The sequence below is a fragment of the Rhinoderma darwinii genome, chromosome 9, assembly GCF_050947455.1.
Source record: "Rhinoderma darwinii isolate aRhiDar2 chromosome 9, aRhiDar2.hap1, whole genome shotgun sequence".
NCBI lineage: Eukaryota > Metazoa > Chordata > Amphibia > Anura > Rhinodermatidae > Rhinoderma > Rhinoderma darwinii.
In genome coordinates, this window is record NC_134695.1 from 38,250,113 (window position 1) to 38,394,291 (window position 144,179).

The 144,179-nt window shown below is 41.8% G+C and overlaps 1 protein-coding gene across 1 annotated transcript; it reads right to left on the bottom strand.

Moving 5' to 3' along the window:
- Window positions 1-1,048: 1,048 nt before the first annotated feature.
- On the bottom strand, window positions 1,049-95,402 carry NKD1 (NKD inhibitor of Wnt signaling pathway 1). Its single transcript, XM_075836922.1, has 10 exons — window positions 95,162-95,402; window positions 95,010-95,042; window positions 92,859-92,965; window positions 34,790-34,847; window positions 17,474-17,577; window positions 11,887-11,982; window positions 10,210-10,357; window positions 8,722-8,794; window positions 5,865-5,995; window positions 1,049-2,814 (listed from the first exon to the last, which is right to left on the bottom strand). Exons 1-10 carry the CDS (start codon window positions 95,184-95,186, stop codon window positions 2,243-2,245), a joined length of 1,347 nt encoding a protein of 448 aa, XP_075693037.1. The 5' UTR covers window positions 95,187-95,402; the 3' UTR covers window positions 1,049-2,242.
- Window positions 95,403-144,179: the final 48,777 nt, after the last annotated feature.

Sequence of the window (144,179 nt, forward strand, 5' to 3'; positions counted from 1 at the left end):
TCATATGGCATATTAGGATAACACCACGCCATATGTTGCACACTTTATTTTTTAAGGAAATAAGGACCTCAGATTACTTTTAAGTTTCACAAATCTATAAATAATACATAAACTTGTATGCTTTTATGCTAAAATTTAGTTACCAAGTGCTGATCTCAGGGAGCCGCTATAAACTATCCCGTATTAAAGACCATGTTTGTCCGTCAGTAAATGACATACTATTTATGTAATCTCAAAGAGCCCTTTTAATTCCATCCTGAGCCTTTTTAATATGACACCATATAGACACCAGACAATGCTACAAGCTAGAACCTAATTATCATGTGCTGTGGACAACTCGATTTTAATGGAGCTCATTGGGGTCCCAATGTTTTTGACAGCATGAACAGCACTGTAGATGGCTCTATTATTTCCATCGAAAATACCGTAAACTCCATTAACGCAAGTCATAACAGAGCCTAACCTGGAAGGTAATAAGCCCTTCAAAGTTTTCAACACCAGTTCTATAAAGCCCTACATGTGTCATCGGCAGGGGGGAGTGTAAAACAAAAAATAATTAAGAATTATACCAAAGTATGACTGTTGCCTACAAACACTAGGCACAGAAGAATGAAAAAAATATGTATGTGCATACCTCCATAAAGTTACTAGTTCTTAGTGAACTGACAGCTTTCAGTCCCATTACTGGCTCAGTCCAAAATATGGCTTCCTCTATTGAGCACAGATATCTCATCCACTTTATAATATAGAATTTCCATAACCAGTTACTCCTGTGTGAGAGACTGTAACCTGCATAACAGGGGCAATCCTGCTTTATTTTCATTATGTTAAAAAGAAATAAAAATTAAATATACTCCTTCACAATTCAGCTTCTTTCCTTAAAAATTGGAATTTTGCCCTGAAAAACAGCAAAGTTTTTAACACAAGATTCTGTTATATTACATAGAAACTCTTTGAAATAAAATAATAATTATAATAATTAAAAAAGAGAACAGAATGCTACAAATAACCAAACCACAGATTTGTTTAAACGCAAAAAAGTACCTGAGTGTATATATAATATACTTTTATATAGATTTATATATTTATACTATATACCTGATAAAGGTTTAAAGAAAAAAAAAATCTCTGGATGTTGAGAAGAACCTAAAAAAGGAATAAAGGTGTTGCCTGTTACACATGGAAATATTAAAATACTGGATACAGTACACAAAGCAATGTATGGAGCGCCCCCATGCTGGAGGGGATGGCTAAAGTCAGGTGATCGTATGGATATAAAGATGGCCAGGTGGAAATCGTATCTTTTTCAATAGTGTTGAAACAACAAAAATATATTATGTCTAGCAGTCACGTAGTGCTATTAAAGCCTACGTGTGCTTTCGTGTTCCGTCAGGAAGCCCGTACCATCAGCTGTTATCATGGAGGGAGCCAATGTGTAAATGCTCATTTTTGCCTGCAAGCAAAATGTAGCATTACATGGAGGTCATTAAACCAATCGGCATCATTTTTTTTTTACAATGGAAACCAGCAGTTTTTCATAGTTGAGACAGTCTGTCGCTAATAAAGTAAGAATCCTTTATAGGCCATATGGAACACGGCTGTCTTGCCCAGACAACATTTTTTTAAGACCCCCTCAAACTTCGACAATTGATGATACAGAATACTATAAGTTCTTATTTTTACTACCTGTCAACAGTCTCCATGTTGAAAAAGACAACTTAAAAATACTGTACATATAAATATTACCAACGATTTAGAAACCATTAAGTGAAAAAATGGAGAATGTTGGCTTTTTCGTGTTCCTAAACCTAGGGATAAGGTAAACAGTTAAAAAAAATCGACATATAGATATTGTATATGTCATTTAGGTTTACCCGCCTCAAAGACATGAATTGAATTAAACTAAAAATAATACTAGAGGTAGTGTGCTGTTTGTGGGGATTTTTGTTATTTATTTTCTGGTGTCCAAAACTGATCTGAATTGTCTTATTAGTCAAAGGCGTGTGTGCAAACAGTCTGAATGTTAGATGAATATACACCACTTAATGCAAATCCCTCCACTGCAAGTCCAAATTTTAAGAAGTGCTTGGTTGAGTTCAAAGTATATTTAGCAGTATCCACCAGTGGCTTTTTGGTTCCACTTTGACTTTTTACAATAATGTTGTTCATAAATTGTCAGACAAAGTTGTTTTGTTTCTAACAAAACAACTTCCTTTTCAGGATGTGGAATAAGTGGTCCGAATTATGTTTGGTAGAAATGGTGATAGTGGTGGTGATGCTCATGGTGATGATGATGCTCATGTCTTTGTATCAAGTGTCCACCATGGCCATCATACAATAGCATGCTTGGCAAATCCCTCACATGCTCTTTTTCCACTACGTTAATAGGAGACTGGAAAGCTTTGCACATCTGGTGGCCTTCCTTGGTTTTCTGCTTGCTCTTCCTGTGAGGCTGTTGAGGTGGTAAAGGGTGGTAAGGATAGCTCTGGCCCATAAGTGCAGTTGGGGAAGTCACAGGGATTTGTACACCATGGTTGGGTTTGCTCCTCGTTGTCCTTCCTGGCTGTGCTGTTCCATTCTTATTTGAGGCTTTGGGACTCCTTACAGAATGTTTGTTGGATTCTTGACCCCGTTGCCTTTGCTGAAATTCTACCATCTTTGGAGGAGAAGGGTCTAATAGACTGAAATGTCCTGTATCCAATGCTTGGGACCTTCTCTGGTGTAGATGAAGAGTTTCTGGTTCATGAGAACGAGACCTCATTTGATTAGATGCTCTTGTATGTGAATCTGTTTTTTCAGGTGTTGCAGATGAACCTGTGAATTACAAGCAAATTTTACTGAGCTTTTGTCTCTGATATTTTCCCAGATATCAGACAATAACTTATAAATAACGCAGAAGTTTCATTTCTAAAAGGGAATATATCTCATATATTTTTTACTAATTAAAACTATATACTGAAACATACAAATGTATTCTAATCATTTTTTTTTTCTTATTGTATATTTTTTATTTTATTTTCTGTACATGATTATGGGGGCGACCATCTTGCTATGTTCTGAGATTTGCTTTACAGAAGTCATATGGACTGAGATTTGCTTTACAGAAGTCATATGGACATAAGAAGAGTTATCTGCCTACAGCTTTATAAGGCTTCTTTCACATCTGCGTCCCCTGATGGAAAGGTCTGACGGAACCCATGAACAGAACCCCATAGCCAATGTGGACAAAGCCTAATAGAGGGGTAACCTCCTGTTGTTATTCTGCCTGAGATGATAATGAGATGTCTGCTGAGAAGTGATCTCTACAGAACAGGAAGTGTCAGTTTATTGTGAAGCTCAGTGGCCAGAGTTGAAATGGCAATATTTAAGGATATTTAAAAATAAAGATAGTAACATGGAAAAAAAAGCACAAATTAACAGATTAACAAATTGATTTCAACGACAGTTTGTACGAATTCACTTAATTTTATTTGATTGTTGCAAGTTTGAGAAACGCTTTATAACATGCAAATATTGCCTCTAGGGGGTACTGTTACATTAAAAACAAAGACTGATAATTGATGATATATCCCCAACATAGATCAACTGATACAAAAAGGAAATCTATCGATTGTGTCCTTTTTCATTTTTTACTATAATATGACCCGTTGTGCAAATGAAGCGACTATTTTGAAATAAATAAATAAATACGTGTCCAATACTGATTTAATTAACCATAAATAAATAACTTGAGATTTTACAGTTAAGTAAAAAATATTATTTACAAAAATGTATTATACCTGCTCAAAAATAATTTTTTGTTGCTAATCACAATCTGACCTATATGTTTTTCTTCTTTTCATTTATTGTTACAATGATTTCTAATAAATAATTTATACCCTTAGCAAACATGGACCTTTAAATGGATGAAATTTAAAAAAATGTTGCACTTGTTTTTAGAGAAATGACAATGTGTTCAGTTTTTTGTAAATAAGAGATACAAGAAAAAAACAGAGTTCTTTGAATGTCTACTGTCCCAAAATATGAAGGCTAAACACTACTAGTACTCCTACAGAGGAGGCCAAATGAGATGTTTCTTTTTATATATTGTTTTCCATTTGCATCTGACCGCATTGTGACTTATTTCTATTACCGATAATTCTAAAACTTCTGGGATGGAAACTCTCTTAGACTTAGGCCTCAAGCTCACGGCAGAGCCATGTGCATGAAGCCTGTATGACACTTCAGAGCCATAGGCACCCTATGTGCTGCCTTATGGTGCCTCCATACAGTACGGTTTATTGTCACAAAGCGGTGATGCCAGTAATACGGCACGTGGCTGCTGAGGCCAGTGATTGGATGCAGTGCTGTCAGCCTGTAAACAAAGATCGGCGGGGGACCACTGTAGAATCTGTGCTGAAACGGCAGGGGATTGAAGAGTTGAATTCTGTTTGTTTCTTGTTATTTTAATACATCTGCGCCACCTATTATTTTTTTCCAAACTACCAGACAACCTCTTTAATTTTGAGGTCTGGGGTTTGAAATAATTTTGAGGTCTGTGGTCTGAAATTATTTTGAGGTCAGGGGTCTGTATTAGATTAGGAGTCTGGTCTGAGGTCTGGATTCATTTTGGGGTCTGATCTGGGGTTTGAGGCCTGTGCTGCCCCCATAGATTTTATTCTTGGGAACAGCACATCATAAAAGAAGAGCAGCCAGTCAGCAGAGCCTGAAGGGGAGAAGAGCATGCCAGCGCGGATTTTAGCACAGTAAGGGCCTGTTTACATCACCGTTCGCTTTCGATTCCGGAGTTCCGTCTGAAGTTTCCGTCGGGTGAACCCCGCAACGGAAAGTGAAAGTGAAACCACAGCTTCCGTTTCAGTCACCATTGATATTATTGGTGACGGAAACATCGCTAATGGTTTCCGTTCGTCACCATTCCGGCAAGTTTCTGGTTTTCTGATGGAATCAATACCGGAGTCGACTGTGCTATTGATTCAGTCGGAAAACCGGAAACCTGCCGGAATGGTGACGAACGGAAACCATTAGCGATGTTTCCGTCACCATTGATATCAATGGTGACAGAAACGGAAGCTGTGGTTTCACTTTCACTTTCCGTTGCGGGGTTCATCCGATGGAAACCTCCGACGGAAACCTCCGACGGAACCCCGGAACGGAAAGCGAACGGTGATGTGAACAGGCCCAAGTCTAATATTAGTGAGTATGACTGCCTTCGAGACTGTGCACCTACATCTCTCCTCTTCTGCCTCCACGTGTTATTAAGAGAAGGCCGGACCATGACTACCGGCTTTGGTTGCCGAGTTGGACAGAAAGGTACAGGAAATCTGCTGGGCGTTAGATAAGGGTGGCATAGGCAGACAGCTTAGGAACTCACCAAGTTAAATTTCTATTAAAATCTAATAGCACATCAGCATGTACGTCGGTAGATTTTCCTCTCAAATAGCTAGTGTAATCACTACTGGACCGGCCTTTTGCTAGGCAGCCACCTAATCTCATTGGGGCATAGGGAGTGTCACCATTGTAATTTTAATACCTACCAAGATGGTTATAAAGAAAGGAAAATTAAGCATAAGTGCACTGTGTCAACAATGCTTTATGGAGTCCTTTATGTTGTGTACACCCAAAAAACAAAACAAAACAAAACAATTCAAAATTGCAAGGCTGTCTTTAGTACTCACTAATTAATAATTGCATGGGGAAAACCTGGTTTTCACTCACTGAGAGAAAAAGGAGAATGCTTTTTTTCCCTGTCCCTGTTTGAGCATGGGTGCTCCCTCACTCCATAGAAACCATTGATCTCTTTGCGAGCTTTCCCCCTTATCCGCTCCTTTCATATTTTCCGGTAGTAAAATCTCAGCCATACACACCTGGCCCAAATCTTGATGTGTAGTTTTCTATTCCAGCAAGATCCAAGTAGTGGTTTCTCCGTTCAATGTTCTCATCCACACATTGCCGGAGACATTCTGTCTGTTCTGTTTCATTTTCAGCTGGGTTATGTCTACATGAGATAACAAAGAACAGGATACATCTGGGAACCACTCACAAAACATCTATAAACAGATTAAAGCATCTGCAGAGACATTATATTTTACAAGCTGGAGGATTTTTTTTTTTCTACCATTCTGTTCTCTGATCATTTCTTTTTGGACTTTGCCTTAAACAGAACATTTTACCCCAGCCCTGATTAGAATATAACATTCAGCATATGAAAGCCTCATCTGCAGCGCTCTGTAATTCTCTAATGATTGTTTTTGATGTTTCCATAAGTAAATACTCCAAATATAGGGGTAGAAGCAGCTGTTAAAGCATGGAATCCTTTTCTTATGGGACAATCTTAGGTTACTTTCACACAAGCGTATTTTTCATCATACTATTACATAGCCAATGTTCCTCTATGGAGCTTTTCACATGGGTGAAATTAAACATTGCTATATTTTAAATACACAGCATGAGCTACTTTAAACCAATATCAACGATGAAAAATGGACATAAAAGTCTATAGAAGTGTTAGGGTATGTGCACACACACTAATTACGTCCGTAATTGACGGACGTATTTCGGCCACAAGTACCGGACCGAACACAGTGCAGGGAGCCGGGCTCCTAGCTTTATACTTATGTACGATGCTAGGAGTCCCTGCCTCGCTGCAGGACAACTGTCCCGTACTGTAATCATGATTACACTACGGGACAGTTGTCCTGCAGCGAGGCAGGGACTCCTAGCATCGTACATAAGTATGATGCTAGGAGCCCGGCTCCCTGCACTGTGTTCGGTCCGGGACTTGCGGCCGAAATACGTCCGTCAATTACGGACGTAATTAGTGTGTGTGCACATACCCTTAGGGTCCTCTTACACGGGCCGTATAAACCAGCGCCGATCAATGAGACGAGCTGCTGATTGACGCTCGTTAGCTCCTTTCGCAAGGAGCTATGTATGGGGATGAGCGCTCAATACTACGATCACACGTGCCCATACATTGCACAGGGAAATGTGCTGCAGACAACAATAATATTTTCGGCTGCATAAACGATACAATCAGCTGATGAACGACATCGGCTGATAGTTGCCCTGTTTACAGAGGGCAATGATCTGGAACGAGAGGTCTGTGAATACTCTTTTTCCCGATAATTGGCCCGTGTAAAAGGGCCTATAAAAACCAGATGCAACCAGATGTCATCAGTACGTTATCAGTATTGCATCAATATTTAAAAGTGGTCTTAATTGTGTCCTGTTGCTTCCTTGAAGACTGCCCATTAGTATTATAGGGCAGTCACATGACAAAGAGTCGTGTCGTCATTAAGGAAGACTGTGCCGGTCCCCCGCCAGCGCTATAAAAATCGGTTAAAATCTTAATCAGCACGACCGGGGACAGATATGTATATTAGCGAATGTACACATACTGCAGTGAGTACACTGCTAATACTTTTCGCTCCCCAAATAACCCCTTTAAGGATTCATAATATGGACACAGATTCAATAATAATGCTATATGATCTGTAAATACGGTTGTATTGCTGATCCATATTCAACTTATATTCAATTCAAATCTGCACCAAAGAGTGCAGCTTTACCTGCGGGAAACAGGTCAAGTATTTTAAAAAAAAGAAAAAACACTATACTCACTTTCCCTGGAACTCATGTGGCAACGCCTCCCTGGTCCCCCCCTCTCCCTGGTCCCCCACCTCTGCTGGGTACATAGAGAAGTGTTGCCACTGGAGCAGCAGGGAGGTAGGTATAGTAATATTTTTTTACATTTTTTTAAATATAGTGCTTTTTAAAAAATTTAAACTCATCTGAACGTGCAGCTTTTGTTGCGGTTACGGGAGTAATCGGCAGCAAAAAAACACAACAATAGGATATTTTAGTATTTTTAAATTCAATGAGGAAAATCTGAAACAAATCGGTGAACTTTCCGCAGCAGAACATGACTGCGCCGGTCAGTTTCTGAGCAGAACATTTCTGCAGCATGTGGATGAAATTTGATCAAATCTTATCTACTTTGCTGCTACTGGTTTCCGCTAATTTTCCATCCATATATATATATAGGATGAAAAATTCACAGCAAAATTGCTACGTGTAGACGTCGCCTAAAATAGAGCAATCTCCAGTGTATGTAAGTTTCCCATTCATTCTTATTTTAATGCAAAATACCAATTATTCAGCCTAAGCTAAATGGTGTAGAGAACATTTAGAACGTCATCTGAAGGCTGTGCCCAACGCATTTTTCCCAGCATAACATTTTTAACTTTCAGACATAATACTCCCTTTTATCTTCTCTTTTATCTGCCTTCACCTTCCATATATCTTAAACACAGTAAATCCCAGGACTGTCTACTCCAGCATCTGAAGGCCACAGGATACTTTTATCACAGAGGAAAGACTAATCCAGCGCCGGGAGTCTCTCCACATAGAGACCCCGTGCAGACACAAGAGCTACAGCCATGCTTGGAATGTAAGACAACAAGGATCTGAAGGCATCAGCTGCTGCCAACATAAATATTCCTGGAGGAACTTGGGACACTTACTTTCATCTCGGTGCACTATTAGATATGTTATGCTATAAATCTCTGCTAAGTAACATATCATGACTCTTCAGTAGTTCAATATTTTGTGAAAAAATGTATTGATGCCCTGCCTCTTTTCAACAAGTTTGAATGGCGAAGCAGACTGCATGTATTAATATGTTATTACTGGTGTATGAAAACCGCAGTCCCTAAAATATACCTTGAAGAACTGCGTTGTTTCTTAGCATCTTCATTCACTTTGCTTTCACTTCTGTATCTTCCATTCTGTATCTCTGTAATTACACAAACTATCAGTCATAGAGTAGACAAACATCTAGTTATAAAGGTAATACACAAACATAAAGATAATAAACAGGGATGTTACAGAAACTAAAGGGTCCCATTGCTAAACCCCTATTAAAGAGTTTATTAAAGTTAATGTCCACCATCATTTCATAATATGTCATTATTGGGTCGGAGCTGCTTTTTTCTCATAGATCTCAAAAACCCTTCTCTTCACCAAGTCACAGGGGGAATTTACTAGAGGTTTACGCCACTTTTTTTAAGTTAAAAATGAGCAAATTTTGAGGCACGCCATGTTCGAACTAAAATTTGCGACTTTTTACTCCTTGCCAAAATTAGCAAGAATAGTGGGTGGGTTAGGTGGGAGGGGTGGGCCACCGTCGGTTCCACACATTTACTATAATTTGGGCTAGAATTTATGCCAATTTTTGAAGTGCTTGTAGCTTTTCATTTCTGGCGCATGGGCAGTATGAAACGACCGTCTTGATAAATTCTCCCTCAATGTGTGAAATGATAAAAGTCTGGCTGCATGCAACAACCACTATAGGGGGCTCACTTCATATTAGGTTATACAGCTATTTTATTTAGTTTGTTTATTCATTTGGTTTACACAGCTTACAGTGCTCTCAATGGGAGCTGTAAGACACTGAATGCGGAGTTCAATGCAGTTCAGAGCTGAGTGCCCTTTCACCTCTGGCAAAATGGTCTGCCTCTATGGTAGGTAAGCCATTAATAGCAACAACGCACTAGATGTTCTTGCATTGTATTAAAGGGTAACTAAACGTTCAAAAATCTTTTGACATGTCATAGTGACATGTCAAAGTTTTGATTGGCGGGGGGTACAAGCACTAAGACCCCCCACGATCACTAAAAAGAAGCTGCAGAAGCGCTCGGGTGAGTGCTGTGCTTCATTTCTGCTCTGCTTTTCTCGGAAAACCAAGCAAGTAGTGTACGGACTCAATATAAAGTCTATGAGCCCTTTACACCGATTGCTTAGGTTTCCGGGGAAAGCTGATCAGGGACGATGCGGCACAGCACTCACCCAAGCGTTCGTTTTAGCGATCGGTGGGGGTCTCAGTGCTCGGACCCTCACCGAACAAAACTTTTGACATGTCACTATGACATATCAAAAGTTTTTAGAAAGTTTAGTTACCCTTTAATTATGCAGGGGGTTTTCAACTGACTTTATTGAAAAAACTCAAATGGAAAATCCACTTTATGTCCGTTAGTTTAGCATTATTATAGTATCTTACAGATTTTCATTTAAAGTATATGTTAACTTTTGAACATGCTTATTTATGTTCCATATAAAGTTACTCAATACATTACATTTATTGTTGGAGGAAATTGAAACATGCCCCCCACTTCTCTACCATGGTCTACAAATCTAGATGTTAAGTAATACCTGTGTGATTGAGTAAAACAGTTCTCTTCTTCAGAGTGGCATCTGGTGCCACAGATAGCTTGACCCTAAGAGTTTTACTGGAGCTCGAGGAGTGATTTACTGATGCATCAAATACTTCATATATGGTGTGTAGTAAACTTGTAATGTCCTAGATAAGAGGATAAGAGGTTAAGAGTTATACTGTAAATAAAAACTTTCTTATTAAAACATCCAAAAGAGCTTATTCACACTAGTATATTCGAGGTCCATTTTTTCTTACATATTTACTTTCTTTTCACAAAAAGAAATAAAAACAGAGCACTGTCGATACACAAGAAAGTCTTCTTTCCCTAAAGGGGATCTCCAGGACTTTTTCACTAAAGTTTATAAAAGACAGCTCAGGATGTCTGTAATATATGCTGTGTCACAATACATATACATAGGGCCCCCGGAGGAGAATTAAGGTCCTATTACACCGGCCGATTTTGGCCAGTGCACTGAGCGCCGATCAACGAAATAGCTCGTTGATCGGCGCTCGTTTGCTCCTGTCACAAGGAGCTATGGGTTGGGACAAGCGGTCGTTTCTCCGATCGCTCATCGCCATACATTATTATCATGACGGCAGCGCGTCTCCCTGTTCACACAGGGAGATGTGCTGCCGACAACGATAATATTTTACTTTTTTAAAACGATACAATGAGCAGATGAATGAGCGCTTTCTCGTTCATCTCCTGATCGCTGCCCTGTTTACACAGGGCAGCTATCGGCAACGAGTGTTCTATGAAAGATCATTCGCCCGATCATTGCCCAGTATAAAATCCCCTTTACACTATGGGGTTGAAGTCTCATTTTTGTACTTGTGTTTTAAAATCCTTAGCATAAAATAAACTTTTACTAATGCAAATGATTGAGTGGTTAATAAAATCAGCAGTAGATGAGGGTGATCTAGGCCTTTTAGACCTCAAATACTTTCTTAGCACTTCACGGATCACAAACATTAGTTCAATTATCACAGTCCGATTAGCCATGTTTCCTGCACAGATAATTACAGGGCAGCCTGTCAGTTGAGACCTCAAGTGCAAAATAAATTGGAATGTCAATGGCGAAAAATACTCTATTAGCTAATTCTTTTCAACAGGAGTATTAAAGACATGCCGTTATCTTAACACACGCACAAAGAGAGGACTGGATGGCTCATCAAAGCCATCAGAAGCGGGCTGTTTCCTACACTGACTTGGCAATAGAGTCATGGAATCTGTCCTTCTGTAATGAGACATTTCATATGCAGTGGTTTGACGAAGAGAATACTTTTACAGATCATAAGTACTAACATTAAAGGGTCACAGTTAGGGTCACTACTATTCTGTAAGATGGCATTCTTGTATGTAAAAAGTTTATCAAGTTTTTAGCTCCTAATTTTTTTTTACATTTTATAAATTGTTAATCAAGCCAATGAAGTCAAACTGATGAAAAAGTGACATACAATAATGAATATGTCAAAAAGAAATAAGTATAAGAAATTGATGTATGAAGCCTCCAGGGCTACCCAGCGTATTCGCCATGTCTTTCAGCATCTGATCCCATGTTGTACATGGTATGCCAGTCTAAGGGACATATTTGTAAAAAAAAAACAACCAATCCAGATACAGCCCGGAGCCCACCACAATAGATAATGAAAATGTAATTATGGGAATGTACCTCTCTTGTTACTCTTCCACTGTTATCAAAATCATACAAGGTGAATGTCCACTCTTGGCGGTTATCTTCTTCCACCGAAACATCACACTGAAGTTCCTGATTATTATAATGAAATAATATATATTTAAATCAGTATCTGAAATGCTCTGTTCTGTATCATGATATAGTGAATTATTAAAAACCATAAGTTTCCTTATTATAGACTAAATTATAGAAGTGTGTAAATAAACCGGCATAATCAATAAACCACACAACCCTTGAGAAAGATCACGACAACATGGACATCAGGGCATCAGTGTCCTCTCTACCCTAGGTCATACTCTTTCTCTGCATTACTCCCTTTCATTGCACTTTTTTGCCATGTGTTCACCCTCTACCTGATAGAATTGGTATTTATTGGCACTTGCGCTTCGGATTCAAGCTCCTTATCTTGACTTGATATAGGAGTATGTGGGACACTTATTACACGGGCCAACAGGGCAATGATCAGCTGATGCTCATTCATCGGCTGATCTACTCTTTTATGCAGCACTAAAAATCATCATTGTCGGCAGCACATCTCCCTGTGATAGAAATGTATGGGGATGAGCGATCGTAGTAACAATATGGGGATAGTAACAATCGCTCCACCCCATACTGATTGCTCATTATGAAAGGAGCCGATGCGCACCGATCAGCAAGATGACTCGTTGGTCGGCACTCGTTTTCACGGCCAATATCGGGCCGTGTAATAGTACCTTTAGATGTGTATACATTGATTGGCAGTTCAGATTAGTTCTATTGCTAGGATTATATTATTTATCTGCATTGAGATGGACAAGATTTTTGCTTCATAGACCAAAAATATTATTTTAATTTCATTTGAACAATTATGAATAAAGTTTTGAATTATTATTATTCCAAGATTTTTGGCTTCCTCCATGTGTTGGTGTAGGATATCTAAATGAGATAATTGTAGAAAGCAATAAAGTTGTTTTAGAACTGGCGAAAAGATTACAAGACAGAATTTCATAGTCAGAACTATGTGCACTGTCTATCCCTCAAAAAGTATAATACTAACATACAATTATCTTACATCTCTATATCTGAGCACATTTACCACAGACATGCCATGCAACTACCTAAAGTACCCCAGTGGATTCATACTCCATCTGACCTCTACAGGGATTGCTATGTCCATGTGATATTAAATAAAGCTGTAGTCATGTAACAGCCAATACCCACTATAGTTCCTTACTTTGGGTCATTTTTCTTAGGTGTAATGACCATCCCATATCCAATGTTCGTGTAATGCAAAATTAACTCCATTTACATTATTTTGGACACTAAAATAAATCTAAATGTACATATTAGACAAAAGTGAGCTGAAACCACTGATTTCAGCAGGATTGCCAACAATCTAATTTGTGTGGTGGTCTCCTGACTGTCCCCTGACGACAGATGTCAGTCGAAAGTAGGAACGGGCATGTTGGATGTTAATATGCCCGATCCTTTGTTCCTGCGGGAGAGAAGCTGCTGCTTCTCCCCTTTGAAACAAACATTACGTTAAGGGACTATAGTAGATGTCCCCACAATAGTGTACATCATGGCAGTCAGTTTCAACCCTCCCCTCAAGAGTACCCATATAATATTAGATAAATTATTATTATTTTGTATTTATTTCTGTTGCTTATAAGGCGCCAACATATTCTGCAGCACTTTATAGTCGTTGTCATCACTCACTGTGCCCAGTGGGGCTCACAATCTATATTCCCTATCAGTTAATATTTCTGGTCATTTCTGTCCGCCCAACCGGAGTTTATAGAAGAACAGTGTGTAGTATACATCCCATATAGAGGCATACTGCTTCCTAATGATAAATTAGGACAAATGCCAGACATGTAAAATTTCACCGGCTGCCCTGCTCAATTTTTCAGTTCTCCCCTTTGCTGGCATGGAAGATTCCATTATGTGAGGGAATATGCCAATATCCCAAACTGGAGGTACTCCTCAAATGTGAAATTAGAGGAGGTAATGCAAAACACAAATGGACACAATAGAATGACCCCGTATATACACATCTGCGAATAATACAACCAACGAGGACTGGGAACCTGTTAGCCCCTTATATTGTTCTCATAGAGAGACGGTGAATGGGTGCTTAAAATACATCACGTTAAACCCAGCAAAGTAAACCGCTCAAAATAGCCCACGGTTGTGTGCAGCCCAGTTACCTGCTAGATTTGCTGACTGAAATCCATTCCCTCTGGCAGTTCTAAAGAGTCTGTGTCCCCTACTGAGTTCAAAGCCTCCTGTCTGTAATAAGCCAGCCTGAGATATTGCAAACGGTACCAGTCTCACATTACATGGTACTCGCAACTAGGCTGATTCTCTGTGAGAAGGTAAAACAGGAGCAAGAGGAGGAGGTCTGGATCAGAGATAAAAAGTGTCTAAAAAAGCTCTGCTTCAAACTATCAGGGGAACGCCATAAGCATTTACATGATGTCTGCGCTAGAATCAGGGAATATGCGGCACACTGAATGTCCAAATATTCTCCTCTGCTGCTTTATAACTGAGCAAGAATGGAATTAAACAGTTCATCGTTAGACTGGAATTTTTCTATTATTTTGTTGTTTTATACCTGGTTTATTATTTATTTCTACAGTAAGTCCTACTTCCGTTTTAGAGAGGGCAATCACAATTTATGAAAATGAATGAGAGGTTCTGATATTATACAGTGAGAAGATATTATTATGAGAAGAGGTTGTGGTATTATACAGTGCCCATTAAAATGACGGTTGCACTGAGTCTTCTAGAGTGGGAGTTGCTGTTTGCAGCAGCTCTCTTTTTCTGGCTAATATTAGGGGGTCCCATGCAGGGGTAATACCCAATATGACATCTATATGTTTTTCCCACGAGGGGCATTTATGACATATCAACAGGATATGTCATAAATGTCAGATAGATGCGGATCCCACCTCTGGGACCCGCACCTATCCCTAAACCCCATTCTACCTCTGTCTGTGTCAACTGATTTCCGACCATGGAGGTGAAAACAGCGTAGCTCGCTGAGGTACGCTGTTTTCGTTTGCCCCATAGAACTGAATGGTAGTTACGGAAACAACGTAGCTCACATACTACACTGCTTCCGTAACTGCAATTTACTACTATGGGAGTTACGGAAACAGCGTAGCTCAGCGAACTACGCTGTTTTCGGAACTCCCGACCATATAGTCAGGAAGCGGCTAGAAGTCAGCGATATCAGACAAAGCTAGAGCGGGGTTTAGGGGGCCCCGTTCAAGAGATAGGTGCGTTCCCAGAGGTGGGACCCGCATCTATCTGACATTTATGACATATACTGTGGATATGTCATAAACGCCCCTCGTGGGAAAACCCCTTTATTGGGGCATTTGTATAGGGCCCGTCCTGATGGGACAACCCTCTTAAACTTCATCTAAGGCCCTATTCACACGGCAGGGATAGTCGTTTATTTACGCATGGCCGCAGTAAAAACAATAGACTCCAAAGGAGTCGGCAAAAAATGGAACATGCTCTATTATGGGCTGTTCTCACGGACACACTGCTCCCATAGACTTGGATGTGATTCGAGTGACGGCTGTGCTTTCTGCCGCTCGCGCTCCTCCTCGTCACAGTGCGAAGTGTGCGAGATTTTTTTTCTGTAGGTAGTGCCACAGCGCCTTTGTAGATGGCACCCCCCACCTCTAGATAGTGCCACTGTAGCTCCCTGTAGGGGCGGAATCCATCTGGCCAGGGATTCCGCTTCTAGATGGAGCCACTGACGTCACTATCCATATATGGGCATTGACATCAGGGGTAACTCCTGAAGCGGAATCCCCAGCCAGAGGGATTCCACTCCTACAGGGAGCTACAGTAGCGCTATCTACAGGGGGGTGCTATCTACGGGGGGAGCTACCTACAAGGGGGCTGTGGCACTACCTACAAGGGGTCTGTGTGGCACTATCTACAAGGGGCACTGTAGCACTATCTACAAGGGAGCTGTGTGGCAGTACCTGTGGCAGCCATTTTGAAGTCGGCCATTTTGTATCCAACTTTAGTTTTTTACACAGCAGAAGAAATGCCTCCCAATCTGACCCCCTTAGACTTTTATCTTTGGGGTCATCTGAAGGCAATTGTCTATGCTGTGAAGATACGAGATGTGCAGCAACTGAAACTACGGATACTGGAAGCCTGTGCTAGCATTTCTTCTGCAGTGTTGCTATCAGTGTGTGAAGAGTGGGAGAAGAGGGTTGCATTGACAATCCAACACAATGGGCAGCACTTTGAACACATTTTATAAGTGGTCAGAAACTTGTAAATAACTCATGAAAGAATAAAGTAACGTTAAAACCAAGCACACCATTGTTTTTCTTGTGAAATTCTCGATAAGTTTGATGTGTCACATGACCCTCTTCCGAAAAAACTAAAGTTGGATACAAAATGTCCGACTTAAAAATGGCCGCCATGGTCAACACACAGCTTGAAAAGTTTCCCCCCTCCCATATACTAATGTGCCACAAACAGGAAGTTAATATCACCAACCATTCCCATTTTATTTAGGTGTATCCATATAAATGGCCCACCCTGTACATTGGGCACTGTGGCACTATCTCCAGGGGGCACTGTGGCACTATCTACAGGGGGCTGCGTGGTACTATCTACAGGGCGCCGTATGGCAGTATCTAAAGGGAGCACTGTGTCACTATCTACAGGGAGCACTGTGGCACTATCTACAGGGAGCCCTGTGGCACTGGCAATATCTACAGGGAGCTGTGTGGCAGTGTCTACAGGGAGCACTCTGGCAGTATCTACAGGGGGCACTGTGGCACTATCTATAGGGAGCACTGTGGCACTATCTACAGGGAGCCCTGTGGCACTAGATACAGGGCTCCCTGTGGCACTATCTACAGGGAGCACTGTGGCACTATCTACAGGGAGCACTGTGGCACTATCTACAGGGGGAACTGTGGCACTATCTACAGGGGACACAGTGGCACTATCTACGGAGGGCATCAACATCTGCGATTGCTTTCTGAATTGCCGAGAAATCAGCCAAAGCTGCAGTACACGGTTCAATGGTTGTGAGAACATGGTAGCAAGTAAAAAATAGCAGCGAAAAAGCCAGAAACCAATGCAAAGAAGCTGAGGGACCAGACAAAGCTCTCTATGCTCTTAAAGCAACAGAAAATGATGCCTGGGTGATCATGTCACCTTCATATGGGTGTTTTTAATGGGTTAGGACCCAAAAAATTGACACATGAAATTCATCCATTTTTAAAATGGACAGTGAAATACGGATGCAAAACGGGTCACAATTGAAAAATGGAAACACGGACCGGAACGGATGCCAAACGGCTGAGAAAAACTGGCCAAAATGGCTGTTTTTATTGGCCGACACCCAGACCCTGTCGTGTGAATAGAGCCTATCACAGACCCTCTAAAAGAATATATGAGGCAGTTGCTTAAAACTATTAAATAATGTAATCAAAAGTTTTCTTTTCTGCAGGAAAGTTCATGAAAGGAGAAATGTCTCTAACACAAAGAATGCAAAACATCTTATCATCACAAGTGATGATAGAGAAGAACATACTTCAAATTTCAGCTGTTTCTTTGCCCGTCCGTCTGAGTCTTTGTCGCCTGCCTTCTTGTCCTCACAGGAAAAAAGACCCTCACTTTTCTCAGGAGGTAGAGCAACTATAAAAAAAACACAAGAAAATAAAATTATGGCAATGGTAAAGACATAGCGAAAACTATATATGGCTATATACATATGTTCAATCTTCCACTTCTCTCCCATATATATGCCTGTTCAGCATGGTTAAATGGGCATGCTACAGTAAGCGGCTTCCAGAGTACTCTGCTGCATATCTCCAGGAGAAACTAAGGACAAAATGGCTTGAAATCCAAACAAATACACTAGTACACTTTAGTGTACATATACACTTACACTATCTGTGGCATTGTATAGTATTATAAGTTATAATTTATGTATTTCGAGTATAGTCACCTACACCCAACAGTTCCTAAGGCCCATGATGTGGAGATCTTGCGGGTGCTTCCTGCCTCTTTCCTCTCTTTCATGACACCCCGTACTGATGTCATAATCTGCCCTAATATCTATATAGATACATTAATACGCCCTCTGCTGGATCCTGTAATATCAAGCAGAGCAAAAAATTTCCTTATAGAGCTGCAATTCCTAACATTATTCTGTGGAGGCGCCAAGGGTGTCTTGGTATCAAGGAAGCAGAAAGGAAGAACCCCAAGTATCTCCTCATCAGAGAATCCCAGGTATGTAAGGTTTGAAAGAAAGCTGTTTTTCCATCTTTTGACCGGATATACACTTTAACGAAAATTCGTCTTTTGTATAATAATAATAATAATAATAATAATAATAATAATAATAATTTATAAAGCTTTCATCAATTACACACACTAATGGTTTAGGAATTGGGGACGTACAAATACCAATTAAAAGATACTCAAGTTTTATGTGTACAAATTATCAGTGCTTACATCCAAAACTATATTTTGCTACTTCTTACATTTTATTAAGCGCAATGAACCGGTGCCCCAAAGACGTTACATCTTAATTGTTTGCCTGGTAAAGATGCTGGCACTCTTCCAGCAGTGAATAGGTTAACACCCCTGTTCAGACCATCTTAAATAGCACTTTGAAGTTCTTTTTCTCAAGGCTCAAAATACCTTGTTGGACGGAGATCAGAGGGGTATTAAACAGAATCGCTAATTAATTAAGCAAAGTTACATTTTTAAACAGTGTTTGTTGTGTTAGCCAAACACCCGTATGGAAAATCTTACCCCCCTCTATCCCTCCCTGAAAACATCAAAGCGCTCTCTCCTTCACCAACTATAAAAAGATGTGGGATCTTATCAGCTTTAGACTGGATTCTATGTACAAATAGCAGCAAGATTCGCTTTTGATCAGTGAGGATGTGAAAATTTTACAGGAACAGTGGAATCCACCAACGCTGCATATTTTAATGCGAATTACATGCTAACTTGAAACAAAGACAAATCTAATACTTAGGGATGGCACCGTCAAACACTTTTTCACTTCAATTATTATACATACACTGTAAATTGATGTTCTATTCTATTATCCTTACGGGATACGGAAAACAACTAAAGAAGAAACTAATATTAATGACAAGAAGAACAATGATATAATAATAATAATAATTATAAGGCCATGTTTACAGCTACGTCCGAGGCTCCACGCAGCGCTATATTTCCCAACAAAATGACGGATCCATCACAGCGTTGTCGCTTCTGTTATAAACGGAAGCCACAATGCAGATGTGAACAGAGCTTTACACGTCTAAAAGTTCCAGTTCCTTGAAAATACATGGAATTTTCCTGCGTCATACTTTCATTTCTTCTGATTTTTAGTGCAAAATATTGTTAATAATTGGCACTTTTAAGCCATACAGTGGAAAAACTGCCAAGCAGGGTCGTCATTCGTGGAAGCGTCACCAGAGAGCGAGTTTTTGGTCCAACACACATACAAATACGGGATTACTTTTCCATGAATGCACATGAATATATACATATACTTGCCAAGTGTAATAATTTGCCAGCATTGCCCTGCTCTCCCAGAAGACGTAATCTATTCTGTTGTCTGGCATAACTTGAAGCTTCTGGGCCCCAATGCAAAATATTTAACGGGCCCCCCAACTATGTTTTATTTGTAATACTAGTGTGTTTTTTTATTTTGGCAGAAAGACTATTGGATCCACTCAGGCATCAGAATCTGGGTGTGACTGCTACCTCTTCACCCGCTATAGCTACTTCACTGATTTTGGAAGTGTAGCAGGAGAAGCATAGCACCATGAAGGTAAGGGTATGTTCACACGGCTTATTTACGGACGTAATTCGGGCGTTTTAGCCCCGAATTACGTCCGAAAATGCGGCTCAATAGCGTCGGCAAACATCTGCCCACTCATTTGAATGGGTCTTACGATGTTCTGTTCCGATGGTCATTTTTTTTACGCCCCGCTGTCAAAAGGCGGGGCGTAAAAAAGACGCCCGCATCAAAGAAGTACCTGTCACTTCTTCAGATGTAAATGCCGCCGTTTTCACATTGACTCCATGGAAAAACAGCTCCATTTACGTCCGTAATTGACGCAGCGAAAAAGCACCTCAACATGCCATTACGCCTGAAATTACGGAGCTGTTTTCTCCTGAAAACAGCACCGTAATTTCAGCCGTAACGGACGCTGTAATCAAGTTTTCAGTACGAGACAGTTGTCCGGCAGCGAGGCAGGGACTAGCGTCGTACATAACTATGATGCTAGGAGCCCGGCTCCCTGCACTGTGTTCGGTCCGGGACTTGCGACCGAAATACATCCGTCAATTACGGACGTAATGACCTCGTGTGAACTTACCCTAAATGTGTAATACTCTATGGACACTGTGACAGGAGCCGTTATGTGAGAACTGTGGTGACACTTTAGCTGGCAATGATATAGGGGAATGTGGGATTAGAAATACGGGTACTAGAAAATGGACGAGAAATAAGCACACACACAACATCACAGCAGAAAATTAAAGAGGTTGCCCGATTTCAGCAAATTAATGTTATTTTTTTTTGTATAATATAAAATGATACAGTTTTCTAATATATTTCCTGAATTAATTCTAAACGGTTTTCAAAATCTCTGCTTGTTGTTATTCAGTAGGAACATTGATTGTTTACTTCCAGTGGATAAACTTCTCTCCATGGTCATGTGATGGACACACAGGTGCTGGGATCATTAGGGCATGACCACACATGGCGGAATTCCTCCGCAACTGTCCGCATCAATGCCGCACCTAATCCGGGTTGCGGATTACGGCTGCGGATCTGCACAAAATGTGCAGAAAATTGATGCGGACTAGCTGCTGCGGACTGCGGGAAAAGTGCTTCCCTTCTCCCTATCAGTGCAGGATAGAGAGAAGGGACAGCACTTTCCCTAGTGAAAGTAAAAGAAATTCATACTTACCGCCCGTTGTCTTTATGACGCGTCCCTCCTTCGGCATCCAGCCCGACCTCCCTGGATGACGCGCCAGTCCATGTGACCGCTGCAGCCTGTGCTTGGCCTGTGATTGGCTGCAGCCGTCACTTACACTGAAACGTCATCCTGGGAGGCCGGACTGGAGACAGAAACAGGGAGTTCTCGGTAAGTACGAACTTCATTTTTTTTTACAGATACATGTATATTGGGATCGGTAGTCACTGTCCCGGGTGCAGAAACAGTTACTGCCGATCGCTTAACTCTTTCAGCACCCTGGACAGTGACTATTTACTGACGTCTCCTAGCAACGCTCCCGTCATTACGGGAGCCCCATTGACTTCCTCAGTCTGGCTGTAGACCTAGAAATACATAGGTCCAGCCAGAATGAAGAAATGTCAAGTAAAAAAAGCAAGACGCATCCGCAGCACACATGACATGTGCATGACAGCTGCGGACTTCATTGCGGAAATTAGAATCTCCATTGAAGTCAATGGAGAAATTCCGCCATGAGTCCGCCACTGCTCCGCAACAGACAGAGCATGCTGCGGACACCAAATTCCGCTCCGCAGCCTATGCTCCGCAGCGGAATTGTACGCATCGTGTAAACGAACACTGCTAAATTAAAGTGAAAGTCAATGTAGAAACGGCTCCGCTGCGGATTAACGCTGCGGAGTGTCCGCAGCGGAATTTAAGTGCAATTCCGCCATGTGTGAACCCGCCCTTAGAAGAGACAGCTCTGATACACATTCTGTAACTGTAACCATAGCAGGACATGAAATTGGACAGAATTGTATCCACTGGAAGTAAACAATGGATGTTCCTACTGAAGAAACAACAAGCAGAGATCTTGAAAACCGTGAAGAATTAATACAGAATGTTGGAAAATTTTACATTTTACTTTTAAATATAAAAAAATAATTATTCGCTGAAACCGGACTACCCCTTTAACCCCTACACGCATCACATCATAATACCACGTTGTGGTGCAGGGGATGAGGTTTGGAGAGGGCTCATCCGCTGAGCCTGCTCCGTACGCAGTGTATTACAGATGACACCCGGGACTAACTGCCAAGAACAGCAATCGCGCTGTTCCTGGTCGTTTAACCCCTTAGATGCTGCATCTAAGACGCTAGAAAGAGGAGCGCCCCCCTCTGACAGCTCATTGGCCCACCTTGTGATGCAATCGGGGGCTGCCGATTGTTGTCATGGCAGCCCAGGGGCCTAATGAAGGCCCCTAGGACTGCCTTTCTTCATCTCCTGTTAAGCCGTGTCTCTGGCACCGCTTAACAGGAGCCTCTAAAAATGACAATATCCAACGATCGCTGGTTCAAGTCCCCTAGGGGGACTAATTAAATGTTTTTAAAAAAAAAATAAAAATCAAAACCCCCCTTTTCCCATTTTTCCTCTAAAGTAATGTAAAAAATAGAAAAAATAAACAAAATTGGGATCGCTGCGTCCGTAAAAGTCCGAGCTATTACAATAAAGCATTATTTAACGCGTACGGTGAACGCCATAAAAAATGTCACTTCATGTCTCACAAGAAATTAAATAAAAAGTGATCAAAAAGTCTCATCTAGCCCAAAATAGAAACTACAGATTGTAAAAATAAGCCCTCCTACCGCTCAAATCGACAGAAAAGTTATGGCTCTCAGAATATGGCGTCAAAACACAAATTTATTTTTAACAATTAGTTTCTTCCTTGTAAAAGTAATAAAACATACAAAAAAAACGATATAAATTTGGTGTCGCCATAATCGTATTGACCGAATAAAAGGTAACATGCTGTTTTTACCGCACGGTGAAAGCCGTATAAACAAAACCCCCCAAAAGATGGAGCAATTGCTGTTTTTTTCCGATTCCACCCCACAAAGAATTTTTTTCCAGTTTCCCAATACATAACATGGTACAATAAATGGTGCCGCAAAAAACTACAACTCGTCCTGCAAAAAACAAGCCGGAAATCGACGGAAAAAAAAACCAATCATGGCTTTTGGAAGGTGGGTAGGAAAAAATGTAAACGAAAATCCCAAAAATAAAGAATCCTTACTAGGCGCACTCATATAAATCATAGGGCCTATAGCAAAACGTAATTTATCCACTATTATTTGATAATAAATCATTACAGCGATATGAGTTACGGTATATTTTTCACAAAATAGTTTTGTGAATTTAACTGTCAATAGTCTGTGAATTTGCACAAGTGGAGAAGATAGGGACTTTAAATCTTGTCCTGTATTTTTATTTTTGTTGAGAGAGGCTCCAATAGAGTTTAGATCCTTTTACACGGACAGATAAACTGGCCGTAACAAGCACCAAGCGGCGACAAAAGAAGTTTATTGTCGTTCATTTACTTTCCTTTTCTTGTAGCAATGATCGAGAGAGAGTTCATAGAAACGATCGAGAGGGCGATCATCGCCCTGTGCAAAAGGTCCTTAAGTATGACTTTAGTTAATATCAATGACTCTAAAGATAAAAATAATAGAGTGTAGGGAGTTGTACTTCATCACATTATTCTGGAAGATTCCTTGTAGGTCTTTCAATTATTCCTTAATATGGATAGCGGGGATTCCTGCTATTTTGTATTTAGCAATTATCATTTTAGCGATATGTAAGTCCTATTCCAATAAGACATTTCGGCACGCTCTGGTGAGGACTGAATTACAGAACAGTATTTATGCCTGTCCATTTACTTTAGTTTTAAATAAACCATTGTTCTCAGGGGTACATGTTAAACAGTTCTACATAGTGACGTTACAGCCTCTGCGTGCAGCAGACTTTCACAGCATACACCAGGGTATGAACATTTTGCAAATTCCTTTCCACAATAGTGATTATCAGTGTTTTGTTTTTACATTCATTAGACTGAAATCATTACCCGAGAGGATGAAATCATTTTGACAGGGATAAGAATATAATTACACATCAGAGTCCAGGGATTTATGTAGAAATGTAGAATAGGATCTCTAGTAGAAGTCAGGGACTCCCAGGGACCTGAAGGTTATTTTAGCTTTATGGTCTAATTTTACAACATTAAAGGTTATGTACACCTTTGAAATATTGTGTATCAGTGTGTTTTGTGCAACTTGGTAATTACATTTTATTAAAAATTATTTTTACTTATTGAGATACAACTGCTTTGTATCCTGTATACAGAGCAGCTGTGTCTAGTGCTAAATCCTGTATCTGTCAGATCAGCTGCACTGACGGGTTCAGTGTCAGCGGGTCCCTCGTGTCTCCGACATGCAAAATCGAGCTGTTACCGATCACATCTAAGTTCATAACTTAGATTTTATCGATTACAGGTGGATCCTGCGTGTCAGAGACACGGGGGAGCCGCCGACACTGAACCCGTCAGGTCCGCGGGACTGACGGATTCGATGCAAAGCGACCGATACAGCTGTTCTGTATAGAGAATACAGAACCGCTGTATCTCCAAAAGTAAAACAAATTTTTAATAAAAACTATTTACAAAGTTACACTAATCACACTATTTATTAATAAAAAAATGCCCTCAAAAGGTTTACATAGCCTTTAAGTCTGTCAAATCATGCCCCTCCTAGCATATTTTGTCTAACAAAAATTACTTACCGTAGGTCATCTGATGGGATCTAAATGTTTAAACCCAACCATAGGCCTCTTTTAGATGGACATATAGTACCCACGTTTTCCTATCTGTGTTCCAGATCTAACACCCGGACCCCCATGTTTCTACTGATCCAAACTTACAGTAGTATATGAATCTTCAGTAGAACTGCAAGAGGTCCAGGTATTTTGTAAGAGGTCCAGGTATTACAGACAGAATGCAGACAGTTAAACACGGTACAATCCACCCATCTGAACAAGGCCTCAGTCCTAACAGCTGTTTCTTCCACCAATCACACCGACGTTTTATGATACGAGAACGATGTTGAACATTTTGAAAATGATAAAACCTTAGATAAAGAAAGTTTCTGTAGGTGGCATGAAGTCACGCACAGTGCATTGTTTACTGGAATGAAATGTGATTACATAGGTCAATTGGCTGGTACTTATTAGTGTAAGCAAAGTGATCTACCCAGTCATATGTAACATGATAAATATGTTGCTTTTTTAATGGTCTGTGTGTGGTCTACACATCCTAAAGGGCAAGAATTACAACAGAGCTTACGCTCGTTATCTCCTCTATAATCTCTCAGATGTTCAACAGTACAAACCAGTATGGACTGTATATAGTGCGGACAGACAAGCAGTCCGGTCTGTGTAAAATATAATCATCTGATCAGTACTTATAATGCATGGTGTGTGGGCAAAGTACAAGTTACAAGTACAAGTTACAAGTATATAGTAACATGTAGTCAGATGGAGCACTAACTTGATTAAATGATTGCATTGTTATTTATTACACCCTAGGGAAGCATTAGCATATACATAATTATACTAAAAAAACATATTCAAAATCCAATGCATTGGTAGGCTTTGTTAAAATGCAGGCTCATGGATCATTAATCTATACCCATCCAATGCTTCTTACTGATGACCTATCCATCGGATAGGTAATCCGTACATGATCTCTGGGAGTCCGACACCCGGACCCCGCACCGTTAAGCCGCTCCGGCTGCCTGGAAGTAGTTGGCTCCGGCCACTGAATAGCGGCGAGCTTCCGTACTGCAGCTCTGCTCTTATTCAAGTGAATAGGCATAGAGATGCAGTTCGACAGCACGGCCGCTATGCTATGTACGGAGCCAACTACTTCCGGCTCCGTACATAGCATAATGGGCTATAACTTCTGGTGCCTGGAGATAGCCGGAGCGGCGTAACGGTGCGGGGTGCGGTTGTCGGTTGTCGGACCCACACCGATCATATACTGATGACCTATCCGGTGGATAGGTCATCACTTGTTCAGTAGTGGACAACCGCTTTAGTGCTGTGTCCACCCCGTCTATACTTGCTAGTGTAACACATAATAATATATGTTGAAGTGGGCATATCACCTCTCTTGACATGTTTTTTTTAGTAATTACTTATATTACCCATGCTATAACAATACTAGAGCACCTCTTTTTTTAAGAACTCTGTGTTGTGCTGTTCCTCTGTAATTCCTCCTGTAAATGTATGAATACACTGATGACTGGGTGTTATCGTCCTGCTTATCAATAGGGTGGGCAGAATCAAGCTGGGTAGGAACACGCCCCATTGACAAGGACAATAGTAACACCCAGTTGTCAATTTGTTCACTCATTTCCAGGAAGAATAACAGAGGTACAGAACAACACAAAGTTCTTTTCTCGTCTACTAAAATACTTAATAAGGTAAAGAACAAAGTGCATATTGTGCACTCATTTGAATTTGCTCAACAGAATTTACATCCTGCGAATGTGAAAATCTACAGCATGCCGTGATTACTGCCCAGATTTTTTCGCTACATGTATTGCGCTCTAAACCGGCACAGATTTTCAGCCTGCAATCCTCATCTAAGAGCCATGACAAATCTGCAATGTCTGAATATAAAAAAATCTGCGACATGTCAGTAGTTTTTATTGGTGGGTGTGTTGAGTGATGAGAACACCACCGATAGCCGAAAAGAAGGCGCAGAGGCACTCAGCTAAGCACTTTGTCCTTCTGGCTTTGTTTGGTTGTTCTTGGGAGAGGCACAGGCCATAGATTTTCATTTTCTAAAGGGCTTCTGAAATATTAAAGCAGGAAGCTGATTGGTTGCTATGGTCAACTGCACTATTTTTGGCCCTAAATTCAGCTTTTTCCTGCACCCATAGAGCTCAATTTGATAAAAAAAAAAAAACTGCACCAAAAGGGCAATTGCCTGAATAACCTGTGCTGCAGTTTTTGGAGCAATTCTTTCTGGCTTCTGGTGGTGCTTTGTATTAAACACACCAAAAAAAGAATATGCAAAAGAGGCCTAAGGGCACATTCAGACGTGGCGGAATCGCTGTTGAATTCCGCTGCGGACAGTCCGCAGTAGAATTCTGCAGCAGCCGTTTTTTACATTTGTTTCTATACATTTTTAGGAAACTTAGTTCAGACGTTGCGGAAAATAACTGTGCGGAAATTAGACTGTGGTGCAGAATTTTCCCTCCGCAGAATGCACGTTAAGTTGCGGAGAAGCAGCGGAATTTCACTGCGGATTTCAGCATTTGCAATGCAAAAACTGAAATCTGTGGCAAGTCTGCTGTGATATCCGCAACGTCTGAATTACCTGTCAAATATGCAAATGTTGCTGCAAATTCGCAAAGAATCTGCAGCAACATTTTCAGCGGAAAAATTCTGCCACGTCTGAACATGGCCTAAGACGGTCAGACACGTTGGAAGATGACATTGATCCAATTGATGGTAAACAACCCCGTTATAGTACAGATGTTTAGCTTTTAAACTAAGATCATGTTTGACTTTGCTCACAACTCTAAACGGTGAAATAAGTGAAATATTGTAAAGTGCTTGACATTCAAACACTAACTCCTGCATGTTGTGAAAATTCCTAAAATATATACTGTACAGTCACAGCGGGAAATCTCGCAATGAGGCATGTTTTCAAACCCCCTAGTTATACATATTGGCCATTATTATGATTTACCCCTCCCCCGACTTCATCTCATGTCACTCATATCAGTTGTTAGTTACACTTTAGGTGGGACGGTCTGGAGGTTTAAAACGTATGCACACGGTACAGAGGCCGTACAACGACACGTGAAATCCCATACCGGACTCCTTGTGCTGCCACACAATGCTCTTTTGGGTGATGTATAACAAGCTCCATACATACGACATCCAATGGAGCGCACCACCATTTTTTTCTATCTAATTTCATATGGAGGTCCAGTAAAGGCCCCATGCATGCACTTCTATGGTTGCTATAGTCATAATGGAGATGTAAGGGCGGGTTCACACATGGCGGAATTCCACTTAAATTCCGCTGCGGACACTCCGCAGCGTTAATCCGCAGCGGAGCCGTTTCTCCATTGACTTTCACTTTAATTTAGCAGTGTTCGTTTACACGATGCGTACAATTCCGCTGCGGAGCATAGGCTGCGGAGCGGAATTTGGTGTCCGCAGCATGCTCTGTCTGTTGCGGAGCAGTGGCGGACTCATGGCGGAATTTCTCCATTGACTTCAATGGAGATTCTAAGTTCCGCAATGAAGTCCGCAGCTGTCATGCACATGTCATGTGTGCTGCGGATGCGTCTTGCTTTTTTAACTTGACATTTCTTCATTCTGGCTGGACCTAGGTATTTCTAGGTCTACAGCCAGACTGAGGAAGTCAATGGGGCTCCCGTAATGACGGGAGCGTTGCTAGGAGACGTCTGTAAATAGTCACTGTCCAGGGTGCTGAAAGAGTTAAGCGATCGGCAGTAACTGTTTCTGCACCCGGGACAGTGACTACCGATCCCAATATACATGTATCTGTAAAAAAACATATAAGTTCATACTTACCGAGAACTCCCTTCGTCTGTCTCCAGTCCGGCCTCCCAGGATGACGTTTCAGTGTAAGTGACGGCTGCAGCCAATCACAGGCCAAGCACAGGCTGCAGCGGTCACATGGACTGGCGCGTCATCCAGGGAGGTCGGGCTGGATGCCGAAAGAGGGACGCGTCACCAAGACAACGGCCGGTAAGTATGAAAATCGTTTACTTTCACTAGGGAAAGTGCTGTCCCTTCTCTCTATCCTGCACTGATAGGGAGAAGGGAAGCACTTTTCCCGCAGTCTGCAGCAGCTAGTCCGCATCAATGTACTGCACATTTTGTGCAGATCCGCTGCAGAATCTGCAACGCAGATTCTGTGCGGCATCGATGCGGACAGTTGCGGAGGAATTCCGCCATGTGTGGTCATGCCCTAATACGGCCAGTGCATGAGGCCTTAGGGCAAAAGCAAGACCTCTCGAGTAAAAACTGAACATGCTTCATTAATAAATTGGCATGACTGATCCCCATGAAGATAGGCAAACATCTGCCAATGAAAGAAGCATTCGATTAAAGTAAAGAGGCATTATATACACTGTACACAGCACAATGATATATTCTTCGTCTACAAACACCCTTTGTACTTTGTTTTTTCTTCATGAAAGTTACATCACACGTAGTTGAGATAGAAAGAAAACATTTGCAGAGCATGTGAGTCTTTGTAAAAAAAGAAAAGGCGAACTTTCAAAGCACAGGCTTGTACTGGATTGTGTTAGCATTTCAATGAGGATTATATACAAAATAGCTTTCCTCCAGAAGGAAAAATCTCCTCAAGGAGAAACAGTATCCAAATAGGGTCTGTAGCGACAGCTCATTACACCTTGCGGCCCACGCTCTCTAATAAAAAGCAAGTTTATATTAATTGTACAGCGCAAAACTAAGACATGGGCCTCATTTTTTTTACAAGGTGTACCAGAGAAACTGGCCTTGTTGCCCATATAAACCAGCTTCCATTTTTACAGAGCAGTTTAAGAAATGAAAGCTGCCACTATTAAAGGTTATGTACATCTTTGACATAGTTTTTTTTTTTTAAATAAAATTGTTTATCAGTGGGTTTGGTGCAACTTCCTAAATAAATTTTTATTTAAAATAATTTTTAGAGATTTGAGATACAGCTGCTTTGTATACTGTATACAGAGCAGCTGTATCGTTGGCTAAGACCAGTATCCGGGGGACTGACGGGTTCAGTGACAGCGGGTCCTGTGTGATCCACCTGTAATCGATCACATCTAAGTTAAGAACTTAGATATGATCGTTAACAGCTCAATCCTGCGTGTCAGAGACAATGTATTTAGGAAGTTGCACCAATCACACTGATGAACAATTTTATTAACAAATAAATAATAATATTTCACAGGTGTACACAGCCTTCAAAGCCACCTGGTCATCTATTTTTTGGTGCTAGTTTTTATAGAAAGATATTGAATAATGATGTTGGGCTTTGTTAACATTTGGTTAGGTGTCTCTGTCCCAAATTTCGTCAGATTTGACAGGAGAAATAGCGCTGTTATTCTTCCCGTCAAAATAATGAACACAACTACAGAGTTTAACGGACCCCATTGTAAGTCAATTGGATCCGTCGGGCACCGTTGGTATCTGTGGTGCAAAAAAAAATATTTGTTTTCCCTTTGTACTGAATAGTCTAAGATAAGCCACACCCAATGAATGGTGTCATGTGACTGTCTGCAGCCAATGGTTGTGAGAAGGAGAGGAGAAAATGTCTCCCTTGTTACAAGTCATATATACACACATATAATATGGTGTATTGATCCATTTGTGTGTGTTTTCTGTGAGAGACTTGTCTATCTGTGCCTGTAGTGTATTATATAACCTGTATATAACCCACACATACAGACACAACAATGCTGGCAGCCAGTACACTCCACAGACTTAACAGTACAACTGAGCATGTGCGGGTTCAAATAAAATGGCCCCTGCCTTCAGTCAGATATACCTCCCTATATAAGGGTACATCCACACATAGGGTAAACACTGCAGAATTTCTGACCAGATTTTCTGTGCTGAAATTCTGCCACATTTTCGCAATAGAAATTGACAAGCTGCAGATGAGAATCCTCACCGCAGATCAGATTCCGCACTTCTTTTCTTCTTATTTTTTTCCACAGCGCGTTGATGAGATTTGTTCAAATCTCATTCACTTTGCTGCTACAGTAATACACTGCTGAATTTCTGCACAGAAAATCAGGTTGAAATTCTGCAGTGTTTACAATACGTGTGGACGTACCCTAATCCTTATATTTATAGAGACAATATTACAGGATCATAAATTATAATAACTAAATAGAGTCACAGTCTCTGCTGCAGGTGACAGCTCCTCTTTACTCTTCCCAACATCCGCTCAGGAGCTGAGTCCACTCCATACCCAGCGGATGTCACCTGCACATTACTGTTCACATTTCACTGTAACGACCAGGATTGGAGATAACTTTGATCCTCGCTACTTATCCACTCAGATGCCACGGTCAATAGCGGCCGCAGCATGTAAGTCCTTAGACAGAATGGGGGGGGGGGGGGGGCACTGTTATCCTATTGGCTCTGTGAATGTACAATTGCAGTGTATTGTATAAATGATTTAACTCCCCTAGTGTAAAAAGATGTTAAATTAAGTTTTCAAGAATATATATAAAAGAACATGAAAAGTTCAGAAAACTTATTTTCTAATTTTTTTTTGTTGTAAAATAATGTAAACAATAAAAAATAAACATATTAGGTATCACCACCTACGTAAAATATCTAAACTATTAGAATATTATGTTATTTATCCTGCAAGGTAAACACCGTAAAAAAAAACAAAAAAACGCCAAAGTTGCTGTTTTTCAGTCACCTCATTTTCCCCAAAAAATTGAATGCAAAGTGATCATAAAGCCGCCTGTACCCCAAAACGGTACCAATGAAAACGACAGCTTGCCCCCCCAAAAAAACAAGCCTTCACATAGCTCCATCGACAAAAAAATAATAGTTATTGCTTTTTTTTAACAAATAGTTTTAGTAAAAGTATTAAAACATAAAAATGCTGAATAAAGTTAGCAAGTTATTTTTAGCACGAATGCTGTAAAGTTAATTGCTGTTTTTTATCCATTCCACCCCATAAAATATCATTTTTTACGTTTTTTAGTACATTATATAATACAACTCGTCACGAAAAAAAACGAGCCCTCATACGACTATGTCAACAGAAAAATTAAAAAGTTATGGCTCTTGGAAGGCAGGGAAGGAAAAACAGAAATAAAAAAATTAAAACTAGCTGTGGCGGGAAGGAGTTAATAAATCTCCAACATTGTTTTTAAACTGTCCCATACGAAACAATCAGAGTTTAACTTTCATTTTCTAAATTGATTGGTTGCTCTGGGCAATAAGGAAACTTCTGAGACAGTTTAGATATACAAAACCTACTTTATGCAGATTAAACACTACAGCTGGGTTCACACGACCTATTTTCAGGCGTAAACGAGGCGTATTATGCCTCGTTTTACATCTGAAAATAGGGCTACAATACGTCGGCAAACATCTGCCCATTCATTTGAATGGGTTTGCCGACGTACTGTGCCGACGACCTGTCATTTACGCGTCATCGTTTGACAGGTGTTAAACGACGACGCGTAAATTGACTGACTCGGCAAAGAAGTGCAGGACACTTCTTTGCAACGTAATTTGAGCCGTTCTTCATTGAAGTCAATGAAGAGCAGCTCAAGATTACGGGCGTCACAGACGCCTCGCAAAATGCGAGGAGGAGCTTTTATGTCTGAAACGACGCAGCTGTTTTCTCCTGAAAACAGTCTGTCTTTTCAGACGTAAAAGCCAGTTCTCGTGTGCACATACCCTAAACCTACAAAACCTAGTGCAGACAAAACGTAAAGCAGATGCCTATAGCAACCGCCCACATACAAATTGTCATCACTGACCCCTTCCCACAAAAGTACGATGCAGGTGGGATATAATCTGATCCAAGCCGTTCCACTCTTTAGAAGCTGCGGTCAATAGCAATCGTGGCATGGCTTAATAGGCTTCCTGTCAGTGTAAGCGCTTATTCAGACAAACGTATATGCAGTCCATGTGGCGGTCATTTTTTTTAACGGCCCTCAGACGGCAGCATGTATTTTTATGGGGCTGTTCACACGGCCGATGTTTTTTTATTTTTGTCCGTTTTCACGGATCCCTCAATAGACTCAAGTCTATGAGGGATCTGTGAAAACGGGTCCCGCACAGGTGTGACAAGGACGTGAAAAACTTCCATTTTTACGTCGGAGTTTACACTCACTCATTCAAATAAGCCCTAATACCGACAGGCATAATACATTGGAATACATGTGTATTGCAGTGTATAATATGAGGGAACGAAAAATGTTGAGGTAAAGACCCTTATAAGATTATTAAAAATAAAAAGTTGTTCAAAGTTAAATAAAAAAATATCTACATTTTTTGAGAAAATAAGTATATATATATATATATATGGTATCGCTGCATTTGTTAAGCCCCGTAGAATAAAATGAGCAAGTTATTTATACTGCACGATAAATGATGTTAAAAAAAACAACAATTACAGACTATGGCAGAATTGCTGGTTTTCGTTCATCCCCAAATCAAAAATGTATAACAGTTAATCAATACGTTCTAAACCCTAAATTGAAAACTACAACTCCGATGAAGCTAGATCGACAAAAAAAAGTTATGGCTCTCGGAATGTGACAACATAAAAACAAATTATTTGTTTAAAAGTGCTTTTATTGTGCAAATAAAGCAAAACATAAAAAACAACAAAATTTGGTATTGCTGTAATCCCAACAACCCGTACAATAAAGGTAACACTTCACTTATACCGTACGGTGAACTTTGTAAAAACAAAGAAAAAAATCAATGACGGAATTTATGTGTTTTTTTTTTAAATTAATAAAATGTATTCAATACTTTATATGTATCCCAAAAAAGGTGCCATTAAAAATAATACTACTTGCCCTGCAAGAAACAAGACCTCATACAGCTATGTCAACGGAAAAATGTAAAACTTATCGAAATGCTGTGTTGAAAAAAATCTGCCATCTGTCTATTTTAGCAAATACGTATTTTCCCCATGAAATAACAATTCTGGATCATGTTTTCTAAGAACGCTGCAATGTGCCATTACTCTGTTATTCCTCCTAGAAATGTATTAATAAATTGATAACTGGGTGTTACCCTTCCCCTGTCAATGGGGTGTGTCACACTTTGACTCAGTCTGGGCTGATTGGACATTATCAGTCTGTGTAGGGACACCCCCCCCCCCCAAATGATTACAGCCAGTTTTCAATTTATTCATATATTTCTAAGAGGAATAACAGAGGAATAGCACAACGTAGATTTCTAAGAAAAGATGCTCCAGAATTGTTATTTGATGGGTAAGATAATTATTTACTAAAACAGACACGTCAGTACAGGTGACAGGTCCTCCTTAATAGGACCCGTGTACGGTATTCTCCAGACATTGTACAGTTGTGTTGCAAGGGCAACTGTACTGCCCAGCGATGACAGCATGGGCGGGAGAATACAACTGGAGGTAGACTTTAAGCTTAACAGCAGCACAAATCTGATTACTGTTTTGGACTCTAGACTGACACATGAAGCCATCAACAGTGTGAGCAGGACTAGATCAGGGCAGGTTTGAAGATAAACAATTCACAGGGATGTTAAAGTGTAGCTAAACGTTTGACAAACTTCTGACAAGTCATAGTGACAAGTCAGAAGTTTGGATTGGTGGGGGCCCGAGTACTGAGACCCCTCACCAATCGCTAGAACGAAGCAGCTGAAGTGCTCGTGTGAGCGCTCAGCCGCTTCGTGTATGTTCGGCTGTTTCCGGAAATAAATGTATCGGTGTACAGACTCAATAGAAAGTCTATGGGCCCGTACACCGATACATCGGCTTTCCAGAAAAAGCCGAACAGACACGAAGCAGCAGAGCGGTCACACGCGCAATTCACTGCTTCGTTCTAGAGATTGGTGGGGATCTCAGTGCTCGGACCCCCACCAATCCAAACTTCTGACATGTCTCTATTTCATGTCAGAAGTTTGTCAAACGTTTAGCTACACTTTAAGGAAATGAAACTCACAGTAAAAAAAAAAAATTTTTCATTATAGAATAAATGTATTCCCATAAAACTGGATTACCTAGTTAAACTCAGTCTTAGGCCTTATTCAGATGAACTTTGTAATCGTCTGCAGGTATTTCTATGGGGTTGTGCACACGACCGTTGTTTTAACGGACCGCGTTAAAGTCCTATGAAAAAATTGGACATGTCCTATTTTTGTCCGTTTTCACGGATCCCTCAATAGACTCAAGTCTATAAGGGATCCGTGAAAACGGGTCCTGCATGGGTGCAAATCGGACATGAAAAACACGATCATCTGACACATCTGAATAAGGCCTTAAAGTGTTACAATGAAGTTCCTACCTTCTAGACGAAAATGTTCATCGCTGATGTTCTCTTTACAGAAGTCACCTAGTGGATCCTGTCAAAATGGAAGAAAAATAAATAAATACAACTTGTAATGTAAAGGATAACCCCTAATAATTTGAAAATGAACTTTGGCAAATTTTAAAATGACAACATTTTAAAGTGGTTGTTTAGTAAGGAGACAAAGACGGTACATTTGAAGTATATAAAAGGTATGTTCACATAGGGGTTCCATACTTCTGAATTACTGCACACAAATGTTCCCCCGTGTGACCCACATGTGTGTATTTTGCTGTGGATTTACAGCGGATTTCACCCCTTTTTACATAAACATGAGCATAAGAATAATAATGTTCGGCATGCTCTGATATCCATGCAGAAAATGACCCGCAGCATTGTTCAAATCTCATACAATTGGCTCATACTGTAATCCATTGCAGATTTTCTGTGCGCATAATCCTCGCCAGAAAAATCTGCAAAAAATCCGCCAAGTGTGCGGGTAACCCTAGTGCTTGGGTTAGGGAACTGCAAATATCCCTGTGTGTATTTCTTAGCTCCAAATTGGGACCAAAATCTGATTATTTTTTTATTTCAAGAATTTTAAAATCAATCAATCAATCAATCAATCAATCAATCAATCAATCAATCAATCAATCAATCAATCAATCAATCAAATGATCATCATCCTTGATACACACTAAGGCCTCGTTTACACGAGCGTGCTATACGTCCGTGCGACGCGCGTGCTTTTCACGCGTGTCGTACGGACCTATATAAGTCTATGGGGGCATGCAGACAGTCCGTGAGTTTTGCTCAGCGTGAGTCCGCTGAAAAAAACTCACGACATGTCCTATATTTGTGCGCTGTTCGTGCATCACGCACCCATTGAAGTCAATGGGTGCGTGAAAATCACGCAGGTCACACGGAAGCACTTCCGTGCGAACAGCGTGATTCGCGCAACAGCTGTCAAACTCTGAATGTAAACAGAGAAGCACCACGTGCTTTTCTGTTTACAAACATCCAAACGGAGTGTCATAATGATGGCGGCTGCGAGAAAATATCGCAGCCGCGCATCATACGCTGACGACACACGGAGCTGTTAAGTGTCTTTTGCGCACGCAAAACGCTGCGGTTTTTGCGTGCGCAAAACGCACACGCTTGTGTGAGTCCGGCATAAGGGAGGATTTACACGAACGTGATATACGTCCGTGCAACGCGCTTGATTTTCACGCGCCTCCCACGGGCTAGTATCAGTCTATGGGGCCGTGCAGACAGTCCGTGAAACGCACAACATGTCCTATATTTGTGCGTTGTGCGCGCATCACGCACCGATTGAAGTCAATGGGTGCATCAAAATCACGCGCACCACACGGAAGCACTTCTATGGGACCCGCGTGATTAACGCAACAGCAGTAAAAAGTATGATTGAAAACAGAAAAGCACCACGTGGCGGCTGCGCGAAAAGCACGCAGCCGCACATCATATGCTGATGACACACGAAGCTGTTAAGTGCCTTTTGCGCGCGCAAAATGGCGCGTTTTTTGCACGCGCCAAACGCACACGCTCGTGTAAATCCTCCCTCATACTCAGATGCTGCCGTTTCAGAATGGAGAAGAATGCACCTCATCCATCCAGATCCACCATTACGGTGCCAGATGTGCAGAATGAATGTCATTTTCTTGTAAAACTTAGGACACAATTCCTAAATAGTTTTATTATGACAGAATAACTCCGCACAGAACTTACATAATACTACCAGATGATGAGTGACCCAAGGGTGCTCCAGGAGATTAAGGAGTTTTATACTTAGACATGTTCCATAAAAATATTTTAAAATTCATTGAAGCGATCTTAAAAGACCTTCAAGATTCAGGAGACAGACAGAAAGAAAGTTTCGCTGAGATTTGCTATCAGTTGCTTTTTTAGTAGCTGAGTGCATGCAGCAGGAAAAACACTGGAGGGAGTATATTTCTCCGATTTTTAAGCTCTGGGTGAGATAAAATGTTCAGAAAGTGTTTGTTCTGATCCGTGATCCTGTTTCACTAAAGATTTGCCAGTGTTGTTTCTGGGGCTGGATTTTTAGGAATCGTAGAAAAGTTGGAGTGGACCTGTCATTCCCTCTCACTCCAGTATAGGATTTTGGGATTATTCTAAGTTATCTCAGGTGATGCCGCTTGGCTCTTTCCCCAGGAGCGGATATACTGCATAAAGTTACACTATGTATACCCCCTGGTGGCCACAGGAATTTCTGGCGAAAAACCGCATCATATCGCACCAAAAGTCCGCTGCGGAAAACTGCAGCATTTAACGTTTCATCCCAGGAGACTGCTGCAGCCTGTGATTGGCTGCAGCAGCGGTCACATAGGATGAAACGTCATTCCCAGGAGGCTGGCCTGGAGGAAGAAGCGCAGACTTCTGGATAAGTATAAGATTTTTTCTTTCTGAGTTGCACTTTATGCGGTGGAATCGCTGCGATTCCGCCACAAAAACCGCAACAGCTGCTATTTGTTGCGGGTTTTACCTCTCCATTTAATTCAATGAGGAAAACCCACAAAAATAAGTAGCATTTACGCAAATACAACAGACATGCTGCGGAATAAAATTCTGCACAGCATGTCAATTTCTGAGCATTCTTTCAGTTCAGTATGATGCAATTTATTCTATCTCATCCACTTTGCTGCTACAGTATTATGCTGCGAATTCCGTTGCGGAAAATCTGAAGAATTTACGCAATGTGTGAACTGACCCTTAAAGCGGTCGGGTTTGGTAAAAAAAAATCTGCGATTGCCACAAAATCATGTAAAACTTGGAGTATAAGATTAAGGCTGGATTCACACGAGCGTGTGCTTTTTGCGCAAGCAAAAAATGTGGCGTTTTGCCTGCGCAAAAGGCACTTAACAGCTCCGTGTGGCATCAGCATATGATGCGCGGCTGCGTGCTTTTCGCGCAGCCGCCATCATTATGACACTCCGTTTGGACGTTTATAAACAGAAAAGCACGTGGTGCTTTTCTGTTTTCATTCATCCTTTTCACAGCTGTTGCGCGAATCACGCTGGTCGCACGAAAGTGCTTCCGTGTGGCATGCGTGGTTTTCATGCACCCATTGACATCAATGGGTGCGTGATGCGCGAAAAACGCTCAAAGAACGGACATGTCGTGACTTTTACGCAGCGAACCAACGCTGCGTAAAAATCACGCACATGTCTGCACGGCCCCATAGACTAATATAGGTCCGTGCGACGCGGGTGAAAATCACGCGCGTTGCACGGACGTATATCCCGTTCGTCCGAATAAGCCCTAAGGAACAGCTGTATTTGTTAGCACACTCATGTCCGTAGGGTGGAAATGTGAGACACACTACACATATTGAAATCTAAAAAAGGATTTGGAATAAATACTAAAACGACTTTATAATTGGTTCATTACGTATGTTGAGGTATATTTGTGTGAATCAAGTTAAGCCAGATAGTAAGAATTTGAGAAATCAGTATTTTTTATTTATGCATTTAGAAATTTAATGTAAAATTTATATCCATTTTTATAAATGGGAGAACAATTTCTTCTTATATAACTGATAATAATAGTATATAAACAGTTTGGAAAAACTGTAACCCGTGACTAAGGAGATTTTGAAACTCAAAGTTTAGTTTCCAGGAATAGCGCTCATCTTACAGCAGAGATGACTGGTTCCACCTGTTGCAGCCCATCTACTGAAGAAGACAACAATCTCAGTGTATGCTTCATTGGGGACATGGTATGATATTCTTGATACAATAAAAAACCCTATCATATTGTTTAAAAGTGGGAACAGGCTTCATAGTTGGCACTTAAAGGGGTTGTCCCACAAAACACATGTATCCCCTATCAACAGGATAGGGGATACATGTGTGATCGCTGGGGATCCGAATGCTGATACCCCCAGCGATAGGGAGAACTGGACAACTCAAAGTCCCCCAAAGTGCTCCATGAGAAGCTTGGGACTTCCAGGGTCTGTGTCCGGCTTGTGTGTCCGGCAGCTCCATAGAAATAAATGAAGCGCCAGTCACGCATGCGCACAAGCGCCACTGGCGCTCCTTTCATTTCTATGGAGCTGCTGGACACACAAGCCGGACACAGACCCATGCTTTTCATGGAGCACTTCGGGAGACTTTCGGTCCCTTCTTTCTTTCGGGAGACTTTCGGCGTCCCAGCGGTCGGACCCCCAGCGCTTGGACCCCCAGCGCTCGTACCCCCAGCGCTCAGATCCCCAGCGATCAAACACATGTATCCCCTATCCTGTGGATAGGGGATACATGTGTTTTGTGGGAGAATCCATTTAAGCCGACTACAATATGCTATCCAATTGAAATTAGACATCGACGTTCAGAAATGTCAACAGTACTGAACATGATTTGGGCTTTTTTTAAAATTTTTGGGTTCATTAATGCTTATTTATATAGAACACATAGATTCCACAGTGCTGTATTCTGTCACTAGGACATAGCAAGTCAATCAAGTACTTGGAGGAAATCCAAATGAATACGTGGATGTTTCCCCTGAGCTCCCCATAAACACAATTGTGTATGTTAATTTCAATAGGGAGAAAGAAATAAGTCAGTGACTTTTCTATTGGCAGAACAAAGGCTTGGGTATGTTGAAATTCAACATGCTCGGTAATCGGTCAGTCGAGAGCCCCACGTTAGATTATTGACGGATCCTGTAGACATTAAAGGGGTTATGTGGGGACTGAAAAATATTAGCAGTGTGCTCTCAGTATGTGAGTACACCTGATAATATACATTCCGGTCCCCCCGTCGTGCTGATTATGAGATTGTAATAGATTTTTATAGCGCTGACGAGGGACCAGGAGTCTAGTGGCGCAGCCTTTCTTCATGACGACACAACTATTCATCATGTGACCGGCCCCGCTGTAATCTATGTACAAGCAGTGGAAGTAGTACAGCGATCACATAGAGTACAGCGGGGCTGGTCACATGACGAAGAGTCGTCTCGTCATGAACAAAGACTGTGCCACTAGACTTCCCCCGCCAGCTCTATAAAAATCTATTACAATATTATAATCCTCGTGACGGTGTACTGGAATGTATATTATCGGATGTACTCACATACTGCAGTGAGTACACTGCTAATACTTTTCAGTCCCCACATAACCCCTTTAATCTAATGCGTATGTGCAGCTTAAAACTAAAAAAAAACAGGGGAAGATGGACTGTTAGGGCGGGTTCACACATGGCGGAATTTCACTTAAATTCCGCTGCGGACACTCCGCAGCGTTAATCCGCAGCGGAGCCGTTTCTCCATTGACTTTCACTTTAATTTAGCAGTGTTCGTTTACACGATGCGTACAATTCCGCTGCGGAGCATAGGCTGCGGAGCGGAATTTGGTGTCCGCAGCATGCTCTGTCTGTTGCGGAGCAGTGGCGGACTGGTTGCGGACTCATGGCGGAATTTCTCCATTGACTTCAATGGAGAGTCAAAATTCCGCAATGAAGTCCGCAGATCTTATGTGTGCTGCGGAGCGTATTGTTTTTACTACCATGACATTTCTTCATTCTGGCTGGACCTATGTATTTCTAGGTCTACAGCCAGACTGAGGAAGTCAATGGGGCTCCCGTAATGACGGGAGCGTTGCTAGGAGACGTCTGTAAATAGTCACTGTCCAGGGTGCTGAAAGAGTTACGAGATCGGCAGTAACTGTTTCTGCACCCGGGACAGTGACTACCGATCTCAATATACATGTATCTGTAAAAAAAAATATAAGTTCATACTTACCGAGAACTCCCTGCGTCTGTCTCCAGTCCGGCCTCCCAGGATGACGTTTCAGTGTAAGTGACGGCTGCAGCCAATCACAGGCCAATAACAGGCTGCAGCGGTCACATGGACTGGAGCGTCATCCAGGGAGGTCGGGCCGGATGCCGAAAGAGGGACGCGTCACCAAGACAACGGGCGGTAAGTATGAATTTCTTTGACTTTCACTAGGGAAAGTGCTGTCCCTTCTCTCTATCCTGCACTGAATAGGGAGAAGAGAAGCACTTTTCCTGCAGTCCGCAGCGGCCAGTCCGCATCAATTTTCTGCACATTTTGTGCAGATCCGCTGCAGAATCTGCAACGCAGATTCTGTGCGGCATTGATGCGGACAGTTGCGGAGGAATTCCGCCATGTGTGGTCATGCCCTTAATAACCTTATTAATGTTTGGTACCTGGTATATCTCGATTAATTTAACCATTTGTAAGATAGACAGTTGTTTTATTACAAAGCAACGTGTAACCAGCACTCTCAGCCAATCTTCTTTATTACAAATTCCAAAGCAGCAACATGATATCGCTTACATATTTAGAACTTGCAAGAGGTTCTTACTCAGAGCTTTTCTTTAGCCTATTATTTGTCTTATACTCTTACAACCCCATATTTAAAGTAAAACTCCTTGGAAAAAAAAAAGCGTTATTTTGTATTGCAAAAATACCAACTTTATTTTAATGGTGCTACTAAGACAACTCCTTGTACAAGAAAGTTCTGATATCAACACAGGACTGAAAAAGAGAAATGGACCCTCACCTAAGGTTATCTACAAGTTATCTTACTGACATGTTGTATGGTGTGCGCCTGATTCTCCATATAAAGGAACAAAAGTAATCTATAAAGTGCACGAACTTCATCTGCAACTTCTATTGATCAGTTCTGGGAACCTGTAGGGGTCCCTCCTAATCACCAACACCAGCACCAATGTTATATTTTTAGTTAGTCAACAGGGCATGATCTACCCTCAAGCTGCCGCACACTGATTGGTCAGCATCAGAGGCAGGGATGCTAACTCCACCCCGCTGGCTAACTACAGCAAATTAGCATAGACAAAGCCAACACAACAGTGGACTATATCTCTGGAACAGGGGGTTGAGGAAAAAAAACCAGCGCTGGCATAAGGAAGACAGAGCTATTCGGGTCAATTAACCAGTTCAACCTATATGACCTAGTGACAGGTCCTCTTTAAGGATATGTTTATATATGATATTCATTCCAACAAAATTATATGCACAAATTCTGTTGGATAAAACGTATTTCTAGGTTATAAACCCTAATATTACCACATCTAATATCACGGTTTCTATAGCACAACCTCAAGCTACAGAAAAATCAGTCGACATTCCCCCTGTGTAGACTGAAGATTGCAGGAAATATTCACTAAATGGGTTCCTTCAAACAACGGAAAATTAATCCTGGGCATATGGATTTTTACCCTCATATGCAGCCTAGCAAAAACCTGGTTTCTATTACCATGTGAAGTTATTGTAAAAATCCTTTACGCCTCCTTTTAACCCTTTTATGTTTAGGAAGAGGACTGCTCCACATTGCCGTACTGTCTATTCTACAGTCCTGCACTCTTCATACATACAGCAATATACATTTTAACAGGAATTAACATTCTTTACATTCTTTCTATATATTTTTATCTCTTCTGATACTAGAGCGACTTGTCTGTTTTCTGCTCTCCCCCTGCTCTGCTATTCAAGTCTTGAAGTCTAAACTCATAACACACTTCCGGACTCTAAAAGAATTTCTTAATTGGTTTAGAAGGAGGTGTAGGGGGAGGGATGCTGAAATTCAGCAGATGCAGCAACCACTGGAAGCTAAAATGTTACAATTTCAAATATATATATTTTTTTAATGAAATGTAAAAACGTCAATTAAAAGAAATTCGTGACATGGTGTCAATGTGCGTTACGGTCTCTTAACAGTGTTGTCTACAATACATATAAGGTGGGTTTGTCGCAAAATTAATGTTTCTTTTCGGTTCGGATTCTACACCTGAAATCCTCACCATCCGTGAAGCAAATGCAAGTGGATGCATTTTTTTCTAAACCTCTTTCAGAAGAAGCGGATTAAAGTCTGCAGCATGCCCTAATAAGGGTCTATTCACATGCTGTGGCCGAATTGCGGTTTATCACAGTAATTGCAGCTTGAAGCCATATTTGACTGCACTGCGAGTTCACACTGGGTGGATACGCTGCATAATAGCGCGCAGCATATCCGCCCTGTGCGACGCATGGAATTCCCGGTGAAAAACCGCACCAAACTGTGGTGCAGTTTTTCGTCTGGAATGTCCACTGCGAAAAACTGCAACACTTAGCTGGCGGGCTAGCAGACGTTTCATCTCGGGAGACCGCTGTAGCCTGCGATTGGTTGCAGTGGAGGTCACATAGGATGAAGCGTCCCATGTGACCGCCGCTACAGCATGCGATTGGCTGCAGCGGTCACATGGGATGGAACGTCATCCCAGGAGGCAGCGCTGGAGGGAGGAACACATACTCCTGGGTAAGTATAAGAATTTTTTTTCTGAATTGCGTTTTTTTGTGGCAGAATCACTTTGAACCTGCCGCAAAAAATGCAACAAATAGCTATTGCTATTTATTGCAGGTTTTACCTCCCCATTGAATTCAATGAGGGAAAACCCGCAACAAATAAGCAACATTTACGCAAATACAAATGACATGCTGCGGAATAAAATTCTGCACCGCAGTTACATTTTTGAGCAGTTTTTCTGCTCAGTATATACCCAGTGGGTGGATGAGATTTGTTTTATCTCATCCACTTTGTTGCTATTGTATTTGCTGCGGAATTTCTGAAACTAATTCCGTTGCGGAAAATCCGCAGTACTTACGCAATGAGTGAACTGACCCTTAGGCTCAAAGAACACGATGCACAAGATTTTCTTGAGGCAAATACGCAGCGTTATACAGTACCAGAATAGTCAATAAGGGCATGACCACACGTGGCGGATTTCCTCCGCAACTGTCCGCATCAATGCCGCACAGAATCTGCGTTGCAGATTCTGCTGCGGATCTGCACAAAATGTGCAGTAAATTGATGCGGACTAGCTGCTGCGGACTGCGGTAAAAGTACTTCCCTTCTCCCTATCAGTGCAGGATAGAGAGAAGGGACAGCACTTTCCCTTGTGAAAGTCAAAGAAATTCATACTTACCGGCCGTTGTCTTGGTGACGCGTCCCTCCTTCGGCATCCAGCCCGACATCCCTGGATGACGCGGCAGTCCATGTGACCGCTGCAGCCTGTTATTAGCCTGTGATTGGCTGCAGCCGTCACTTAGACTGAAACGTCATCCTGGGAGGCCGGACTGGAGACAGAAGCAGGGAGTTCTCGGTAAGTATGAACTTCTATTTTTTGACAGGTTGCTGTATATTGGGATCGGTAGTCACTGTCCCGGGTGCAGAAACAGTTACTGCCGATCGCTTAACTCTTTCAGCACCCTGGACAGTGACTATTTACTGACGTCTCCTAGCAACGCTCCCGTCATTACGGGAGCCCCATTGACTTCCTCAGTCTGGCTGTAGACCTAGAAATACATAGGTCCAGCCAGAATGAAGAAATGTCAAGTTAAAAAAGCAAGACGGATCCGCAGCACACATAACATGTGCATGACAGCTGCGGACTTCATTGCGGAAATTAGAATCTCCATTGAAGTCAATGGAGAAATTCCGCCATGAGTCCGCCACTGCTCCGCAACAGACAGAGCATGCTGCGGACACCAAATTCCGCTCCGCAGCCTATGCTCCGCAGCGGAATTTTACGCCTCGTCTAAACGAACACTGCTAAATTAAAGTGTAAGTCAATGGACAAACGGCTCCGCTGCGGATTAACGCTGCGGAGTGTCCGCAGCGGAATTTAAGTGAAATTCCGCCACGTGTGAACCCAGCCTAAGACTCCAGGAAATCTCATGTACATGCTGCAGTATTTTTCGGGACGGAAATTGACCTGCAGTGCGTTTTTTAGAATCCGCAGCATGTCAATTTAACTTTTTTTTTCCATGAATTAATGCGGCTTTGCCATGCCGTTCTTGACCAAATGGAAAGTGAATGTGGCCGTGCTGCACTTCTCTTGCTGTGCAGAGAAAAACTTTGAAGAACTGCAGTGTATTCATTCTAAGGCCTTGTTCACAAAATCTGCAGCAAATCTGCACTGTTTGAACAAGGCCTCAAGATAGTGGGGACCCCACCAATCAGTAAGTAATGGTGGATCCTAGTGATATGCCATCACTTTCTATTGGGAGTAAACCCCTTTAATTATTAACAAGATGTTATATGTTCGTTTAAAGTTAGCTAAATATATATATATTAAAATGTTCTTTCAGATAAAATATTCTGTTACAGTATTAAAATATTCTGTATTTAGTTACCGGTTAATAATCTGTTCCTAATTAAATTCTTTAACACTGATCGTCTGCCTTGGATTGATGTCTTTTCAACCATCTGCAGCAATCGCATTAAAAAGTCAGGTGTGAAATCTCTATGTTCGTTAATCTGCACAACCTTACCCATTAAAACAAACATTAAAGGGACCACGGACCCTTTAAACTCTCAAGTGATTGTGAAAATAATTCAATGGGAACTCATAACATAACACTTCAATGGGTTTGCGCAGAAAGCCAGCTTTTGTTTTTTTCCCTTTCAGCCAAATGAAGTGACTCCTAGAGATTTTATTTGTAACAGGATTGCTTTTATTCACCATAGGAAGTCTTAACACAAATCTGTTCAGTACACTCATTCATCTGGGATAAAATACAAGCGGCTGGAGATACGGTAAAGAGAGAGCAGCCTATCTGCATACATTCCAAGATGACAGCAAGACAGCTGTCTGTCTGTACTTATAGTCAGAAGAGGTTTCATCTTATTAGTAACCTTCCAGGGTAAAAAGTAATATTAATTAGCAAAAAGATGGAGTACATAAAAAGTAAATAGACAATCTTTGTCCAGTGTGACATTAGGCCATGAATTATGAGGATATGCCAAGTTCTTCTGACAACACATAGTATTTAATGTTTAAGTGTAACTAAACTTTTTAAAAACTTTTGACAAGTCATAGTGACATGTCAGAAGTTTTGATTGGTGGAGGTCCGAGCAGTGAGTCCCCCACCGATTGCTCAAATAAGATGGCAGAAGAGATCGGGGGAGCGCTGTGCCGCTTAGTTTCTGAACGGTTTTCCTTAGCTTTCCTCGGATCCGTGTATGGGCTCAATAGAAGGTCCAGTAAACCGCTGCCTTGGCTTTCTGAGGAAACCGATGAAAAACAAAGCGGCACAGGATATCTTTCCCCGTCACGATTGCATTGCCAGGTCATTCCGTTACTTGGTATAGACCAATAATGACGGGGAAAGATATGATGTAATAAAAACTTATTCCATGTTTTCCAGCATTATATTGCCATCAGTCTCCCTCCCTGCTTATACAATTGTAAGAAATTTTAATAAAGTGTTGTTTTACATAATTTTGCATAGATGCGAATATTTCTGATAATGCTTAGTGATGGTTATGTAAAAGATCTCATTTGAGATCTCATATAGCAATTTGCAATATATCCAAATACAAACATGCCAATTAAGAGCATAAATGAGTATTAGATATTCACTAATACCAAAAGTATTAAAGAGTCTCTGTCACCAGATTATAAGAGCCCTATCTCCTACATAATCTGATCGGCGCTGTAATGCAGATAACAGCAGTGGTTTTTATTTTGAAAAACTGTCATTTTTGAGCAAGTTATGAGCAATTTTAGATTTATGCTAATTTGTTTCTTAATAGACAACTGGGCGTGCTTTTACTTTTGACCAACTGGGCACTGTACAGAGGAGTGTATGATGCTGACCAATCAGTGACCAATCAGCGTCATACACTTCTCATTGTTCCAGCACAGCATGATCCACAGCACAGTGTGATTGTGCAGTGAAAGAAGCTGGGCTGGAACAATGAGAAGTGTATGACACTGATTGGTCACTGATTGGTCAGCATCATACACTCCGCTGTACAGTGCCCAGTTGGTCAAAAGTAAAAACACGCCCAGTTGTCTATTAAGAAACTAATTAGCATAAATCTAAAATTTCTCATAACTTGTTCAAAAATGACAGTTTTTCAAAATAAAAACCACTGTTGTTATCTGCATTACAGCGCCGATCAGATTATGTAGGAGATAGGGCTCTTATAATCTGGTGACAGAGACTCTAAAATATTTTTTGCAGTCGAGTGCTTGTGTCTTTTCATAGATCTTAAAGACTACTCATGATGTCCAAAATAAACCAAAGGAGAACAATCCTAAAGGTAGGAACACACGGCGTATTCAGGACTGTATAAGCTGCATCAAGCTGCGCAGCGTATCACTGGTATGGGTTGTCCGCCGGATATTCCCTGTGTGTCCCATACCAGTGATATCGTCTTACAGCGACCGTGACAAAGGCCGAGGTTCGGCCGAAACGTCTTTACCAAGTCGCTTTCCACCTCAACTTTACCATTTTTTGTTGCAATAAAACTTAAATTTGTTTGCATCTGGATCTTTTGCGTACCTCTGTGTGTGCTGGGGTTATATATTTCCAATACAGGGAGGTTGGACTGGAGAAGAAGCAGGGAACTCTGTGTAAGTATAACTTTTTTTTTTCTTACTTGCGATTTTTGCGGCGGAATGACTGTGATTCCGCTGCAAATATCGCAACACACACCACTCTGTTGCGGTTTTAAGCACCCCTTTGAATTCAATGGGAAAACTCACAACAGAAGAGCTGTGATTCTACAGCATTAATTGACATGCTGCGGTTGAACAAACCGCATTGCAAGTCAATTTATGTGCGTTTTTTTTCGGCACCCTTTTTCCGCAGTGTGGGGACGAGACTTGTTGCACCCACACTGCTGCAACTGTAAAACGCTGCAGATTTTCCGCAATTAATCCGTTGCGGAAAATCCACAGTCTTTACGATGTGTGCGTTCCTACCCTTAAATTGAATAATGAAACAATTTAGGATATTTGTTCAACTGTGCCGAATTAACTTTATGTCACAAGTAATTTTCCAAGAACTTTTCTGTTTACTATCATAAAATAAACGAAAAATTCTTGCACATGGGCCAAAACGATGAAAACACATGTCGGATGCTCCATATTATCTGGGATTATTATTTTTTTTATTTTTATTTTTTGATTGCGCCAAATCTCATTATAAAAACTGGAACAGAATCTTTAAAGACAATACATATATTATATCCCCTTCTTCAGTTTCTCCCTCCTGTTCCACATTCCTATGTCCTCCCGCCTCTCCCTATCCCATCCTCCTCCATACTGGCATCTGTGTTTGTAATCAGCAGGGCAGCAGTTAGCCAGGCAGATGAAAGAAAGAATTGTCTCAGGCTTCCAAGCTTCCTGGATAGACCACTCCACTGATCAAAGGAAGAAGGCACTGCTGTTTGCTTTGTGTTTCCCTTAATAAAGCCCCATTAAGTGATCCCCACACATCTTATAAACACAACTTCAATTCAGCATCTACACAAAGAAGTTTTTACGTTGTCTCCAAATTTCTACATGCTACACCTCACTTATCATCCATGTCCTGCCAAATGAAGAATACCAATTATACAATTTACGGCAGGCACCTGCACTGGTGTGATCATCTGAAACCTCAAGAAAACAGGCATTTCCCTGAATTGTTCATCTGATCATATGAAGCCTATATTCTTTTACTTTCCCTTCCATAGTCTTCTAATGCGCTTTTGCAGGATATTTCTGTAGCCGCCAATTATCGGGCAAACGATTAGCCGATGAACGAGCCAACGCTCGTTCATCTGCAGATTGTATAGTTTATGCAGTCTAAAATATTGTCGTTGTCGGCAGCACATCTCCCTGTGTAAACAGGGAGATGTGCTGCGGACATGATAGAAATGGATGGGGACGAGCGAACGGAGTAATGAGCGCTCATCCCTACACATAGCTCCTTGCGAAAGGAGCAAATGAGCGCCGATCAACGATGTCTCGTTGATCAGTGCTCATTTACATGGCCCACATCGGGCCGTGTAGGATGACCTTTACTCTCTAGAACCTCTCAGTCAATGTATCCAAATTGACTCCTGTTTTTCAGCCATGTGAAATCCTCTTTATTAATAAAGGAATCCTCACTTTAAACTAAGAATCTTAGTTATAATATTAAACATTTGCTATCACAGTTTTGCATGTCTTCATTTATTATACTACATTATCTCTACATTATTAAAGAGGTTATCAGGGGAATAAATAAATAAAAAAATATGTCTAAAGATTTTATATAACGATCCAACTACATTCCCTGCAGTAAATCACATTTCAGCCTCACTAACCCATCTCCGATGTAATGCTGTAGCCGTGGACAGACTTCCCGGACAATAGGCTGGACTTGTCATTTCAGTGCGCTCAGTAAACTACAGATCCCATCATGTACTTTGTTCTGCCATCTGATGTGTATCCCCGTCTATTTTAAAGGGTAACTAAGCTTTCAACAAACTTCTGACAAGTCATAGTGACATGTCAGACGTTTTGATCGGTGGGGGCTCTCGGTCATGGGGGCATGTGTTGGCACTTCATCTCTGCAAAAAGAACTACAGAACTTCTAGTGACCAAGCAGCGTATTGCCAAACGGGGGAAAAGTCACAGAATAGCAAAGACATGTACATTAGTAAGTGTGCCGATATTCAACATTTATTTACTTTTGAGAATATTTTTGCCCCCTAGATAACACCTTTAATGCTTTCTAGAAGTTGAATATAATGTAGGATAATTAATGTGCTAACACTCTGTAACATACATTGTACTTAGTAAAGGACACTTTTAGGTTAGGCCTTTTGGGGTAAGACGGCCATAGATGTAAACATTTTGAATGAATGAGCAAATATTGTTTGCAGCTACCTGTCATTTAAATGGCAGCAGGTGACACTCTTTCGCTGATAGATAAACTGAATTTTTATGTAGGAATCCCATGTTATGTATACATAGAGTTGTACCCATGAGGGCAGATTTTGCTTTTTTGTTACTGTCTTAAAGAGGCTCTGTCACCACATTATAAGTGCCCTGTCTCCTACATAAGGAGATGGGCGCTATAATGTAGGTGACAGTAATGCTTTTTATTAAAAAAAAAACGATCTATTTTCACCACTTTATGAGCGATTTTAGCTTTATGCTAATGAGTTTCTCAATGGACAACTGGGCATGTTTTTACTATTGACCAAGTGGGCGTTGTACAGAGGAGTGTATGACGCTGACCAATCAGCGTCATGCACTTCTCCCCATTCATTTCCTCAGCACATAGGGATCCTTTTAGATCCTTATGTGCTGTCTTATACTAACACATTAACGATACTGAAGTGTTTAGACAGTGAATAGACATTCCACAGGATGTCTATTCACAATTCCGGCACTTCGTTAACGATTCTGTGGTAGTTACAGCAGAGCAAGCGTAATCTCGCGAGATTACACTGTAAATGACATGTTAAAACGAGATTACGCTTGCTCTGCTGTAACTACCACAGAAACATTAACGAAGTGTCGGGATTGTGAATAGACATCCTGTGGAATGTCTATTCACTGTCTAAACACTTCAGTATCGTTAATGTGTTAGTATAAGACAGCACATACTGATCTAAAAGGATCCCTATGCGCTGACTAAATGAGTGGAGAGAAGTGTATGACGCTGATTGGTCACTGATTGGTCAGCCTCATACACTTCTCTGTACAACGCCCACTTGGTCAATAGTAAAATACGCCCAGTTGTCCATTGAGAAACTCAATAGCATAAAGCTAAAATCGCTCATAAAGTGGTGAAAATAGATCGTTTTTTTTAAATAAAAAGCACCGCTGTCACCTACATTACAGCGCCCATCTCCTTATGTAGGAGATAGGGCACTTATAATGTGGTGACCGAGCCTCTTTAAATTTAGACAATATACTAGACAAAACTAGACCAGGCAGGCAGAACATTTGCCACATGTCTTTCAGTAGTGCACACTGTATGATAAATTTGGCGCATCTTGCTAGACATGTTAGGGGCGTTTTTCTTCCTTACACCACATCTTGGTTGGCTTACATTAGAACAAAATTTTGGTTAGACTTTGGCAATTTGGCAGATTTTAAGCCACACCATTTTAAGCTATGCCACATTGTGTTATATGTACACTTTTTTAATAACTGTCTAGTGAGGCGCAAAGAGAGTCTGAAATATATAATAAATCTGGTGCAAGGCCAGTTTTTTGGCGCAAATTGAGCCAGAATTTTGGCACATTGAGATATGTAAATCCCCTTAATGTGGAAAAACACATAGTAATAAAAACATTTTTAGAACTATTTCTTTAAAATATATCACTTCTTAAATCCTACCAAACCAATTGCAAGCATGCAGTGTTCTTTTTATTCTTTTTATGATAGTATTGCATTTCTCAACCACACTACTAACGCCTCGGCCTAATAAAAATTTCAGCTAATAAGAAATATAGACTGAATTAATTTATATATTGAAATAATTCTCGTCATAAATAAAGAGCTGATGTACATATTCAATCTAATGAGAAGTTAATTATTCTAGTAAAACAATTCAATTAGCTTCATATGTCAAAGATGAAAAAAATAAGCCAGCAAAAGCACAAAGGGGAAAAAAGAGCTGATGACATATTGATAAAGAACTAATCTCTAAATCTGGGTGTCAGTAACGGGGACATGGTATGAAGATCTAACTCCGCATACCAGCAATCCGCAAACACAACGACAGATCTCATTGATCCAAGGCCAACAATTACTGGCCGTCGTCCCAGAGCCTATTTCAGTATCAGACTCTGGACAGCTATCAAGACTCTACAAATGTGTGTTCACTGTCCAACTCGTGTGAGGCCACGATAGTGTGGCAGGTGTGTGTCTGTGGGACAGCTAATAGCTTCACATTGTGATCGACTGTCAAACTGTTTTCCTTCCAGCAGATGTAGTATTTGTGCAAACAATGAATATCATATGGTGTGTTTAGAAGGAGGTGGAGAGGATGTCTTTATGACATTTCTGTTGTTATCTCCATAATCCTCCACGAAAGTCTTTCATCTTGTTTTCTATACTGAAGTCGTCACACAGGGAATGAGATTTTATAAATTCTTAACACCTACCCGGCTGAGATGAAAGGTCACGACTGATCCCGTAAAGCACATAGCTTGCAATTTCAGTCCATGCGTCTTGTGGGACAATTCTATGATTGTAGGTCAACTGTTCTATCTAAACATGGTCATAGACGAAAATACATTTTCCTGACAAGGGTCCAGATATTTTTTTCGGTACTGGAATGTTTAGGGCATAAATGCATAAATATTCTGGACAATAACATTCATATTTTTGTGTTTTCCCAAGTAAGAATTTTTTGTTCGATTGTTCTTATGAGCTACAATATTTGTGATATTAACCAGCGGCCAGAGAAAATGTTTAACTAAAAGTGGTTGTTGCCAATAGACAATCAGCGCAACCACTTATTGAGGTATGGGGAATTGACATTTTTACATGAATGATGGGGGAGTTGGATGACTTTATTACTTAAAGTTTCCATTGACATAGACTAACCATTAGCCAAATTAAGTTCACATTTAGCTTATCATGGGAAACAAAAGGATCGGCCAGGAAAAATCCTTTTTATTCCCTTAGGCCCCATGCACACAACCGTAAAAATCTTTCGTAATTGCGGACCGTTATTACGGTCCGCAATTACGGACCCATTCACTTCTATTGTCCACGGACACCTTCCCATTTATTTACAGGAAGGTGTCCGGGCCGTAGAAAGCCGCCGCAAAAGATAGGACATGTCCTATCTTTTACTTTTCATGGACCGTGCTCCCATACTTTGCATGGGAGCAAGACCTGCAAATGTGGATGGCTATCAGTGACCGTTGGCGGCCGGCCGTGCCCGCAATCACGGGCCACGATTATGGGCACGGCCTTAGAGCCACCTTTTTCCAAGAAACTGCGAAGTCTCATGCGCATTAGATTGTCAGCTAATAGCTTGCAGTCTGTGTTGAGAGTGCATGAACTGTCTCAGACAGAACGTAGCACGTAGCCTGGATTTTTCAGGATAACAGCCTTTTGGTATGTACACCCTTGCTAACAAGAGTGTTATAAATATTAAAGACAACCCCTGTCCAAATGTCCTATTAGGTCATATGGACGCCACTGGCGCGGGGTCCTCTCTATGAGTAGGAATTGAGAGCCCCTCTCGTTAAGAACGGCTTCTGATCTGGTGGACTCCAGCCATCCCGTGTAACTGGCCGTGATTTCCTCCGGAAAGATCAGCTGTTTGCCGGGGATATAGGGATCCAGATCCACTTAAATTATGTGATGGGTTGCACCAACTCCCACATGAAAGGGGTTGTCAGTGACAACCCACTGAAATGTTATAGTCGAAAATTGTTATTTGTTTGCATTGGTTTGCCAACAATTACAATTGTTTCAAGGTTAAAATTATCTCACCTTAAACTGGCAGCATATACTTTTCAGCATAAGGTAAAGTACTTAAAATTGAAATGACTAAACACATCTGCTACATTAAAATTCCTCTGTATGGTAAGAGCACACATTGTAATGATTGATGATCACATTCTCAAAAAATCTGCTGGCATACACAGACACATCTGATGGCAATGTGGACTTCTACAATAGAGCTGCATGAGTGACTTCCAAATCTGAGAGTTGTTTATTTCAGCTGGAACACAGCAGATGATTGTAATACCAAGAGTTTTACTCAGTCTAACTTCTATAAACCTTCCCTGGACGGAGTGGTGGAAATCCTCCAATAAATGGAATATACTGAACTTTCAAGAACACACTGAGAAATTTGGTTGCCATCAGAAATAGTAACGCAATGCTCCCAAGTCCTGAGTGGATGTTCAATGTAACCACTAATCCTTTAACAAAATACAATCTTAAAAGGTTGACGTCACACCCATATATGTGATCTTGAATAGCATCTGCAAGGCATTTTTGCAATGAGCATACTGATAAATATGCCCAACAGAAAAGTCCCCCGACCTCCCATTAAACATGCATGCTTGGCTTCTCCTTTAGTGTGCATGTTTATGTCAATAGGGAGATATCTTTCCTGCAGACACCTGGTAGCAGGTTATCTCTGGCAGAACAAAGTATCGGCCACGCTGAAATTCAATATGCCTGATTCCCATTTTCCCTAACAATTGTCATGAGGTGACAGTCATGAGGCCACCATATACATTAGATTGTCTGTTGATCATGCCAAAATTGCCAGGATCTGCTGACATTCATCTAATGTGTATAGGGGCCCTTTTACACCGGCCAATTATCGTACAAACGAACCTTCACAGAACGCTCGTTCCTGATAATTGCCTTGTGTAAAAAGGGAGAAGCGTTGCCAACATGATTATAATGTATGGAGACGAGCAATCGGAGTAACGAGTGCTTGTCCATACACTAGCTCCTTGTAAAAGGAGCAAACGATTGCCGATCAATGAGCTGTCTCTTTCCATGTCTGGCCGTGTACGACCACCCTAAAATCTCCCTACACAACCAACCAATCTGATGTAACTAATCTGTCTCAGATTACGCAGGCCTTCACAACTAAAGTCTTTTATACGGGAATGTCAGCCAGAGCATCTTTATCAATCAGTCTGTCGCAGATTACTCAGGTTTTCTACTTAAAAAGATTGTCTAGTTTTTGCTAATAAAGTAATTTTTTTGTATAATTAAAAGTTATGCAATGGTCTAATAAACTTTCTGTATTAATTCCTCACGGTTTTTAAGATCTCTGCTTGTTGTTATTCAGTAGAAACATTCATTGTTTATATTCCAGTAGATACAATTCTGTCCATGTCTTACTGCATAACAACAATCAGATATCTTGAAAACCATTAGAAATAAATACAGAAAGTATATCAGAAAATTGTATAACTTTTATTTATACAATAAAATAACATTCATTTTCTGAAACCGGAGAATCCCTTTAAGTTCAAATTGGATCTATGATGAGCCGTGTTTGCGTGAATTTCCTCCGGGTACTCCGGTTTCCTCCCACACCCCAAAAACATACAGATAGGGAATTTAGATTGTGAGCCCCAATGGGGACAGTAAGTGAGGACCTATGTACAGCGCTGCAGAATATGTTGGCGCTATATAAGTAACAGAAATAGATAAATAAATAAATAAAGAAGCTCGACAATGTTTTAATTGGGCTTTTCTCTTTTTACCTCCATATGAATTCCTTGAGATGGAGATCTTCTTGAAGGAATTCCACATTACAATCGTATAGATGATACTAATGTTTTCAAAATTAAATATGCTTTACGCTAAGATGCTAACGAGTTAAAGCAATAGTGGAACATCTAGTATGAAATAGAACAGCTGGAGAAAAACTGAGAAGAAACTTTTTGCAATAAAGTTGGGAGGAAGTGAAAACCTGGGTGTTCTCTTTGTGTCACGTACCACAAAGGCAACAGGGACTCCAAGAAAAGGCATATTTCCCTCATATTAATTCCAGATTCCCTCCCGTACAACTTAATAGGGATTGCAAACATTACAAGAAGTTTGTTCCAAGGACATTACAAATGTACTGTATAAATACTGTTGAATTGATGCCTAATGTAAAGGGAACTGAGCCTACATGATGATTCTGCCTGCACAATCCAGGCAATGCAATTGCCAGGTTCGGTTTAGAGCAGATATGTTTTGGCAATACAATCTGTGGCAACAGGGTTCTGAGAAGATGTCAAGATAGGTCACACATTTCGCCAAGATGGTGTTACGGTAATACGTGATTCCCAATTCTTTACATTTAGAGTAGCAACGACCTAGTAAAACCCTAAAAAATGGCGGCTAATATAATGAATGCAAAGGTTTCCGGAAGTTCTCAGAAGTGGAGATGTGTGACATAAAGTAGTGATCATGGGGGGGCAGACATTTTTCTGGAATTCCTATCGATAGGACGAACAATACAGTCAGCCTCAAGCCAGCCAAAAACAACTGTAGGCTGTTAGGGATCTGCCAGGTACTACGTCTAGGTATACTCCTGGGATTAATCAATCCACACCTGAGGCCAGACCTGTTAGACTGACACCGTCTCCCACCAACCAGGGTGGCAGGCTCAGGAGTGGGAGAGCCTATCGCGGCCTGGTCAGTCGGAGTTAGCTCCGCGCCCTGTCCTTTATTACCTGCCGTGTTCTCTTCCTCAGTGCTTGTAATTCTTCTGGATTCCTGGCCCCACTGCTGCTTGCTCCAGCCTGCTTCTGCCGTGCTTCTGCCTTGCTGCAGTTCCGCTTAACTTGCTTCGCTTTGCCCCTGGCTTGCTTCCTTCTCCGTGCTCACGTTGGTATACTCCACTTCATCCTGGTCCTGACTACTCATTCCCCGCTCCATTTCCTCGCGGCGTTCCGTGGGCTACTGCCCCTTCCCTTGCGTGTTCCCTGTTTGTTCTCCCGTGCACTTAGACAGCGTAGGGACCGCCGCCCAGTTGTACCCCGTCGCCTAGGGCGGGTCATTGCAAGTAGGCAGGGACAGGGTGGTGGGTAGATTAGGGCTCACTTTCCCTTCACCTCCTTCCTGCCATTACATAATTACAAGCCCATAACTAGTCTACCATTTCTCCTACGCTGACACTATCATGGACCCCCTTGAGACCCTGACCCAGCAGATGCAGGGCCTCTCCCTACAGGTCCAGGCCCTGGCCCAGAGGGTCAACCAGGGTGACGCTGCCTTAGTAGTACCCCTCACCTCACCTCTAGAACCCGACCTCAAGTTACCTGACCGGTTCTCAGGGGACCGTAAGACGTTTCTCTCCTTCCGGGAGAGTTGCAGACTGTATTTCCGCCTAAAATCCCACTCCTCAGGTTCCGAGAACCAGCGGGTGGGTATCATCATATCCCGACTCCAGGAAGGGCCCCAAGAGTGGGCCTTCTCCTTGGCTCCTGACGCCCCTGAACTTTCCTCTGTTGATCTTTTTTCTCTGCCCTTGGACTCATTTACGACGAGACTGACAGGACTGCTTTAGCCGAGAGTGCTGGTGACCTTACGTCAGGGTAGGAGACCGGTTGAGGAATACTGTTCTGATTTTAGAAAGTGGTGCGTAGCTTCTCGGTGGAACGATCCGGCCCTAAGGTGCCAGTTTAGGTTAGGATTATCTGACGCCCTGAAGGATCTGCTGTTTAGCTACCCCTCTTCTGACTCCCTTGACCAGGTTATGGCCCTAGCTGTACGACTTGACCGACGTCTCAGGGAACGTCAGCTTGAACGTTTCAATGTGCTCCACTCTGACTTTTCTGCGATCCCCCCCGAGGTCCCGTCTCCTCGCCCCTCCACGGAGGACTCGGAGGTACCTATGCAACTCGGGGCCTCCATGTCCCCTCGACAACGTAGGGAGTTTCGCAGAATGAATGGTCTCTGCTTCTACTGTGGGGACGACAAGCATCTACTGAACACCTGTCCCAGGCGCAAGAATAAAAAGCCGGAAAACTTCCGCGCCTAAGTGATCATCGGGGAGGTCACTTGGGCGCACAGGTATTTCCCGTTAATGTGAAACGCAATAAAATTTTGCTTCCCTTTCAGGTCTCGTTTGCTGGCCGGTCTGCCACGGGCAGTGCTTTCGTGGATTCTGGCTCATCTGCTAATATCATGTCTGTGGAATGTGCTATGTCTCTAAAGATGCCTTTTATTGATTTACCTTATCCTATCCCTGTAGTAGGTATCGACTCAACTCCCCTTGCTAATGGTTATTTTACTCAGCATACTCCTGTTTTTGAACTCCTGGTTGGCTCCATGCATTTGGAGCAGTGCTCTGTACTGGTGATGCAGGGATTATCGTCTGATCTTGTATTAGGTCTTCCCTGGTTGCAGTTGCATAATCCCACGTTTGACTGGAATACTGGGGATCTCACCAAATGGGGTAGTGAATGCCTGATGTCATGTCTTTCTGTTAACTCTATTTCTCCCCGGGAGGAGGTAAACACGCTACCTGAGTTTGTTCAGGACTTCGCCGATGTGTTTTCTAAGGAGGCCTCCGAGGTGTTGCCCTCCCATAGAGATTACGATTGCGCCATCGATTTGGTGCCTGGTGCCAAGCTTCCTAAGGGTAGGATATTTAATCTTTCATGTCCTGAACGTGAAGCTATGAGGGTGTATATCCAAGAATGCCTGGCCAAGGGTTTCATTCGCCCCTCGACTTGTCCTGTAGGTGCTGGCTTCTTCTTCGTGGGGAAGAAGGATGGTGGTCTTTGGCCGTGCATTGATTATCGTAACCTGAATAAGGTCACCGTAAGGAACCAGTACCCACTTCCTTTGATTCTGGATCTTTTTAATCAGGTTCAGGGAGCCCAATGGTTTTCTAAGTTCGTTCTACGGGGGGCATATAACCTTATCCGCATCAAAGAGGGGGATGGGTGGAAAACTGCGTTCAACACACCCGAGGGTCATTTCGAATACCTGGTCATGCCCTTTGGGTTGTGTAATGCCCCTGCTGTCTTCCAGAATTTTATTAATGAAATCCTGAGAGATTACCTGGGTAATTTTCTTGTTGTGTACCTTGATGACATACTGGTGTTTTCCAAGGACTGGTCCTCCCACGTGGAGCATGTCAGGAAGGTGCTCCAGGTCCTTCGGGAGAATAATCTGTTTGCTAAGACTGAAAAATGTGTCTTTGGGGTACAGGAGATACCATTTTTAGGGCAAATCCTCACTCCTCATGAATTCCGCATGGACCCTGCCAAGGTTCAGGCTGTGGCGGAATGGGTCCAACCTGCCTCCCTTAAGGCGTTACAGTGTTTTTTAGGGTTCGCCAACTATTACAGGAGATTTATTGCCAACTTCTCGGTCGTCGCTAAACCTCTTACGGACCTTACTCGCAAGGGTGCTGATGTCCTCCATTGGCCCCCTGAGGCCGTCCAGGCCTTTGAGACCCTCAAGAAGTGCTTTATCTCGGCCCCCGTGCTGATTCAGCCCAACCAAGAGGAGCCATTTATTGTGGAGGTTGACGCATCCGAGGTGGGAGTGGGGGCCGTCTTGTCCCAGGGTACCAGCTCCCTCACCCATCTCCGCCCCTGTGCTTACTTCTCTAGGAAGTTTTCGCCCACGGAGAGTAACTATGATATTGGCAACCGCGAACTTCTATCCATTAAATGGGCTTTTGAAGAGTGGCGGTACTTCCTGGAGGGGGCCAGACACCAGGTAACGGTCCTTACGGATCACAAGAATCTGTTTTTCCTAGAATCGGCCCGGAGGCTTAATCCTAGACAAGCTCGGTGGGCACTATTCTTTACCAGATTTAATTTCTTGGTTACCTATAGGGCTGGGTCCAAGAATATTAAGGCTGATGCTCTGTCACGTAGTTTCATGGCCAATCCTCCTTCCGAGAAGGATCCTGCTTGTATTTTACCCCCTGGTATAATCGTTTCTGCCACGGATTCTGATCTAGCTTCTGATATCGCGGCTGATCAGGGTTCAGCTCCCGGGAACGTCCCTGGGGACAAACTGTTTGTTCCCCTGCAATACCGGCTAAGGGTACTCAGGGAAAACCATGACTCCGCTCTATCTGGTCATCCTGGCATCTTGGGCACCAAACACCTCATTACCAGAAACTATTGGTGGCCTGGGTTGCCTAAAGACGTTAGGGCTTACGTCGCCGCTTGTGAGGTTTGCGCTTGGTCCAAAACCCCTAGGTCCCGACCTGCAGGCTTACTACGTTCCTTGCCCATTCCCCAGAGACCTTGGACCCATATCTCCATGGATTTTATCACCGATTTGCCCCCATCTCAGTGCAAGTCGGTGGTGTGGGTGGTAGTAGACCGCTTCAGCAAGATGTGCCACTTTGTGCCCCTTAAGAAGCTACCTAACGCCAAGACGTTAGCTTCTTTGTTTGTGAAACACATCCTGCGTCTCCATGGGGCCCCAGTCAATATCGTTTCTGACAGAGGGGTACAATTTGTTTCCTTATTTTGGAGAGCTTTTTGTAAAAAGTTGGAGATTGATCTGTCCTTCTCCTCCGCCTTCCATCCCGAAACTAATGGCCAAACGGAAAGGACTAACCAATCCCTGGAACAATATTTAAGGTGTTTCATCTCTGACTGTCAATTCGATTGGGTCTCATTCCTTCCCCTTGCTGAATTTTCCCTGAATAACCGGGTCAGTAACTCGTCAGGGGTCTCCCCGTTTTTCTGTAATTTCGGGTTTAACCCAAGGTTCTCCTCCGTTTCCCCTGGTTGTTCCAATAATCCTGAGGTAGAGGATGTTCATCGGGATTTGTGCACAGTCTGGGCCCAGGTTCAGAAGAACCTAGAGGCGTCCCAGAGCGCATAAAAGATTCAGGCTGATAGTAGACGTTCTGCTAACCCCCTGTTTGTCGTCGGGGATTTGGTCTGGTTGTCGTCCAGGAACTTGCGCCTTAAGGTCCCGTCCAGGAAGTTTGCTCCCCGATTTATTGGACCTTATAAGATCATTGAAGTCCTCAACCCTGTATCCTTCCGTCTGAGCTGCCCCCATCCTTTCGCATACATGACGTCTTCCATGCCTCCCTCCTTAAACGCTGCTCCCCGTCCTGGTCCCCCTCGAGGAAACCTCCTGTTCCCGTTCTCACCCCTGAGGGGGTGGAATTCGAGGTGGCCAAGATTATGGACAGTAGGATGGTCCAGGGCTCCCTCCAGTACCTGGTCCATTGGAGAGGATACGGGCCGGAGGAGAGGACTTGGGTACCTGCCCGTGATGTTCACGCTGGGGTATTGATCAGGAGGTTACACCTTCTCTTCCCTACTAAACCGGGTCCTCTTAGTAAGGGTCCGGTGGCCCCTCATAAAAGGGGGAGTACTGTTAGGGATCTGCCAGGTACTACGTCTAGGTATACTCCTGGGATTAATCAATCCACACCTGAGGCCAGACCTGTTAGACTGACACCGTCTCCCACCAACCAGGGTGGCAGGCTCAGGAGTGGGAGAGCCTATCGCGGCCTGGTCAGTCGGAGTTAGCTCCGCCCCCTGTCCTTTATTACCTGCCGTGTTCTCTTCCTCAGTGCTTGTAATTCTTCTGGATTCCTGGCCCCACTGCTGCTTGCTCCAGCCTGCTTCTGCCGTGCTTCTGCCTTGCTGCAGTTCCGCTTAACCTGCTTCGCTTTGCCCCTGGCTTGCTTCCTTCTCCGTGCTCACGTTGGTATACTCCACTTCATCCTGGTCCTGACTACTCATTCCCCGCTCCGTTTCCTCGCGGCGTTCCATGGGCTACTGCCCCTTCCCTTGCGTGTTCCCTGTTTGTTCTCCCGTGCACTTAGACAGCGTAGGGACCGCCGCCCAGTTGTACCCCGTCGCCTAGGGCGGGTCGTTGCAAGTAGGCAGGGACAGGGCGGTGGGTAGATTAGGGCTCACTTTCCCTTCACCTCCTTCCTGCCATTACATAGGCAAGATATCATTTCGATTTGGTGTCTTTAGAATTTCTTATCTTTTCCTATACAGTTTGCAAATGACAAACATCTTGTAAGTTGCCCTTGAGTGCAGTTGCGCAGGAACAGTAAAGTAAATACTGATATAAGATGCAAGTCATTGGTATACTGCAAAAGTGCGGAGGTCCAAATTTTCAGATCTCAGACTTTACCGGATGCCGAGTAGGAGCTCGCCAGTTACAGCAGGGTATAATTAATATATGACGTGCCCGCCATGACAGTTTCTCTTTAATATGAAATCTGATCAGTAATTACAGAATTATAGCACACATCTGCGCTATCTATATCCTGTTATTAAAATGTCTGACACCATCTGATCAAAGTTAACTAGGACAAGCATTACATCTGTTCCAGCAGATCAAGTGCACAATGAGCTTTTTTTCCCTAATGTATATTAAAATTACACATTCCACAGTGGCCAAGGGACTGCACATGGCTACAAAACCAGAGATGTCATACAAACAGGAAATGTGCCTTTCTTTGAACTTCTCCTACTGAAGAGGCCTAGGGCGCTGAATTGAGAACAGCTGCTCTTTCAGTTTTGCTCAGTTCACCACACAAGTCATGCCCTCTTGAAATGCCCTTCCCCTCCCAATCCTCATCACCTCTGATGAAACACAATTCCGTGTGAATTCTGGCAGGTGAGGAAGTCCTGCAGAGCCGCTCAGTCTGTCTACATTAGGAAGGTTGGTCGGCTCGCCAGCTAGGGGATTTATGGCAATATGGTGGGTGATAATGTATGCAAAATTCACTGTTATTTCTCCCGTTTTCCTAAAATTTTCTGTATTGGTAGCAGTAATGTAAATCACTAGTACTTTATATACATATTACAGAAAGACATCAAATCTGCACAGTGCTTCCTAGTTCCAAAAGCACTAAGGTTTAAAATGGAAACAAAATAAAAAAGTTCAACCTATTATTTCCCTAATGTGTTGATCCAAAGTACTTTGCCTAGGGTATCATTTTTGGCAAACGCTAATTCGTCACTGGACAACAACTTCACTTAACAATTAAATATATTGTCCCATAACATAAGAGGGCAAGCTTCTTCCATTGATACCAGCCTGGTCAGAAGAAAACACCCTGTACTTCTCCGTATCTGGTATGTAAATGTCCGACTTCTTATGGCATTCCTGTAAGTTATCTGTCTTTTGCTGCAGTGTGTCAGGGTGCCAGGCGGAAATGATACCTGATGTAGGGCATCTTTCATTTGCATATTATGGGCCGACAGGCCAAAGTGGTTTGAAACCCAGACTGGAGCCAGTACCAGGTGTCCTTTTAAGTGTCCACTATCTATGAAACACACTGTATAAATAAATCTTTAGGAAATCAGAGACATATGGAGGAACAGTAAGGCCCCATTCACTTCTATGGGTGTCCTATTATGGCTTTGTACAAAATGGCCTAACTCCAAGGCATCAGAACCATAGGTACCCACCAATCACTAGGGAGCCTCACCGCTCCATCTTTCTCACCGCTTCCTCTTCCTGACCACCTTTTTATCCAAACTCCTCCTCATTGTGATTGTTCATTGAGGAGAAATGGGGACTTATCACCAATCCTGTGGATGCCATCCATCGGACAACCCCTTAAATACATTTGGCTGACATTAATAGAATATCTATGGCAACTTAGGGGTAACCACACACGTAGTGGATTTGTTGCAGATTTAATGCAGCATATCCGCAGATTTTTCGCAGTCTTACGTGGACAAATTCGGACATGCTACGTGCAGATTGTGCTGTGGATTTCACCCCTTCTACATTTAAAAGGGTGATCTGCAGTGAACATCCGAAACCAAATAAGCATGCTGGGGATTTAAAAATCTGCAGCATGCTCTGATTTCCATGTGGAAAATATTCAGCAGCATGTGAATGTGATTTTTTTAAATCTCATCCACTTGCCGGCAACAGTTTTTCATCCACAAATCCTATAAGATTCACATCGCGGCTCTCATAGGAATGAATTGAGAGATTGACTGCTGGTCCCCACAGCAGATCGAGAGTCACGTGACATACCGGCGGACCAGAACAAAGGCTGAAAAATACAAGGAGTTTTCTAACAACACTAATGTTTATGCCACCTCAATTACAACTGACTGGTCCAAATAAATTTTATGGGAGTGTTTCTTTGAGCTCCAACTATTGTAATGTACTAAAGAAAAATAATTTAAATGCTTTATTTCTACCATAATAAAGCAAAGCATGAGAATTATTTTTTTTCAAAATAATACTGTTAAAGTTTTTTTTTTTAAATACTCAACAGTTGTAAATGTTCTTTAGACCGATTGTGGGACATAAACAGTTAATCAGTTTTGTTTTTTTGAGAAGAATATAATTAGCAGACATCAATTAGAGCCCAATACAGCAGCATCTCGAAGTATTATCAATGCTATGCCTGGGACTCAAGCCACAAATACCAAAAAAATGGATGCAAAAATCCTACATAATTAAATTCTTTGTCGAACTGCCAATGGAATATGAAAAGATTTTAGTGTATTACAATAGCAGCATTCATTCAGTCAAAAAGTAGGTGTTCAAAAGAAAAAGCAAGCGCCTTCGTCTTACAAGGTTAAAAGATACAGCGCGGGTGGTGAGTGACAGATCTGATTGCACTGACACATACTGTCAAAAGACACACTATGTATTTATAAGGGGAAGGGAAAACACAATTCCTATACATTTTTTACTTTGATTTTAAATTTGACATTCTTGTCATATCCCGAGCAAATTTAGGACTCCTGGACTGTGGAGGCAGGTTATTAACCATAAGCAATATCAGCTGATTGTCGGGAATAAGAGTAGTTGATCACCAGGACAGCTTCAATTTAAGTAGGAGTTGTCCAGATTAGATGGTTTTTCATTTGGGCTATGCCTATGGACTAGCGTATGTGGACAGACATTTCTTCTGCAGATGTGTTCCTCAAAATTGCTACTTTGTTCTGAAAATATTAGAAAATATTTCTTTTTTACAAGCACAAAACACAACTTGAGGTATTTACACACCTTGCACACGACCGAGTTCGGGCTGTGAAAAACGGTCCGGGTGTCAGCTGCATTTCCCGGCCCAACTGTGGTACAGATGAACGGGACTCCCGGCATCATAGACATTTATGATGCTAGGATTCTCCCCGCGGAACTGCTGTTCTGTAATGTATCATTTTGTTCAGTCCGGGACAGCAATTCCGTGGGATGGCAGGGACTCCTAGCATCATAAATGTGTATGATGCCGGGAGGCCCGTTCATCTGTACCGCGGTCGGTCCGGGAAATGCGGCCGACACTCGGACCGTTTTTCATGGCCCGAACTCGGTCGTCTACAAGGGGAGTTAGGCCTCTTCCACACGGGATTTACACTTCTTCCTTGTTTTGGCTCCAAAATACTGACCAAAATACTGCCGTATGAAAACGGCCTTACAAGTAAAAGTACCATCCACATCTCAGAAAGCAGGATACCAATGCAATCCATATTAGATCTTGTTCACACAGTGCAAATTTTATGCAGATTTTGCATTTATTGTATATACCAAAACCAGGAACTGACCCTAAATAGAAGAAATATAGAAAGGAAGGCCTTTGGCTGGGTTCCCACATAGCGGAATTTCCACAACAGAATTCTGTTTGGTAAATCTGCAGCATTTCCAGTAGCAGCAAAGTGGATGAGATTTAAAGAAATCTACACGTTGCAGAAAAAATTTGCTGATAAAACGTTCATAAATTGACTTGCAGTGTGTTTTTTTTACTCTGTAGCATGTCAATTTAGAATTCAATTTGGAGGTAAAATCAGCAATAAATAGCAAATGTTGTGGTGGAAACGCTGTGATTCAGGCTCAAAAATCGCAAATTTGAAAGAATTTTTTTTTTGGGGTTTAAAGTAATTAAAAAATTCTATACTTACACCCCTGGCGTTGTCATAGCGACAGATACTTTTCTTCCTGACTGCTGTCCATGCAGCGCGGCCTCCTCGGATGATGTTTCATCCAATGTGACTGCTGCAGCAGTCCCATGGGCTGCAGCATCATCACAGTAGGCCGGGCTGCTTGGAGAACGTAGGGACGTGTTGCTATGGCAATGCCAGTAAGGAAAGTATGGCCTTTTTTTACCTCTGTTTTCTGCTGCGTTGATTCCAGACGAAAATCTGCATGACAATTTGGTGCGTTTTTTCGACTGGAATTCCCAGCGTGTTCTAGGTCGGATATGCTGCAGACATTTACGCAGCGTATCCAACCTGTGGGGACATACCCTTGAAGTTTCTCCTATTCTGGATCAAATTCTGGATTTGGCTTAAAAAAGCATGCAAAATCTGCATCAAATCTGCAGTGTGTGAACAAGGCATAAAGCTGGGTTCCCATGGGTTGGATACGCAGCGTAAAAATTACGCAGCGTATCTGACCTGGAACCTGCAGCACCTTCCGTTCGAAAATGGTGCAGTTTTTCGGACGGAGTTTCCACTTGGGAATGCGACACTTGAAAAAAACAAACAAACAAGATACTTACCCCCTCCCTCTTCCCTGTGTGGAGTCTGGCCTCCTACGATGATGATGCAGGCCATGATTGGCTGCAGCGGTCACATGGGATGAAACATCATCCCAGGAGGCCGGACTGCAGGAAGAAGGACATTGTGGTGCGATTTTTCGTACGGAAGGTGCAGTTTTTACGCAGCGCATCCATCCGGCCAGTGGGAACCCGGCCTTAGAGTTCCACCAAATGATTTCCATGACAAAAACATCACAAACTTATATAAACTCTTCTACATGTGATGTCTTTGCCTTTAGGATCCTTTTAAACTGTTTTAATCCCATCTCTTATAAAGTCTGACTGCACTTTATGCTTTCACAATGTTTAATGAGAGCGAAAAATTCTATAGATAAAAATAAAAATTGTCGGTTTGGTACCACGTGCCAATTTTTGTAGAATTAATTTCTCCACAAAGGACTAGTTTTTAACTTGCCCGTCTCATTTTATGTGAGAAGGGTATGTTCAGCTTGTGTGACAATTGTGTGGCACACCCTGTCTGCTGTATAATGAGCCAAGATTTTCATAGTAACACCAGAATTTAAGGAAGGAAAGGACGGGAAAAGGAAAACGTAGGCAAAGTGAAATTTTATTTTAAGGATAAATGCAAAAAATTGCATGAACTGGGGAGAGCATTGAATTCATACAGAGCTCTCTTGTAGATCAGAGTCTTTTGCTTGATTTTTTCAGTCACTTTGAAATGCAAGGTATTCTCAAAGAAAAAGACATATAATAAGCTATTTCAATGAATCTATTAATCTTTTCTATAAATTCTGTCTAGCCCTGGAGAAAATATCATCTTTTCCTATACAGCCCTTTTAATAACACTGGTTGTGGCCCATATTTTCCTTCATGGTTGCAATCTTAATTTTAGTCATGTATCTTGTCTTAATATTATACAAATTAGACAGCAATCTAGAATTGTTAGTCTTTTTTTTTTACATATAGTATTACTAGAAAATATAAGCTAACAGATCTATCACTAGATCCCATTAATTTTAATGAGTTTGAAACAGATGTTCATTTTGGCATCAGTTACAAATAGTTGGGTTTCTTTTGCATTCTGCAAAAACTCGGGTGCAAATAAGGCCTCAGGCAGCATTTTAGGGTCTGTATGAAATGTGCAAATCCTGGCAGTTCTGCAAAACGTAATTTACATCACCATAGGGTTTGGTTCAGGGGAGACTGGATTTTTACTCCTTGATACAGATCATAAAATGCAATAAGTTTGACTATGGCTAGACTGCGGTGCGAAATCTAAGGATTCACCCAGTTCTTTACCCTTAAACCCTGCAAGGAGGTATGGTCTTTCCCGCCAGAATCTCAGGTCGCGGTCCCCAGAATAGACACTGATTGGCGGGGGGTGCACTGTAAAAAAGAACTTAAAGCGAAGAGAGGAACGTAGCCGAAGGTCATCAAATATATAGCGGTCAGGAAGCAGAAAGCCGGAGGAAGAGATAAAAGTGTCGGGAGTCAGGCCAGGAGTTTTTGCCAGGAGTAGAGCCATAGGAACCAGGTGACAATCCGAAAGATCAGACAGAAACGCAATTCAGGAACAAGGCCGAGGTCAAGTACAGGATCAGGAACAGAGTGAAAATAGCGATAGGAAAAAATAGTAAAGGCTGCAGTCCCCAATAAATATGCCACCAGTACTGATGTCATCTAGGTGAGTTGGTTGCCTCAGCAACTTGACGCTGCTGGCCAGAACGGCTCCGCACCCCAGTGTTTCCAGCGCTAAGCCGATTGCGCCTTAGTGGATTCACTTGTCCAAAGAGAAACGTATCAGTATCTGCAGGCTGCGTAGAGGAGAAGGGCCGCCACCTGATCCAGCAGAGCCACGGCTCAAGACAGGAGCAAATGAGGAGGGGTCTGGCTGCTTATCAAGCAGACGCGACCGTCGGGTGGAGCTGTGACCATTCGAGGGAATGCACCATTGGAATCTGGCAAGTAAAAGAGGCCTTAATGCCCTATTACACCGGCCGATTTTGGCCGGTGCAGCGAGCACCGATCAACAAGACAGCTCATTGATCGGCGCTCGTTTGATCCTGTCAGAAGGAGCTATGAATGTGGCCGAGCTCTCGTTACTCCGATTGCTTATCCCCATATGTTATTATCATGTCGGGGAGATGTGCTGCCGACAACGATAATATTTTACGTTTTCAAAAGTTCAGCAGATGATCGAGCGTTTGCTCGTTCATCTTCTGATCGCTGCCCTTTTTACACAGGGCAATTATTATCGGCAACAAGCGTTCTATGAACGATCGTTTGCCCGATAATTTCCCAGTGTAAACCCCCCTTTAGACTGGGTTACAATTGTGTATTTATATGTTTTTGTAATTTATCTATTAAGAGTTTTTATCAGTTTGTGATGTTCTTGTCAGGGTGATCATTTGATGGGACTGTAAGGATTTTTTGTGCCACTGTACAGGTTCTGTGCACAAACAAAATACATTGTATACAATAAGGAAACAAATCTTTTATTTAACTTTTAAAGTACAACTATGTTAACTTATCCACTGTGATAATATTAGAAAGTATGTGCTGGTTCAAAATCCCTATAATAAGGCCCTGTTCACACTGAGTTTTTTTTACACGTTTTTTTGACGTGGAAACCGCGTCGGAAAATGCGCCAAAAAACTGCCGAAAATTCCTCCCATTGATTTTAATGGGAGGCAGATGCGTTTTTTTACCGCGAGCGGTAAAAACTGCTTGCTGTAAAAAGAAGCGATATGTCTTATCTTTGGGCGCCCATTGACATCAATCGGAGGCAGAAAAAGCGTATTTCGCGGAGTTTTTGCCCGTGGCACTCAATGTGCACGAGTGAAAAAACGCTGTGAAAATGCAGTGAAAAACGCGGCAAACGGCGTGCAAGAAGATGAAAATTTTCTGCCCGCAAAAATCTCAGTGTGAACTAAACGTCTTACAAACCACAACCAATATATAATATTTGTATTAAACTATGTAACATTTATTACTTTTGAAACTTTCTTCCAAAAACCCTCTCTATGCATTACTGATGACAAAACACGAATCTATTACAATCGTGATATCAGATGAATAGACATAAGGAACCTATCATATATCAAAGGAAGACACAAATAAGTAAAGTACACTGTGAGGTCAGAATCTATGTGCTTTCCGCATGAAGGATTTATTGTCTTGATGCCCCAGTCTTAAATTATCTGAGACTCCTGGTTCAGTCAAGTTTACAATGTCCATATCGCTATTGACTGTGAACCAGAGATTAACAAAAGTCATACATAATATAACCAAACCAGCAAACAATTCCACAATACCAAGAGGAGAAGTTATCATTGTGTAGACCCCCCCCCCTATTGCCGCTATATAGTCTATTAGAGTGTAATAGTGTTTCACAGGTTTCACTTGAGCCTGTTCAGCGATACCTCCAAAGGCATTAGCTAGACCCCATGCACACGATCGTCGTGTTCTTTACTGTCCGCAAATTCGGATCCGTAGTCATCCACAAGTCATCCGCATATCTGGCACACTGTCGGCAAATACGGTCCATAGTGCATCTGTATTTATGAAGCCACAAAATAGTGGAAGGCTGGAAATGATGTCACCAACATGTTCCAACCCCTTGAAATGGTCACATGATTGCTCAGGCTCCATTTTCTTGGGGAATTCCCTGCCGTTGCATAGCAACACTTTCGCAATTACGGACGGCTACAGATGCACATCCTTAGCCGTCCGCAATTTTCATTAATGCCCAGCTTTATTCACAGCACATCGTGATCTCTCTAAATCACGCTGTGACGTCACTTACTCCCTTCACTTCCTTCACCGGAGCGACGGGAGAATGACCAGACATTAGCTCCAGCCGTGCCAGAACATTTAACCTCCTAAGCAGCAGTTCTGGGCATAAATGAAGAGAAGTGTATGACGCTGGTTGGTCAGCGTCATACAATTTTCTTTACATCGCCCACTTGGTGAAATAAAAAAAACAAAACGCCCAGTTGGGTCTTTTACAAAAAATTTGCATAAATGTAAAAATGATCAGAACTTTGTCACTAATAAAGGTTTTTCAAAAACAAACAAACAAACAAACAAACAAACAAACAAACAAACAAACAAACAAACAAACAAACAAACAAACAAACAAACAGACAAACAAACAGTAGTTATCAGCATCAAAACATTTATTAGATTAGGTAGGAGAAAGAGAAGTATTAAACTGGTGACAGAGCCTCTTTAGGACCCGTCAATTGTTCAAGTGAGATAGCAAACTAATTTTAATTTGCTCAAATATAATTAATTATACAATGCAATACTAGCCTCTAGACCAAGCTCTTTTGAGGTAGGAATGGGAGTGGTGGTTCCCCGGGAGTGGAAATTTGTTAAAGAGGCTCTGCCACCACATTATAAGTGGCCTATCTTCTACATGATGTGATCGGCGCTGTAATGTAGATTACAGCAGTGTTTTTTATTTAGAAAAACGATCATTTTTGACGGAGTTATGACCTATATTAGCTTTATGCTAATGAGTTTCTTAATGGACAACTGGGCGTGTTTTACTTTTTGACCAAGTCGGCGTTGTACAGAGGAGTGTATGACGCTGACCAATCAGTGACCAATCAGCATCATACACTTCTCCTCATTCATCTACACAGCACGTAGCGATATAGCTATATTGCTATGTGCAGCCACATAAACACACTATAATATTACTGCAGTGTCCTGACCATGAATATACATTACCTCCAGCCAGGACGTGATGTATATTCAGAATTCTGTCACTTCTGTAGCGTCTGTGTGAGACTACAGCACAGCACAGTGAGATCTCGCTGTAAATGACAGTTTACAGCGTAATCTAGCGAGACTACGCCTGCTATGCTGTAACTCACAGAGAAGTGTCAGGATTCTGAATAGACATCCCGTCCTGGCTGGAGGTAATGTCTATTCATTTTTTTTTTTTTATTTCCAACTATACACAACACCCTGCAAACCATTCGTATTGTAAGTTCTTCTTTTTCTTGTTTCCTTCTGGCACATATCGCTGATGGATCGCGCGCTGGTGTTCATGACATCCTGATCAGATGTCCATGTCCGAGGGGGGAGTGGCCCTGGCCTCTTCAGACCGCTGTCTAGACTCGGAGTAGGATATGTGGGGGGCGTGGTTAGTCCGCGCTGCCCCACATCCTCTCTGATGACGAGGACCGGAAGTGGGGCAGCGCCATCTTGGTACCCCGCACCAGACGCCGTTTTTCGTCATTTGATTCTGCCTCCTCCTCTTCTTATATTACAAACACCTGAACTATGCTCCATATATAGGTAGATTTTAGCAGCTTGACCCTAACCCCGGACGAAGGCAGTTGCCGAAACGCGCGTCGGGTCCAGACATCCTCATCATGTCCACTGGTATGTTATACAGCTTTCACTGACTTTCTTGCCTGGTATTGGCCTGGTACCTCTCTGTGCGTCCATGCACATTGCTGTATGTTACCTGTAGCACTGATCCTGTAATACACACTATGGCGTATATTAGACCATCATACATATACAGATAATCACTATAATCAGGTATCTGCACATAATTATTGCCACATATATACTCTTATAGAGGCAACCCAGGCAGTACATACATGCATTTTATCCCTCGCTGACCTTCTTCTTGCCATCATTTATTAGGCTTCATTAGCCTTAGGTCTGCATAGGCACGTACACTGTCCTCTCTTGCTGTATCAACAAATAAACAAGCTTGTATAGATTTATGTCACATCTACATCTAGTGCATGATTGTTGTCGATGTCTTTTTATTGAGTGACTCATTCCCTGTTCCAGTTTTAACCTTTGTCATGGTTTCATGTTAATAAAATTTTGTATTTTTTGCTATCAATTTGTTGTGCTTCAGTCGATCATTTTTCTTTGTTGGTTTCATCTATTGTTGATCGATGCACCAAGGTTATCTTGGTCATTATCTGGGACGCAAACACAGCAGATTTCATATTGTTCAGCAACGTTGCTTCATATTGAACATTACTCTGTGTCTGTGCCCCTTTTTTCGGTGGTATTGTATTTGTAAATGTCTATTCATTGTCAGGACACTTGATTAACATTAATGTGTGTGTATGTGGCTGCACATCATGTTCTAGTAAGAACACGATGCTGCTGTGTAAATGAATGGGGAGAAGTGTATGACGCTGATTGGTCAATGATTGGTCAGCTTCATACACTTCTCTCCACAACGCCCACTCGGTCAAAAAGTAAAACACGCCCAGTTGGTCATTAAGAAACGCATTAACATAAAGCTAAAATAGGTCTCCGTCAAAAATGATCGTTTTTCTAAATAAAAAAACACTGCTGTGATCTACATTACAGCGCTGATCACATAATGTACAAGATAGGCCATTTATAATGTGGTGACAGAGCCTCTTTAAGTTGCTCCATGGTTATAGGATTGGAAAAAAATCCTGATGTATGGAAAGGGCTTGTACAAAGAGGACAACTACTTTAACGTGGGGGGAGTTACGAGCATTAGCTGTTGAACAAAAGAGTGTTTGGCCAGCAGCCCAATAAGGTGCATGGCCACCTTAAGGGTCCTATCACATGGCCTGACCAGGGCTGTGTAAACGAGTGCCGATCAATGAGACAACTCTTTGATCGGCACTCATTTGCTATTATTAATAATGCGTAGGGATGAGCGCTCGTTACTCCGATCGCTCATCCCCATACATTTCTATCATGCCGGAAGCACTGCAGACAATGATAATATTTTAGGCTGCGTAAACAATACAATCAGCCAATGAACGAGCGTTTGCTCATACATCGTCTGATGGTTGCCCTGTTTACACAGGGCAATTATAGGGAACGAGCGTTTTGTAAACGCTCGTTTGCCTGATAATTGGCCGGTGATGCCTGTAATCTGCAACCATACAAAATGGATGAAGCACAATATAACATTGGTGTTAGGTCATACATATATTGCTCCTATTGTTTAGGGTAAGACTGCAGGTACTATTAAGTCTAAATGATTGCAAAATAAGTTTGTCTTTACGATCTCTTTGCTCTCTTCTGCCCAAAACTTCTCAATCCCATCAAAATGAACTCTTAAGAGATGCTTAACAGAGCAGCCTTTGTGAGTGGGGTTTGTCTATGTTAGAGTAGCCTGGATGTTTTTCCTAAAACACAATAGACGTCAAAGGGAGAACTAAAAAAAAGAAAAGATTAGCTCTCTCACATCCAAACAAGAAAAACAAAGAGAATCTCCATCCAGGACTCTGCATTTTTTGCCGTCTGTGTAATGAAACGGGCTCAGAAAATAAGTATTTTATATGGCTAGGATTCACGACAGAGCTCAGAAGAATTTGGCAGAGTTTGATGCCAGGATTTCAAAAGTCTTTCCACATTTCTAGCAAAGATCTAAGGAACAAGAAGTTCAAATCCTTTTGGACCCTCCTTGACATTATAAAAAGATTGCAAAAATGTGCTTGTCCCCGGGACTCACATAGCTAAGCAAAGTTTGTACAGAATCAATAGTGGGAGTTTTTTTTCCTATTGACAGCAAAGAGACTGACATTAAAAAGGAATTAAACCAGATGTAAAAACAAATTGATCTGTTACAAAATTGTTATCAGACATATTCTACACAACAATTTTACATTGCAAATGGCCTTCACACATCTGCTAGCAGCAGTACGGATATGCTCAAACTTACTGGTAGTGTTGGAGCAAGATGCCACACAACAACCGCATCATGAAAACCAGGTATTATATCGTGTTTTTCTTAAAGAGGCTCTGTCACCAGATTATAAGTGCCCTATCTCCTACATAATCTGATTGGCGCTGTAATGTAGATAACAGCAGTGGTTTTTATTTTGAAAAACGATCATTTTGAAGCAAGTTATGAACAATTTTAGATTTAGTTTCTTAATGCCCAACTGGGCGTGTTTTTACTTTTGACCAAGTGGGTGTTGTAAAGAAGTGTGTGACGCTGACCAATCAGTGACCAATCAGTGTCCTGCACTTCTCATTGTTCCAGCCCAGCTTCTTTCACTGCACAATCTCACTGTGCTGTGGATCATGCTGGGCTGGAACAATGAGAAGTGTATGACGCTGATTGGTCACTGATTGGTCAGCGTCACACACTTCTTTACAACACCCACTTGGTCAAAAGTAAAAACACGCCCAGTTGGGCATTAAGAAACTAAATCTAAAATTGCTCATAACTTGCTCAAAAATGATCGTTTTTCAAAATAAAAAGCACTGCTGTTATCTACATTCCAGCCCCGATCAGATTATGTAGAAGATAGGGCACTTATAATCTGGTGACAGAGCCTCTTTAAAGAAGCTTGAATCGGGGTGGTCAAAACGAGTCATAGACTGCAATATATTAAAATAGCTTTCCGTCTCTCTCTTCCAGTGGAGATAAAAGAGGCCAATGCGAGCTGAAGAGGCACAGTGCTCTGCCAGTCTGTCTGGTGGGGGGGTCACAACACATGCACAACCACAGATGACAGCATGTCCCATGCCTCTATAATATGTCAGAAGTGGTTTAAAACTGGGTTTACACAAATCTAACATATATGTGATATTTGCTCTCCCTGGTGTAGTGAAAACTGTTTGCTACCTGGAAACTGTCAACAAGTAGGCTAGCTGCTGGTGATTATAGCTTGCTTGAATGCCAAGGACCCCTGGCTCATTAACACAGTAATACTTGATGTTTCAGTTGATTGAATATAGATGCCTAATAGCTGCCAATCAAATGCCCACCTTTCATTTACAATCAATAGACCATTATGCAATCAAAGCACTAAACAGAGGATCCGAGAGAAAAGCAACTCTATATGCCCTCATGTGAAATCAAATAGAGTCTATGTGAATAAGGCTTGGACTTTTACTAAGTGTATGATCTGCATGGGGGAAGAATGTCTCCCATTTTATCTATATTCATAGACCTTGTTGTAAAGCAAGACTTTTCTATTGTGATATCAGACCAAACATGGGCCAATGGGTGGGTGGGTGAGTAAGTGATGGGGAGTTCTTAAGTATGGGAAGTCTCCCAGAACATAAAACACATGGAAAGCACATAACTAAATACAGATAGTAAAATGAAATCTTTAGTTATAAATATTAAGTCCCATTCGACACACAAATTAGTTATTAACGCAAAATTAAGGTGAAAGTGTCCCAAATAAAATTAGATTTATGATAAATTACAGATTGGCAGCATCATCTACATCATATGTGATCTAGTGCAATTGAAAAGACTTATTTACTGTTAACAAGAGAGCAAAGAAAAGTTTAGTTTGAGTACTTGGATATTGTAGAAATCATAAAAAGAACCTTATTGGGGTAGCAAGAAATACATCATTTATATTAGAAACAGTCCCATCTGTGACACAGGCCTTTGAATTTAATGAGAAATAAAAGGATCAATGAAAACCACATTTCAAAAATCTATGAAGATTTTTTTGGATAAAAAGTTTCTGAGAATCAAGTTCTGAAAGATCTTACAAAAATTTAATTTATCTTAAAGTGAGACAACACCTTTCAGTATGGAGCTACAGCTTATTTTGCCAGGGGACTCCTCGTCCAGCCAGGCCACAGAAGGAGAATCGCTAATCCAGAGAGGTTCTCCGGTCTGGCTTACAGTGGGGTCATGAGACAACCCCTACAAGTTTACAATATGGATGGGCAGACATAATACTATCATCAATACTTTCCCTATTACAAAACCTATATACGTCTCATATACATGTATACACAAGAAAAAATTCTCATTCAGACATATGTTAGTCCAAAAATATAAATTTTATTGTTCCACAGATGGAATACCCTCCCAAAGATGCCCATACAAAAAACATACAAAATTAAAACATACTTAAAATCAAACAAAATCCGAGATAATCAATTCACCAACATAGCCTATATGTTGTAGTGATGCATAGTAACAGCAGGTAAATAGCAATACCAGGTAGGAGTATAGAATCTACAAACTGGTGCAGAATTATATAGTATCAGCCTCCCCACTATCTAAGTGCAAGTCTATCACCGTTGTTATACTAATTACCATACATAATTATAAGGCATAATTGCATGGTTGCATATCATTTACCTGAGGCTAACATGATGGCTGTTGACGGTCTCAGAGAAAACACCTCGACGCGCATTTCGCACCCTTCGTCCCTATTACACCAGCCTTTCCCACAGGATATATAGACACAAGTCCTCATAAGCAGGGTCCTCTTTCCTTCTGTACTAGTGTGTCATTTTTTACTTTTTACGGAATGAATACTGTAGTCGACTACGGTATTGCTTCTGTCAAAACGACAGAACTCTTGCACAACTGAGACAAACGGAAACCATTTTCACTGGATCCGTCACCATTGAAATCAATGGTGATGCAAATGGAAACCAATGGTTTCCGTTTGTTTCAGTGAGGGTTCCGTTCTGACGGGAAGCTGCGACATAAAGCCAGAACAGAGCCCTGACGCATATGTGAACAAAGTCTTATCCAGATTTTCTAAGCAACATGTCAATGAGGAGCTTTTCAATATTTTAGTAAAACGTACAACATAGAAAACAATACATTTTTCTCCTTATTAAAGTAAAGCTCCATACTTGGTTGCCATTGACTATACAGTCAGCAGGTGTAAAAAGTAGCATCTTTAGAATATACCTTCATTAACTTTCTGTCTATTTTAACTTATTTTTGCATCTTTATTTTTCCACTGTGCAAGCTCGCTACTGTTGACAGATCTTATGACTTGAATGTGTATGTAAAAGACAGCCAGGATCAGTAAGACACAAATAACTGTTGCTCATTAACAGACAAATATATAAATATAACAAATATAAAACAGACCAACCAAATATAAGGTGTCAAATGACAGAAAGATAATTTTTCCTAAACCAAAGGCTGCACGTACATAGAGAAATGCTACCAAAAAAAGAAAAAGTGTGCAAAAACATGTCATAAAAAGATATAAGTTTATTGTAGTAAAAAATTAATATAATAAAAGACACGGGATTAAAAAAATAAGACAAATGACTACAGCACAATAAAGAACAACATCTAGAGTTATACAGACGTAAACAACAAATGGTAAAGGGTAACAGACACGATGGAAGTAAATGGTCTGAAGAAATGCATAAATGGGAAGGCAACATGCAAATGGTAAAACACAATGCAATACAATACTGTGATCTAGGAAGAAAAGTGCCGAGTGCTACAATAGAGCCAACCCATGATAATCTGCACCTTGCATGGGGTCTACGCCAAGGCGTGTTTCGGTGGTAGCCGCCTTCTTCTACCCCCAGAAGGCTTGCACCAAAATGCACGTTGGTATAACAGAGGTATTCTGCCTTGCAAAAGTATTTACCTCCTCGGTTATTCCTGTTTTGTTGAATTACAAATGAATTATCTGGAATGAAATGTTTTTTGGGGGATTTGTAACATTAAATTTACACATGTCCACCACTTTGAAGGTGCCAAATATTTTTTACTATGACACAAACAAAATTAAGACAAAAAACACAGAACTTTAATGGGAATAAGTATTTACCCCTGAAAGTCAATACTTTGTGGAGCACCTTGTGCTGCAATTGCAGATGCAATTCTCTTGGGATTTGTCTCTTTTGGCTTATCACATCCAGACCCTGGAATTTCTGCCCATTCTTCCAAGCAAACTTGCTCCAACTCCTTCACATGAGATGGGTTGCATTGGCGATGGGTTGGCACCACACATAGCGTTTCCCATAATGAGCAAAAAAAAATTGCAATCTCATCTGACCATAGAATCTTCTTCCATGTGTTTGGGGAGTTTGCCACATCCTGTTTTACAAAATTAAGACATGTTTTCTTATGTTTTTATGTAAGCAATGGTTTTTTTTCTGGCCACTCTTCCATAAAGGCGGAGTGTACGGCTTAGGGTATGTTCACACGCTTAACCAAAAACATCTGAAAATATGGAGCTGTTTTCAAGGGAAAACAGCTCCTGATTTTCAGCCATTTCTTTAGCAACTCGCATTTTTCGCTGCGTTTTTTCCGAACGTTTTTGGAGCTGTTTTTCTATAGAGTCAATGAAAACGGCTCCAAAACGGTTCAAGAAGTGACATGCACTTCTTTTTCGCAGTCGTTTTTTAAGCGGCCGTGTGAACATACCCTTATAGCTGACATCATGTGACTGATCATGTGACACTTTGTACACAGTGGGATCTTCTTTAAAGAGGCTCTGTCACCAGTTTAATACTTCTCTATCTCCTACCTAACCTAATAAACTCTTTGATGCTGATACCTATTGTGTTGGTTTTTTTTTTTTAACTTTTCTTTTTGACAAAGTTCTGATCAGTTTTAGATTTCTGCTAATTTTTTCTAAATGCCGAACTGGGCGTTTTTGATTTTATTTAACCAGGTGAGCATTGTAAAGAAAAGTGTATGTCACTGACCAATCAGCGTCATACACTTCTCTTCATTCATGCCCAGCTTTATTTCACAGCACAGCGTTATCTCGCGAGATCACTCTGTGGTGTGACTTCCTCCCACAGGTCCTTCACCGGAGCGACGGGAGAATGACCAGACATTGCCTCCAGCCGTGCCAGGACTGCTGCTGAGGAGGATAATCGTCCTGGCACGGCTGCTCCGGTGAAGGAACTGCGGGAGTAATTCACGTCACGCTGTGCTGTGAATAAAGCTGGGCATGAATGAAGAGAAGTGTATGACACTGATTGGTCAGCGTCATACACTTTTCTTTACAACGCCCACTTGGTTAAACGGAAAAAAACGCCCAGTTGGGCATTTTGAAAAAATTACCATAAATCTAAAAATGATCAGAACTTTGTCAATAATACATTTTATAAAACAAAAAACAAACAGTAGTTATCAGCATCAAAGCGTTTATTAGATTAGGTAGGAGATAGAGAAGTATTAAACTGGTGACTGGCCTCTTTAACTAATTATGTGATTTCTGAAGTTAAGTGATTTGACCAGACCTTATTTAGGGTTTTTTATAGCAAAGGCGATGAATACATAGTCACTCATAACTTTTCAGTTTTTAGTTTATTTTGTTTTTTGTTCTTTTAAACAAGGTAATTTTTTTTTTCATTCCACTGTAACAATTTGCACTATTTTGTCATGCCCATTACATAAAATCTAATTTAAAATCCATTTTAATTCCAGGTTGAAGTGCAGCAAAACAGAAAAAACACCAAAGAGGGTGTACTTTCACAAGGCACTGTAAATACAGATCCTCATGGAGGAACTACGCGGCAGCACATGGATAGGTCTTTACAATGCCTACAGGTAATATGTATTATGGGGACTCAGTGTGCCCCTGTACAAGGTCCACACTTGTATCCATTAGTTATTTAAGTGTTAAGGAACAGGGCTACAGAAATATTACGATATTCATGAATCAAGTAAACTGACAGTCCATTTACAAAGTACATTCAACAAAGTACACATAATATAAATGAAACATCTAGAAAATAGCCTTCAGCAGCACCCGTGCAAAATTGTCTCCAGGCATCACCGTTTTCCAGAAATTAAAGTCCCATACATGTATAGGCACTGCTTGATAAAGGCCAATTTATGGCCGAAACGTTGCCTTTTTTTGAATTTGCATTTTTTATTAAATAAAGACGAGGATTATTGTACAATTTGGTGCAGTGGCTATACATGTTTTGGATAAATGAAACATCTGTCAACAAGAGATTGTTGACTGTTTCCATGTAGCAACAGTTTTTTTCCTATACTAAACAAAGTAAAACCAAACAGAAAAAAACAACAACTGATTATATAGTCAATGTTGATCAAAGGTGGCGCTTCAAGAAAATAAGTAAATCCAAAACGAAAAACATACACGTGGCACTTTTACATTGTGTTTTTGTATTTAGTCTTTGTTTTTATTTCTATAATCCCACGTAGTAGCATTTTTAGCATTGTCAGACTTGATTTATCCCAAAAATGTTCAATAGTGAAAAGTGGAACATAAGAAGAGGACATGGTAAGACAGACATGCCCTTACAAAAAAAGCAAACAAAACGGTGCTCTTATTTATTTTTACAGTGCAAAGGCTTCACCAGGAGCTGCTGATGTTATTTTTTTAACATGAAGGAGACCACAGAGGTGAAGTCCCGACCCCTTCCAAAACTACTAACAGCCTTACATGAAAGGCTGCTTCTAAAAGAGACGACTGATTGTCCTACACACTTTAGTCCTCCTCCAAGTCTTTATTGGCTACTACCTCAAAGCACCCTGGGAGTCTGTATTTATTCAGCTACTTCCTTCCCAGTCTGTTTATGTGATTCAGCTGCAGCATTAACCGCTTTGCTGCCATGTATGAAAACTTTCCTCTTATTCATCTTATGAGAATACAAATCTTAGGGTAAAAATAAGTGAAAAGAAAAAAAAAATAAAATTTCAATAAATATTTGCAACCTTTTTTGATCACGTCACTATATTTCATGATTTAAAATTGTATAATTTACTTTGTTAACATTGTAAGGCAAAGCAATTATTTGTCTCCTCTTACAATACCATACAAATGTATCAGTTCAGGGGGAATTCACATAAACATTTTGGAAAATAAAGCAACTAACTATATATTGTCATCAATGAAGTGATTTTTGAAGTGCAGCAGAACAGCTAAAACTCCTACTGTTTGCCTAAGTCCAGGTTCTCACACGTAGCGTAAATATTTCGGATTTTCCGCAACGGATTTCATTGCAGAAAATCTGCAGCATGATACAGTAGCAGCTGAGTGGATGACATTTGAACGAATCTCATCCACACGCTGCATAAGTGATAAGCGGAAAAAAAAGATTATAGTTACCCAGATTTGTCTGCTTCTTCGTCCAGCCCGGCCTACAGGGATGACGTTTCATCCCATGTGACTGCTGCAACCAATCACAGGCTGCAGCGCTCACATGGGATGAAACGTCATCGCAGAAGGCGGGATTGGAGGACGGCACAGGGACCCGTCGCCATGGCTACTGGTAAGTATGAAACATATTTTTTTCTGTGCAGTTTTCCACAACGGACATTCCAGATAAAAAACTTCACCACAAATTGGTGCGGTTTTTCGGCAGAAATTTCCTGCGGCGCCCAGGGTGGATACGCTGTGTGCTTTTATGCAGCGTATCCGCCCTGTGTGAACATGCCCTAAGAGCGAGTTTGTCAGGTATCTTATACTTCCCCATCTGTGGGTAGAATATGATAGAGGGAGACATGCTGAATTTGTGGATATATTGTTTTTTAGGATTTGATTTAGTATTTACATGTAAAAATCTGTTTACGTGCTGCCAGGACTCAAACATAAAGCTCCTTCACACTTGTGTATGAAAATACAGATGAAATACGGATGCGCAATACTAATAGTTTTTTTTACACTTTGTTCCATTGTTGTTTCCGCATTCTACTGTTTTTTTGTTCCATGTTTTGTTCTGAGCTTTTCATCCGCATTGGTTCAGTTTTTTTATTCATTTTATTTTTGCTGTTTTTGTAATAATGCTGAAATTTGGGTGCAAAATAAAGTAACAAATATGCACATGTAAGTAATGGAAAAATGGAACATGCATTTTTAAAGGGGTTGTCTTATGAAATGTAGTGCGAATTGTAATTATTCCTTATACAAAACTAATTTTACCAATTAGAAGTGTTTTAAAAAAAATGTTTCAATCCAGAGATATACCAATTAATACCAGGGTATGGGGGCCCCTTGCTATTTCTACTGTATAACTTTGGCCATTCGCTGCAGGACATGCGTGCGCAAGAAAACCGACTGTGCGGTGGGATCTACAGCAGCGCATTGATCTACAAAGTGTTCTCTGCCCCTCACTCGTACTCGGTTTTCTCACAGCTTCTTAGCGAGAAATCTGACCATGCGCAGGGCACATGCAAGACATTATGGGGCTAGTAGTAAACAGCCAGTCTAGTAACATCATGTGGCTTCCTCTTAATCCCTCCTAGTGTCTCCCGTTTGGCGCTGCACGGATGGGGAAGTAGATAAATGAAAGATAAAAAAAAAAGGTATCTATTATGCACGTTATAGATTTCAATCGGTTGCTATGAAAATTTTTACCACTTTAGGAGCTTTTGGGACCAAAGAGTGTCGTGGGGAAACCCTTTTAAATTCAATCCATTGACTTCTTTGGACTAAAAACGGTACCAATACGAATCATTTGCAACATGCTGCATATTGAAAAAAACGGCATGAGAATAAAATCATTTAAATGTATTGGCACTGGTTTTTCAATGAAAATAAAAGGATTACTGCGGATCCAAAATACGGAAGTGTGATTGAGCCCATTGGCTGTAAATTTTGCCCCCCTCCCCCAGCACAAAGTGATTGACAGTTTTCCTTGTATTTGAACACAGGGAGAGCTGTCAATCAGTCTGTATGAACGGGTGGAATCAGGACACACAGGCTTTCTCTATATTTGGGGAAAAGCTGTAATACCAGATACTGCCTATGGACAAGAGTGGCACTGTTTCTAAAAGAAAAAAAAGGAGACCCAACCCTAATCAGCAAGCTATGAACTGTTTTTTTTTTCTTCATTTTAGTTTTTTCAGTAGTCTATAACTTGTTTGACTAGAGTCTGTATTATATAAGAATTGCTGATGGGCTGGTAGATAAAATCCGGGGAAAAGAAACTCCCATTGGTTGTACTAAGTTTCTTCCAGCAAGCTGTAGTCTGTTGTTTACAGTAGCCTATAGTCTGCTAATGGGACAAACACTACAGACTGCCATAATATCTGTAGCTTGCTGACAGGTTGGAGGATCTGCAGCTTCCCTGCTATCTTAAGGCCCAATTACACCGGCTAATTTTTGCCTGTGCGGCGCGCGCCGATCAACGAGACAGCTAGTTAGTCAGCGCTCGTTTGCTCCTGTCACATGGAGCTATGGATAGGGATCAGTGATCGTTATTTCGATCGCTCGTCCTCATACATTATTATCATGTCGGCAGGACGTCTCCCTGTTTACACAGGGAGATGCGCTGCCGACAACAATAATCTTTTACTTTTTAAGACTATACGATCAGCAGATGATCAAGCTTGTTCATCTGCTGATCGTTCCCCTGTTTACGCAGGGCAATTATCAGCAACGAGCGTTCTATGAATAATCTTTTGTCCGATAATTGCCCAGTGTAAAACCCCCTTTACTTCCCTCCTAAGCTTTGGGTATTTTCATGACCCGTCGTCTATAAAGTGACAGCCACTATTTCTGGCATTTTTTGGGCACCTAAATCGGTTGTTGCTCAAGATGGCACATGGGTAATGTTTCCATTTTTACTTGAAGCTGACACGCAGTTTTACTTTGACATAGGTATAGGCCTAGAATATGCTCTAGGATAGAGGCAGGCCTTAGTAGATATGGCATCATCCAGGTGAAAAGTATACGTCAAGCTCACACTGAGGCAGCTGGACATCCGTTTTTATTTTAGCAGCTGGAAATCCAGATGGTTCACTAACAAATTGTCAGCCAATGCATCTGCTTTGTGTCAGATCCCAAAATAATGAATTAATGGGGAGGGGGCTTAGTGTCCCAAACTCTGTACATAGGGCTGAACCAAGCTTATGGAAGCAACTGGTATCACTCAGAGATAATTCCTTGGAATCCGGCTTTGTTACATTGCTGGCAGTGCAGGTAATCCCTTCATTATGTCACAAGAGCATTTAGTCCCTTTAAAGGGGTATTCCCACCAAGAATTAATGCGCAAACAACATTGACATGTTTAACCACTTCGCTGCCAGCCTACGTGAAGTCGAACTTTACTAAAGAGTAAAAATACAGAGGAAAGCAGGAATGTAGAAATGGGATTTTTCACATTCATCTCTAGATTTTGATATTCTCTGGTGCCCAGTAGGATACATTGGTTGGTCTATTCTTTGCATGGTGCAGTTTCTGCCTATTCTTGGATTGTTCTGATATAGTGTCTGAAAATATCAACAGTTGGTCCGTCAAGTTTGTTTGATAATTGGATTTAGTCAACTGAATGCATACAAACTTATTTTTCAATTTTGTAAACAAAGTTACCAAACAGTAATTTTTTATTACCAAACAGATGCTATACATTATTTCTATCCACATGTATGTATGTATTATCTATAAAAAATATAGCATTAGGTATGCTTAAAAAAGGCTACTAAATACTATTTTCATGGTCAAGGATTGAGTCTAAAGGCCCTTTTACACGTTCATAGAACGCTCGTTGCCGATAATTGCCCTGGGCAGCGATCAGCAGATGAACGAGCAAACTCGTTAATCTGCTGATTGTATAGTTTTAAAAAAGTTAAATATTATCGTTGGCAGGACATCTCCCGTGATGTGCTGCCGACATGATAATAATGTATGGGGAGTGATGGGAGTAACGAGCGCTCGTCCCCATACTAGCTCTTTGTGACAGGAGCAAACGAGCGCCAATCAACAAACTGTCTCATTGATCGGTGCTCCTTGCACCGGCCAAAATTGGCCAGTGTAAGAGGACCTTTAATCTAGGAAAATGATGCAATTCGGTATTCAACCCGGCTAAGAACTTTGCTCCATTCACTAAAGAATAGACTGTGTTTTTTCTTTTGTTCTCACTTTTATATTTATGCATCATATTCTAAACAGTTTAAAAGGACCTGTCACCAGGACTGAACACTTTAGATTAGATCTAGTCCATCTTTTTCACCAATTAGGGGTTATTGTTATTAGGGCACTGAAGAGATGCTCTGATTTAAAGAGTATCTGTCACTAGTTTAGTAATGCCCTATCTCCTAGCTAATCTAATAGGCGCTGTCACACTGATAATGCTAGTGAAAATTGTGTAACAAAACATTGATTATTTTAAAAGTTATGAGCTTTTTTCTAAATATGTAAATAAGCCTTTATTAGACAAGTGGGAGGTAACAGCAGCGATTGTCCTGAGGTTGAGCCTCCTCACAGCCTCTGACGCTGTCCTATCAGCATGAAGCTGCTTCACACAGTGTGAGAGACTGAGGCTGGAGGGAAGGGGGATCAATTCAAACAGCCATATATCGGGCTGTGGACCACCTAGAACAGAGGAGATTCTACGTTTTTATATGACACCAGGATCGCAGTTCTATCTGTGACGCAGATATCACCAGTGGAAAACACAGTCGGGAATGGAAGCTGTATGCTGATTGGGCAGCGTCATACAAAAAACATTATACCGCCCAGAGTGAAAAGAAAGAATTACCTCCTATTTGGCTATTATAGCCAAATTAGCATATTTAGAAAATGCTCATAACTTTTCAAATAAATAAACGTTTTTTAAAACAAATCACAATGTAGTTATCAGCATCATAGCGCCTATTAGATTAGTTAGGAGATAGGAAATTGATAAACTGGTGACAGAGTCTCTTTCAAGAGGACCTGTCACTAGGTCCTACAAAGTGAATTAGTAATCTTACCTAACAGTCGCTGTGTCTGTTCCTAGTACAGGACAAACACTGCTGGACTCACAGACACAGCGAATGTTAGGTAAGCTTACTAACTCACTTTGTAGGACCTAGTGACAGGTCCTCTTTGAGGGGATTCCACCTTTTTAAATTCATCTTAACATCTTAACTTGTCAAAGTTTTGATTAGGACTGGGGAATCCCAAGTGATGACATCAGGGCACCCCAGTGACATCAGTTATGACATCATCAAAGTTTAAAAAAAAGAAAGAAGATGATTGGTTAAATTCATTCAGCTGCCTGGCTTCTATGTAAGTGACAGATGCAAAAGCTTTCAAAAAGTAAAAATGTACCAGTTATGTCCTGCTGTTGTAGCAGGTTAAAAGGAATGTAACTGAAGCTCCCATCTAATATTCAAGTTTTGTCCCTTATTATAACTACATGGATAGCTGCATCTTGTCCCACATTTAGCATTTTACTGCTAACAAACGCAGCCACATCTGCATTTTAAAAGTCATATTTACTCTGAGATTTACCTTAAAAGATATGAGAGTACCCCTGTTGCTTGAGGAAGAAAGTTCAATATCCAGCTCTGAAAATTTTTATTTACTGTAAGAGCAGTGAAGTAGTACACAAGAACTGGTTTTAGCAAAATTGGATTTTTTTTTAGATGCTTATATACTTTACAAAATAACATAATATAGGGGTGCATGCTGGTCATAAAATTAAGGTGTTCATATTCCATAGGGAGCCTCATTGCAGCTCCTATTATAATGAATTGAATATAAATGCACACTACAGAGGCTCTATAGTGAATATGGAAACCAATGTGACAGAGCGGACACTGGCCAGTCCATGTTGTGATATCTACAGTATAGAGAACAGCAGAACAGGGTAATAAACTATATAAAGAAACAGTTAAGATAAGTCTTGTGTTACATTATATAGACATCTTAATGATAGATTGTTCTGCTTGTAACGCTACCCATACACATTAGATCAATGTTAGTGGATCCCGACAATAATCTAATAAAAAGGGGCCTCTCAACTGTTGCCTAACAGCAGATGCCTGGAGTGAAGGAGAATCAGGCATGTTGGATTTCAACATTCTGTTCTGCAAGGATATAAACCACTGCCAGAAGTATCTGGTACCATTTTATCTTCCTCTTACCTATTGAATAAATATACACATTTTGCTAAGCTAATGATCATTGGCTGTGTAAATAGGGCAACGATCAGCCGACAAACAACTTCATTTGTCAGCTGATCGATCTTTTATGCGACGCAAAAATGGTACCTTGTCGGCAGCACAACTGCCTGTGTAAACGTATGGGGATGAACGATTGTATTGACGATTGTTTGTTCCCATAAATCATGATTATTGCTCTGTTAAAATGGAGCAATCGAGCGCCAATAAACATTCTGTATTGTGGATCTGCTCATGTAAAAGGGTTCTTTTAAGACTGGGAGCTGCTTTGTTATAATCTATATTTATTGTGTCACCATTCTGTTGTTGCAATAGCTTTTTTTTATTGTGTTGCACAAGAAAAGAGGAGTAGAAAATAATGCACATTGCCAAGTCCTATTAGAAGCATTAATCTTCCTACTCTTTGATCTTTTCCATTCAAGATTATACTAGAGGACAGCTCTAAAATTCTGCAAAATGATTTACACTCTTAAAACCATATTTCTGTAAATTTTTCAGTAGACTAAAAATTAAACTGAAAGTTTGAACTTAATAAAAGTTCCAGAAACGATACAGTCGCATAGCCTATATACAAAGATAAGCAGTTGGATAGAATAGTTACACAAATTGTTGACATTTCTTTTAATACTTACCATGAATTCTAATTAAGCTGCCATTTAAATTAACATCCTGTTAGGCTCTTGCCAACTAGCAAACATTCTTAGTGCTTATAATACTCAACGTTAACGCTCTATATGACTGGCCTATTATTAAAGCACTGCAAGGGATCCTTCTGACAAGAGCTTTTGCTAACATGACCAGGAACTTTCCAGTGTTTCTCTCTACATCCAATATAACCTAAGCATTGGTCACTCACCCAAAAGCCTGGGGTTCATTATTAAAAGGGAAGATAAGGCTGGGTTCACACAGAGTTTTTTGCAGGAGGAAAATCTGGCTCAAAATTCCGTTTGGAATTTTGAGGCAGATTTTCCTCTGCCTGCACGCCGATTTTCGTGGCGTTTTTCATGATGTTTTTCGCCCGTGGACATTGAGTGCCGCAGGCATAAAACGCAGCGAAATACGATTTCAATGCCACCCATTGATGTCAATGGGAGGTCAGAGGCATAAACGCCCGAAGATAGGGCATGTCCCTTATTTTTCCCGCGAGCCGTTTTTTCCGTTCGCGGAAAAAAACACACCTCCATCTCCCATTGAAATCAATGGGAGGCATTTTCGGCCGTTTTCCCCCTAAGGCTCAGATAAAGTTCACACTTGCGTTGTATAATCCGTTACTCTGATCCGTTTCTAGATCAGAATAAGATGAAAACTGGTATCAAATTAACGGATGCAAACGGATTACAATCTGTTTGTATCTGTTTTAGGCTTTGTTCACATCTGCGCTAGGGTCCCGTTTCGACGTTCCGTCTGAGCTTTCTGTCGGAACGGCACCCTGACTGACACAAACGGAAACCAGAGGTTAAAGGTTAAAAATAACCCATATGTTAGACATTCTCATTTGAACGGAGAAAAATGTCCTCTGTTCTTCACTTTTAACTCCATCAAAAAAACATGCGAGCCGATGCAATCAATTAAAGAATCCAATTGATTTCAATGGGATTTTTATTTGGTTTTATCCATTATTCTGATCCAAAAAAACAGATCAGAGTAACGGATTATACAACGCAAGTGTGAATTTAGCTTTAGGGCTAAATCTGGGCCCTTACACCTCTTACTAGTTAGAGAAAATCTAATAATAATAGAGTGCTTATCCACAATGATCTCTCCAGTACAAACCCAGAGAACAGAGTGTCATCTGACAACTGCTTTATTCCCCATCCCCTTAAAGTAACCACTGGATCATCATCATGGGTGGCCACTAAACCACTGGATCCCCAAAGAAAGCCACTAAACCAAGGAAATCAAAGTTTACAGGTTCTTATTTATTTTAAAGTGCCAATAATTCTAGGGTGCTGTATATAGAAAATACAGAAGGGTTAAATACATGACACAAGACAATAAAAACAACAAGTACAATAAACATGAGCTTGCTGAGTGACAGACTGATACAGTAGGAGTAAAGGCCCTGCCCGCAAGGATTTACAACCTACAATGTAATGAGACAGAAGGTTAGGGCTGAAGCTGTTCATAAGGTAGAGGTGGAAGGGTTTATGTAGGTTGTAAACTGTTGTAAAGATTTTGGTTTTCATGTTGCTTTTGAAGTTCTGGATAGAGTGCCTGATGTATTGGGGTAACGAGTTCCAAAGTTAGGGTGATGCTTGGGAGAAATCTTGAAAGCGATGATGTGAGGAGCAGACAAGAGAAGATTAGGACATATTGTGGACTGCCTTGTATGTCATGGTTAGTATTTTTTGATGAATTCATTGGCAGTAGAGAAACAAGGGGTGAGGTAGATTAACAAGACAATAGAGTTGAGGATGAATTGGTGGGGTGCAAGAGTGTTAGATGGGAGGCCACAAACATATTAAAGAAACATACAAGCATTTTTATTGACTCAGGGTTAAGGAAAGAGCGGATTCGAGAAATGTTTTTGAGGTAGAGGCTGCAGGAGGTGGTAGGGGCTTGGATATATGGTCTGAAAGACAGGGCGGAATCAAAGGTTATCACAAGACAGCGAATTTATGAAACTGAGAAGTGTCGAGCCATTAACGGTGATTAATATTTGTGTTAAGGGGGTTGAGTGAGACGGGAGAAAGATTTTACATTCAGTTTGCTCCTCGTTGAGTTTTAGGAAGCGGGAGGAAAAGTAGGAGCAGATAGCTGATACACACTCTGGGACTCAGGATAACAGAGAAGAACCATCAGAGCCAGGGAGGTAAATTTGCTTGTTGTCGGCATAAAAATGGTATTGAAAGTCATGGGATTTTATGAGCTGTTCTAGGCCAATGGTATAGATGGAAGAAAGTTGGGTCCTAGGGCAAAGCATTGAGGGACACAAACAGAGAGAAGGTGAGAAGAGGACGTGATGAGCAAGTGGGATACCAGAAACAGCATTGATACGCGGCCGAACAATAAAGACAAATGAAAAAAAAGTTTAAATTATAATAGAGCAATGGACCGCTACTGCTTTATTATGTTTATGTGTATTTTACGTAAAAATGCGCATAACCATATGATGAGTGATGTCTAAAACTACGCTACAACTAAATTGTGAAAAATACATTGATGGCTAGCCGTGAAATCTTATATATATATATATATATATATATATATATATAAGATTTCACAGCTAGCCATCAATGTATTTTATATATATATAGTTTTAAAATATGCTATCAACTAAGGTCTTAGCAGAATTATAGAAATGCGGACATCACATTTGCATACTCTTTGGTAGATTGTAGAATATTCTTTCCTACAATGATTAAAGTATATGGAAGAACAATTTCACCATTAATCATTTTCTTTGTTAAACAAAAAAGAGAAATAAATCCCTTTATTAGAAACTATAAACATTCTGTGAACAAGAACATCAAAGAAAGACGAATTGCTGCAGGAGTCGTCCACACGCTCCTTCCATTAAACATAAAAAACAGTTGCAGCAAATATAATGTAAGCATTATAATCCCTCTGCAGTAAGAAATTCCAAAGTCTGCACTTTCCGAGACAAAAGTGTTACAAGAACAAAGGACTTGTTGAATAGATGATATACTGGTAGCCAGTGATGAGATAATTGCCAGGAATTCATTCTTTTACGTTGACCAAACCTTTCTATAGTAAGATGAAGATGTAAAGGCTGCACCTATAAAGGTGATCTCACATGACTGAAAGAACCACAGAGGACTGCGGCCTAGAGATAAGGCTTCGCTAATAAGCACAGTAGGGTCATGGATGAAAGTGTTAGATTAACAAAATGACACTTGGCGTGAAAGCATATGAAAACATTTTTCCCACTTTCATCATGTACAAAAAAAAATTAGTATGAACACTGCACCTTTTGGAATCAAAACTTTTGTGTAAAAGGAAAATAAATTATACTTACATACATTATAGATACATATATTATACATACATAATATATAATAGATGAGCAAAAAACCCAAAACTTAGTACCACTATATATGCACAGTAGGGCATACTTATTAATACTGGTGCACCGCAGAGTCGAAGAGTTGTATACAAGTATGTAATTTGAATGCAGAGTGTGTTGTATCCCTCATCACAGTGCACAAAAAAATGGCGCTATTGTAATTGGGTCTCGCCACTTACAAATTAAACGCTGCACCCGTTTTCCTTACACTTTGCAAGTGTCAGAAAAAATGGTACAGGACTTGATAAATAAGGTGTTCAAATTGAACTCCACTATTATCTATATAGGTGTGCCAGAAAACTGCCCCGATTCCATTAATAAATATGCCCTAGTGAGCTTTTGCTCACCCTGTGGTAATTGCAATAGGCTGTCCAAGCGCCGGTCAACGTAAAATTTTAGAAATACAGTATTTCTTGAGTACTTCTTCAGAAGTGCAGTAAATTCTTGAGTCCCCCTCAAGTTTTTCCCCATTGCGGCCGCTTGATGGTCACAGTAACCTGTGATTTTAATGTGACGTTAAGCATCCAAAAGTCCTAGCCTAAAAGTTCATGGAAAATGGTAATACACAAAGGAAGCCATAGAAAACTAAAATTTCCTGTGGCTTCTCGATCAGCCCGTCAACAGGCACCAGCTTGGTTATGTCAGCCTATAGCTTCATCGTCAGACTACAGACTGTTGTAGATGATAATGTTGCTTCAGTAGAATTCCTCAACATGTCTGTTAAGCTTATAATTAGATTGAAGCAGCATAGCAGAGAATTGCTCTTGATCCTGTAATATACTGAACAAATTCAGGTTCAACAAACTTAAACCTAAACTTTAATGTTACAAAACACATCACAAGAGAAATTCTTTGTCAAATGTAATCCTGATGCAGTCATTGCTCAATTCTTTTTAGATTTGGTTTGGATGTGAGCAGCTGGGTCATATCATAAGCACCTGGTAGTTATCTGGGAATAGTGCGTGGACTCTTTTGCCAGACACTCAAAAGTAAAGAAAGAAAACATGTGTGCAGATGGCTTTGAGTTTCCAAAATGGCTGTATTCCGTGCTCGTCTCAAGCCATGTGAAACAATCAGGCTCATCTCTGCATACAACTACTGACACCTTTTTCTTTTCCCTTAAGAAGGCAAAGCAAACAAGTATTTCAAAAATCTCTCCACCTCTATGATCTTTCTGTGAAATCTTTTGTTGTTGGATTGATCTATTCCCCAGCACTCAGATAAACGTATTTGCTTTATCTAGGTTCTGAAGTGCTTAAAAAGCTGTCATTAATCAAACAGATGAATGGAAGAAGCGTTGAAATGAAGGTTCCTGCAGAAGAGTGACACATAGTTGTGCTCAGAACAGATAGAAAGTAGTAAAACAGGATTTCATCTCCCTGATACACATCTGTTTCAGTCCTTTGCTTCCACGCGTATGTGCCGCATTACTCTCCGTACTGTGGAAGACCAGTCTGTTAGCAAAAGGGTTAACGCTATGTGGAACAATGCCAGAAATTTAGAACTAATGCCAAAACCCACATCTTGTGCGGCCGGCAGTCTCCAAACATTACTAACACGTATGAGAAATATTATCACTTCCCAGGCAAAGGGGCATCACTCAGAAGAACTTAAGCGCAACAAGTCATCTCATTTACGGCACAAGACTCTATTCACACTACCCTCATGGTTTCGGTTTTTAACGGAACCATGACTGGTATGATGGATTCATTTTCTAATGAATCCCTTTGACTTATAATGGGGTCTGTCAGGTTTACATTACTGTTTTTGAATTGCTCTGAAGACTCTGCTACTCTTGTAGAGTCAAAAAACACCAGAAACCCTGATGGAAAGTGTGAACACTGACCATGCACACGACCGTATTTTCATCAGTAATTACGGACAGTAAATACTGACAGTAATTACGGACCCATTCATTTCTATTGGCCACGGACACATTTCAGTATTTTTACTGTTGGGTGTCCGTGCTGAAAAAATGATAAAGCCTGTCCTATTCTTGTCAGTAATTACGGCAAGGACTCTCCCATAGAAGTATATGGGAGCTTCCGTGAATACGGACGGCTACGGATGTGCATCCGTACACCGTCCGTATTTATGGAAGCGTTGCTATGCAACATGTTGATGACATCGTTTGCAACCGTCCTCTTTTGTTACGGATTTGTATATACGGATGAAATACGCATCGTATTTATGGACACCCTTCCGTATGTACAGATGAAATACGGATGCCTACGGATCCATATTTATGGACAGTATTTCAGGATAGATCAAAATACGGTCGTGTGCATGGGGCCTAAGTAGTACACAAACTATGTTATCTACTATAAACCTGGAGGCATTATTTTGAAAAGTTTGTGAAGAAAGTTACTTTGTTTTTTACTCGAAAACCTGGCTCATAACAAATGTTAAAGACAGTATATGTACCAAAGCTAAACTGACCAAAAACTACCAAAATCACCGGGAATCAATCAACTTTTTGGAACAAATAATGACTAACAGGCAAGTATGATTAAGAAAAAAACTCTTTCAAAGTGAAACATTATGAAGCCACTATAGTCCATGACTAAGTTCCTTACAAATAGAATTGAAGGGTTGCTCAGATTCCATTTCAGTAGAGTGATTGATTCATGGAAAGTAACAAGTTATTGAAGTTATAGAGCAATTTATTCTTCAAATTCATATGGCACACGTTTAAGTCAATAACTTACCCGCTTAAACCCAGTTCTGTGACTGGGAATATTTGAAGACTTCTGCTTGGCAATCCAGTCTTCAATGCCCTTTCGAGCAAAGCAAGCATTTACTGCAAAGCTGTCACCTACAGAAAAAGGCATAGTAAATGTGAGTTTACAAACAAAGCGAACACAGCATACTATTCCAACTATCAGATCCAATTTTGGAACATCCAACACTGGCTCTGTAATGACTCTAATAAAATCTGCATGCAATTATTGGTATACTGCAATTACTGTCATGCACATGATAAACCACATCGAATACTAGAAAAACAACTACAGATCCCTACAGACCATCACATTACAGAATGATGGTTGTCTTTAACGTGACCCCCCGAGTACACGCTATTGCTCTGCCATCAAGAATGACCTCAATCAAGACTTATTGTAAACAAACCTATTAAAAATTAAGTTACAAACGTCTTTCAATTGACAGAAGTACTTTGACCATATCAGTGATCTAAGACATTCCAGGGAATTAGACTAGATCACAGGAAGCTAGCATTTCAAAGATCGACTTAAAGTATTGGTAAAGCCTAGTTTACAGGGTCACTGACACATGAAGGGATTAAACAAGGACTGGTCACAGATCAAACACACTTAGGTAGACACAAGTCCATCATCAGAAGATTCACATCCTAGATCACCAGTCCTGAAGTTTGGTAATAAAGCAATGAGACTAAATCAAACCATCCCAGCTTCCCTATAACAGTAAATAAGGAAACAAATAATATTGGATTAAAGTCCAAATTGCAGTACACACAGAATGTCTATCTGCTTATGTAACACAAGTGCATTATCATTAACTTTTTGGAAACTTTTAATGGGAAATGTAATGGAAATATTGGAAATATGTGATGGATCTCTAGCAACTTTATACTGAGACATAGAAAGTCTGACATGAAACTTATAGATAATAAATGCTTCAAGCGTGGGATGGCGTTCTGTGAGTGGATCCTTAGAAAATAGGAAGGATATAAGTTATGATCACATTTTAGTACATACAGATTATATAGTAACTTTTTAAAAGCAAGTTTTAACAAAAAAGTGTACCTTTAGGTATAACATGATTCCCAAAAATTGGTAACCCATCAAATGTATCACATAGAAAAACCTCATAAGAGCTCCTCAATAAATACCATCAAGGCTCTACAACTTATCCCCTACAACTGATAAATGTTAACTGCAAATAGAAGTTATAGAAATTGTCACATAGGGAGTCACCACTTTTGAAGCAATGAATCAATACCCTCTAGTAATGACCTATAGATAATTAGTGTCCCTTATGACAAATGATGGATAATACCATGATAGACTACAGTGCAAGTGATACACATGGGTATAGCAATTAACCTAAATAGTTCAAGAACTACTCAAACATATCTGTACAATGTATATCAAATAGTGTCTCAGACATTGAAGTTGTAACATGAATTACTAGATCAATAGACAGATTCTAACAATCTAGGTCTTGAGTTGTGAAGGACTAAAAACTTTTTATCCCTTGCTACAAAAACTTCCAAACAAGTTCTTCATACTACTTCATGCACAAGTGAAATGACTGCCTGCTTACTTCTGTCCCGACTGATGGAGCACAGGAACTTTCCATCTAGGAAATTATACATTGGGGCTCATGACTGGCATAAAATAGCATATGTTAACTGAAAAATGGGCACCCATAAATGGGACATTTTTACAACCAAATTTTGCCATTTGGGACACCTACCAAAAGCTCCTATTTTGGTTTGACTTTCTGGTGTTAGAAGGGGATGTGATTACACAGTCACTAGAAGTTCTTTATGCAGAACATACAAAAATGACAAGCCACCACAACAACAAAAAAAAGCATAGCGAGTGATGTCATCTGGAAGTGTTGTGTGACATTTTTAGCAAAACAAGTATAGACCCACAACAAAAAAGACAGATTTACACCATGATCCGAGTCATATGGCAATTTGATATATGATCCCACAATATAAACATCAGGATACATTGTATCAATCACAACAGTTACATCTAACAACTTCAAAATCTGTAAACAGAAAGGAGAACAACAAAACAAACAAGACAGACCAGGACGAACAGGCAGTAAAGCTAGTAAATCTGTCGGGGGATTTAATTTCCTACCTTCAGGGCTCTCTCGGGGTTTGCAAACTGCAGCTGCCAGTCAGGAAAAGCAACATGAAGTATAGAAAAGAAACAAAAAGACATGATTAGAGATGACTGACTGCAAGACAAGAGTTTCTTTATACAATGTATCAATAAAGCCCATCACTTACCATGTTTGGAATAAAGTTTCCCCATCTCTCAGCAGGAGACCCCCAGATCCTGGACATCAGATGCACATTACAATCCAGTGCTGGTAAAATCCATGTGATTTCAGCAAGAACTACCAATCCACCACTGCAGATTATTATAGAAAGCTTCCCCCCCAAATCCAGAAACTAGGAGCAGCTGAGACCCCTAGAAGCAGTGACACCTCATGCTATCCTGTTAGAAAAGCTGCAGCTTATTCTGCCAGGCACACACACAGCCTACACAGAGTAAGGAGGAGTTAGGGGCTGGGAGTGGGGGATGAAAGGGGAGAGCAGAAGAGGAGGAGGTGGTGGGAGAGGGGAGGGGATAGGAGTAAGGGTCGACAAAAACAAGTGCGAGGAATGAGTGTCAGAACTGAGGGGAGAATTGGGGAGTGTGAAGTCATTAGTAAGTGATGTTTGTAAATAAAGCTTTAGGTAATTGACTTTAAGAGACACTTAGGAAATGTTTGATTATGGACTATATAATGCTAGAGAGGTAAAGAAAACAGACTGCCCCCATGATCGCCTGGTTAAAAGAAACAAATAAATATACAACTAGTTAAAAATGGTTCTATATTGTTCTAAACAGTGACAGCGCATTTGATCTTTCTTCTTAGAGGATCCATGACAAGGGGATAGTTAGTGGCCCTTTACAGGAAGCCTTCACAGACAAGGTGGTAGTCGAGGGTCTCCATAGTGGAAGCATCTGCAGGGGAAGTGCTGGCTTTCCTGCAGCAGCAAGGCTAAGAATAACATAGCACCTACTAAAAACAATTATTAGGTCAACATGCCCTAGTACGGAGGATTGTCCAATTCTGGCCATACACTTTAGATAAATAATTGACCGACAATCTGGATGTGTATGGGGCAATTGTCTTCAACATCTTCCATGGCAGTGGCTTCGCCCCAACATGGCAGTAAACATATATTGGGGGGAGATAGTTGTGGAATAAACAAGCGTTTGATTACGTAATAGAAGACTCGGTGGTCGGCCAATCACCTGCTAGGCAAATTTTTCATTTTGCTTATCTTTTATTGCTATTTCATCTCTGAAACCACTGAAACATATAGGGCACGTTCAGACGTGGCAGAATTTTTCCTCTGCAAATGTTGCTGCACATTCGCGGCAATTACACACCGAATCTGCACCAACATTTGCATATTTGACAGGTAATTCAGATGTTGCGGATATCACAGCGGACTTGCCGCAGAGGATGAAATCTGCAGTGAAATTCTGCTGCTTCTCCGCAATAAAACGTGCATGCTGTGGAGTGAAAAGTCTGCACCGCAGCCTAAATTCCGCACTGTTATTTTCTGCAACGTCTGAACTAAGTTTCCTAAAAATGTATAGAAACCAATGTAAAAAACGGCTGCTACAGATTTCCACTGCAGACTGTCCGCAGCGTAATTCAACAGCAATTCCGCTTCGTCTTAGGGCTGATTCTGACGACTGTGAATTGCGTCCGTGCAGGCTGCGTAGTTTTAACGCGGCACGCATGGACCAATAGAAGTCTATGGGCCAGTACAGACAGTCCGTGCTTTTTGTGCAGCGTTTGTCCGCTGCGTAAAAAGCGCGGCACGTTCAATATCTCTGCGTATTTCGCGCATCACGCACCCATTGAAGTCAATGGGTGTGTGAAAACCACGCAGATCGCACGGAAGCAATCCTGTTTTGCGCAACAGCTGTCAAAAGGATGAATGTAAACAGAAAAGCACCACGTGCTTTTCTGTTTACAAACATCCGAATGGCGTGTCATAATGATGGCGGCTGCACGAAAAGCACGCAGCCGCGCATCATATGATGCTGCCTCACGGAGCAGGTAAGTGGCTTTTGCGCAGGCAAAACGCCGCGTGTTTTGTGTGCGCAAAAACGACACGGTCGTCTGAATCAGCCCTTACACACATACCTACACATACAGATACTGTATGAACATGGACATATGAATGATACATGCTTCTTAAGCTCAGGACAACTTTCTGTTACATGTGTGTCTTTATTATGAATACCTATAACTAGAGATACAGTTATTGCAAAGAAAAAAAAAACATTCTTAAAAAATCCTGACATTGTTTTTAACTCTCTCTTGCACCAAAGTGTCAATACTGTCCCATCTGAACGGTGCCTTGGCTGCACATTGTGTAAATAAAAATGTCAGTGCATTCTAAATGACAAATTCCTTTGTTATATATTAAAGCGACTTGAGGGGTTCATGCTCCCTCCCCCATAAGAGATGCACCCCATCTCATCCACTCCTCTTCCTGCCCCCTCTGGATGAGTCTTTGAACAGAATATTTTTCTTTTCCAGCAGCTTTTTCCGCACAGAAACACAATGGGGCCTTTGACAGCAAGACTGTGGGACATCAGCTTTGATGTTGGGATCTAATAAGTTGTGTATGTCTGCATCTAAAAACAATGCTCGCAGGCGATCAACCCAAGGAGGGAGAGCAGGAATAGAGAGGGAACTGTTAAACTGCATTCAGTTGTGTAAACTGTGGCTAACACACGGCAGGGACAAAATAAAAAAAAACTTCCTTTGATGCCGTAGATTAGACCTACAACGAAGAGAATAAAAAGAGAGCTAATAATATGCCTAAATGATGGATTTAAATGAGTGCTAAGACATATGATATATTTATTTTGTATCAGAGAAAGATTTCATGCCGTCTCTGAAGCTAGTCATAAATATTATAGTAAAGCTGAACCCAATGATTTTAGCGAGATCAGTTAAAATCGTGTGTATGGGCGCAGCTTGACAGATCCCGAAGAGAGAAGGATTGAGCATGTTGGATTTCGACATGTCTGATCCTTTGTTCCGGAGTGAGATAAGTCACTGTTGATCTGAGAATGCATGTTTATAGGGGAGTCGGGAGAGAAAGTGGTAAGCGGATGGCTATCTAATGTGCATGGCCGGCATAGAGACTAGATTCAGCTTTGGTGAGTTAAAGGTGAACCCTTGCTTACATATTAGGGAATCAGGCTTCGTTCACATCTGCGTCAGGGCTCCGTTCATTGGTTCCGTCTGACCTTTCCATCAGGGGAACCCATGAACGGAACCCTAACTGAAACAATCGGAAACCATAGGTTTCACTTTACATCACCATTAATTTCAATGGTGACAGATCCGGTGTAAAAGGTTTCCGTTTGTCACCATTGTTTAAGGGTTCCTTTGTTTTGACGGAATCAATACTGTAGTCGACTGCGCTTTTCATTCTGTCAAAACGACGGAACTCTTACACAACGGGGACAAACGGAAACCATTTGCACAGGATCTGTCACCATCAAAATCAATGGTGATGCAAACGGAAACCTATGGATTCCGTTTGCTTTAGTCAGGGTTCCGTTCATGGGTTCCCCTAATGGAAAGCTCCGACGGAACCCATGAACGGAGTCCTGACGCAGATGTGAACGAAGCCTTACGTTTATAGCAATTTTCTCATGTATGTCAGTTCTAAGAATTGCTTCCTTTATGAACAGGATTGACCTAACATTAGAACAGGGGAATTGTTTCAGGGAAATCAAATTCTTATGTTATGCTCTGTAAATCCATCTACCTATGGTGCAGGAGACACAGGCGTAATACAAATTACATCTACAAATGGTTTGTAGGGAATTTATTTTTCCATACAGTACATTAAATCATTCCTTCGATTGGCATACATAGAACAGAGGGGGTCCTGTAGCAAAAATCTGTTGTTAATTCGTCCCATTATATTCTACTATCATAGGACTGGACAGCCCGGTAAAGTACAATAGAATATCAGAACAAGGACAGAGTCCCAAATCGCTGTATAATAAAGTGAACCGACTCACCTCAAAATCTACTTATTAGGAGTCAACGTAGGCTGTATGAAGGATCCTAATGATTACAAGATTGAACACGTTAGTTAATAAGATGTTTACTGTATATGAAGCTTTTTTACAATCTGATTTTGGACCGCATTGAATTTTCTGATCTGAATGACAATCAGCATTTAACATTGAAATTTATGACTGGACCTTAAGGCCCTATTACACGGACCAATGAACGCTCGTTCCTAATCATTGTCCTGTGTAAACAGGGTAACGATCAGCCGATGAACGAACAAACGCTCGTTCCATAGCTGATCGTATGGTTTATGCAACATTACATAATGTAATGTAAACAGGGAGACGTGATGCGGACATGATAGAAATGTATGGGGATAAACAATCGCAGTAACGATCGCTCGTTCCCATTCATAAACAATGAAAGGAGTCAATGAGCGCCGATCAACACACACACACACACACACACACGGCCAGCCTTAGGGGTGTCCGATCTGTGCCATTGCACAGGGCGCATCACTCCAGCAGGTGGAAGGGGGCGCTGCTCTAGCTCCCTTCCCCTGCTTGTGTTTCAGAAGCGCCCAGGCCCGGGGACTCAACAGTTGCCTTTCCGCCCGGGCACTTCTTCTCTCAGTGGCGTCGCTGTAGCAGATGTAGCGGCTGGTAGTGACGACACCGGACATGCCGCCCGCCTGGACAAGCAACCGCTGTGACTGTTACAGCGGTAGCGACGTCACATTCAATAGTATCTGCGTCCTTAGGACGCAGATACTATTGAACACTATAGGTATCTCCCTGCTCTGCTATCTACTGGGCCAGTGGCTCCCAACCGGGGTGCCCCGGCACCCTGTGGTGCCGTGAGAACCCTCCAGAGATGCCGTGCCACTTCTCTGAAACACGGCCGTGCTTTCTCTCCTACTCCTCACAGCGCAAAGTGCATGTGAGGAGGAGATATTTTGCAGCCCCCCTTGAAGATAGCACCCACACCTCCGTAGATGGCACCCCCCACGCCACTGTAGCTCCCTGAAGGAGCGGAATCTCCCTGTGGCCGGGGATTCCGCTCCTGGACGTAGCGCTTGATGTCTCTGTCCATTTGTGGACAGTGACGTCGGGGGCTTCTCCTGGAGCCGAATCACCGGCCACTGCACTGGCAACGCCGTGGACGGGGATTCAGCTTCAGGAGTTGCCCCAGATGTCAATGTCCATATATGGACAGAGACATGAAGCGCTCCATCCAGGAGCGGAATTCCCGGCCACAGGGGAATTCCGCTTCTTCAGGGTGCTACAGTGGCGCTATCTACAGGAAGGGGGGGGGGGGGCACTATCCACAAGGGGGCTGTGTGGCACTACCTACAAGGGTGCTGTGTAGCACTACCTACAAGAGGGCTTTGTGGCACCACCTACAAGGGGGCTGTGTGGCACCACCTACAAGGGGGCTGTGTGGCACTACCTACAAGGGGGCTGTGTGGCACCACCTACAAGGGGGCTGTGTAGCACCACCTACAAGGGGGCTGTGTGGCACTACCTACAAGGGGCTGTGTGGCACTGCCTTCAGGGGGCTGTGAGTGGCGTGTTGATGATCATTTTAGTAAGAGTAGCGGGTCATTTTACTGTGGTCTTTAAGTAGTTTCCACCTCTGACCTCCAATTCAAATTAATAGGAGGGAGAAAATACCTGCGGCGCTCATTTGGAGTGCTTTTTTGCCTGCATCTTTTGCATTAGCTTCAACGGCTTAAAAAAACGCAAAAAAAAGTCCAATAACGCTGTCAATTCAAAATCTGCCTCAAAATTCCTTACAATAAAAACGCTGTGTGAACATATCCTAAGGGAGTAGTGCCTGTTTTTAGCCGTTTTCTGTCTTTCTCTAAATAATTTTTGGTAGGGGTGCCCTGAGGATTTTTTTTTTCAGTGGTGCCTCTGGTCTGAAAAGGTTGGGAAACTCTGTACTATGCTACAGACCTATCAGACGCAGCGACAGGATCCATGCGCAGGCCGGCGTGGTGACATTACTGGATCACGCCGGCCTACGCAAGGATTATACTGTGTGGGGCACTAAAGCGGCATTATACTGTGTGGGGGCACTATATAGGGCATTATACTGTGGGGGGCATTATACTTTTTTATGGGGCATTTTTTTTATGATGGTCATGGGGTATCGTAAGATAATTTCCCACGTGGCGCCATTTATCCTAAGGCCGGCCCGGCATACACACACACACATTAGATCATATTCAGACAAACGTATCTTACGTCCGTGTGCTGTCCGTTGAAAAAACTGACTGCACACGGACCAATGCAAATCAATGGGGCTATTCACACATGTGTAATTTTTTTACGCAGCTTTTGTCCGTTGCATGAAACTTACTGCATATCCTAATTTTGTATGTTTTTGCGGACCGCATCGCCCATTGACGTAATATGGGTGCGTGAAAAAAACGACATCTGTGTGCTGCCGTGTTTCACACACCAGTTGCTAAAGAAATGCTGAGAAAAAAAAAACAGGAAGTACTGAAACGCGGACGTAAAAAGCTAACGCCACACAGAAAGCACACTGATGCCACACGGAGCTGAAATGCATGAAATAAGGTTTTTTTGCAGACGCAAAATGAACACACTCATCTGAATAAGGCCTAAGGCTGTATTCAAACGTTTTGTTCAGGTTTTTTTATGCACACCAAAACCAGGTGTAGATCACTCCTGCTTTTGGCTTAAAAAACTGCATAAAAAGCCTGAACAAAACCTGCACGTGTGAATACACCCTTGCATCTAGACTGCGCTACAATAAAGCAGTGGGAGACTTGACGTTTTCTGCATCAGAATGCAACTCACCAGAGCAATCTCTATACATTAGGACAGAATCAGTATAAAATATATAATGCAATGTATTTATAGAGATGTTAAACTTTTTATGTAGATGTGTTCTATATGGAAACCATAAAATGTTGCTTATTTATTATTATGCAGTCATACGTCACTAGGGACCACTCCGTTCATGCAGCACTGGTAGTCTTCATGTAGCTATTGTGACCCTATGAGCCTAATGGCACATTCAGACGTGGCGGAATTGCTGTTGAATTCTCCAGCGGCCGTTTTTTACATTTCTTTCTATACATTTTTTGGAAACTTAGTTCAGACGTTGCAGAAAATAACTGTCCGAAAATCAGGCTGCGGTGCAGAATTTCCCCTCCGCAGCATGCTCATTATGTTGCGGAGAAGCAGCGGAATTTCACTGCGGATTTCAGCCTTTGCAATGCAAAAACTGAAATCTGTGGCAAGTCCGCTGTGATATCTGCAACGTCTGAATTACCTGTCAAATATGCAAATGTTGGTGCAGATTCGTTGCATAATTGCCCCAAATCTGCACCAACATTTTCAGCAGAAAAATTCTGCCACGTCTGAACATGGCCTAAGTGGCCACCGCATACTAACCACTGTGACTTTGTCTAACCTCTCTAAGGCCTTATTCACACGGACGTGTCCGTTTTGCGTGCGCAAAAAACGCCTCGTTTTGCGAGCGCAAAAGGTCTGTGTGTCATCAGCATATGGTGCGTGGCTGCGTTATTTTCGTGCAGCCGGCATCATGATGACACTCTGGTTTTCTGTTTACAAACAGAAAAGCACGTGGTGCTTTTCTGTTTTCATTCATTTCTTTTACTGCTGTTGCGCAAATCACGCGCGGCACCCGGAAGTGCTTCCGTGTGCCGAGCGCGATTTGCACACACCCATTGACTTCAATGGGTGCGTGCAGCGCGAAACACGGGCAAATATAGGACATGTCATGAGTTTCACGCAGCGCACATACGCTGCGTGAAATTCACTGACAGTCTGAACGACCCCATTCACTAACATAGGTCCGTGCGACGAGCGTGATTTCCACGCGCGTAGCACGGACGTATTCAGTGGCGGATTATCATATGGGCGATTCGGGCGGCCGCCCGGGGCCCGAGGCTCGCAGGGGGCCCATGGCAGCCCGAACCGCACATCGACATGTAAACCTATTCAGCGCGCTAGCGCTGCTAACTTCCGAAGATGGGGAGGAGCAGGGAATTGGCCGGAATCCAGGGGTAGGACACGCCTCCCTGACAGTGCGGGCGCCGCCATTGAGTAACAGAACAGCGACGGACGGCTGTTCTGTTACTCCAAAGCTGCAAGAGAAGAGCCGGGCGGGCGGTCACCGGCGCTTAGGTTAGTTGACTTATCATGCCCAACTGGTTCCCGACCGCTGGCTGTATTTTTACGGCCAGCGGTCAGGAACGGGTCCTTAAAACCCGAGCCATAGACTTTCTACGGCTCGGGTTTTAACTTGCTGCCCGCGCGATCGGGCAGCTGAATGTCGGGTCTCCGGCAGTCAGTGACTGCCGGGGACCCTGAGGAGAAGATAGAAGCAGCTTTGTCTCTGTCGCTGTCTCTATTCCTCCCGGTTATCATGTGACTGGTCACATGATCGCCGGGTGCCATTACTGACAGACTGCTGCTGGGTCTTACAAGACCCAGCACAGCCCTATTAGTGACAATCGTCACTATGAGAGGGCTGATTTCCCCAGTTACAGTGGAAAAACATGGTGTAAAAGAAAGAAAAAAAATATATAAAGTTCCCCAAAGGTCTTCTTTGACCTTTGGGGGACAGATCATAGTAATAAAAAAATAATAAAGTCAAGTGCAAAAAAAAATTTAAATAATAAATACACATAAAATACCCACCCCAAAAAAAAACTTTCCCCCCCGCCAATCATTGTTGTAACGCTAGCGCTGACCCAATTACCCTAATATAGACATGTAATATATAAAAATTTACGGTAGACAATGACGATCACAAATAAAAGGTCTATTTTAGGGTAAAACTATGTTATTACCAAAAAAAATAGCTGAAACGTAAAAAAGCTTATTTTTTTACTATTATATTCAAACTTTATGAATAAAAGTTCTAAAATAGCAAAAAAGGTGTGTATAAAAACGATAAAAAACGAAAGCTGCATTGTCTACGGAAAAAACGTCGCAAAAATCACGTCGGTTTTATTTTTTTTAATAAAATTGTGTGTTTGGTGCAACTTTGTAATTACGTTTTATTAAAAAATATTTTCGCTTTTTGAGATACAGCTGCTTTGTATCCTGTATCCGTCAGGTCAGCAGGACTGACGGGATCAGTGAAACGGGCCCTGCGCTAAATTATAATCTTAGATGTGATAGATTTGAGGTGGATCCTGCGTGTCACTGATCCTGTCAGTCCTGCTGACCTGACGGATACAGGATACAAAGCAGCCGTATCTCAAAAAGTAAAAATATTTTTTAATAAAATCAATCAATCACACTGATACACACACATACTATATATATATATATATATATATATATATATATATATATATATATATATATAATTATAATATAACGTTTTTAAATGTGTACATAACCTTGTGGCACTATATACAAGGGGGAGCGCTGTGTGGCACTATATACAAGGGGGAGCGCTGTGAGGCACTATATACAAGGGGGAGCGCTGTGTGGCACTATATACAAGAGTGAGCGCTGTGAGGTACTATATACAAGGGGGAGCGCTGTGAGGCACTATATACAAGGGGGAGCGCTGTGTGGCACTATATACAAGGGGGAGCGCTGTGTGGCACTATATACAAGGGGGGGCTGTGTAGTGCTATCCACAGTGGTATGTGTGTGGCGCTCTTTATAGGGGGGGCTTTTTGGTGCTATTTACAAGAGGGGGAGGGCTGTGTGGCGCTCTCTACAGGGGGGGCTGTATGGCACTATCTATAGGGGGCTGTGTGTAACGCTCTCTACGAGGGGGATGTGTGATATATAGAGGGGGCTGTGTATGGCGATATCTATGGGGGTGTGTAATATCTACAGGGGCTGTGTGTATGTGGCATTTTACAGTGTGTGGTATTATATTCAGGCGCGCAGTGTTTGGTGCTATTATATTTCGGGGTACAGTATGTGGCACCATAATAACTTTATTTTCGTTTATAGGTTTGGAAATGTTGGAAAAGTGAGGAGACGTCTGAGTGGCAAATTCTGCAGGAATGAGTCATGGCCGGGAGAAGTCGTCATGAGCGCTGGACCGGATGGAGAAGAAAAGAAAAAAAAACTACTAGAATCTGAGACGCCGTCACCTGTGAGTCACTAGATTTATAGAGAATCTTTCACCTCTCCCGACATGTTTATTATAGGAAATCCTTGTATTTCACAAAAAGTCTTTCTGCAGTCCAGGACTGATAGACAATTCCCCTTGTCAGGAGGTTGTGTCCCTGCACAGTGTGATACTGTCAGTATGTAGGGACACCGCGCTGTGACAAGGGAAATCGTAACACTGTTAATGCTTGCCCAAAAAGGTAGTGTTAAAAATAGTTACGACGCGGCAGGGTGGCGGTGAGGAAGGGGGGCCCAAGTTTGGATAACAGCCCAGGGCCCATGGTCTACTTAATCCGCCACTGGACGTATTATACGTTCGTGTGAAGAAGGCCTAAGGAGCATCCATGGTATCAGGTAGCAAAACATTGAGGAAGAGCTGTAAGCTAGCTAGGGCTTATATTAGGGGAAGTGCATGAAGATATTCTTGAGTTGTTCGTTTGGGGGAAATCCCTGACTTTTGGTTACAATAGGGTTACATTGGCTACATGGCCATAGCAGTGCGGTGTGAATATGATGGCCTCTGAAGACATATTTCTGCATGTTAATAAAAATTTAACAAGAAACTAAAGAACAGTCTTATACATGGTAGTCGCCCTGCAAGAGCATCATTAAAATATTTAAACCACTTGGGATTAATTTTCATATTGAGTATTTAAGGTTTTTTCCAGTAATGATTAACGCTGCCAGGGGTTTTTGGACATTTTGCACCTCTCATAGCCCAGACGATTTTCACACGTTGACATGTACAAATAAAACCTAAACTACAACAGAAAGAATCATACTAAAATCCCATACCTATTCATTTTCTGAAAGTAAATGGCAAATTGTCAAAATGCCACTCTGCACATTATACACTCAAGCACCATCATGCAATTTTGTGTCAAAAGGCAATTTTGAATAAAAAGTGAATCCAAATTTAAATTTGTAGCTAAAAGTGTGACCCAAGCAGAAAATTAGATGCACCACACATCCTAAAAATAAACGTTCAGTATGTGTCGAGTTCATACATACTACTTATGCCTATGTCTATATGCAGATATCTTTATCAAATTACCAGAATTAACCCCTTAATGACCAAGCTTGTTTGGACCTTAATGACCTAGCCAGATTTTTCAAATCTGGTATTGCTGACTTTATCAGGGAATAACTCTGCAATAGTTTTGCATATCCAAGTAATTCTGACATTGTTTTTTCGTCATATGTTGTACTTTATTTTAGTAAATGAATAAAAAAAATAAAAAAATGTATGACATTTTGTAAAAATTATAATTTTTCCCTATTTTGAACACATTTTTTAAATTAAATATATATTTTCATCTGTTTACTCTATTTTGGCAGCACTTTTGAAAAAAAACAAAAAACATTTTTGAGCAATTTAGAAGAACATTTTGTTTTCCTGCACTAAGCCAAGTTATCAGAGGCTCATAGGTGTAAGAATTATGGAAACCCCCATAAATTACCCCAGTTTCAAGGGTGTTGTAAGTATTTTGAGCCGACAGTTTTTTTGTAAGAATTCATGCAAAGCAGATGTGAAAAAATATAACTTCACTTTTTTCACAAATGTGTCATTTTAAAGACAGATAACTTTGTAAAGCGAACACGAAAATGAAGAAACACACCCCAAAATATATCACCCTGTTTCTCCTGTGTTCAGGAATATCCTTATTGTAGCCCCAACCTGCTTACTGAACATACAGCTTGACCTAAAATAGAGGGATAACTCTTTGGTTTTAAGGCAGAATTGTAGGGATTCCAGGCCGTATTCTATGCTTGTAGAGCACATGTGTCAAACTTGTGGCCCTCCAGCTGTTGCAAAACTACAACTCCCAGCATGCCTTAAAATCATGCAGCTACCAGGGAATGCTTGGGAATTTTAGTTTTAAAACAGCTGGAGGGCCACAGGTTTGACACCACTGTTGTATAGGAATTGAGTGAGTGGTGTCTTTCCTAATGCTCCTCATCAAGCACACTCAACACCTTTTTTGGGGCATTCTTTTTTTTCTGTGGGGGGAAGTATGCAAGGTAAATGATGCCCATGGACAATTATTGAGCCCCCTATTCCAGAAGCACTGCTGCTTCTACTGCTGCCCTCCCCTGGTCTCCAAAAATGAGGTTGTTAATAATTTTTTCTTTTCAAGAAACTGGGCTGGATCGGTCTGCATGGAGAGTGGTCAATAAAAAGACATCACGCTTGTCCTTGTATTTCACCAGCAGTAAAGTGTCACTGCAAACAGCCCTGCTTTCCCCTCTGCGCACTCTCTCATCAACAAAGGCCTTGGGGAGACCCTTTTAGTTTCACCTAATTGTGCCGCATGCTGCGGTTCTTCTAGCAGCAAGGCACTTCAAAAGGTGGACACTATTATAAGAATGATCTATATAAAGCTTGTATCTGTGGTCCAGTAAGACGTGCAGAGACGCCCAAACTATCTTCCCACTTATACCTAGGACAGTGGGACAGTCTGGGGGCTCTAATGTCAAATCTTTACCTTCATAGATTCTAAATTTGAAAGTGTATCCGGATACACTTTCATATACTTTGTACAGCATCACACCATACCTAGCCCTTTTGTTGGGAAGGTACAGGTGGAAGTGTAGCCTGCCTTTGAAATGTACCAGGGATCCGTCCACTGCTATAAATTTCTGTGGGGTGTAAACCTCACTAAATTTATTATTATAGTGGTTCACTACTGCCCTAATTTTACATATTCTGTCTGAATTTGGGTCATTAGTGGGTGGGCATTCCTCATTACTATAATGAAAGAATCTTAGCAGGTTGGCATGGTGAGGTCGTAATGTGGGCAATGGTGTAGCATATCAGTGCTCCAATAGTGGGCTTTTTTGGTACTGCCCATGTTGAGCAGGAGGCCCCAAAATTTCTGCATTTCATCTGCATCAGTAAGGGTCCATTTTTGGGGCCTGGCATAGTAACTGCTAGGATTGCTCTGCATAAATATTTGTCTGCACTACCATCAGACAAATTAAATCTTCAGAGAAAATGTAAAAAAAACAAAACTATTTCTCTAAATCGTGTAGTGTCCATATTGGTGCCTAGAGTGGCAGTAAATTCAGGCACGTGGGGCATATAATTGGGGCAATCCACACAGGGGCATCTGAACTGGGTTGTGCTTGCGCACTAGCCCTAGAACATCTACGGGGGGGTTCATCACTAGAAGTGTCACTTGAGGATGACGACATCAAAAATGTCACCTCGTCTCCGCTGTCAGAGTCTGACTCTGCACAGAATAAAGCGTACGCTCTTCAGCAGTGAACACCCGCTTTGGCATTTTATGATTTTATTTTACAGAGCGGTAACTCCCTAAACCTCTAACCCTAATTAGCCCTACCCAATACCGTAACTCTAAATTATTTTCAGCTGGCACTGACCCTACCTTACTTCACGTACACCCTAACAAGATAATCTGATACCATCCCCAAATAATTAATTTACTATCCCTGTCGCTAAAAAACGTTTTCTTAGAATTTTTTTATATTTTTTGCAAGAACAAAAGAAAATAAAAAAATAACACACAGAAACCCACCAAAGGGGTTTCACACACACACACAGGTCTGGCTGACTGGACGGGTTCAGTAATGTCTGTCACTATGCAGTGACAGAGGACGCTGATGGGGCCCTGACTTAACACAGTGAGGTGCTGATGTAGCACAGGGGGGTCCTGATGGGGTACAGGGGCTGCTGGAGGGGCACAGGGATGGGCTGATCAGCACAGGAGGGTACTGGTCGGGCACTCGGAGGTATTTTTATAACTTTTTATCAAGTTTTATATAATTTCTCTTCAGCTCTGTCTTCACACTCTGGCTCTTATCTCCTCTCTACACCAACAGAGAAGATCATTGCTGGAGACCTAGGCAAAACAATAACTGCCTACGTCACTGAACTGTGATTGGTCTGTCTGCACTGACAGACTAATCACAGTGATCGCAAATAGGAGACCACTGTGATTGATCCCCTGTCGGCTTGCTGTGTTGCTATGGTGTCTCGAACAGCAGCTTGCATTGAACTGTGACCTCGCCTCGCAGTCCGGTGACAGTTTATATGCATCACACACATGTACGTGGGAATGCGCTAACCGGCCGCATTCCCCCACGTACATGTACGTGAAAATGCGGGAAGGGGTTAAAGAAATCAGTTTTTAAGCTGGAAATTTTAAGACAGTAGCAACCTTTAAAATACAGGGATTTGAAACCTCAAAAGTGAGTGCTCCCACAAACTCTATATATTTCATGAAAACAGACAACCAGCCAATTTCAAATGTTTTTAAATAGCCATGTCCACCTTTACGTAACCCAAGGTGTGCAAGATTCATATATACCATATACGTTTAAATCAACATGAGCTTGTGGGCCATGCACTATTTGGCCGTCAGCCATAAATTTGTTAAAAATATAATCTGCACATGGAAAATCGCTACTATGCTACCAAAATCTAAGTTTTTTGAGAGCACACAGCATACTGTGTAAATAAACAATTTATATACACAATCACCTTCATGCAACTTTGCAATAAACAGTGATTATAAGCATGCTCTCTGAACTATAAGGAAGAGGGTGATAAAATAAAGAAATGTTCCTGTTACTCCTCCACCTGGTATCGCATCCTGTACCTATCTCTAGAACATGGCCCCTTGACCCCCATCCTACCTTCTGCCGTTGTTGCTGTACTCCAGCCGCTGAGTGGTAGCAGTAGATATTCAATGACATGAGATATACTTTTTGTATATACTTGTAATTTGATTGTATTTTTCAGTGTACTCTTATTAAAATTCAATATAGTCATTGCATTTAAGAAGTGCTGCCCAACTGAAAAATATATCCAACATTTTCCAGTTTCACAGATTTTACACGTTAATGAGAATGATAAAAACTTTGCTACTGTATACTTTGACTTCATCCAACACAGAGAGAGGTGTTGAACTGTTAATGTTTGCTTAGGGAGAGGGGATGTGCTTTTAGGGTTGATGTGTTAACTGACAATTAATGGACTATGCACACTTCAAAGACCTTGCCCCTTTTACTTTCTAAGGGATACGTCTCAAAATATAAGCAAACGTGTGCAAAGAAGATTAAATAATAAACACCCCATGCCCTATCCTACTCACACCTACTATCCCACTCTCTACACCTCATTACTGCTGGTAACATATTTCCTAATCCAGGTCTCCATCAGCAAATTTCCAATATCTTATCTCCGTACTCTTGCCAATGAACCTCGACAAACTCTTACAAACCCTTAAATCTCAAACCCATTTGCTTCACCCCTGCTTCTTCAGTCCCCCTCTTCAAAACACTACGAAATGCGCGTTCTGTTTGCAACAAACTCTCCTACATGCATGACCTCTTCATTTCTCACAGCCTATCCTTACTCAATCTAACTAAAACATGGATGACACCCTCCAATACAGCATTCCCTGCAGCATTTGCTTTTGCTTCTGGGAGTCTGGTTCGGTAAGGAAGGTGCAGCCCTAAAATCGTGGGAAGAACGCTTGGCCAAAGTCAACCAAAGGATCGGACTGTGGAGGCTCAGACAACTCACTATTGAGGGCAAAGCAATGGTCCTGCGTAACGAAGTCTTGCCTGTGCTACAATACACTGCACAGGCATGGCCCCCTCTTGCCACGGTCTTGAGGGCCATTACCAGGACTGTGTTTCGCTTCATCTGGGGCTCAAAAATGGACAGAGTAAAGCGGACTGTTATGTACAAGGAGCCCCGCAAAGGTGGGAAGGGTATACCCGACATTCCCACTCTGCTGCGGATCGCTTTTGTATGTGACTGTGTTCGTAGGACTCTGAGGACAGCAAACGGCTCTGCGGGCAAGGCCATGTCCCGCTACTTCCTCCTTCCCCTCTGGCGAGGTTTTGGCTGGGACAAGTGGGACAGCTCCTTCCCTTACAACTGGCACGCTCCCTGGTTCTACGGAGATGTTGTCCGGTTTATGAGGGAGCATCAGCTGGAGGGTCTTAAGCCCGACTTGTGGAAACCTAAGACGATCCACAAGCACATCAGAGCAAAGGACTCACTGGAGTCTGTTCCAGGGCTTCATGCCGACACGTTGGAGACTGTTTGGACTAACGTGTCATCTGGCAGGTTGACCAATGGGCACAAGGACATTTCATGGATGGCCATCCAGGGAGGACTGCCTCTTAGGTCGTTCATGCATGCCCACAACCTGTGCAAGACCCGGTACTGCCCCAGGTGCCCCTTCACGGAGGAAACATCTTTGCACACTTTCTGGCAGTGCCCCTTTGCACAGGGTCTGTTGAAAGCCTTGGAACATGAACTCAAGGACTCAGTCCCCAGGAACAGACTGTCGTACCGCTCGGTACTTTATGGACTATTTCCTGGGAATACCACGGATGGAGCAATCCAGGAAGCCTGGCGCCTTATGAACTGCTTTAAGGACGCTATATGGTTTGCCAGGAACCATCTGATTTTGCGGAGAGAGAGTGTGTCCGTCCAGGACTGCCGCAGGCTGATCCACAGCCTGCTCAGAGACTATTCCACCTGGGACAGCCCGGACGTCGATGAGGAGGAGGACTGATACTCCCCTTCCCCCCACTCTCCCTTCTTGTGTGTTGTCTTTCAATAAAGCTTCGGGCCTGTGATTTCCCCCTTCCCTATCCCCCCCCTACCCACTCCCCTATCCCATCACTTGTCTGTAATGCTTTGTTGTTTGGCTTTAGTGAATGCAAGAATGTTAGTGTAGCATGTGGTGTAGTGTATAGCATAGGCTAGCCTGTACTGTGTATTATACTGCCATGTTATGTTTGACGACTGTTATTATTAAAAAAAAAAAAACATTTGCTTTTGGCGGCCTTAAAATTAGTCACACTCTTGGAATTGCTCCTCCTTAAAGGGAACCTGCCACCAACATTTCACCTATTAAACCAGCAATACCTGGTGGTAGTGGGTGAAAAATAATTTCTATATAACCTATAATTATCTTCTTAGTCGGCTCTGTAGCTTTAGTATTCAGTCTCTTAGTGTTCCCACACCGTATGCTAATGAGCATAAAAGAGTCACATCTTCGTTTGAAAAGAGTCATATCTTCATTGCTCAAGTCTTTCCGAGTTTACCCCGTCTCCATACTTTCGATTGACAGCTCCTCGCCTTCCCCCACCACACAAAAACCTACGCTTGTGCAATGATGTCCTCTTCTGGTGTGTGCGCACAAAGGGACACGGGATTATTAGGGTAAAAAGCGCAAAATGTTTACAGACCGTTATTTACATTCGGAGGAGGAGTTTAGGAGAGGGGATAATGGTAATGAACTTTTGATAGCAGCGGCCAGTGAGGGTCAAGTAAAGTTCAATAGGTGAAATGCTGGTGACAGGTTCCCTTTAACTGAAATAAAGCTTTCCACCCTACTCTCCAACTCCCACCTCACCACGTACACTGGAGACAATCCCATGCCACCTTATTACCAACCTTACTCCAGTCTTTATCCCAGCCCTAAAACATCTTTTCAACCTATTACTAACTATTGACGTCTTGCCTTTTTCATTTAAACATGCAACTATAACACCCATTCATAAGAAGTTGTCCCTAGACTCATTTGTTCTGTCCAGCTATCGCCCCATCTTGCTACTCCATTTGCCTGAAAATTCCTTGGGTAACATGTCCACCTTGAACTATTCTCCCACCTCTCATCCAACTCCACTTATGATCTGGCTTCTGACCCCGTGAGTCCTGAAAATGCCCTGTTCAAAGTCGCTAATGATCTGTTAACAGTCAAAGCTTCACGACCTGTGCTGCTCCTTCTAGACCTGTCCTCTGCCTTTGACACGGTCAACTTCTCCCTCTTTTTACAAATACTCTTGGCATCAGAGACTTAGCCCTCTTCTGGATCTCCTCATACCTTACAAATATACATGTAGTGTCTCCAACTCACTCACACAAACGATGAACAAATTAACTTCTCTGGCCCTGATATCACCTCTCTGCTATACAGAGTTCCTGATTGTCTATCAGCTATCTCCTCCTTCTTCTCCTTCCGCTTCCTAAATCTCAACATGAAGAAAACTGAATTCATCCTGTTTTCCCAATTTCACTCTACACTCTTACCAAATCTACAATTCCTCGACCCCTAGTCAACAAAAATGCTTATACTCGCCCTTATCATCTCCCACCTAGACTACTGCAACATCCTTCTCTGTTGCCTGCCATGTAATGCTCTTTCAACCCTCCAATCCATCCTCAAATCCACTGTCTGGTTAATCTACCTCTTCCTTCATTACTCTACTCCCCCCCCCCACCTTTGCCAGTCTCTTCACTGGCTACCCATTGCCCAGCAAATTCATTTGAAAATAATAACCATGACATACATTGCAGTCCACTATCTGTCTACTCCATGAATCTCTGCCCTAATCTCCCGATACCTCCCCACATGTTATCTCCAGTCCTCACAAGACCTTCTTCTCTGCTCTCCTCTTGTCTGTTCCACACATCATTGCCTTCAAGATTTAGACTGTGTATCGCCCATACTATGGAACACGCTATCTCAACACATCAGACTCTTACCACTATCCAAACCTTTAAAAGCAGCCTGAAGAAGAAAGAAGGGGAAAATTGCATTTTCATCATTACCCAAAAATATTGTTTACAATTTTCAGAATCTCTTTTTTAATGAGAATAAAAAGAAACATGGTGAGAAATAACACAGATTATATTAGAAAGTTGTCCAACTTTTATTATGCATGCATTAAACTGAAATGACAGCATTGTGGTGGACTAGGGTCACTGTGGCTGACTATGGAGGCACTGTGGCACCCTGGCTAGGACTGAATATTAATATCTAGTATTCAATATGTTCTTTTGCCAATAGATTCAAGGCTCACCCTTTAATTAATAGGAATTTGTATTTAGACTAATATAAGGTTCAAATTAAAGCGCTGCTCGCCTTGGATTTATCAATCGGTCACATGTGGTGTCCAAAAAGAATCACATTTCCCGAGTCAGTTGAAGACCTGCAAGGACTTTGTGTTATGATGCTACAAGCTTGCTTTACTAGCACTAACGTAAGGGGTCACTTTAAAGTTCCTTATATCCGTAAAGTTTTGCATAAAGCGTGCACCTGTTTGTTTTTTATGGATGCAATGGCTGTAACTGAGGACACTTTGGTTCACTGGGAGCACTGTGGCTTACACTGGACGTAACATTGTTCACTTATTTCTTGAGGGACCTTTACTGTCATTGTCAGCACTGTGGCTTAAGGCCCTATTGCATGGGCTAATGATCGGGCAAATTAACGCTCATATGAACGCTCGTTCCCGATCATTGCCCTGGGTAATCAGAGCAATGATCAGCCGATGAACGAGCAAACACTCATTCATTGGCTGATCTGCTCTTTTATGCAGAATCAAAAATCATCATTGTTGGCAGCACATCTCCAGGTGTAATCAGGGAGATCCGCTGCCAACTTGATGAAAATGTATGGGGACGAGCGATCGTAGTAACGAGCGCTCGTCCCTATACATATGCAACGATTGCGCCATGTGAAAGGAGCAAACGAGCACCAATCAACGAGCTGTCAGGGTGATTGCCAATCATTTACACGGCCCATGTCGGGCCATGTAATAGTACCCTTACCCTGTGGTCTCTGTGGCTTTCATTTTTATGGTGGCATTGTTACTCACACCTGTGGCTTTGTGACTGTAGTAGAACTGCGGCATTGTGGTTGTCATTTTTAGAGGGCATTAAGGCCAACACTGTTGTAGTAGTTGACACTATATTGTCACGGTTTTGAAATGAGGGCATTGTGGCTGACATTTAGGGCAATCTGGTCCTTGGTAACAGACACTAAAAAGCCTGTGCAGTCTGATCCTACAGTCATTCCCTCCCGGTCGAACCTCTACTTTATACTATCATGCATTTGGTATGTAACGAAATAGTAGGAGACTGGTGTAAGGAAATATCAGTGCAGGATCAGACTACATAGAGTTTGTCTGTTGGCTCTTACCATGGAAATATACTTGTAAGGCTTCGTTCACATCTGCGTCGGGATTCCGTTCATGGGCTCTGTCGGACCTTTCCATCAGGGGAACTCATGAACGGAATCCAAACTGAACAAACAAAAACCGTAGGTTTCCGTTTGTATCCCCATTGATTTCAATGGTAACGGATCTGGTGCACATGGTTTCCGCTTGTCAAAGTTGTGTAAGGCTTCCGTCATTTTGACTGCACTAATGATTCCGTCAAAACAACGGAACCCTTAAACAACGGTGACAAACGGAAACCATTTGCAACGGATCCGTCACTATTGAAATTAATAGTGATGCAAACGGAAACCTATGGATTCTGTTCATGGGTTCCCCTGACGGAAAGGTCCGACGGAGCCCATGAACGCAGTCCCGATGCAGATGTGAACGAGGCCTTAAAAAGCATGAGATATAAGATCTTTAGAAGGTAAGTTTACCTTTGAACACCATTTTACAGTTTATACATAGAAGAGATGCATGATTTTGCGGGTTGCTTTTGTAAATTTTTTTTACAGACACACCCTTAATAGTTTAGCTAAGATCCGATAATGTAGTGGGGCAGTTAGTTCAGTTGTGTATAGACTATAGATTCAAAGGCAAATCACCAAAGCAAGCTCTGCACAGATATTGAGCCGGCAAGGAAACAGTTAAATGGCGTTCACAGGTGAATATGTTTTAAGTAGTTGTCCTCCTGTAACATTTTCCTAAAAAAAGTTCCAACATATCATACAATACAATGATTTGAAGTATGTGCACTCACAAGATGACCTTTCATGAAACTAAGTTTGAAACTCTAGACAGAGTACAACCATGTTGCGTCTGATTCACGAACACAGCCCTTTAACTGAGGGTGAGGCTTCTTCAAACATAAAGCAGCATCTGAACTTTTCAACTATTTTCTGAACAAAGCTAAAGGAACAAAAAGATTCTTTTGTGGGAAACACTAAAAGAATTACATAGCAGAGTTTTTATAGTTAAAGATCCACTTGGGATAAAAGGAATTTGAGGAGAAAGCGTTCTTTTTTTTTAAGACTGACTGCAGAAATAGTTTTCATTTGAAATCATACACATAGGAGGGAATTTATCAACCTTTCATAAAACTGGCGTAGAAAAGTCACAAAAGACCCAGAAGTTGCAATTTTCTCCTAGCTGCCATAGATTTCACTCTATTTGGGGCATAGCAAGGTAGAGGACCATGGCAGGCCCCATAGCTTGCCCTTCCTGATAGGACTTCCCTTCTGTATCCCCATTTCAAAAAAATAAAATAAAAAATGATGTTTACTTACCACTCCTCTTCTCCTCTCCGGATCCCCTCAGGCTCGCTCAGCATGCTGCAGGTCATATAACATACTGACATTATGTCAAGATGTTGTATGTGATATTGAGTGCTGCATCGCGTATAAGACCACGTTGCTTGGGGTCATGATCTTATATGAGGGGACAAAGAGGGAAAAAGCGAAGGGAAGCAGTGAGGTGAGTATACTTCTTTATTATTTTGTGTCCGATGGACAGGGGGTAATGGCTGGTGCATGGCCAGCCAAAAGATGCAACACATTTATTAAGAGGAGTTCGCAAATTAATAAATTAATAAATGTATAGTATCTTACACCAACAAATTGATTAGTAAGACCGGCATATGAAATGCCAGTCTTAAAGGGTAACTAAACGTTCAGCAAACTTCTGACATGTCATAGTGACATGTCAAAAGTTTTGATTGGTGGGTGTCCGAGCACTGAGACATCCACCAATCGCTAAAACGAAGTGGCAGAAGCGCTCGCGTAAGCGCTGAGTCACTTAGTTTCTGTTCGGCTTTTTCCAGAAATCGATGTAGAAGTGTATGGACTCAATAGAAAGTCTATGAGCCCGTACATCTCTACAATGACTTTCCAGAAAAAGCCGAACAGGAACTAAGCGGCTCAGAGCTCATACGAGCGCTTTTGCAGATTAGTTTTAGCGATTGGTGGGGGTCTCAGTGCTCGGACCCCCACTAATCAAAACTTCTGTCACTACAACATATCAGAAGTTTATTAATATTTAGTTACCCTTTAATAAATATCCCCCTTAGTATGTTAACCTGTACATGAGAAATGGCCGTATTTTTGTGCAGAAACTTACAAGGTCGTTTCCCCCCAGCACTCATTCAGCAGTGATAGGCCAAAAATGTCCGAAAGTGTTATAGGTATTAGTATAAGATCCACCCTATGAGGCAGATTCACTAACATTCTCTAAGTTTTAGACAGTGTAAACTTAGGCAGTCAGAAAATGCGTTCAATTTATGGTAGTGCACGCTGTATGATAAATTCGGAACATCTAGCTAGATATTTTACTTGTCTTTATATCACCTCTTGGTTAGCTTAAGATACACCATTTTTTTGCGCCAATTTCTTTGTGCAATTCAGGCGTACAGTGTGGCATTATAAGCCATGCCCACTTTTTAGAAGACCACCCCCTATTACAGCTAAACCACCTATTACACCTATTACATCACCTTGCCTAGTGTGTAAAAAAAAAAAGTGTTTAAAACAATTATTAAATGTGGTGCACAGCATGCACGGAAGAATACACTCTCAATTTGATCTAGAATTCTGGCGCATTTTGAATAGTAAGTCTGTCCCTATATAATCAAGGGGTTCCTTTACTGGCAGTCCCTCTCATACAATTGATAACAGCAGGTCCTATGCCACAGTTTTTTTTGTTTGTTTCGTATGTATTGCTACTACAATGGATCAAAGAATGGAGATTTGTCATTTACATAAATGGACACTGCCTTATTATTTAAAGCTGTTGCAGGGGCCTCAAAGTATATATGATGAAAGGGGTCCCCAAAAGTCAAGCCTTGCTATAAATATGACACCAGTGTTTCAGGTGGGAGAAGCTTATGCGTCCACAGTCTTTCCAGATTTGGAGTTTATTCATCTAAGCCATTGCTGGGTCTAGCTATAAGGATCTGTGTTTATATATGCATATGGGTTTTTGTATATACTGTATATGTTGCTATAGATATGTTTATGCATGCTAAACAACTGCGGCTTGCACCCCTTTTTTAATCCAGACAATTGGGGCTCTCTACCAAACACCGACACAAAACGTACATGTATTGTTTTATTTATACGCTATGTATTTTGGCCTTGTATCTCTTGATATGTCTTATCGAAACAGTTTTGGATGAATAAGAGGCATCAAGGACATTAGGGTCAATATTTTTGTCAGAATCCTGGATGTATTATGTTCTACTTCAGAATCTGCCCAAAAATAATAGGCAAGATAAAACGGGGTCCTATTGACCTTCGTCTCTGAAATATATCTATGGCTATATAAAGAGATATGAAACGGAAGTATATAGTGTGAACTAAATAAAGTGCAGTTTCTATCTGTGTTCTTAAAAATATCCATGTTCTTTATTAAACAGATCACATCTGAAATTTCCTGACTTGCTGCATGACAAGTCAGTTCCCAGTAGACTATATTGAAAAATACTACAAAAAAATCCAGAAATAGAAACACAAAACATTTGTCTGTTACAGTAAAAAAACAACAAAAAAACTAGAACCATAATGCGTCCTGTTAGTTAATAGATCAACTGACTCTACAAAAGTAAATCCAACGCAATATAACTGAACAACCCCTCCTTTACAGGATAGCATTTATTCAATTTGACTTCATTGTTTACCACCAGCTTTCTCGTAATGTATGCTATAGACAATGACGCAGTTTATTAATTTTGTTCTTTCTTTAATTTTTTGGTGGCTAGTCATTCAGTTTTGACTTTTCTCAGATATAATATGATTTGGTAACCCACTAGTTAATTAGCTTATCCGCTTTTGCAAAAGATCAAGAGTTTGGGACTAAAGATGGTTTTAACTTGATGTTAAATGCAAACGCAATTAGGCCAGTGAGGATGACTCAGATAGAGATCCCCTTTCATTTAGGAATAAAAAAGGATATGCATGGTTTGTCTGAAATGACAACCAAAGCAGGTTTACTAATGGATATCTAATAGAAAAAGAGAATTTTTTGTTGCTCATTAATTACAGAGTGTCATGTGCTCCTGGCAGAGGGATAATCCCTCCCTGTAGATTAGGAAGCTTCCACAAAGGACTTCAAAGGGTTTTTCAGCCTATCCCCTGGGAGATGCCTACTCGAAACCACATAGTATATCCAAGCAGGGCTACACGAAGGGCTTTGTGACCCTGCCCTAGAGAGAATACTAGGAGAAGATACAAATAAGTTAAGTATATAGCCAGGCTAGAAAACAGTTTGTACGGTCAATCAAAACAAAATCTGGAGGGTTCTCTGGGTGAAAAGGTCAGTTTAAAGTAGTCAATTGCAAGGCCAATTGGCCAGTTCCACAACCTTATGGCCGTATAGTTCTGAAATGTAAATTGAAGCTCATGTAACAACAGAGTATACTGTCAGGTTCACACAAGACACTATGAAGTGTGAGTCAAGGGTCACTCCCAAGGTCGCGAATACCCTACACTGAGCAGCAATGTCTAATGGGAATGGATTTTCTAATAATAACCCCACATTTCGGTATAATAATAGAAAATATTTTAAATAGGTTTAACCCACACACTAATGTGACAATAAACCAAGCGGACAGATTTCCATCCATATTTCTAACTGTTTGACAAAGCAAATTTCTCTATAATTTTTACTATTAAAGTCAATAGTAGACAGATTGAAAACAAATTGAAAAATTCACTTTTTTGAGCTGTTTGTACAATATCATCCTTACTTCATCTGTTTCAAATCCAAGGAAATCAATGAGAGTGTTGTTTTATTTTTATAAAATGTGTATAAAAAAAAGGAAAGCATAAATGCTAGTGAGGTATTCAGTGAGACATTTATTTTTTAATCCATACACACTCCACACACGCACACCGTATATATGTATAATAAATTTAATTCCACTCTATTCAGAATCTAAAAACATATATACACATTTAGAAATATGTTTGGCGCCCTGATGCCCCTCTTTTCTATTTATACAAATACTGATTACATGAAAGAGCGTCTCTTGCTCTGGAGGACCTGCCCTGTCCTGCATTACTCAGGCAACCCAGTGATTTGAATGAGAACTGTGTCATGTTTAATTTCCCCTGTAGTGGAGCTGCAGGGAAATCGAACACTTACCGCCAGGTTTCCCCACAGATTACAGCTGAACGCTGGCAGTCACAGCAGAGGTACATTTTGCGATCTGCTTATTGGCAAGGGACCTTTCTAACAAGTAGGGATTGTCCAAAGCAGAGAACACCTTTAACCCCTTAGTGACCAGCCCATTTTAAGCCCTAATGACCAAGCTATTATATTTGTTTTTCTATAGTCGCATTCAAAGCGGTATAACTTTTTTATTTTTTCGTCCACATAGCTGTATGAGGACTTGTTTTTTTTGCGGGATTAGTTGTACTTTTTAATAGCACCATTTTTGGGTACATATAATTTATTTATTAACTTTTATTAACTTTTTTGGGGGGGATTATAAAAAAAAACCTGAAATTCCACCATTGTTCTATGCGTTTTAAATTGACACCGTTCACTGTGCGGCGTAAATAACATGTTACCTTTATTCTATGGGTCGGTACGATTACGGCGATACCACATATGTAGAGGTTTTTTTATGTTTTACGACATTTGCACAATAAAAACACTTTTGAACTAAAATTATTTGTTTTTGCATCGTTGCTTTCCAAGAGCTGTAACTTTTTTATTTTTCCATCAATGTAGTGATTTTTTGGGCTTGTTTTTTGCGGGACGAGACGTAGTTTTGATTCGTACTGTTTTGGGGTGTCATGAGACTTATTGATTAATTTTTATTATGACTTTTTGGGAGGTGATGGGAAAAAATGTCAATTTTGCCATTGTTTTTTGCCTTTTTTTTTTACGGTCTTCACCTTGCGGTTTAAATTACATATTAACTTTATTAATGGAGTCATTATGGTCGCGGCGATACCATATATGTGTACTTTTATTTATTTTTTACACTTTTACTAAATAAAATCACTTTTTATTGAAAAAAATGGTTTTATTTTTTTTTTTTACGGTAATTTTTATTATTAATCTTTATTTCACATTTATGACTTATTTTTATTAGTCCCACTAGGGGACTTTATTGTGCGATCTTCAGATCGCTGCTATAATGCTTTGGTATACTTTGATCGCGGGTGTTGGAGCAGGAGCCCAGCTGTCACCAGACAGCAGAGCCCTGGCTCCAGCCTGCACGGGGGACCCGTGCAGGACTTAGACTAGGTTCACGTGAAAAGGCATCAGCCTAGCCTAAGGCACCTTAGTGACCAACGTGAAAAGGCGTATTGGTGGTCACTAAGGGGTTTAAGATAAGGTGGATTTCATAAATGACTGATCAAAATTCAAACCAGCACCTCTGGTTATTTTGATTTTACTAAACCAAAAAGAACAGAATAAAGATATTTAAACCTGTTGCAAAGAGGAGTTTGATGTATTCAGTCCTCATTGTTGTTCACATGAGGAGCTTTTTACCACCATCACCATCCAATCATAACAAATATTGCACTCTGCGATCTTGAGGCGGTATCATTATATGCATAGATTAAAGAGGTCCAGTTTAGAAAACCCATCTTTATGTACCCTAATAGGGAAATCTGAATTAATAGAGTGTGTGTGTGGGGGGGGGGGGGGGTTATGGGCATAGCTAAAGGCTCATGGGCCCTGTTGCAAAAGTCCATCTTGGGCCCACCCCCAAACTTCTTCTCATGGCCGACGGCCCCCAGCTTTCAGTTGCATCGCTGGGTCTCCTAAGTGACTCAACGACGCAACACTAGCAGCCATGGGTGTCGCTAAGGTCTTGAAATGTCAGGGCCGATAGCCTCAATACATATGTCCCCCCAAAAAAAAATGTGTGTGCATATATATATATATATATATATATATATATATATATATATATTTATTTATTAGACAGCATATCTATAGCACTACGACCATATAGGATTAGATACAGTGGCTCAGCAGAGAGTATCACACATGATAGGATTAGATATAGGGCCCAGCTCGCTGATAATGCGGCTCCAGCGTTGGGCCCAGGAAAGGTAAGTATAAGAATTGCTGTGCTTTTTTATGTGTCACAAATTTTTTTGTGTTTTTTACAGGTTCGATTATTGGACTACTTCGGATTCGAGGACTAATTCGATAATAGCATTTTTTTTATTCTCAATAAAATGGTTAATGAGGGTTGTGTTGAGGTATTTGATTTCAATAAAATATTTTTTCTATGTCCTTGTATTTTTTTAAAACTTTATTACTAATGTTTTAGTGATGGCCGCTGGTTGATTGACAGCATCCATTACTAAGGTGGGGCTTAGTGTTAGCTGGTCCAGAGGTTAACACTAACCCCCATTATTACCCCGGTACCATCTGCCACCAGGGGTAACGTGAGGAGCCGGTGTGATCCAATACCCGACCATCTGTAGTGATGGCCGGGTGCTGCGACGGCCGTTGGCTGGTATTACTAGGCTGGGAAAGCCCAAAAAAAGTGGCTCTTCCCACCCTGGTAAAGCTAGGCTGCTGCAGCGACCCCTATAGCTACGCCACTGGGGGAAGGTGTCTGCTGTTCAGCAGAACAGCTACAAAGAGCGTCTCTTGCTCTGGAGGACCTTGTTCTGTCCTGTATTACACACACTTACACTCGCACATGCACACACAACACGATTTAAATAGGCACTGTGTAATGCTTGATTTCCCCTGTGGGGGCGAGCAGGGAAATTGAACACTTACTGACAGATTTCCCCACAGAGCTAGTTTGAGTCCTCATTAGACTATTATTGGCCCGTGTAAATGGGCCTTAACCCCCTTACTAACCAGCCTACTTTAGGTCCTAATGACTATTTTTTTTGTTTTATTCTTGCGTCGACACAGCTGTATGAGGAGTTGTTTTTTGAGGGATTAGTTGTACTTTTTAATGGCATCATTTTGGGGTAGATATCATTTTTTGATTAACTTTTATTAACTTTTATTTGGGGGAATAGAAAAAAACCCTGAAATTACGCCATTGTACTATGCGTATTAAATTTACGCCGTTCACTGTGCGGCGTAAATAACACATTACCTTTATTCTGTGGGTCGGTACAATTATGGCAATACCACATATGTAGAGTTTTTTTATGTTTTACTACTTTTGCACAATAAAAACTCTTTTGAACTAAAATTCTTTGCTTTTTGCATCGTCTCTTTCCAAGAGCCGTCATTTTTTTTTGCTTTTTCCGTCAATGTAATTATATGAGGGCTTGTTTTGTTGTGGGACGAGGCGTAGTTTTGATTGGTACTGTTTTGGGGTACATGAGACATATTGATTAACTGTTATTATTACGTTTTTGGGGGGCAATGGAAAAAAATTGCATTTTTGCCATTGTTTTATGCAGTTTTTTTTACGGTGTTCACCTTGTGGTTTAAATGACATATTAGCATTATTGTTTGGGTCGTTATGGTCGCGGCGTTACCATATATGTGTAGTTTTATTTATTTTTTTACACTTTTACTAAATAAAACTACTTTTTATGGAAAAAAATGGGTTTATTTTTTTTGTACTGTAATTTGTATTAATTTTTATTTCACATTTATTACTTATTTTATTGGTCCCACTGGGGGACTTTACTATGCGATCTTTAGATCGCAGCTATAATGCTTTGGTATACTCCGTATACCAAAGCATTATTGCCTGTCAGTGTAAATCTGACAGCCAATCTATTAGGACGTGCCTCTCGCACGTCCTAATAGGCATATGCCCAGGGCAGACCTGGGGGCCTTTATCAGGCTCCCGGCTGCCATGGCACCCCATCTGAGGCATGTGGGCTGCCGAGGGTGACAGAGGGAGTTCACTCCCTCTGTAAACTATTTAAATGCCGTGGTCACTATTGAATGCAGTATTTAATGGGTTAAACGGCCGCGATTGAGGTAAACTTGCAGGCAGGTGATGTGTTGGTGAATTAAAGTCACATTTTTCCAGTGGAGTGCTGTGGTTTCCTTCTCTTTATTTGGATCTGCTATTTCCCCTGGACTGGGACTTCTGCGAGAACCCCACTGAAGTTGGGATTTCTATGTGGTCCATGTGGTCTGGTTGCTGGTTGTGCTGCTGATATTTCTTTTCTCCATGACCTTACTGTGTTATGTAAAGATACAATGTATAAAATAATACCTGGTATATACTTTATATAACTTCACTCTCACCTGACTTTTAAAATCTGTGTGTGGTGTGGAAGTTCTTGCAAACATCATAAAGTGGAAACTGCACTCAGTCTGCATGGAAATGCAAATATCTACACCCCATTGTGGACAATTCCTTTACTTGCAACAACAGTTCCAGTGTATATTTAGTCATACCTTAAAGCTACAGTTATTTTTCATTATATATTTGTGTCTGGTACTTTCTGCCAAACAGAACATTTAGGCTGGGTTCACACGACCATGTTACGTCCGTAATGGACGGAACGTATTTCGGCCGGAAGACCCGGACCGAACACACTGCAGGGGGCCGGGCTCCTAGCATCATAGTTATGTACGATGCTAGGAGTCCCTGCCTCTCCGTGGAACTACTGTCCCATACTGAAAACATGATTACAGTACGGGACAGTTGTCCTGCAGCGAGGCAGGGACTCCTAGCATCGTACATAACTATGATGCTAGGAGCCCGGCTCCCTGCAATGTGTTCGGTCCGGGTCTTCCGGCCGAAATACGTTCCGTCCATTACGGACGTAACATGGTCGTGTGAACCCAGCCTCACTGACAATTAAACATTATATAACTGCAGAAAAGTAGTTATAAAGAATATTCTGTAATTCTTCTAAACTAAAAGGATAATATATTTAATAACCATGAAAACGATTTCAAACATATACATATTTATACATATTTCCAAATATCAGGCAGCACTCCAAAAGTATAGCAAAAGTATAAAATGTACTTTATTCCATCCGTCAAAAATTGCAACGTTTCAGCTCTTCAATAGAGTCTCTCTCTCTCTCTCTCTCTCTCTCTGTCTATCTCTCTCTCTCTCTCTCTCTCTCTCTATATGAGGGAGATCGATACAGTCAGCTGATCGGTGGGGGTGCAGGGAGTCAGATTCTTAACAATCAGATATTGATGACCTGCATACCCCCACATCGGACAATAGATAGTTAAATTAATTAAAAAAATTTAATGTTCACCTCACCACTTCTTTCCTCCCCTTTGGGTCCCTTCAGGCTCCCTCAGCAGGCCGCGGCTCATACAAAGTACTGACGGCAGGCAGCGTCAGGATGTTGCATGTGACGCAGCACTGATAACATTGAGTGTTGCGTCGCATATATCGCCCTGACCCTGAGGGGGCCTGAAGGGCTCCAGAGGAGAAAAGGAGAGCGGTGAGGTGAGTATACTCATTTTTTATTTTACAGTATGTCCAATGGGAAGGGGGGAATGGATGACACATGGCCGTGGTCGTTGCACCACAATCTTGGTGCACGGTCAGCCGAAAGATGCAAAACATTTATTAAGAGGCGTTCTGCCTATTAAGATGTGTCACATCTTACTTCAACTTTCTTTATATTAAGACTGGCATATGAAAAGCCAGCCTTAATAATTCACTGCCATAGTCATTGCCACACTGTTCTGCATATAATGCATTTGATCTTTGCGAAAAAAATTTGTCCCCATCACCCATACGACACTATGAACAAAGGTCCTTTTCACTGATTTGCACCTGTGCTAGACACGTAAATATCTTCTTTACAGGGAAGTCTATCTCATATGTACTGTCAATGTGTTCTTTGTTGTACACCTGGAGTGCTAGTTGAGACACACACAAGACACACGTGTGTAGCTAGATAGATCAGCAGCTCAAATTCATATTTGAATAAGTGAATATTATTATTATTTCAAATGATTACACCTGGTTGCTGCACTGCTCTCTCTGCAAGTACTGTGTTGTACACTATGTGATACTACACCTAATATTAGAATAAGAACCCACTTAAAAAAAGGTCGCTGTAGGTTGCTGTCAAAAGGCAAGTGTAATCAATATGTATACTAAGAACTTCAAGAGGTTTACCCACGGAAGACACTCTATTCAACTCCATTCAACTCTTTAGGACTGACGAAAACAGTCGAGCGCTGTACTTAACTATCTCCATCAGTCCCACATAGTTAAATGGAGAATGCCCAACCGCCGCACCATTCAAATGGGCAGGGCCGGGGATAGGGGGTAAAGCTGGACTATTGACCATTCTCTCAGAACCCCCTGCCCACTATAGCAGCTATGGGGCCCGCGGCATGAGGGGGCCCATGCCTCTCGGCACATAGCATTTATGGGCCGTGCGGCACGGGCCCCCTTATGCGCAGTGGCATCGCCTGCACCGGGAGGGGTGGTGATAGCGATTGTCACATTCAATTGTATCTGCGTCCTCAGGATTCAGATACAATTGAATATTATGGAGGAGCAGCTCTATGCTCCGCCATTCACAAGGCTGCAGGCCACGTTAGCCCTACAACCTATAAGACAATAGGACAGAATCCCTGTGCAGGCCGGCGTGATCCACCATCTTGCCGCATACTAGGCCTAAGCAGAATTCCCCTTGCATCAAGAGAGGGGTGCCCTTGGCGCTTGCTCTGCCGTTCGCACAGAACAACAAGCCAGCTATCTTGCGAGCCTGCTCCACCTGTATATAGTTGTAACTAAGTGCTGTACTTTCCACATCGGGAAGAATGTATATATAATTTGTGGTCGAGTGCACCATCAGCAATGGCAAACGAACTGTACATATTATTAAGTTGAAAGTAAAAGTTATGTGGTTATGCTAACTTCCTGCTTTGTTTCCTCTGTTTCCGTGGCATTCCTGTGGCAGCTCTACCAACAAAACATCACCACCCTCACCGTACAACCTATCTACTAGATAAATGATAAATGTTAGAACCACTGGGACACCCACTTATTGCTTAGACGGGGACCCTGAAACTCCCCTCAACCGCACGATTGGCATTCCATTCAAACTCCTCACTGTGGTTGTGTGGTTGGGGGAACGGTGAAAAGGGGATATCAATCGAAAACGTGGATGGATAATAAATGTTTATGGCTGGAATTCCCTTTTTAATACGTAAGCCACAACTTTAAGGTAAGTTAAGATGGAACACCTAGTCACACAGTCAAGGACAGATGTACACGGCTCCTGCTCGTATACTCAAGCACAGGCGTACACACTGGCTATGACTATGAAGCTTTACAGCTTGAAACATGTAATGCATACCCTACACTGAAGGATGTCATGGATTCAATGATTTTTTTTATTGCAAATAAAGAGGACATTTTAACTTCAAGAGAGTGCCTGGATATCGTCTTTTCTTCATTGCGTTTGATCACTTGTGACCAGGCACAATTTATCTACTGCGCACCTTCTGCCCTGCAACCCATGGACAAGAGTTTAAACATGTACAGAATATAGTTGCTGATTTTGACATATTTTTACCAGGGGTTGATCTAGCAATCCAACTAGGGCCTCATGCACACTGCCATATTACAACTTGTAAACCTCTGTCTTGTAGTATGGTATAACAATCATGGGAAAAATAAAGTACATTATTTATTGGGGCCTAAATAACTATTATATGATCCTCACCAACTTCAAAAAACAAATAAATAACCTCTGCTGACAACAAATAATAGGATTTGATGTGTACTTATTTTTTCTAAAAAGTAAACAAGCATTCATAAAACAATTTGGAAAAAATAAGACTGGCAAAGACTTACGTTGGGTGCATAATGGCCCTGGGTATTGTAAAATAATCTAAACTAACAGATTGGTTGAAAGGCAACGGTTTACTCCCCGAGGACCCGGCTAGTGTAATGTAAACAAAGAATAAGACACTACTGTGTGTGTGTGTGGGGGAGGGGGGGGCATTATTTCTGTGTTATGGCATTAAAAGGACATCAATACTATGTGGAGGGTACTAAATGGGCATCAGTACTGTGTGTGAAGGCACTAAGAAGGCATCATACTGTGTCGGGGACACTAAGAAGGCATCATTACTATGTGGGGGCATCCTTACCATGTGGGGGCATCCTTAGACCCTGTATGAGAAAGTACAGAAAAGGTTTTATGCTTTCCACTGCAGGGTACTTTGAGAAAAGGAGTTTGGTATTCTTAATGCCCAAGCTTTTGTTCATGTTGTTTGTTTTACGAAAAAAATTACGTGCAAAAGCTTGCAGCAGTTAAAACTCACCCCTCATGTAGAAAACACAGCTATTCCTCCTTTCATTTTACCAGGTGCATATGGGTGTCTTGCTGAAATGCAAGTTTAGCAGAAGCACTCGGGAACAGTTGCTAGTTCCCGAGGGCAGGCGGAGATTTGGACAGCGCTACTGCTGCATATGCGCAGTAACAGCTACAGGCTTGTAGTCAAGCACTCGGGAATAATCGGACGTTCCCGAGTGCAAACGAAATAAAGCGCGTTTATGAGAACATTGAAAGCGACCACAAAGCCATATTATGGTCGGGATTTGTCTTTTCCCAACCATAGCCAGAGGGATGGGTTATGGTCAGATCCAAGGGCAACCAGTAACACAACAAAACTTCTGACAGAGGCATGGTAATAATATATCTTTATAACAGTACGTTTTAGAAAATAACATGTAATTGCACAAATGTATAACTGCCATTTATGGACACATTTAACCGTATTTTAGTTTGTGGGAAAACCCCTTTAATGTTCAGCTCTACTCTTAGTTGATTGCCAATAGGCTGAAACCCCATATTCCCTCTCTTGTTTACACAGATTAAGTGGGTTTTGCACCCGGCTGTAAGGCATGGCACAACACTGTTAAGACCCTGTCTTTGATCTATTGATGACGAAACGGCATTTGATTTGGTCCACTGGTGTTAGTGCATGCGGCTCTGGGAGCCACCGTGGTCAACGTATATTGGCCTTATATACCTCACCATTAGCACAAGCACGGGTGAATGGCTCCCTGATGGATCCTTTCCCCATCAGGAATGGGGCATGACAGAAGTTCGCTCTCCCGCTTTTGTAAATTCTGGTTATGGAATGTTTAGTCAGGGCATTATGCTGTAATGAATCTGGACAGAGGATGAAGAATTAAAGCTTTATTTATAAGTTGGACATTTACGTGGATGACCTGCTTATTTATACTTCTAACCCCAAGGTCAGTCTCCGCATTATTCTAAAAGAGTTAAACACTTATTTGAAGACCTCAGCAAGTATACGGTTAATGTGTCTAAATCCGAACTCCTCAATATAATCCTACCTACCCAAACTGCCACACATCTAAGATTTTTTTCTCTCCTTCTACTGAACCCAGGATGCCATCACCTAACCTAGGCACTAGAATTTCTCCATCCTTGGATGACATATAAAGACTGAATTTTACTCCTCTGCTGGACGACATCAAGTCAGATATCTTCAAATGGAATGAGCTGCCTCTATTTTGGTTTGGGAGAATTCACTCTCTAAAAATTAATGTGCTTCCACATTTACATTATCTTTCCCAAACTACTCACCCATATTCCTAACACCTTCTTTTGGAAGTTCCAGTCTTTGTGTATTCATTTTATATGGGCAAGAGCGAGACTGTGACTAGAATATCTGCAAATTATTGGACCAAAAGCAAAAGTGGGCATGGGGCTGACAGATGGCAAGAAGTATTAACGTGCTGCTCTACTCACATATTTTTTAGATTGGTTCCATCAAAGATCTGACAAACCATCGGTTGGATTAGATGCAGAGCTCAGACGTAAACGCCAGACCGTTTTGCTCTCGCTAGAGAGTTAGTACTTCAAGTATGAATGGCCTACAATTTTCTTATAAAGTACAAAAATTCTGGGATAGACATATGATTAAAGAGAGATAATACGGGACCTCTCATCCCGTTAGTTAATAATCCAGAGTTCCTAGTGGAAATAGTTCAAAGGCCTTCATACTCATACATAAGTTGTTCATCTCAACCAGCCTACAAGAGAAGAATTTTAAACTCATGTCCAGATGGTATAGGACACCAGTGGTCTTACATGACCTTTATCCTCAGTGTTCTGAGTTATGTTGGAGGTATGAGGAAGCGAAGGGCACCTTGTCTCACATCTGGTGGGGATGTGGATGATGTCATTATTCTGGGAGGCCATTAAAAGGGTATTCCCACATTAGACATCTATAGCATATCCACGGGATATGCATAAATGTTTGAAAAATGTTCACCCCAGCTCTAGGACCCACACATATCTTGAGAACGTGGGACCAACTGACCTCAGTCCTGCCTGGTAAGACGGCCACTGCCCCCCGCATCCTGGCAGGAAATAAATGGAGAGGTGGCCGCACACATGGGCTCGACTGTTTCTGTTACTCCTATAGGAATTAATGGAGAAAGCCGCACACATGAGCGACCAATTCTCCATTCATTCAACTGGGACCCACATCTATTAAACACTTATGGTGGTACGGGGTCACGATTAACCCTTTAATTCTTTTTATAATAAGGCAAATGCTACACGACTGACCTGAACCCTGGCCATAGTCCTTCTTTCTGTATACCCTGGCTCCTTCTTCTCTGGTTTTTCTTTTAAGCAGCTTGCCTGGTTATTCCCAAGCACTGGAAGTCTTGCTACACCTCTTCCATCTCTGAATTTACCATGACATGCAGGATGAAGGAGCTGGTTGTAGATGACAACGGTCAGAGCAGGGGTGAGATCCGGCCGGTTTGCCCCGATTCTCCCGAACCGGTTGTTAAAGAGGCTCTGTCACCAGATTATCAAATCCCTATCTCCTATTGCATGTGATCGGCGCTGCAATGTAGATAACAGTTTTTTATTTTGTTATGAGCAATTTTATATTTATGCAAATGAGCCTTTCTAATGGGCAACTGGGTGTGTTTTCTCTTATTTCCAACTGGGCGTGTATTGTGTTTTTACCAACTGGGCGTGTATTGTGTTTTTAGCAACTGGGCGTGTTTACTTCTTTCACTGCACAATCACACTGTGCTGTGGATCATGCTGGGCTGGAACAATGAGAAGTGTATGAGGCTGATTAGTCACTGATTGGTCAGCGTCATATACTCCTCTGTACAACACCCAGTTGGTAAAAAGTAAAAACACGCCCAGTTGTCCATTGAGAAACTCATTAGCATAAATCTAAACTAGCTCATAACTTGCTCAAAAATGATCATTTTTCAAAATAAAAACCACTGCTGTTATCTACATTACAGCGCCAATCAGATTATGTAGGAGATAGGGCACTTATAATCTGGTGACAGAGCCTCTTTAAAACTACTGCCGGTTCGGAGAATTGGGGTGAAGCGGGAACCCAGAAACTCTCGTTCTGCTGGATGAGGCCTGGGGTCGCTGGAGGACAGTGCAGAAACGGGGACATTTGAGAATGTAATGTTTTCTTTTTTCTTTTACAGTGGGCAGTATAGGGGCTATCTACACGGGGCGCTACAGGGGACTCTAGAGGAGACTCTACAGGGGGCAATATCTACAGGGGACTCTATAGGGGGCCCTATCTACAGGGGACTCTACAGGGGGCAGTATCTACAGGGGACTCTACAGGGGGCAATATGTACAGGAGACTCTATAGGGGGCCCTATCTACAGGGGGCACTATCTACAGGGGATTCTACAGGGGGCACGATCTACAGGGGACGTTTATAGGGGACCATGACTCTAACATACAATTGACATGGAAGGTTGATGACATGGCGATTGATTTCCTGGATATGCTCAGCAAGCGAGACAGTGACGGATACCTACAAACAGATGTCCACAGAAGGAGACTGCAGTAAATTCCTAGTTGCATGCCTCATTCTCGCATCCTAGGCGTTTGATTCGATCCATTCCTCCGGGTCAAGTTCTGAGGATGAAGAGACTCTGCTCTTTTGAGGAAGATTTTGAGAAACAATCAGCAAATTTGAAACAGCGCTTTCTAGTCGGAGGATATAGCAAAAAATGCATTGGAAAAGCGTATACTAGAGCCAATAAAACTACACTCCATCCTGCAGTCAAGAAACCATCCACCACATGAATCAAGTAGGTGACGACATACCATGACAGATGGTGGGAAATTACATAATGCCTGTCTAAATATTGGCCTATTCTTCAGACTGACCCAATTTTGTCTGAAATATTGACCTTGAGACCTGCTGTCGCCTCTAGACGGGCAAGCAATTTACGTGACATACTGGTACACAGTTATCACAATCCTCCGGGGATAAAGCCAATCTTTGAAGCAGGTAAACCAAGATGGAGCACCGTGTGGACGGTGTATTACTTGTTCTAACATTGATACAAGTGAAGAATTTTCTGACTCCTCCTGTTCAGCAAAGTATGAAATCACACGGACTATTGCCTGAAATACAAGGGGGTGGGGGGTGATTTATTATGCACAATGTTATTACCTGAGGATATATATTGGCCTTATCACCAGATATCTTAAAGTATGGACGACAGAGCATGTCAATGGAATTGAGGCAGCCTGAGCCAGGGTAACTGAACCTGGAATGGTGGAGCAACTGAAAACTCTACAAGGACACTTTTTTCTCCACCATAGTTGTTACTCTAAAGCTCTACGCATTAGGGGCATTGATCATGTAGAAATGGACTAGAGAGGTGGGCCCCTCATGACAATATTGCTGAGATTAGAGAGCCGCTCGATCTGGAAACTTAAAACGGTCCAACCATTGGGGGTTAAAGGAAAATTTTGGATTTGCAGCATTCCTATAAGTGGTGTAGGGTTCTCCCTTGCAGTGTTTTTTTTATGGTGTCCAGTAACATTATATTGGGCATCTAATTTTTAATTATTTATTTATTTTCTAGTTTCATTTCAGATCTCCATCAGATGATCCTTCACCAGAAGGACTGGAATATCGTTCTGTTTAGATTGAAAAAGAGAAGACCTATTTCTGGTGGTCCGTGTCTTTGCCCCTTTTTCCTTTTGCCTTTTTTCCTGATTTATTATTATTTTTCTTTTTTTATTTATGTGTGTTTTTTTTCTGCATTATTTGATGTGCAATGTATATACATTTCCGCACTATTATTGTACACGATACACACACACACTACTGGTGTATGTGTTTCATGTACATACTTTGACACCATTACATTTTTTGTTTTTGCCATTTATTATTATTATATGTTATGCACGCATGTCATTGTTACTAATTTTTGATATTTTAGTGTTGCACTGGTTCACATATCAGCTGAATAAATTGAGATACCATGTATTTCATCATCTAATAGTCTTTGTAGTTGCCTAACACTGGGGGATATTAACCCTGGTTACCACTGGCACATTATTTAAGTATTGCGTAGTATGCCTTTATATGGCTACATTGACCTATATCTAATAGGTTCAGTATATACACATATACATAATTATGTATACACTTTTCACTGAGACACTTCCTTTAAATGAATAGTGGTCTAAATTTGGTTCACGTTTTAGAGAGCGTATCTTATTCTTATATTTGTTTTTCACACATATACACTACCGTTCAAAAGTTTAGGGTCACTTAGAAATTTCCTTATTTTTGAAAGAAAAGCACAGTTTTTATCAATGAAGATAACATTAAATTAATCAGAAATACACTCTATACATTGTTAATGTCCTAAATGACTATTCTAGCTGCAAACGTCTGGTTGTTAATGCAATATCTACATAGGTGTATAGAGGCCCATTTCCAGCAACCATCACTCCAGTGTTCTAATGGTACATTGTGTTTGCTAACTGTGTTAGAAGGCTAATGGATGATTAGAAAACACTTGAAAACCCTTGTGCAATTATGTTAGCACCGCTGTAAACAGTTTTGCTGTTTAGAGGAGCTATAAAACTCACCTTCCTTTGAGCTAGTTGAGAATCTGGAGCATTACATTTGTGGGTTCGATTAAACTCTCAAAATTGCTAGAAAAAGAGAGCTTTCATGTGAAATTCAACAGTCTATTCTTTTTCTTAGAAATGAAGGCTATTCCATGCGAGAAATTGTAAGTGAAATATAAGTGTGAGTTTTCATGGAAAACACAAAATTGTCTGGGTGACCCCAAACTTTTGAACGGTAGTGTATATATTTTTGCAGATTATATATTTAATTCTTTTATTATACACTTCTTCTTATCATATATACGATATTGTACCATTACTACCACTAGATGTGGGAGGTTGCATGGAGATTGGGATTTTACTATTCCTTTCTCTCTTCCCATCCCAAACATTGTTAAACATGGTTACATGCTGTGACCTAATTAGTCCAGCATTTTCTGTCCATCTAAGCCCGCTGCTGTCTGGCATTCATCTAGCACACTGTAGTAATCATCTCTGAATTTTATATACATGTGTTTTATGCTTTTGTATTCAATACAATTTAGACTTTTTATACTGCATTGGTGTTTCATAGACTTCATTTTTTTTTAGTCTATTATTTTATCCTATTTACAGGGGCCCAATCTACAGGGCACTCTACAAGGGGCACTATCTAGAAGGGACTCTAGGGGGGACCCTATCTACTGGGGACTCTTTGAGGGGCCCTATCTATAAGGGACTCTATGGGGGGACCTATAGACAGGGGACTCTATGTGGGGACTTATCTACAGGGGGGTCCTATCTAGAGGGGGCCCTATCTACAGGGGACTCTACAGAGGGCACTATCTACAGGGGGCACTATTTACAGCCTGTAGACTACAGGGGGCACTATCTACAGGGGACTCTACATGGGCCCTATCTACAAGGGGCACTATCTACAGGGGACACTATCCACTGGGGAATTTACAGGGGACACTATTTACAGCCTATAGACTACTGGGGCAACTATCTACAGGGAGTACTAACTACAGGGGACTCTATGGTGGGCACTATCTATATGGGACTCTATGGTGGTACTATCTACAGGGGGCTCTATCGGGGCACTATCTACAGGAGGTTCTATGGGGAGCACTATCTACAGGAGGCTCTATGGGAAGCACTATCTACAGAGGGATCTATGTGGGGCACTATGTACAGAGAGGGCTCTTTGAGGGGCACTATCTACAGGGGGTACTATCTATAGGGGACTTTACAGGGGGCTCTATGAGGACCACTACATACAGGGGGCTCTATGAGGGGCATAATCTGCAGGGGGCTTTATGAGGGGCACTATCTACAGAGGGCTCTCTGAGGGGCATGATCTACTGAGGGCATTGTGAGTGGCACTATCTGCAAGGGGCACTGTGTGTGTGTGGTGCTTTACTTTACAGTGTTTGACACTATTTTATTCATAGGCACAGTGTATGGTACTATTATATTCAAGGGCACAGTGCTTGGTACTGTTATATTCAGGGGCACAGTGTGTAGCACTATTATATTCAGGGGCACATTGTATGGTACTATTATATTCAGGGGCAAAGAGTGTGGCACCATGAGAATTTTATCTTCATTTATAGGCGCGAAAATGTTAGAAAAGTGAGCAGCCGAAGACATCTGAACAGCAAACTCTGGGTCGTGGCCAGGAGGCGTCATCATGGAGGTCTGAACCAGATGGAAAAGAAAAAGAGAAAAAGACGACTTCAATCTAAGATGTCCTCCGTGAGTCACTAAATGTAAGTGTTTATTCTCCCTGTGACTGATCAGTACTGTAGGCACTGTATGATCTGCAGCGAGATGATGGGTGTATCATTCTTTTTTGTGAAACAGCAACTCCCAAGATATCATTATTTAATTCTTCAGGCCATTCTGGGAGCTGTAGTTTTATGTCGTACAAACTTATATGGCAGGGGTTAAACTGAATTTGCAAATGATCTCTGTATTTGTGCTTGTGCTTTATATATGTACTGAGCTTTGTTCTGGTGCTGTGTATATGTACTGAGCTTTGTTCTGGTGCTTTATATATGTATTGAGCTTTGTACTGGTGATGTGTTTATGTACTGAGCTTGGTTCTAGTGATGTATTTATGTACTGAGCTTTGTTCTGGTGCTGTCTATATGTACTAGGCTTTGTTCTAGCACCGTACATATGTACTGAGTTTTGTTCTGGTGCTGTATATATGTACTGAGCTTGGTTCTGGCACCGTATCTGTGCATTAGCCGGGAGATTTGTCACAGCTTACTGTGCACACCGCACTGTCCTCCACTCCACAGCCTAACTCAATGGGCTGAGCATGCTTAGGATATTGAATGTGCGCATATAGGTCTACATGAGTTTGATATAATGTGTGGGTAGGTAGGTAGGTATGCTTATGTAATTATATACATAGTGTGAAAATCCAGTTAAACATTCTGGACAGGGAATTTCTTTATTTAGAGTCCACTTTAATATAGGGTGTATTTAGAATATTGTAATTGTTTTATTTGATTACTAGAATACTGGTCTTAATGTAAGAAATTATCTTATTATGAACTAATAATGTTTTGTATACATTTTGTACTTTTTTGAGATCTTATATTTTTTTATGTTTTATATGTCAAACACTTTTTCATTATTGTATATACCTGATTAAAGTGGGTGGTTTTCTTTCCTGGCTACTATTTTAGCCACACTATTTCACTTCCTCCCCTATCTATTAGTAATGGCTCTTGAGAGCTAGGAACACATCAGGGGGGCCGGACGCTTTATGTTATTCGTCCACATCATGTTGCTTGGTTTTATCCGCTGGCTATTCTAAATAAAGAAGATATATTTTGTCATTCCACAAGGAGTGCTGATTCTTTCCTCCTGAATATTGTTTCTGTGGCGTGGAGATCGCTGTTTTCTTCGTGCACCTCGGAGGGTGAGCTGACATTCCTACTCTTATTTACTGCATTGATTTCAATATTAACGCTTCCGTTGCTAATGGTTTCCGTTTGTCTCCACTCTGTAAGGTTTCCGTTTTGTTTCCGTTCATGTGTTCCCCTGATGGAAAGGTCTGACGGAACCCATGAACGGAACCCCAATGCAGATATGAATGAAGCCTTACAGAGTTCATGTTGTGCAACAATTTTTATATTCTGTGACCCATAGTGAGAGGATAGATTTTGATCTACGCCTCTCCTTATTGTAGTTGAAACTCCTTGATGATTTACAGGTAGTTGCACAGACTGTATTAAATCAAAAACAATATTTTGTGTTCCCCAACACGTCTCACTCTCCACATACATAATCACTATTAACCCCTTCCCGCTCCTGGATGTACTATTAGGTCATGGTAGCTGTATCGTTCGCGCTCCATGACCTAATAGTACGTCCTGCAATCAGCACAGCGGTGCTCGCGCCCGGCGCGTTCATGCGCTTTGATAGCTGCTGTTTCTGATAGCAGGCTATCACAGCATAATGGGCCGGGAAGATTTACTATGGTCCCGCCTCGCCGATCGCCGCTATTGGCTAGTCAGTGAGTAACTGACCAATAGCAGCGATTGGTCTCTTCACTTCCTCTCCCTGACCTCACATCCTGCTGCAACCGCCCTGAATGCCCTGTTGGAGTTAGCGAGGCATTGAAAGCGGTTGTGAGCAGAGAGTCAGAAAATAAAAGAAGTGAAAAAAGTGAAAAAAAGTGAAAAAACAATGGTTTTTTTGCTTCCCACCTCCCCATCCACTAGCCACTCCTGTTCCCTTCCTCTTTGATTTCCACCCACGTTTTTTGGTCAGTGATCTCCTATCACTGACCACTTTTCAGTCTTCAGGACCGAATTTCTTGGTCCCTGGGGATTTTTTTTTCATTTTTTTCTATATAAAACAAAAATAAATATAAAAAAAAAAAAATAGTTAGTTTAGCCAATTTTGACAATTTAACTGGTTAGTTTAGTATTAGGGTTAGTTAGTGTCAGGGAACCATCAAAAAGCGTAGTTAGGTATAGTGTTAGGGAATTTAGCGTCAGGAATCGGTCACCGTAGATAGGCTTAGCGTTAGGGATCCATCACCTTAGTTAGGTTTAGCGTCAAGGAAGCTCGGAATAATCTAGATAGGTTTAGCGTCAGGGACCCGTCACCGTAGTTAGGTTTAGTGTCAGGGAAGCTTGGAATAATCTAGATAGGTTTAGTGTCAGGGAATCGTCGCCGTAGTTAGGTTTAGCGTTAGGGAAGTTGACATAAAATTTAGTTAGGTTTAGTGTTAGGAACCCTCGCCCTAGTTAGCTTTAGGCCTCATTTACACGAGCGTATTATACGCGCGTGCGACGCGCGTGCTTTTCACGCGTGTCGTACGCACCTATAATAGTCTATGGGGCTGTTTAGACGATGCGTGAATTTTGCGCTGCGTGAGTGCGTTGCGTAAAACTCACGACATGTTCTATATTCTTGCGTTTTTCACGCAACACGCACCCATTGACTTCAATGGGTGCGTGAAAACAACGCATGCCACACGGACGGTCCTGCGTTGCATGCACGAAAATCACGCAAGAGCTGTCAAAAGGATAAATGTAAACAGAAAAGCACCACGTGCTTTTCTGGTTACAAACATCCAAACGGAGTGTCAAATTAGAGATGAGCGCACCGAACTTCACCGGGTTCGGCCGAACTCGTTTTGACCGAACCCGGCAAAAAATGTTCGGGTACGCGACGTCAGGAGACAGTCACTGCCCACGGTGCTCAAAGACTTAAACTGTTTCAGCACCATGGACAGTGACTTTCGATCACAATATACATATACGTGTAAAAAAAAACAGACGTTCGGACTTACCGATAAGTCCCGGCTCCTTCCTCCAGTCCGACCTCCCGGGATGACAATTCAGGCCAAGTGACAGCTGCAGCCAATCACAGGCCAAGCACAGGCTGCAGCCAATCACAGGCTGCAGCGGTCTCATGGCCTGCCGCGTCATCCTGGGAGGTGGGGCCGGATGACAAGAGAGGGACGCGTCACCAAGGCAACGGCCGGGAGACCGGACTGGAGGAAGCAGGCAGTTCATGGTAAGTTTGAACGTCTTTTTTTATTCACAGGTTGGTGTATATTGTGATCGGCATTCACTGTCGAGGGTGCTGAAAGAGTTACTGCCGATCAGTTAGCTCTTTCAGCACCTTGGACAGTGACGGGCGTCGACTACCTCATCTCTATGATGGCGGCTGCGTGAAAATCACGCAGCCGCGCATCATACACGGATGACACACGGAGCTGTCAAATGCCTTTTGCGCGCGCAAAACGCAGCGTTTTTTGCGCGCGCAAAACGCACACGCTCGTGTAAATCCGGCCTTAGTGTCAGGGAAGTCCACTTGCTCTCTAAAAACAAAACACGCATTTGTGCTAGTTGTGCTAGCCTATTGCTCCCAGTTAGGGATTTATTTTTTTGCTGTATATAAATTTTGTCTTAGCACAACAACCATGTCCCAACGGACATTTACTGCTGAAGAGGTGTATGCATTTCTGGCCTCCGACACAGACTCGTCGGATGGTGATACACTGTTTTATTTGTCTACCTCCTCATCCAGCGATGAAGAGGAGGGACCCCCTAGGAAACGCCCCAGGACCACCACCATAGTTGAAATCCCTGAGAGAATTGACCCCACAGCAAGTGATACCCCTGAGCGAAGTGACCCCATTTGGATGCCCACACCAGGCCATTATGAACCCCAAATCCCTGAGTACACGGGCAGCCCAGGGATCAAATTTAACACGGCAGGGTTCAGTGAGATGGACTTTTTCAAGTTCTTCTTCACTGATGACTTTATAGAGCTAATGGTCTCCCAGACTAATTTATATGGCCAACAGTATATCACCAAGAACCCCAACTCATTTTATGCCCAATCCCAGAGGTGGACTCCTGTAGACACAGCAGAGTTGGGCAAGTTCTGGGGACTGCTCTTGAATATGGGGCTTCTTATAAAGCCATCCATTAGGACATCTTATACCACACCCCGATGTACCGTATGGCCATGTCCAGGATGCGTTATGAGCCAATACTTTGCTTCCTACATTATGCCAATAATGAGCAGTGCCCACCCCGAGATGACCCCAGTTTTGACCGTTTACATAAACTGAGACCCTTATTAGACCATTTCAGTGCCCGGTTTGCCCAAGCATACACCCCCGAGAAGTGTATTTCTATTGATGAGTCCCTGGTACATTTTAAAGGGAGGCTTCAATTCCGCCAGTACCTGCCGAGCAAGAGGGCAAGGTATGGCTTGAAGATATATAAGCTGTGCGAGAGTGCATCAGGGTATACCTACACATTTAGGATAAGGACAGCAGTATTCAGCCACCAGAATGCCCCCCCCCCCTTACTGGGAATTAACGCAAAAATTGTGTGGGATTTGGTGCACCCACTGCTGGACCAGGGTTACCACCTCTACCTGGATAATTTTTATACCAGCGTCCCACTCTTCAAGTGCCTTGTGTAAAGGATCTGCCAGGCACAGCTTCGGGGTTAACTCCCATAGGTAATCAGTCTACACCTGAATCTACGTCTCTGAGACTGACTCCTTCTTCCACCACTCAGGATGGCAGGCTTAGGAGTGGGAGAGCCTATCGCAGCCTGGCCAGACAGAGCTAGCTCCCGCCCTCTGTCTATTTCTACCTGCCTTTCCTGTTTCTCCCTTGCTTGTGATTCTTTCCGTGTGGTTTCCTGGCCCAGCTACAGCTCCTAACTATTTGATCCTGCTCCATACTGACCCTGGCTTACTGACTACTCTTCTGCTCTGCGTTTGGTACCTCGTGCTCTCCTGGTTTGACTTGGCTCGTTCTCCACTCTGTTGCTCACAGTGTTGCCGTGGGCAACTGCCCCTTTCCCTTTTCTTTGTATTCCCTTTTATGTTTGTCTCGTGCACTTACTGAGCATAGGGACCGCCGCCCAGTTGTACCCCGTCGCCTAGGGCGGGTCGTTGCAAGTAGGCAGAGACAGAGTGGCCGGTAGATTAGGGCTCACTTGTCCGTTTCCCTACCCCTATCATTACATAATCACAAGCCCATACCTAGTCTACCCTGGTCCCTGACAACCCTGGCTCAGCAAATGCAGGGTCTCTCCCTACAGGTCCAGGCCCTGGCTCAGAGGGTCAACCAGCCTGATGCTACCTTGGTAGTTCCCCTCACCTCACCTCCTGAACCCCACCTCAAGTTGCCCGACCGGTTCACAGGGGACCGGAGGGCTTTTCTCTCCTTTCGGGAGAGTTGTAGGCTTTACTTTCGCTTAAAGCCCCACTCCTGAGGTTCTGAGAGCCAGCGAGTGGGTATAATCCAAGAATGGGCCTTCTCCTTGGCTCCTGACGCCCCTGAACTTTCCTCCGTTGATCTTTTCTTTTCTGCTCTCGGACTCATTTATGACGAGACTGACAAGACTGCCTTTGCCGAGAGTCAGCTGGTGACTTTACGTCAGGGTAAGAGACCTGTTGAGGAGTATTGTTCTGACTTTAGGAAGTGGTGCGTAGCTTCTCGGTAGAATGACCCTGCCTTAAGGTGCCAGTTTAGGTTGGGTCTGTCGAATGCCCTGAAAGACCTGCTAGTTAGCTATCCCTCTTCTGACTCTCTAGACCAGGTTATGGCTTTAGCGGTACGACTTGACCGACGTCTCAGGGAACGACAACGCGAACGTTTATGTGTTTTCTCCTCCGACTCCCCCATGATGCCTCCCGAGGTTCCGTTGCTTCGTTCTTCCCCGGAAGACTCAGAGGTACCTATGCAACTCGGGGCCTTCGTGTCCCCCCAACAACGTAGAGATTTCAGCAGGAAGAATGGTCTCTGCTTCTACTGTGGGGATGACAAGCATCAAGTGAACAACTGTCCTAAGCGTAAGAATGCAGCCGGAGAACTTCTGCGCCTAAATGATCATCGGGGAGGTCACTTGTGCGCACAGGTATTTCCCGTAAATATGAAACGTAATAAGATCTTGCTTCCTTTTCAGGTCTCTTTTGGTGGTAGGTCTGCTACCGGCAGTGCCTTCGTGGATTCAGGGTCCTCTGCTAATATCATGTCTGTGGAATTTGCTATGTCTCTTGCTATGCCTTTGATTGATTTGCCTAAACCTGTCCCGGTAGTGGGTATCGACTCCACTCCTCTTGCTAATGGTTATTTTACACAGCATACCCCTGTTTTTGAACTCCTTGTTGGCTCCATGCATTTGGAGCAGTGCTCTGTACTGTTGATGCAGGGATTATCGTCCGATTTGGTTTTAGGCCTTCCCTGGTTGCAGTTGCATAATCCCACGTTTGACTGGAATACTCGGGAGCTTACCAAATGGGGTAAGGAATGTTTGACGTCATGTTTTTCTGTAAATTCTATTTCCCCCCCTGAGGAGGTGAACACGCTACCTGAGTTTGTTCGGGACTTCGCTGATGTTTTCTCTAAGGAGGCCTCCGAAGTGTTACCTCCTCATAGAGAATACGATTGCGCTATCGAATTGGTACCAGGAGCTAAGCTTCCTAAGGGTAGGATATTTAATCTTTCTTGTCCCGAACGTGAAGCCATGAGAGAGTATATCCAGGAATGCCTGGCCAAGGGTTACATTCGCCCCTCTACTTCTCCGGTAGGTGCTGGCTTCTTCTTCGTAGGGAAGAAGGATGGTGGTCTTAGGCCATGCATTGACTACCGTAACCTGAATAAGGTCACTGTAAGGAACCAGTATCCCCTTCCTTTGATTCCTGATCTCTTTAATCAGGTTCAGGGGGCTCAATGGTTCTCTAAGTTTGATCTACGGGGGGCGTATAACCTTATCCGCATCAAAGAGGGGGATGAGTGGAAGACTGCGTTTAACACGCCCGAAGGTCATTTGGAATACCTCGTCATGCCCTTTGGGTTGTGTAATGCTCCGGCGGTCTTCCAGAATTTCATAAATGAGATTTTGAGAAATTACCTGGGGATATTTCTGGTAGTGTACCTTGATGACATACTGGTGTTTTCCAAGGACTGGCCCTCCCACATTGAGCATGTCCAGAAGGTGCTCCAGGTCCTTCGGGAAAGCAAACTGTTTGCAAAAACCGAAAAATGTGTGTTTGGGGTACAGGAGATACCATTTTTGGGTCAAATCCTCACTCCTCATGAATTCCGCATTGACCCCGCCAAGGTTCAGGCTGTGGCGGAATGGGTCCAACCTGCCTCCCTGAAGGCGTTACAGTGTTTTTTGGGGTTCGCTAATTATTACAGGAGATTTATTGCTAACTTCTCGGTCATCGCTAAGCCTCTTACGGACCTCACTCCAAAGGTGCTGATCTCCTCCACTGGTCTCCTGAGGCCGTCTAGGCTTTTGAGGTCCTTAAGAAGTGCTTTATCTCGGCCCCGGTGCTGGTTCAGCCCAACCAAATGGAGTCATTTATCGTGGAAGTTGACGCATCCGAGGTGGGAGAGGGGGCTGTCTTGTCCCAGGGTACCAGGTCCCTCACCCATCTCCACCCCTGTGCCTACTTCTCCAGGAAGTTTTCGCCCACTGAGAGTAACTATGATATTGGCAACCGCAAACTTTTAGCTATTAAATGGGCATTTGAAGAGTGGCGCCATTTCCTGGAGGGGGCTAGGCACCAGGTAACGGTCCTTACCGACCACAAGAATCTGGTTTTCCTAGAATCTGCCCGGAGGCTAAACCCGAGACAAGCTCGATGGGCGCTATTTTTTACCAGATTCAACTTTTTGGTTACCTATAGGGCTGGGTCTAAAAATATTAAGGCCGATGCACTGTCGCGTAGCTTCATGGCCAGCCCTCCTTTGGAGGAAGATCCTGCTTGTATTTTGCCTCCCGGTATAATCATTTCTTCTATTGATTCTGATTTAGTCTCTGAAATTGCGGCTGATCAAGGTTCAGCTCCCGGGAACCTTCCTGAGGACAAGCTGTTAGTTCCCCTGCAATTCCGACTAAGGGTACTTAGGGAAAATCATGACTCCACACTATCTGGTCATCCAGGCATCCTGGGTACCAAACACCTCATTCCCAGAAACTATTGGTGGCCTGGGTTGCCTAAAGACGATAAGGCCTACGTCGCCGCTTGTGAGGTTTGTGCTAGGTCCAAGACTCCCAGGTCCCGACCAGTGGGCTTACTACGTTCGTTGCCCATTCCCCAGAGACCTTGGACACATATCTACATGGATTTTATCACCGATTTGCCTCCATCCCAAGGCAAGTTGGTGGTGTGGGTGGTAGTAGACCGCTTCAGTAAGATGTGCCACTTTGTGCCCCTCAAGAAACTACCCAATGCCAAGACGTTAGCT

What these genes read in the sequence shown, in the direction of transcription:
- NKD1 (XM_075836922.1), bottom strand. Translation starts at nt 95,186, where the DNA reads ATGGGGAAACTTTATTCCAAACATG. An exon ending in GAAACTTTATTCCAAACATG is followed by an intron (nt 95,043 to 95,161) that starts GTAAGTGATGGG and finishes CCTGACTGGCAG; the next exon opens with CTGCAGTTTGCAAACCCCGA. An exon ending in TGAACATTTTCGTCTAGAAG is followed by an intron (nt 17,578 to 34,789) that starts GTAGGAACTTCA and finishes TTTTTTTTATAG; the next exon opens with TTGCTCTACCTCCTGAGAAA.